The sequence below is a fragment of the Dermacentor silvarum genome, chromosome 8 (assembly GCF_013339745.2).
Source record: "Dermacentor silvarum isolate Dsil-2018 chromosome 8, BIME_Dsil_1.4, whole genome shotgun sequence".
NCBI classification, from domain to species: Eukaryota; Metazoa; Arthropoda; class Arachnida; order Ixodida; family Ixodidae; genus Dermacentor; species Dermacentor silvarum.
Genome location: NC_051161.1, coordinates 4,523,431 through 4,654,229, shown reverse-complemented (window position 1 = coordinate 4,654,229; position 130,799 = coordinate 4,523,431). Strand labels below are relative to the sequence as shown.

The 130,799-nt window shown below is 48.1% G+C and overlaps 1 protein-coding gene and 1 pseudogene across 1 annotated transcript; both read left to right on the top strand.

Moving 5' to 3' along the window:
• Window positions 1–9,336: 9,336 nt before the first annotated feature.
• Window positions 9,337–94,910, top strand: LOC119461924 (protein Wnt-16). The gene is made up of 5 exons (XM_049655123.1): window positions 9,337–9,468; window positions 17,338–17,543; window positions 62,358–62,518; window positions 74,376–74,521; window positions 94,369–94,910. The coding sequence occupies exons 1-5, from the start codon at window positions 9,386–9,388 to the stop codon at window positions 94,742–94,744; spliced, it is 972 nt and encodes a 323-aa protein (XP_049511080.1). The 5' UTR covers window positions 9,337–9,385; the 3' UTR covers window positions 94,745–94,910.
• LOC119462971 (U2 spliceosomal RNA) lies at window positions 92,090–92,269 on the top strand (annotated as a pseudogene).
• Window positions 94,911–130,799: the final 35,889 nt, after the last annotated feature.

The following is a 130,799-nucleotide window of genomic DNA, read 5'->3' as shown; positions in this document are numbered from 1 at the left end:
TCCTACTTAACAACTTCCTAGCTCTCATTCAATATAACCGCCCCGTTTTGGGGCAGCCTGTAAATCTGCTAACTTGATTCCGACAAGGAAAACTTTTTTGACAGTCTCACAATGTTTGCAACCGATTAAAACTGAGTGCCCCATGTGGTACGTACTTCTTCAACGAACGCAACAGATCTGCACATATCTCTGCGTGTATGTGAGACATGCCGTTCCTTTGTTTCATTATGGTCGTTATGATAGTGCACCGGATAACTGAACGCAGCCGTTCAGTTTTATACATATATATAAGATGGTTTGTCTGCTATGAATATTATTGCTGCGAATGAGAGTTTATCCAGTATTCACTAATAAGTGTGTTTGTTACTGCAAACACGTGCGCTTATTCCGGTCGGGAGTTCTCACTTTTTCAATTATTGCATTTAGAATATTTGTTATTTTTTCCCATACATATATATATCGTAAATATATAAGTCTATGTACCCTTAATTTGATTTAATTACCTAGAAATAAATTGGTCATTCTTCGCGCCACGCAGTTAATAAACCTGCTTTATTTCACTCTAATATTGTTTTCTTCGATCATTGTCCCTGATCAATATCGACCAACAAGAAGCGTGTCTAAAATGACACGATATCAATAATAAAATTTTCTTACGTAACCTTCATGGTGCGGAGATACCATTCACTTATAGAAGACAGTGGTAAAAACAGCAGTTCACCTGGCTAAAACTACATTTGGCACCGGCCGTCAAGAGTCATGGGCGCATCGAAGCAACTAAAACCATTAAAAAAAATGTCACAGTTTCGCCCTAAGGGCGAAGCAATGAACGCGATAGCAACACAGCAATGTCATACGAAGTAAGGTGAGTGGCTTTGGTAGCAATATGAATTGTATTAAACATGAGCTGATTAAGTAAGCAGGTGTGCTGCGGCGTAAGTAGACCGACATGAAGAGAGACTCGATGACCACGAGAAGGCGCGTGTGAAACGGTGGTGTTGATGAGAAGCGCTTCCCGTGGGCAGCGCGTGCGAAGGGACACACCTGTAGCGCTGCACTGCCGACCCGGGCAGCATTGCATGTGTAGCGTGCGTTGGAAAATGTGGCCCGACTATTACCAACTGTGGTGTGAGCGCGCACAAACAAACATGAATAGATCACACTGAATGACTGCAGCCAGCGACTGTCAAAACGCTGGCAGCGAGCGCATACGCCGCGCAGCGGGCGAAGGTACGTGCGGTCTATCGCTTCAACGGAAACTGAGCGGCGAATGCACGGCGCATAAAGGTCAGAGCCGTGTGGGGATAAGAGACGATGCGAGCGAGCGACGAGCGTGGTTGTTGGCAGAGTAGAAAATGTCACAGTTTCGCCCTAAGGGCGAAGCAATGAATGCGATAGCAACACAGCAATGTCATACGAAGTAAGGTGAGCGGCTTTGGTAGCAATATGAATTGTAGTAAACATGAGCTGATTAAGTAAGCAGGTGTGCTGCGGCGTAAGTAGACCGACATGAAGAGAGACTCGATGACCACGAGAAGGCGCGTGTGAAACGGTGGTGTTGATGAGAAGCGCTTCCCGTGGGCAGCGCGTGCGAAGGGACACACCTGTAGCGCTGCACTGCCGACCCGGGCAGCATTGCATGTGTAGCGTGCGTGGGAAAATGTGGCCCAACTATTACTAACTGAATGGACAAGCGTGGTGTGAGCGCGCACAAACAAACATGAATAGATCACACTGAATGACTGCAGCCAACGACTGTCAAAACGCTGGCAGCGAGCGCATACGCCGCGCAGCGGGTGATAGTACGTGCGGTCTATCGCTTCAACGAAAACTGAGCGGCGAATGCACGGCGCATAAAGGTCAGAGCCGTGTGGAGATAAGAGACGGTGCGGTCGAACGAACGACGAGCGCGGTTGTTGGCAGAGAAGTGCCCCCCCCCCCCCCCCTGCTCCCTCCGGCGCTGGCTTTCCGCTTCCTTGCTTGCGCGTGGGAGATTGAGTGCGTTCGCTCTCCGTGATAGCGCGCGTCCCCGCACGCTTCCGCTGGGGCATACGGCGCGCGGCGAAGATTTTATCTATACGGAACCTCACGCGGCGACGGCGACGACGCCAGAAATCCGGTTGAAGTGTCCATATAATTGCTATCGCAATAAATGCCCCCCCCCCCCCCCCCGCTCCCTCCGCGCTCGCTTCCCGCTTCCTTGCTTGCGCGTGGAAGATTGATTGCGTTCGCTCTCCGTGACAGCGTGCGTCCCCGCACGCTTCCGCTCGGGCATACGGCGCGCGGCGAAGATTTTATCTATACGGAACCTCACGGCGACGGCGACGGCGACGGCAGAAATCCGGTGAAAGTGTCCATATAATTGCTATCGCAATAAAATGTAATGCACAGAGGTTGTGCGAGAAAAACTGGGCGTCCGCCAGCGTCCGCGTAGCGAACGCGCGCTCGCTAGCAGACGACGCGCATGACAACGACAGCAAAATTGAAGACGTCGCGTTGTATAATCTATGCCTCAAATATATATGTTTGGCAAAATGGTGTAAACATAAATTTGCAATTGAAATAAAGCACTATTTTAAGAGCGTACTATGCGCAATCGGCCTCGGCGCCCGCAGCGAAAGTACGTTGAATATGCCGCGGAGCGCGTCTCCGCCCCAATCCAGTTCGCTCGCAGCGCCCTCGCACTATTTTTCCACACGCGGCGCCTCAACGGCAGAGCGCCGTTCGGCCCACTCGACCATTGTCTAGTACACTCTAGAGTGGAGTGACCTAGAATTGGAGTGGTCGAGACAATGGTCGACTGGGCCGAACGGCGCTCTGCCGCTGAGGCGCCGCGTGTGGAAAAAAATTTGTCGCAGTTTCACCTGAAAGGTGAAGCATCAATTGCGATAGCAAACTTGTAGAGAGCTATACGGAGTAATGATATTAGCTTTATCAGCTGTATAAACTTGGACGTGCAGCAGCATCGGCAACACGCAGAACTGTTGTCGACGCCATCCGCGTTTTGCCCGCGTTCGCTAAAAATGCGTGCGGCGTTGGTGACTGTTGCCGGAGCCTCTGATATAAATAGGCACTGCGTGCCGCAGCTAAACGTCGCCTCCCTTCCCTCCCCCTCCCCCACGGCCTCTCGCTCGTCGGAAGAAGGCGCGTTTGCTCTACATACATGGTGATTGTGAAGGAGAACAGAGACGCCTACTTCTGCAGCCCTTAAGCGAGCACGGCGCAGAACGCGCGTTTGTTCTCCGCCGTGCGTTCACTCCCCGTGAAAGACGCGCCCCTCGCGCCCTTTCACTCGCACATACAGCGTTCGGTGCGCGGCGACGATTTCTTCTCCAAATGACGTCATACGGAACCTCACGGCGACGGCGACGGCAGAAATCTGCTTTTGAGTGTCCATATAATTGCTATCGCAATAAAAATGTCACAGTTTCGCCCTAAGGGCGAAGCAATGAATGCGATAGCAACACAGCAATGTCATACGAAGTAAGGTGAGCCGCTTTGGTAGCAATATGAATTGTAGTAAACATGAGCTGATTAAGTAAGCAGGTGTGCTGCGACGTAAGTAGACCGACATGAAGAGAGACTCGATGACCACGAGAAGGCGCGTGTGAAACGGTGGTGTTGATGAGAAGCGCTTCCCGTGGGCAGCGCGTGCGAAGGGACACACCTGTAGCGCTGCACTGCCGATCCGGGCAGCATTGCATGTGTAGCGTGCGTGGGAAAATGTGGCCCGACTATTACTAAAACAAGCGTGGTGTGAGCGCGCACAAACAAACATGAATAGATCACATTGAGTGACTGCAGACAACGACCGTCAAAACTCTGGCAGCAAGCGGATACGCCGCAGCGGCGAAGGTACGTGCGGTCTATCGCTTCAACGGAAACTGAGCGGCGAATGCATGGCGCTAAAGGTCAGAGCCGTGTGGAGATAAGAGACGGTGCGAGCGAGCGACGAGCGCGGTTGTTGGCAGAGTGGAAGTGCCCCCCCCCCCCCCCCCCCCCCCGCTCCCTCCGGCGCTGGCTTCCCGCTTCCTTGCTTGCGCGTGGGAGATTGAGTGCGTTCGCTCTCCGTGATAGCGCGCGTCCCCGCACGCTTCCGCTCGGGCATACGGCACGCAGCGAAGATTTTATCTATAGGGAACCTCACGGCGACGACGACGGCGACGCCGACGGCAGAAATCCGGTTTAAGTGTCCGTATTATTGCTATCGCAATAAAATAGTGCGAGGGCGCTGTGAGCGAACTAGATTGGGGCGGAGACGCGCTCCGCGGCATATTCAACGTACTTTCGCTGCGGGCGCCGAGGCCGATTGCGCATAGTACGCTTTTAAAATAGCGCTTTATTTCACTACAACTTTATGTTTACACAATTTTGCCAAACATATATATTTGAGGCATAGATTATACAACGCGACGTCTTGAATTTTGCTGTCGTTGTCAAGCGCGTCGTCTTCTAGCGAGCGCGTGGACGCTGGTGGACGCCCAGTTTTTCTCGCAGAACCTCGGTGCAGTACATTTTTTAAATGGTTTAGTTGCTTCGGTGCGCCCAAGACTCTTGACGGCCAGTTCCAAATGTAGTTTTAGCCAGATGAACTGATGTTTTTACCACTGTCCTCTAAAAGTAACTGGTATCTCCGCACCATGAAGGCTACGTAAGAAAATTTTATTATTGATATCGTGTCATTTTACACGCTCTTCTTGTTGGTGGATATTGATCAGGGAGAATGATTGAAGAAAACAATACTAGAGTGAAATAAACCAGGTTTATTAACTGCGTGGCGCGATGACCAATGTATTTCTAGGTAATGAAATCAAAGGGTACATAGACATATTTATTTACGATATATATATATATATATATATATATATATATATATATATATATACGCTTATTAGTAAATACTGGAAATAAAACTCTCATTCGCAGCAATAATAGTCATAGCAGGCAAAACACACACACGCATATATATATACTGTCAATAAACCGCATCATGCGCGCGTCTACTTCGCTGTGAATATTTACCCGGACGCAGAATTGCCTTTTTCTGATATATATTTATGTGTGTGTGTGTGTGTGTGTGTGTGTGTGTGTGTGTGTGTGTGTGTGTGTGTGTGTGTGTGTGTGTGTGTGTGTGTGTGTGTGTGTGTGTGTGTGTGTGTGTGGTGTGTGTGTGTGTGTGTGTGTGTGTGTGTGTGTGTGTGTGTGTGTGTGTGTGTGTGTGTGTGTGTGTGTGTGTGTGTGTGTGTGTGTGTGTGTGTGTGTGTGTGTGTGTGTGTGTGTGTGTGTGGTGTGTGTGTGTGTGTGTGTGTGTGTGTGTGTGTGTGTGTGTGTGTGTGTGTGTGGTGTGTGTGTGTGTGTGTGTGTGTGTGTGTGTGTGTGTGTGTGTGTGTGTGTGTGTGTGTGTGTGTGTGTGTGTGTGTGTGTGTGTGTGTTATTGATATACTGTACGACGCCGAATAGCCATTTCGGTTCGAATGTAACGCATAACAGCACATAACAGGAACGTTGCTTATATTTCTTCGAAGTATGAAGCAATGTTCTGAGTGAAGAGCGATAAATGTTTAGTCTGTGTAGGTTCATTACAGAGTTTGTAGAAAGTTACTCATTCAAGTATTCCAGGGTGCCATACTGCTACAAATGTAAATGTTTTCCAGACTCATAAAACAACTGCACGTTATAAGAACTTGAAACTTTGCCAGAATATGTAGAATTTTGAGTGAGATGCGTTGCTGAACATTCACGTTCCTGCTTTAAATGGAATTACTGCAGATAATTAGTAAACCCTTATTTCTCCATGTGCTTCTTGTGCATCGTATGAGATTCGTAATTTGTTTCTCCGGTGTCCTCGGTGAGCTAAACAAGGCATCTTGTTTTTATCTGGGGAAAGCTAGGGGCATGGTATGGTAATGTGCAGGGGATGTTTCAAATGAGTAGATTAAATGTGCGTTTTCCAGTAAATTACGTACGCAAGTGGTCCATAGCGTTATTAGTGTGTTTTACGAGCGGTATTAAACTTATACTGCTGCACTGGCATAATTACAACTGAGGTCTAATTTTGCGAACATAAGGAGAACAACACGCCAAGTTTATGTACGATGGTAAATGCGTGTTGATCAAACACAGTTTTGAAACATCGCAAGCAAGCATTTGAAAACATCACACTACTGTTATTGGAGCGAGAGCCTCATACTCCAGGTACAAACCCAGAAAACGTCTGGTTCCGCAAATCTGACCTTCAAGCTCAGCAAAGGTCAGACGGCGGCTGCGTACCCATGTCTTGAAAGCGATGTGGACAAAGTGCGGCGAGTGCTGGTATGCGCTGTGCTTTCGACGCTTAGTCGAAGCGAGAGGCAGCGTGAAGGTCAATTCGCTCGCTGCTGCCGCCGCTCCGAGCAGCGTCTCTGTGGTGCAGTTGCAGATGCGGTACTTGCTGACCGCGCTGAACCTGCAGTGTGGTTTAACCGCGTTGAACCTCGGCAAATCTTTACCCAGGTTTCCCAATGTCCCAAGAGAACTCTGCGTTTCAGAAATTTTATACTTTGAAGGAATAAGCAGCACCTTAAATGCAATGTGTCGCGAAGTTCTAACGTTAGTGGCTTATTTAGAAGCGTTACGAATAATTCTTCAACTCTCTTCTTTTTCTTGCGTGATATATTAGGCTCGCCTGGTGTTCTCACTGAACTAAAAAAGGCATCTTATTTATGTTTGGTAACTGTAAGGACCAGGTAATGGGTGATGTGTAGGTAAAGCTTAACATAGATAGGTATAATCAATAAATTTCCTATGCAAGTGCTCTAAAGCGTTATGAGTGTGTCTAACGAGCGGGGAAGAATTGAAAAAAAAAATTAAATTATGGGGTTTTACGTGCCAAAACCAGTTCTGATTATGAGGCACGCCGTAGTGGGGGACTCCGGAAATTTGGACCACCAGGGGTTCTTTAACGTGCACCTAAATCTAAGTACACGGGTGTTTTCGCATTTCGCCCCCATCGAAATGCGGCCGCCGTGGCCGGGATTCGATCCCGCGACCTCGTGCTCAGCAGCCCAACACCATAGCCACTGAGCAACCACGGCGGGTAGGGGAAGAATTGAGACCGCTACCCTGGCACGCTATGGTAAATGTTCTGGCGAAGTAACATGAGTGTTGATGAATTACTGGCTTTAAAAAAATTTATCCCAACACGAAGAGCTCCAAAACATTACACGTGGGCATGGTTTCAAACAGAACAGTCATATACGGGCAACGTTTTCAAGCATGCGATATAATTAGAGGAAACTGAAACTTTTATTGCAACTGCTCGAAAGAAACAGCTTCGCTGGAAATGGGGTAGTAATTCTACAAGGTCGCACACATCTGCTGTCTTTTTTTCTTCTGAATATTTCTTCTGAGTAATTTTTGTGTATTGTGTTTTGTTGCGTATGACCTCAACAATACTATTACGTTAACTAGCACATCTGCTGTCTTTTTTTCTTCTGAATATTTCTTCTGAGTAATTTTTGTGTATTGTGTTTTGTTGCGTATGACCTCAACAATACTATTACGTTAACTAGCGATACATTCGTACTGTAGACTTCAACACCAAGTAGAATTCTTTGTCTAATTATTAAAATCGTTTTTAGCAAATGTGTTTTTTTTTATTATTGCGCGCCGTACTACTTCTACAGTGCGGGATCAGGGACCTCTGTGAGGCACTCATTGCCTTAGTACCTGCATCATATTGAAATTTTTTATAGTTCCAAGAAATAAATGCAAATTAAAATAATTGCTCGGGCCCTCATGGTTCACGTGTGTGTGTGATTGATAAATAGGCCATATAAAAATAACGAACAGACGCGTTTTCCGGGCTCTATCAGATAATATAGTAGTAATAAGCAATTATATATATATATATATATATATATATATATATATATATATATATATATATAGAGAGAGAGAGAGAGAGAGAGAGAGAGAGAGAGAGACATAGAGAGGAGCAGGTGGTTTGCCCCCCCCCCCCCCCCCACACACACACACACACTCGAGAAATAGTTGGTACGCCACTGGCGATGGAGGTAGTTGAGGCAAGCAATGGATGCGTCACCACGTGATCAAACATGGCAGCGCCCACGGGATCGCCGCGAAAAGGGTCGATACTTCAGTCTGGCAATAAATCCTGGCTTGAAGCCAGCGCTTTTCTTGTGGTTTCTCGATTTTGCATCGCTTTGCTAATGTTGAGCTGAACGGGACACTTAGGAGTAAAATAATTTTATCTCGGTGTTAGTGAATTACGTTCCTACAATAGGAACGTAATAGGCAAGCCAGGAAAGACGGGTGGCGACGACACTTGGAGGTTTCCGCACAAGCTCGCCGTAACGTCATAAATCTTGACGGCCTCTGCTAGGGCCTAGTTAACCGTTTATCAGTAGAGATTGGCTACATTGCATTTACGGGAGCCTAAGCGCGAACTTTTAAGAACCTTCACGGCGCGGCCCAAATAGGGGAATATTGTTTGAAATTCGTGACGTCACGCTGACGGTACGTAACGGCGACGGGGTTCCCGCGTGAAATTTGAAAAATGAAACTTTGGCCTTCATTTTCCCTTCTCGACATTAACGAAAATGGAGTTTTTAAAGGAAGACCGAATCAGTATGAACTGAGTTAACGTTTCTCTTTAATGCAGTGATTTGGGCTTGTTGGTATGACATCGTGAGGCTTATAGCGCATGAAGGAGGAGGATGAGGAGGAGGAGGAGGAGGAGGAGGAGGAAAAAAGAAGGAAAGGCAGGGAGGTTAACCAGAAGCACGTCCGGTTTGCTACCCTACACGGGGGAAGGGGTTTAAAGGGATGAAAAGAAAGGCGAGAGAGGGAAGCAAGTACTCGCAGTATAAACACGTGCGGTTGTCCAACACTTCACAATCGGTCACTGAGGCCAGTCGACTTCATGAACTGTAACAATGCCCGCGTCGAAACACAAGGACGAATGAAGAGGTGACACACACAGGCGCTGTGTGTGTCACCTCTTCATTCGTCCTTGTCCTTTCATGCGCTATAAGCCTCACGGTTTCTCTTTAGTATCCCCTTAAAGATAGTATTCAGGAGAAGCAGCTAGCAGCTCAGTTTCCAGGATAAACCAGAAGTTGGCAAGTTGTCTTGGAAACACGTGCTTCTTTTAGATCCTCGCGGCCAGGGGCGGAGGTGATACAGAGGCAATGGGCGTGTCCTCCTCTTCTCATGGTTACATTCCCGCGAACGCGAAGCTGCCTGTCAACGGCCGCGCAATGTGGGTCGAAGTGAAACGACCAATGGGCAGGCTCGTTTCGAAGACGGCGCCGCCCCGTTCGCCCGCCCGCTGACTCGCAACGGCCGCCGCCGCGACGAGCAATTCGCGGTGTCGACGGCTGCGATGGGACCGCAGCACCTCTCAGCGGCGGTGACGTGCCTCTTGCTGGTGCTCGGCTGGCCTCGACCAGCGTCGGCTAACTGGATGTAAGGATCTTTTCATTTCTTCGTCTGTTTGCAGAAGGCACAGCGGACTCTGCAACGAGCTGGCGTTCTGGCGTTCTTATGCCGTTCGGATGGTACGACGAATCCACGCACAGCAGGCTAGAGCAACAAGTCTCGTTACACTGGTTCCGCGGTTGCCTAACGACGAAACTTGTGCCTTTCACAAGTACTTGAGCAAGGAAATCGAAATCAGGGAGATGCAAAATTAACGCTTTGCCAGGCAGGACGAAGTGCGGAAAGTCCCGTAATACGCAGTGCACCTGCCGGGCGTTGCTGGACTTTTTGACCAACCTAATATAGGCAGTGTGTGGCACATGCGAATCAACGTGAGCAACGTCAAACGAAGCACCTTGCGTAACCGGCATGCATCATATGTGCGCAGCTTTATATGCACGGTCGACGACTACAAGGCACGTTTGTGAGCGCCCCTCAGTTCTTATTTACGTGCAAGTAATCTAAGGCCGTATTTATGAGACTTCGTATACGTACCGTGAGTGAGTGACCATTGCTAATGCCCATAACCTTCGCCGCCGCGGCAATCACCAACGAGAAGTTTCGTGAACAAGGGCGCTGTTCTGGGCAACCATATTCAACTACAGCTTAAAGATCTTTCCTTTTTGTGGTTTGCTTCGCCATGGTTTGTCCACGTACATTGTCAGATGATGAACAAAAGAATTTCAGTCGTGAATACAGCACCCGCAATTTCGCTTCTCGTGTTATGTTCATAGCCTCGCTGGATTTTTACGTTAATGAAAGCTCGAGTTTCACCTAGACAGTGATGTGTTTCTAAAAGGCGAGATTTTACCGGTTGGTAACTAAAATTAAAAAAAAAATTATGTTCGTGCAAGCGACGCAAATGTGTTGAACAGTGAACTGTCGAGTATCATTCGTTGACTCCTTTACCACTTGACAATTTACTCGTCACTCGCGCAAACCTTGTTTAGTTCACCCACGACAAAAATGCTTGGTTCGAGCTAATTAAGCATCATTTATCTAATATTGTGAGAGGTGAGATACGCGCTTATTACTCGTTTCATGCTGCCCACATAATTCACTGCATCCTCAATCTTTCCAATGGGGTAACTTTGAATACTATTATTTTTTTTTTGTCATCAGGTTTGATAATGAAGCCAATTGGGTTGGATCACTGGATGCATTCTTAAAAACTGCGCAGTTAAAGACGGGACAAGCGTAAGGAATTTGAAAAGAACTTAAGAGGGTTTGAAGGCGAGCTCGTTGGTATGCATCCATGGCATGGTAGAAAACAGCGCTAAAGACACGGACTATAGAAGGAAGGAGACAGGACGAGCGCTGACTGCCAACAAATGCTTTTATTGTGCGTGCACAAATATAATATAGCTTGAAAAGGAAGGGGATGGCGGAAGGAAACAGAGGGGGGAGGAGGGAGAATATATAGCATTGGGGGATTCCCCTTCATTTTCAAGCTATACAGGGTGTTTCATTTTAGCTGCACCAAATTTTTATAAATTGCCTGTGGCAGATATCACAATTATAATCCTTGATCTAAACTACTCGATGATGCGGCCATTACTTCCACAAGAAAACAAAACGCGTATTTGAATAATTAACATAATTACGCTAATTAACTTTAAAATTAATTCTTTACGGCACATCTTTCCATCTACGAGTTATAGCCGCTGAATTCGCAAGGCCTATCCTCTTGGAACGAATTCTGAGGACTGAACCAGTTTCGAGATAATATTTTTAACGTGTCCGACGAAATGTATGGGCGTTCCAGTTAACTTCGTGCTTCAATGCATAATACAGCGTTTAAACTTGAACGCCCATGCATTGCGTCGGACACTGAAAAATGTATCTCGCAACTGGTTCAGTCCTGAGAATTCGTTGCAAGTGGATACGCCTTGCGAACTCAGTGGCTATAATTCGTAGATTGAAAGATGTGCCGTAAAATAATTAATTTAAAAAGTTAATTACCGTAATTATGTTAATGATTCAATTAGGCGTTTTAATTGCTCGTGGAAGTAATGGCCACCTCATCGAGTAGTTTAGATGAAGGATTATAATTGTGCTATCTGCCGCAGGCAATGTTTAAAAATTTGGTGCATCTACAATGAAACACCCTGTATATTTGTGCACGCACAATTAAAGCATTTGTTGGCAGTGAGCGCTCGTTCTGTCTTTTTTTCTTATAGTCCGTGTCTTTAGCGCTGTTTTCTACCATGGTTGAAAAGGACCGGCGTTGTCCATATTTGTGATCTGTGGAGTTTCATGCTCTGTCTTTTCCATATTTGTTACTTAGAAAAGCCTGCCTGTTGGTGTCGTATACCTCGGACTTGGATTGCCGTGGACTGTGAAATATTATTATTCTCATTCATTATTTCTATGCTAAATTCGTCGTCCTGTTCCAACATTTAGTGCTTGACTAATTTTGCTCACAAGCCCCGTATTCAGAAACGCGATGACGTGAACGCGCCACAGGGGATCAAATCGAGCTTAATTGAATATCCAGAATCTCGAATAATTTCATGTTCTGGAATGGGCGCAGAGATTCACAAAATATGGAGGACGCTTAAGCTTCGCCTTAAAGAGGAAGCTCGGGCCCAACTCCGATGCCGCCTATTCAAATACATGTAAAACGCAGAAACGCTTTCCTGAGATAACCGGTGGGCCGTTTTCAATGAAATTTGTTGCATTTGAGAAAGAAAGTTCATTTATATGACTGTTCGAAGCGGAATTTCGATTGAGGGCCTGCATTTTTTAAATAGAATTTTCAAAAATTGGCAAGTTTGAGAAAAAACAAAAGCACCAAGTTTGCATATTTATAGCTCGGCACCTAGAACAGATATCGCAATTCTGTAGACTGCATCCAAAGCGGACAAATTTGATGTGTAAATGTTTATTGTACGTGAACATTGTTAAAAAGGATATTACAAAAGTTCTACTCAGAAATCAGTCATCTATTTGAGAGCCATGTATAATATACAAATTTTGTAGGCTTTAGATGTACTGTTAGATGCGATGCACGGAATTGCGATGTCATTTTTCATTGCCGAGTTACACAGTTGTAAACTTGATAGTTTTGTTTGCTGAAAACTTGCGATGTTTGTCAATTTTTATTACACATTTGACGACCTAAATAAAAAATTGGCAACCAACAGTCACTAGATTCTACCTTTTTCTGTCGAATGCAACAAACTTGATCAAGTTTGGTGCAGTGGTTGCCGAGAAGAAAGATCCCATGTATTTAGGCCCCGAGGTAGGGATGGTCAATTAAATGTTTTAATCGATTAACAATTAATCGTTCGTCGCTTTAGCGTATCATCGATTAATCGATTTCGATGCGGGGTTTTTCGTCGATTAATCAATTAATCGACTTTTTTGGGGGGGCACTTTAAAAAGGCTGAAACACAATTATCTATTCACGCAAGTACCTATTTTAACGCTTGAAAGGTGGAACCAGGATAAGACATACAAGCGTATCAATTTTGATAAAGAATAATGTTTAATTTGTTTGAGGTCAACTATAATTGCCACTAGTGACTAGTGAAGGAATAAGCAATATACAGAGTGTTCATATTGACACGTGTACTTGTTTATCTTTCCCCGGTGACCGCTTTTCACCGGCTAACAAATGTTAAGGTGGTGGTCCCACTCCGGCGGCACCAGCCCCCCGTTTCGAGTACTTTTGGAGCAACCGTGGTGGCTCTTCTACTTAGTATATAAAGTTGTCGTATATGCCATAAAAAAGCCTAATTCTTGTAGATTCCAACTATTTATATTATAAAGAAATTGAATAATGTGATTTAGAAATAAATGTTCAAGATCAAGCATGATATACATGGTTTTTGCGAAATGTGTCTCAGTTGTGACTATATTTAGAAGAAACTACCGCATTTACTGCATTGCGGCTTGCTCTGTAGCTTTAGGACATATTTATCTATTTCCTAGACGCAGCAAAATAATGTTGAATTTTTACTTTTTGGATAATTTGCTTTTGAAGATTGCCAAAATATCGCAACTTCTGTTGTAAACAGCCCGGCAACTACAGGCTCAAGGAAGCTAAATTTTGGACAATTAGAGTTGAAGGAATTTCCATGTAGGACGCTAAATTTCATTCATATACCTTTATTAGTTTTACACCGCACCTTCGTAGCTTTAGTACCTTCCCGCAAAAATGGTCAAAAGTAGGACCAGAATTCTAAATATTGCTTAATTTCGGTCGCATTATTAGGAAAGCCAAGAAAGGTACATAAATGAAATTTTGCATCCCAATTGGAAATTGCTTGATCTCTAACTTGTCCAAAATTTAGCTTCCTTGAGCGTGTAGTTGCCGGGCTGTTTACAACAGAAGTTGCGATATTTTGGCAAACTTCAAAATCAAATTATCCAAAAAGTAAAAATTGAACATTGTTTTGCTGCGTCTAGGAAATAAATAAGTCCTAAAGCTACAGAGCAAGCCGCAATGCAGTAAATGCGGTAATTTCTTCTAAATATGGTCACAACTGAGACACAGTTCGCAAAAACCATGCATCTCATGCTTGTTCTTGAGCATTTATTTCTAAATCACATTAATCAATTTCTTAATATTATCTATAGTTAGAATATACAAGAATTAAGCTTTTTATGGTATAGATAGTTTTCATGTGACGTCACGCAGCCATATCTCACCGCGCTGGTACCCAAAGATGGCGACTACGATGACGTCAGTGCAACGTATTATCACGCGCAAACTGTTTTGCTTTCTCACGGCGATTGTTTTTCACCGGTTTATCATTGTTATCGCTCTGACGTTCGACGCAAGACGCGCTTTTTGTTGCTGTTTCACCGGTTTATCATTGTTATCGCTCTGACGTTCGACGCAAGACGCGCTTTTTGTTGCTGCCATGCTGTCATGTTCCTTGCTTACGCCCCTTCTCGACCTGCAGGTACCCAAAGATGGCGTCCGCGATGACGTCCGTGCAAACTATGTATATACCACAACTTTATATCCTAAGTAGAAGAGCCACCGCGGTTGCTCCAAAGGTACTCAAAACGGGAGGCTGATGCTGCCGGACCACCACCTTAAACGTTATCGCTCGGCGCAGGAAGCGCCTGTACGTATCGGAATTTTCTCGAACGTTATCGATGCTTCTATCCGTTGTCAGTTGTCACCGACGCTTATGTAATCTGATTGTATGAGCGACGCCAATTGTCTAGTACCTTCTGGAAGACACGCGGGTACCAGAGATTACTCTGGAACCTTCGATGACTCATGTATAAAAGCCGACGCGCTTCGCCGCTGATCAGATTTCGATGATCACCGATTGTGTTCGCCGCTATCATTGTGCTTCGAGTGAAACTTGCTTTTGTGGGCACAGGCTCGCCCAATAAAAAGTCCGTTTCGTCATTCACAGTTTTGCGACTGTTTTCTTCATCGTAACTACTACGTGACAACTACTACGGAATTTTTAAAAATCGCCTGTGGCAGGTAGCATAATTCTTATCGTTGAGCGGTGGACATTAGTAGCACGAGCAATCGAAAGACATATTCAACCAATTAACAAAAATTGACTAATGAACTTCTTGGTTAATTACTTTATGACACATATCGCAATTTACGAACTGTAGCCGGTGAGTTTGCAAGACGCATCTACTTGAAATGAATTTCCAGGATGACACCAGTTTCGAGATACTATTTCTCAAAGTGTGGGACGAAATACATGGACGTTACAGTTACTTTTGTGCTTCAATGCATTTTGGTAAAGAATTAAGTGGAACAACAGTGCATTTTTACGGCGAGTATGATGGCGCATATCTCCAAACTGGTGTCATTCTGGAAATTCATTGCAAGTGGATACGCCTGACAAGATCACCGGCTACAATTCGTAAATTGTTATATGTGTCGTAAAGTAATTAACTAAGAAGTTAATCAGTGATTTTTTGTTAATTAGTTGAATATGTGTTTCGATTTCTCGTGCGAATTTGCGCCTCATCGAATAACCCAGCTCAATGATAAAATTATGCTACCTGCCACAGGCGATTTCTAAATATTCCGTAAAACTTAAAAATGAACACCCTGTATGTTAAAAATGGCGCTTACTGAGGAGGGTGGGCATGGATGAAGGAATAATTAGAAGAGAACATCGCAGCACGACTGACATCAAGAAGTAATGGCGCAACACGTGATCGCCACATCAGAGCGCGCGGTAGGTTTAATGCTGCCGGGTGCAGGGCACCAGCGCAGCTGAACGGGTGCGCACTGATTTGAAACTGCTGTGAACCAAACATTATCAGCCAATACGTTGTCACTCAGGGTCACGTGTTGACCCTACTGCGAAGTAAAAAGCGAAGGAAATCGCTTGACGGTGAGTTCGCTTGCCAAGACTAGCTACCTCACGTAATGCTCTCGCCTAGTTTATTTCTTCCTCCACGGGGGCGGCCTCTCTCCGGGCCCCAGGCAGCCTGTGTGACGTGCGCGTAAAGCGGGGAAGCGCTTGGCCAGCTCGACATGACTCGGGAAAACAGTCGACAGTTGCTCTCGGTCTTCGCAGCCGCGCGGTCGTTGCTCGTACTCCGCATTCTACAGTACGATTTCAAAATTTTCACGCCACTTTAGTCACTGTCTGGAAAACGATTAATCGAACTGCTTTAATCGATTAAACCGATTAAATTAAAGGCACACATCGATGACGATTAATCGTTTTGCGGCGTACTTTTAGTCGATTAATCGATTAATCGTTCATCGATATTACCATCCCTACCCCGAGGTTAAGCTTCCTCTTATAACAGTGGATGCCTTCTCGCGCTTCGCGTAGCCGGAAGGCGAGCTTTCTCTTTCTCCCGGAGTTGTGCACTGCCGCGCCAACAGCATTTCCAGGTTTCTGTTATTGTTTCGCACTTTTAATATTTCAGTATGAGAAGATTTGACAATTGACATGAAAGGCGTGCGCTGTCGGTGTTTTGTTTCGTGGGCTGTCTTTCTCAAAATTCCGAGGAATAACTTTGCCAAGAACGTAAGACAAGGCATGAGCAACTTTAGTGATAGAACGGTGTGTCGATATAACCCGCATATACAGGCATGTCATATAGCAAGGCGTGGCATATACATATGCGTAAATATATGCAGAAATGTTCGTTCACAGAAATTCCGCCGACGCCGACACCGGATTTTCGGCGACGCGGGGCCACTAACGCTATCGCTAAAAAAAAACGCACTGGTCACGCCTACAAAGTATAATGTGCGAAGCCAGTTTGAGAAATTATATATATATATATATATATATATATATATATATATATATATAATTTCTCAAACTGGCTTCGCACATTATACTTTGTAGGCGTGACCAGTGCGTTTTTATATATATATATATATATATATATATATATATATGGAGGACTTTCGTCAAAAGAAAATAACCGGCGGCAATTGTTTATATAGCGCCGGATTTTGGCAGCAGCCTATAAGTCATCTTATGCCAGGTACACACTAGCGGCAAAACGCGCGCGGCGCGCCGCCGGCGGCAAGACGCGCGCCGCGAAAGAAGCCGCGAAACGGGTTTTTCTTGCCGCGGCATGGATCGCTCCTGGACCGATTTTTTGCGGTTTGCCGCGTGCCGCGGATGAAGGAGACCAATGAGAGCGGCCCGCTTCCGTGACGTGCGCGCGGGAAATGGTGCCATGCGGACCCGCCCGACCGCTTGTTTCTCGTTTCGCACTATCATCTGCACGCGTCAGCTCCCGGATAGTTCGAGAAGGGGAGAGGAGTCTAGTCTGTCACGTGATTGCCGCCGGTTCGTGTGGCCGCCCTGCCGCTGCTGCGTTTTGCCGCTAGTGTGTACGTGGCATAACAGCGCAGAGGAAAGGAGCCGCGCTGTGCCAATAACGCAGGTACCTGGGAACCCTCGGTGGCCGCGTGGACACGGTGTGCGAGTCGGCGCCGCTCCAAGTCCAGCGGCAGCTGTGCCGCCAGCAGCCGGGCACCGTGGCAGCTGTAGCGGTGGGCGCACGGCTGGCGCTCGCCCACTGCCAGAGGCTGTTCCGCCACGAGCCGTGGAACTGCTCGCAGCACAGCTTCGGGCACACGCTTCGCAGAGGTGAGCTGACGCGCCGAGGGGCAGGCATTGATGCTTCGCTATCTAACTTCTCTCGGCGGGCAAGTTGAGCGAAGCGGTCAATGACTTCGGACACGTTGATACCGGCGTCTCTGTGGGTGTATAAGCGCCAGCCTAACCATGCGTTCCACAGACATTGTAGAGCGCAAGTAGTTTTTTAGTAAACTCTTGTTAAAAAAATATTCTCTCTGCGCTGGCAGTGGTCACTGGAAGGGTGACTAGAATCAGCAGCAGTTTGTATACATTTACATAGAACCTGCAGGCGCAATGAGAGAGGGCATCTATTCCGGTGCTAAAACCTAAAACACTCCCTCGATGTCGTTGGCATCCTTGCTTAGGTACCTTGCACAAACAGTGGGATGTTCCATTCCATCGATGTCCGTCGTTTCGTCAGGAAGTATGGAGAAGCAGCCTGCTTTTGCATCTAGGCTTTCTTTGATAATTTCACCACAAAGTTCTGTAATTTGGTTTTGTGCATCTGGGCTTAAATACAAGGCATTACTGGGGCAACTTTTCAAATGGTTCTTCAGATATGTATCTCCACAATCAGCTCGCATGCGAAGAAGCGCTCTGAAAATATCTGTATTTTCAGCGGGGGCTATGCTCAAATCCATAGGGCCACTGTCCCTGTGGCCACGGAGAGCCAGACCTTGTCGCCTGCAAAAAGAATATCCTCAGTAATAGGCTATTTACTTTCTTCTGTTTTCTCATATTTTACTTTGCCTGCCCTGGTCCAGCTGATCGATCCCATTGGGCACGCTTCCTGAAATTGTTTGGAGAACATTATCAGCTGCTAGCTCACAGTCACGGTGATATTTAGTATTTTCGTGTTTGTGGAAGATTGCGAACGCGTGCTTTCATTTCTGGAACGACTTGGTCAGAATTGAAAATCTTTTAAAGCACGCCTTTGGAAATGTCAGTGCACCTTTCGCGTCAAAAGTTTATGAGAACTTTATACCCATAAAGTTTCGTAATAGAAATCCATGCGCTCCGTTTATTCCGCGGCCGCTGCGAGATGCCGCAACGCGCCCGCTCGCTATCAAAAGCCCTTGAAAGTTTGTGCTCGGAAGGGGCTCCCTGCGTTACGCTGACTCCCGTTGCAAGGGCGTTGCCACGAAATCCAGCCCGAGTTCGGAATGGTCGTGCCGAAATGTCTGTTCGAGCGTGAAAAAGACATTGTAGACAGAATTCAGAATGATTCCCGGCGTCGGTGGTAGTTTTGGTTGGCGGTGCATGGCGGCACTGAAAAAATTTCGGGGGGGGGGGGGGCTGAAGCCCCATCACCCCCCCCCCCCCCCCCCCCCCTGGCTACGCCCCTGCCCAGGGGAAGGAATATACGAACGAAGCCAGTGGAAAGATGCGAAAGGCAGGACGGCAAACAGTCGTGTCTACGCCAGAGGGATAGCACCACCTACACAAACTCTATGGTTAACATTCTCTGACAAATTTATCTTTGCCGATATGGTACGTTTCTCATGAACATTGTGAATATCTGTAAGATAAAAATCCATATTATCAATAACAGACGCACTCACGACTATAAAAAGATCAACCGTATTTTGGGTCAGGTATATGTTGCACCAGGAAGCTTATTGGACATATAGTTCCCATAAATAAATATTGCCCTTTAGTAAAATACGCTAAAGGTACGTTACCAATATGAAATTTTGTCAACATGTCTAGGATGCACCATATTATGACACATTGGATTATAAAACACTGAGTGCAAGCGGATATTACATACAGTAAAGAATGTAAAATAGAAATTACGTTTCTCTTTATTTATTGTGTATTCAGTCCAGTTTGCAAGAATGCGCTCTAATTTGTTTTCGAGTCAAGGTACTTACGATAACATTTTCTTTCCCTAATTTATTTACCACTGCAGGTAGGGTGTGTCTTAGTGACTGCAGGAGATAATTTGTGCGCCTGTCTGGTACCTGCCTTGGCTGCGGGCACGCGCGTCACCTTTTTCGCGTTCAAGTCGTGACGTATGTTTAAAAAGTTCTACAATTTTCGGAGCAGAAGGAAAAAGAATGCAGTAGCCGGTATTCATATAGATTAGTTACGCGTATTATGTTATATTTATAAAACGTTGCGCAGTAGAATGGAAATAAGGTAGATTCGCTATGTGTCGAAGTGCTCGTTTCTGAAGTTGCACGAAGAGCTTGCTTCGTGGTGGTAGCCCACACAAGCGCACAATAATTCAGATGCGATTCAAACAAGGCACGATGTATTTGCAACTTCACTTTCTCTGGGAAAAAAAATGACGGTAACGGGATAATACACCTGCGGCAGATGACAGTAATTTCATAACTAGTTCAATGTGATATTTCCAGTTCAAATCTTCGGAAAGTGTTACACCCAATACTTTGTTTGTATTTGCTCAACGCGCGCCGTCCAAGAATAATTCTTGATTTAAACAAGACTACCTTCCTCTTGCCTTGAACAAGATGGCATTTGATTTGGCGATTTTGATTTTGTTAGAGCGTTATTACGAGAGAAGCCGACAAATTGCAGAGAATACTGCGAGATCTCAGTAACAGACCATCAACATCACGGCCAGAGGCAAACAGGCTCGTATCGTCAGCGATTTCATTGATATCGTTTACATAGATATTAAACAAAATCGGGCCCACCACGCTACCCTGTGGCACCCCTGATTAAATTTCCCTATACGAAGAGTAGTATTTTTCGATAGCGACGCACTGCGTCCGCCCAGACAGATAAGATAGAAACAACAAGTTTGCCACGCCACGGATACCATATCCTTCTAGTTTACGTATTAAAATTTGATGATTTAAACGATCAAATGCCTTGCTATAATCAATAAAAATACCCAACGTTAGTTTTCCCACAGCAAAGTTAGTAATTATTAGCTCCTTTTGAAATAACAAGGCTGTTTCGGTTGACCTGCATGCCCGGGTGCAATCCGTGTTGACACTCAGAAAGAATGTTATTATTTGCAAAGAAATCGTTAATACGAGCAGAAATCAACTTTTCTAAACCCTTAGAAAATGCCGATAACATAGTTCCCCAAGTCATTTCGGTTACCACCTTTGAAAATAACTGACACCCTTGCTTTGTTCATAGCTGTTGGAAAATGGCCCGATTCCAGCACAAGGTTAAACACAAATGCAAGATTGACTGCGATGACGTCAATTACACATTTTATAGGTTTGATTTGAATATCATCTGCATCAACAGCATTGCTGTTTTTTAAGCTAAAAAATGTACGACAAATTTCAGCATCGTCAGTCGGCTCGAGAAATATGCTATGCACACATTTATAAACAGCAGTGCCCGTGACCGCGTTGTCTGATGATGCCATCATGTTCACGAAGTGTTTATTGAAACATTCAGTTAAAGGGACGCCCGACATCTTTTCATTGTTAACGATTATTTTATGAAAACTGCGGTTCACATTTCTTTGTCTGATTGCATCATTGATAATTTTCCAAGTCTTTTCTTGATTTTTTTTTCTCTGCACAGCTGCAAGAAGGCTCTCGTAATAAACCTTTCGCAGTTCTTTATTTACTAGATTCCTTAACATCCTAAATGCAGCAAGATCACTTTGCTCACGCGTGCGCGGAAATTTATTGAACAGCTGATCTTTTTTGGCCGCACGACGAGCTTCAAGACGCGGCCTGGCGAAGCGTTGACATGTCTAGGCTAAGCGAGGCACATGTGGTTGCTAGGCGACGCGAAGTGACGTCATGGCTAGACGAAGCAGCAGCTCGGCGCAGCTGTGCAAGGTGGTTGCTAGGCAACGCGCGGTGACGTCATCTCCAGGCGCAGTTTCTGGTCTACCTCCGGCCTTCAACAGCTCCGCTGTTAAAAATTAATCGACGATTAGGATACTCCCTAATGCAAAAATTTGAGCGCAGCTGTATACGCGTTTACATTTCGCGATATGTTAGCTGGCGCGGACAGTCTGCCTCCTGCGGCACGTTGCAAACAGAGCGAAATGTTGAGTGCGTGGGTGACGTTTGGGCGCGATTCACAGCAGTCGCCGCACTCCGCTCATGCAGTGCTTTGTTTCCACTGATAGCGTCCTCGGTGAACAGATGACGCGCGCTACTCTGGTGCCATCGTCGCCGCCGCCGGCACTCCGCTTTGCTTCTCACGCTGTCGCCATACTCGCTGTCGCCTTCTGCACTCCGCGTTCGATCCTGTGCTCGGTTACGAGGGATGACGCGCGCCGCAATAACGGGCGCGCTTCGCTCTAAAGAGTATATGGGGAGATTGTTCAAGTGTTGTTCGAAGAAAGTCTGTCATGTTGTTCTAACATACATTAGAGGTCATGTGATCAGCAGCGAAGCGCCATAGCCACGGGCTTCCTCGTTTCCGAAAAAAAGATGTGAAATTTTCAATGAGCCTTCACTGTCTAACCTTAGCCTATGGTTCCGCATTTTATTTCTCCAATATTTGAGTATACCAAATTTAATGCGAATCGCATTTCGTGCGCAGTAAAGCTCGGGGAACTTAGCGTTTTCAAAGACCTAGTTGGCATAAGAATTTCACCAGAAATTTTTAAATTACACCGACACCTTAAACAAATTTTCAAGAAAGCTTAAAATGCAACTCATCAATATCACGTAGCGTATACACCTACACGTCACGAAAATGCGGTGGCGCTGTCGTTTCGCATTGTAGGCACTCCGCCGCCGACCCGCAGCCCGTGTTGCACCTACCACGGCAGCCGCTGGGTGGTTGTGCGGTTCCATATGTGAGGTCCTTATTCTGTGATTTTACAACGAAGGAAAGGCAGTATGTCGACGAGCTGAGTTGCGTCGAAAGTTTTCATAGGTTTCCTGTTGATGAAAACCATCGCAAGCAATGGGACACTGCGGTCAAAGGCGAAAGTTGGATTCTGATACCAGATGATCCATTATGCGCAAAATGTTTCGTAACCGTTAAGCTTTTATTTTGAATGGCGTGCATTAGCCAACCTATACGATCTTGGGATCGTTATTAGCGTGTCATTACAATTTCTTGCTGCACTGCACTGTGGGAAAGCTAGATTAGGATCAGCCTTGAATGTAGGTCGAGCGAGCAGATGCCCCACAAAGCACGTCTCATTCACATATATTTTCATCTCAAAGAATTGAGCCACCTGCAGTGTATAGACATCCTATCGCACATTCACATACGGAGGCAGTATGGTCACAGCTGCGTTAATTGCAGTGTGGATGTCATAAACGCGCCTAAACGTGTCGATGAAATTTAGAGCGTGAAATAAAATGTACAGTACAGTACAGAGTGGGAGCAATCGGACGGCCGCGGCCAGCAGCTCAGATTGCGCGGGCCAACATAGCCGGCGTCGCCGTTATACCTCGCCGGTCACCGAGGTGATCGCTTCTCTCGCCGCTCACGGCGACGTAGAAATCGGCGACAGCTTGTTTTTGACATGAACTAGTTCTTAATAGAAAAAAAATCTCGAATTTGCGTGTGTTTCGTAAAGCAGCGTAAAGCAGCGCCAGTACTAAACCACTGGCGCGATCGAGAGCAGACGGCCTTTCGTCTCGCAGACGGAAACCCAAGCAGCGGCCGTCTCAGCGAGGCGGCTCGGCTGGCTTGCAAGTACTATACGTTTCAGTTTGCTATTCGCACCAACGAACAACACCGACAAAACTGATTTATTTAAGCCCACATTAATCGCGTTGTCAAAAAAATGTCACAGTTTCGCCATAAGGGCGAAGCAATGAATGCGATAGCAACACAGCAATGTCATACGAAGTAAGGTGAGCGGCTTTGGTAGCAATATGAATTGTAGTAAACATGAGCTGATTAAGTAAGCAGGTGTGCTGCGGCGTAAGTAGACCGACATGAAGAGAGACTCGATGACCACGAGAAGGCGCGTGTGAAACGGTGGTGTTGATGAGAAGCGCTTCCCATGGGCAGCGCGTGCGAAGGGACACACCTGTAGCGCTGCACTGCCGACCCGGGCAGCATTGCATGTGTAGCGTGCGTTGGAAAATGTGGCCCGACTATTACTAACTGTGGTGTGAGCGCGCACAAACAAACATGAATAGATCACACTGAATGACTGCAGACAACGACTGTCAAAACGCTGGCAGTAAGCGCATATACGTCGCAGCGGGCGAAGGTACGTGCGGTCTATCGCTTCAACGGAAACTGAGCGGCGAATGCACGGCGCATAAAGGTCAGAGCCGTGTGGAGATAAGAGACGGTGCGGACGAGCGACGAGCGCGGTTGTTGGCAGAGTAGAAGTGCGCCCCCCCCCCCCCCCCCCCGCTCCCTCCTGCGCTGGCTTCCTGCTTCCTTGCTTGCGCGTGGGAGATGAGTGCGTTCGCTCTCCGTGATAGCGCGCGTCCCCGCACGCTTCCGCTCGGGCATACGGCGCGCGGCGAAGATTTTATCTATAGGGAACCTCACGGCGACGACGACGACGGCGACGCCGATGGCAGAAATCCGGTTAAAGTGTCCATATAATTGCTATCGCAATAAAATAAGCGCACTATGATGAGCTGCAGGCCAGGTCGCAAGCGCTGTCGGCCGTCACTGCGGCGGTCAGCGAGCTAGGCCTATAGCTCTGCCCAGGCGGCGCTGCGGAAAAGCACCCCCATCGCAGCCTTGGCGCAAACTGAGTAGTGCAAAGAGAGCTGTCCGCAAGCGAAGCTGCATAGGCCACAATGGAGCCCCGTCTTTCGGTTTTGCTGAGGCACGGTTTCCTAAAAATCTAGGACCTGGAAAGCTTCTTTCTTCCATGCACGCTTCGGAAAGGGAGGAGAGCGAAGTACGTGTACAATGTAAAAGAAGTTACAGGTGTTATTTCGGCGCGCTGCAACTCGCAAGTACAGCGAGCATCGTACGACAACGAGTTCGAGGCAAGCACTCCGATGTCCGTTCTCTAGCGCCTAAATGTGTTAAATTTGGGTACGTACATAATGTCAAAGCGATGAAGTACGTATATGATTAAGTCAGTTAGCTATGTAGCTTATATACGGTCAGTGGTACAAAGCTCGCTTTATCAGGGGCGAATGGCCCTGGCGACCTTCGCCTTTTCAGTTGCGTTCTCGCTTCAGCTCTCGCTACCTGGGCGTTCGAGCGTATTATCGCGCATCTTCGAATGTTTTCTTCACGGTTGTCTTTCGCTTGTATTTACTGCAAATGGAGATACGTGCGTGTCCGCTTTCGCGGGGTACAACCGAAGGGAAACCAAACCTAAAGGTTGTCACGAACGATATTTTGGGATTTATTCGTTTGAACACGTGTTAGCATTCGCTAGTTGTTGCACGCGCTAAACTGATGGCTATCTGGTTTCAAATCTCTCAAAGGGTGACCGCTTGTTATACGATTGTTTATCGCTCACTGCGGCGCGATTACATCTGTTGCCGGGCAGACGCGTATATACACAAACGATGCTACCGTTTTGGGGTTTCCTTTTTTGGAGACCACGAAAGCTCTATCGCACCTTGTTGGCGATAAGACGAAGGCTTCTCACTTGTTTCGGTTTTCGGACGTGCACACAACCATTTTTCAGTGCGCTTATCTTATTCATGTATATATATATTGTGTATTTTACAACACAAACTATTTTCTCGTCACTTTACGATCACTCTAAAAATTACGACCATTTTTTTTTCGAAATTGGTTCTTTCGAAGAATTTAAATCAGCAATTAAAGAAATTGACCCTGGGGGTCGCACTTGGCAAAAATAAAAATCGACCCTCAAAGGGTTAAGCATTTTATCGTAATGTTTAATGCCGTAATTATTTAGAGAGAATAAATTCTTCCAAAGCCTTTTTCGGGCAGCAAACAGCCTGCGAACATAACGAAAGTAAGCTTCCTACAGTCCCTCCGCGAAGCATATTCCTGTCTCGCGGGAGCTACAGCACCGCTCAGTACCCTTGAATTTTTAGCAGACGCCTAAAACAACACACGCGCACAAATGAATGTAAATAAACGCGACATTTTTTTTCTACACACGTGCGTTACTTCGAAATTACTCATCCAGTGCTCCCACAGCAACTTTATTGTTCACATAAAAAAAATAAAACGCAGTCAAGAGGGCTCAGTGCATTGCGAAACGTGTTTGTTGTATCGGAAAAGCCGAAACTAGAAATGAGCTCGCGATACCACAATGCCCTAGAACTCGATTTTGAATTCATAAAGGAACCAAAATGTTTGGTTAAACTGACCTGCCAAATCTCTCCGTTCCACTTGCTGAGTCAAGCGGAGGCGGACGTGTGTAAACAGGTAGAAATATCGATGGCACATACGCAGGATGGTTCACAACTTTGTTTATTCTGTTGCCAACGAAGGGGCGGCTGCAGATTCTTCAGTTTTCGCTCGGTTGCCATAGTCCCTCGTCGGGGCTACGCAACACAATTACAGCAGACCAACATTATCACACTTTCTCATGTGAGCGGCTGTGTTGTGGAGAATGCGAGTAATTCGCTTACCCAACACGCGAACGGCCCGTATCCAGCGCTCTCGCCTTTCTCCTTCATACGACCGGGATGGAAATCGGTAAAACTGAACGTTGTTATTCAGTCCTTCACGTTCATGGCAATTTACAACGCAACAGTAACGTCGATTGCGGCGTTTCTTCGTAGCGCGCCGAGTTGTCGCGGTTGCTGTCGTGCTCGCCATCGCCATAGGAGTGAGCCAACAAGAACTTTACGGCAGTTCGGCGGCACGTCCGACTAGCGGAGAAATTCATAGCTCTCATTCTGGCTGTTAAATGCGCAAAACATTCGCAATATGAACCAAAATTAAGTTAAATCGTTGTTTCGCACTCGCTAGCTGCTTAGGCAACTTAGCAAGGGAGTCGGGCTTTGCACTGCTCAATTATTACCTCTTCGCACCGGAAGGTGGCGCTACGCGTCTTGCAAAACTCCAGAGTCTGACGTCTATATGGGTCATTCCACGCCAACTGTCCCAACCTTGGCGCTCGACCATCAGCGATTTCTCTGAAAAAAATTGAGGACTATCTATTTAAAGGAAGAAGTCTTCCTGTAAAACATTTTTGGAAGAAAATTTTTTTTCAGCGCCGCTAGGATCATCTGAAGTTTTTTAGAAAGCTCAAAAGCATGAATCGTAAAACGCATTGTCAAAAAACTTGCTCTTCTTAAACTAGGCGAGGACACGATTTTCCCTTGAGAATCAAGATAGGCTTTTCACTTAAAAATGGTCTTATCGATCTTTACGTTCCCGTGAGTTTTTATACGGCCCTAAATATGCAATATTTGGTCCATATTAGAATTTTTTTGTAGAAAGGTAACTTTTACCCAAAGGTTATATTTTATAGTAACTAATTGCCTGCAAGTTGTACTGTAAGCAAAAAATAATTTGGGACTGATATAACGTGAAATGGACTGTACAGCTGGCGACAAAGTTGCAAGAAAGTTAGTTTTAGCCGATGTTTAGACGTAAGTTTAGCATTGAGGTGGTCGGAGAAAAAATACGCCAAATAGTGTATTTATTAGCAAGATCCATTGTCTACAGACTGATAAACATTTGTCAAATTACTTTTTGTTTTAAGCACGCAAACATTTTTTGAAATTGTGTTACACCGGTCTCTGTACTTGCACGTGTTCCCGCTTCGTAGGTAACCGTCCTAGCGGTAAGTATAACTTGCGCGGACGCAAAATATTCTGAGTCAATGGAGGAACATCTAGAGAAGATAATCAGCTCCTGAAGTGTTTATTTCAGCGCTTTATTAGCCCGTATTAGCCTAGCCAATAAAAAACGCGAGCCCCAATAGCGCGCATTTATTAAAACCGGATGCCGCCGTACACCGACGGCCTGCATAGCGTCGTCACACGGAACCGGGAAGTTACGCCGGTGTGTACAGAGTGCAGTTATGTACACTAAGATTTAGAAATGGGCGAAAACATATCATTAAGAAGAGAATCTGTTACTTTATTACACCAAATATGTAGCAAATATCAGCCAACACAATCGTATTTTAGCAACCATGTTTGTCCTTCAAAAAACAAGTGACAGACGAAACTGTAGAATATGCCCCAGTAAGCAGACGTCCTAGCAGGCGTGCTCAGATAATTCCAAAGCAAGGCTGTGAAATTCTGGAATCGAGTTCTGGATATCCCCAGTGTGGCTTGCACATTGAGGAAAAGCCGCTCTTCAGTGGGCGATATGTACCAGTTGTGCCATTGGAGAAGCTGTATCCGTGACAGTATACCAGTACTTGTCACATTTTTGTGAATACCTTTGGAATTTGTCATGGAAGCATCTATTCGTCCTTCGATACCTTGCCATGAGGGCGCGGACAAAGGTATTTTTTTTTCTTTTGGTGAAACCTCCCTTATTGAGATCAGTGCATTGCCTCATTCGATCTGAATTTAACATTTAACAGCAAGAAAGACAGAGAGGGCGAGCAACTAAGCGCATTTATTTCTTTCCACCATCTTTTTAAATGCAGTAGTTTTAGGTATGTCAAAGCATTAAAGATGAGTTCGACATCACTCCTCTAACGCCATTGCCAACAAGGTTGCTAATACACGATTGTGTTGGCTGATATTTGCTACATATTTGCCGTAATAAAGAAACATATTCTTTTCCTTATCATAATGTTTTCGCCTATTTATAAATCTTAGTGTACATAACTGCACTCAGTACTCACCAGCGTAACTTCCCGGTTCCGTGTGACGACGTTATGCAGGCCGTCGGTGTACGGAGGCATCCGGTTAAATGCGCTCTATTGTGGCTCGCGTTTTAAATGCGAATGCATTTCTTAGTCGGGGCATGTCAGGCGTCTGTCGGTGTCCGCGCGCCGGCAGGTGTTATCTCTCCGCTCTCACTCCCTCTCCCATAGCAACAGCTGCGGGCGCGCGCGCTTATTCTCGCCCCTAGCAACCGGAGCAGGTGTTGCGGGCGGAGTAGCAGAAAGTGAGTGGAGAGGAGGAGCGAGCTCTGGCGTGTGAGGGCGCTCGCATCGCGGGAACTCGGCGGAGCTCCCGCGTGTTTGGAGAGAGTGTAGGAGAGGGTATATAAGTGGTTCTTGAGGGAAAGGGAAAGGTTGGCGCTATCTTCTGCAGCCCTTGAGGGAGCACGGCTCAGCGCCATAGGAGAGGGTAGATGCAGTGCTTCGCCGATCCTTCTCTCGCCGTTCGCTCTCTCTCCTCCCTGCGCCCCACTCTCCCGTTCGCTCGCTCGCACGTATTGACCCTTTTCGCAGCGATCCCGTGGGCGCTACCATCTTTGATCACGTGGTGACACGTCCATTGCTTGCCTCAAGTGCCTCCGTTGCCTCCTTGTTTACAATGGAAGTGTATGACGCCGGCGCGGCTTAGAAAAGCTCTGTTTTCGGAAATATCGTAGACGGTGACTAGGTGGACGACACGAAGCTTTGATCACAGCTTCAGAGAACATGCGAAAACGCTTTCGGAGCTGATTAAGCTATGTCCAAACGGCGCAAGCAGCGTTTATGGTGCTTGTTCTAAAAGCGGGGCTAAATATGTATTCCAAGCTATCCAAGCTTTCCGATTATGAATTCAGTCAGGATTAGTGTGTTTTGCTCTTTGTTCTTTATTCGGCAAATATTTTGAAGCAGTGGCTTCTCAGAATCTGACTCAGTGAAGTTCATCGGTGCGGCCACTATCTGATTATTTTCTGCCTAATCGCTCGCGGGTGTGCTCAGTTCCGATAGATTTGTTCTTGCTGCGCACAAGGCTTGAAACGTAGCTGTTTTGTACATTGGGTACCTTGTAGAAAATATATGTTACAGCTAGTAACTCGCTTACTCTTGTGGACCGTCACCAAACATTCAGCTTCGACCATTCGTGCGCCATAGGTGTAGTCCGTCATTGTGCGTATACAGTGCGCATATATTCAAGTGTGCGCCCATTCACGTATTCTTGATACGTCGGCGATAGAGTGGGCGTAAGTTTTCCTGCCATTTGGGACAGATGTGTATAGATAACGTCCGCGAAACTTGCTATGACAGGAAGCGGCGCTACTCCCTTTGTCGTTGTTTAACGAGTGATACTCACTCTTGCCGACGCTCTGGGGATGAAGCCCTTTCTTTGAAGGTTAACGATACAAGGCTGGCGGATTAGCAAATTTCTGTATCCTCGAGGAAAGCCGTACCTACATCACGAAGTGCCGGTAACACGTTCGGACAGTTGCAGCAGCGGTCCGCGAACTTGGCCACACAGATTCATTCTATTCCTTAACCTGTCAGTCACTATTTTTGCAGCCAACTACTGCACACGTCTTCAATCCACATGATTCAATCTAGCATGATTGGAGCACAGTGTGTTAGCGAAAACTCAGTTGCATTTCCGACAGCTGGTCGCACAGAAGCAATTGGTAGAAGCGGTAATGGTTTCGTATTCGTGCGCGGTCGCTGAGGAGAGGTATGGCGCGCCGCCGTGAGCGCCATCTAGTTTCTCTAAAACAAACTGCTCCGCGAAACGGGTCAATAATAAATGGAGTGAAGCGCGCGCCTCTCTCGACCGTTCGCTGGCTGGGCGCCTCTCAAGGCGATGGCAGAAGTCGGTGAAGGCGAATGTCTGACGGCAACGGTACCCCTAGCAAGAAGTGTAATACAATCCAACCCGAGCATTACACCTCTCGCTGGAGGTGACGTCACTCACTACTTTGCTACTACTTTGCTCGAAGCGGCAAGGACGGCGAATACTGCGGTATTAATCTCGTTGCTAACGTGTATGAGAACCTCATATCGCATGCCGTTGCCACCTCGACCGTTCGAGACACGTCTCCGTACAAAGACTTCTACACCCTTGCCTACACCGGAGACGGAGTCTTTGTGGTGACCGTGTACCTCGCGCCCAACCTCGCTCGTGACGCCGTTGCCGCGCAACTGGACGCGGCTATGGAAAGTGTGTGTGTGCGCTCCAAAGTATCTGACCCCGTCGTCTTGGTTGGTGACTTTAACGTGGACGTGAGAAAGAAGAGCGGCGAGTGGTTGGTGGAGTACATGCGGACAAAGTACTCTATGCAGTGTGCCTCCGCCGAGTCCGACAAGTACCATTCACGGAAGTTGCATTGATCTCGCCTTTACCCGAAACTGTGACGTGCGCATGCTTCTCAAAGACCCTTTGACTGTACACTTTAGCGACCACAAGGCTGTGATTATGGCCGTCAGGTACAATGACAACACAAACAGGGGCTGATGAATGTGTAAATAAATGGTTACGGTACAAATCCTCGTCTCGTCATTAATTTACGCCATTAAAATTACTACGCCGTGTACTCTCGGCGCAAGAAATGCATTCGCATTTCCTCACGATTCCCTTCGGGGAGGTGGGGGCAATTTTATTGCGATAGCAATTATATGGACACTGCAACCGGATTTCTGCCGTCGCCGTCGCCGTGAGGTTCCGTATAGATAAAATCTTCGCCGCGCGCCGTATGCCCGAGCGGAAGCGTGCGGGACGCACGCTATCATGGAGAGCGAACGCACTCAATCTCCCACGCGCAAGCAAGCAAGGAAGCGGGAAGCCAGCGCAGGAGGGAGCGGGGGGGGGGGGGGGGGGCGCACTTGTACTCTGCCAACAACCGCGCTCGTCGCTCGCCCGCACCGTCTCTTATCTCCACACGGCTGTGACCTTTATGCGCGGTGCATTCGCCGCTCAGTTTCCGTTGAAGCGATAGACCGCACGTACCTTCGCCCGCTGCGGCGTATGGGCTTGCTGCCAGCGTTTTGACAGTCGTTGTCTGCAGTCATTCAGTGTGATCTATTCATGTTTGTTTGTGCGCGCTCACACCACGCTTGTTCATTCAGTTAGTAATAGTCGGGCCACATTTTCCAACGCACGCTACACATGCAATGCTGCCCGGATCGGCAGTGCAGCGCTACAGGTGTGCCCCTTCGCACGCGCTGCCCACGGGAAGCGCTTCTCATCAACACCACCGTTTCACACGCGCCTTCTCGTGGTCATCGAGTCTCTCTTCATGTCGGTCTACTTACGGCGCAGCACACCTGCTTACTTAATCAGCTCATGTTTACCACAATTCATATTGCTACCAAAGCCGCTCACCTTACTTCGTATGACATTGCTGTGTTGCTATCGCATTCATTGCTTCGCCCTTAGGGCGAAACTGTGACATTTTGTTATTACCTAGGCTAATACTAGCTAATAAATCACTGAAATAAACACTTCAGGAGCTGATTATCTTCTCTAGATCTTCCTTCATTGGCTCAGGAAATTTAGCGTCCGCTCAAGTTCTACTTACCGCTAGGACGCTTACCTGCGAAGGGGGAACACGTGCAAGCACAGAAACCGGGGGCGGCGAACGTGGGCGGAGCCTAAAATATATCGATGGTGCCTACCGCTGTTTACAAACTTGGTGTAGGTCTATACATCTCACCTCTACGACGTCAGTATGGAATGACCATAAAACGCGTCTAATGCCAAAGTAGAATGAACGTAAATAAGACGTCAGGTATTTGATATTTACAAAATATGTCTTAGTAGGACGCCCATTAAATATTATGACGAGACATACACATGGGGATCATATATAGATGTTGATAGGGTATCGGTGGTTCACGGTGGCTTTCAGGCGAAACTGCTACCTTTATGGCGATAGCAAATATATTGACACTCCAGCGAATTTCTGCCGTCGCTGTCGCCGTGAAGTTCCGCATGTATTAGGTTATATACCGTAAAAACTGGAATATAGGTCGAACTTTTTTTCAAAACACCATTGCGAAAAGTCGAGCCTCGTCTTATATACCGGACATTGGCGGAAAAACTACGGAAGTCTTGCAACAATGGGCAGATGGAGTTAACAGCCGCCTTCGCCATCGCATTCAGGTCCACCCTAGCCACCCTAATTCAGGCTGCTTTTACACATTTTGTTTCAAAATGAGCGGAAGCCGACGTCAATTCACCGTCGCCTTCAAGAAAATAAATGTCACAGTTTCGCCCTAAGGGTGAAGCAATGAATGCGATAGCAACACAGCAATGTCATACGAAGTAAGGTGAGCGGCTTTGGTAGCAATATGAATTGTAGTAAACATGAGCTGATTAAGTAAGCAGGTGTGCTGTGGCGTAAGTAGACCGACATGAAGAGAGACTCGATGACCACGAGGAGGCGCGTGTGAAACGGTGGTGTTGATGAGAAGCGCTTCCCGTGGGCAGCGCGTGCGAAGGGACACACCTGTAGCGCTGCACTGCCTATCCGGGCAGCATTGCATGTGTAGCGTGCGTTGGAAAATGTGGCCCGACTATTACTAACTGTGGTGTGAGCGCGCACAAACAAACTTGAATAGATCACAGCTGCGTTAATTGCAGTGTGGATGTCATAAACGCGCCTAAACGTGTCGATGAAATTTAGAGCGTGAAATAAAATGTATAGTACAGTACAGAGTGGGAGCAATCGGACGGCCGCGGCCAGCAGCTCAGATTGCGCGGGCCAACATAGCCGGCGTCGCCGTTATACCTCGCCGGTCACCGAGGTGATCGCTTCTCTCGCCGCTCACGGCGACGTAGAAATCGGCGACAGCTTGTTTTTGACATGAACTAGTTCTTAATAGAAAAAAAAAATTGTTTAAAGGTAAGGGTGTCTTTCGGTACTTTTGCCATTGAAAAAGATTTTTTTCGTTTTTAGAATTGGTTAGTTGGGGGGTCGACCTATATTCCGGTTTGACCTATAGTACGGTTTTTACGGTATGTATGCTATATATATGCCATGGAGTCATATGGGTTAATATAGCATACCTACATACCCCCATATACGGAGTAGTGCGGTTAAAAGACGGCGCGATAAGGAAGAGAGCGCGAGGAGGGAAAATATGATTGTGATTGGTTGCATTTTAAGTTTAAATTTTAAGAAGCTCGAGAAGAATATAAGGTCCGCACAAAGAGCTATGGAACGAAAAATGTTAGGCCTAACGTTGAGACAGGAAGAGGGCGGTGTAGATCAGAGAACAAACGGGGATAGCCGATATTCTAGTTGACATTAAGCGGAAGAAATGGAGCTGGGCATGTCATGTAATGCGTAGGGCAGATAACCGGTGGACCATTAGAGCTACAGAATGGATATACCAACAGAAGGGACGCGCTGTCGAGGACGGCAGAAAACTATAGGTTTGGTGATCAGGTTAGGAAATTCGCAGGCGCAATTTGGAATCAGCTAGCGCAAGACAAGGGTAATTGGAGATCGCTGGGAGAGGCCTTCGTCCTGCAGTGGACATAAATATAGGCTGATGGTGATGATGATTTTATATGCCATGCCATGTAATATGACATGCGGTGTATGCGGGTTATATTGCCACACCATTCTATCACTAAAGTTGCTCATACCAGGTCCTACATTCTTGGCAAGATTATTCCTCAGAATTTTGAGAATGACAGTCCACAAACAAATGTCGTGAAACAAAATACCGACAGCGCATGACGTTTATCTTAAATCTTCTCAGACTTAAATATTAAAAGTGCAAAACAATAACAGAGCTCAAACCTGAAAATGATGTAATTTTATTGCGCGGCTGTGCACTACTTCCGGGATCGGCCCAGGAAAAAGATTTGAAACATACCCGATGAAAAAAGGGGCTGGTAAATGAAAGACGTTGAACTTAACGTAAATGACTGTCAGATGACAACATTCAAACAGAGGACCCCTAGCACAACAGGTCGTTCTTACTTAGCTTACGTTTACTTCATTTCATACTGCCACTACAGCTACGGGTCTTACGCTTCGTCTAAAATGTTGCTATCGCATTCATTGCTTCGCTCGTATGACGAAACTATTAGTTTTTTTTTTTTTTACAGGTGTTCATAATCCTGGGGGTTTACAACACAAGATATACACGCGAGTTTTCAATAAAATGTCTTACCAGAAATTTTTTCACCAGCCTTTGCTTCGGTCGGCTTTTTCATGTTAGCTGTGCACTTCCTCTAATGCAAAAACGTTCTTTCGCATTGTTCTTTTTTTTTTTTTTTTTGCCACCGCACGTTTATTGTAAAGCATGTACAGTCGCGCTCATAAGTTTGGAGACCACGGCACTATAGTTAAAGAATTAGTTTCTTCTAGCACAGCCATGCAACGTGAAATATCCTTAATGCATGACGCTGGTCAAAGAGGCACACTTAGGCACCACCACTTGATTTCGGCCTTTATGCCTAGGCTGAGAAGGAAGAAAAATAAAAATGAGTGCCACCTTTGGTCGCCAAACCTTTTATCACGACATTGAATTTATTACTGTTGGACTAGTTAGTGCTGCATAGCGACCATTGCGCTGAGCGAAAGAAAGATTTCCCAAAGAATCCATCTAATGATATTTTTAGCGTTCAAGCAAAGTAGCCTATTACTGAAGACACGTTTCTCACTTGCACATCTCGGCCATGGCGGCACGGGGACGATATGGGGTGACGACGGCATTGCTGCAATAATGTAAGGACGACGAGAGTCGGACAACGTCGTTATAGTCACGACGGCAACAAATGCATGACGTCCACTGATTGACGACGACGCAAAAACGACGATAACACCGTGGCGAATCTAGCCACTCATTTTAGGGGGGTCTCGCTATTGTTTTGTCATAACAATGACTGTTATCACAAGACTCCCGCCGTAACACAAATACTGTTACTTTTTGTTAACAGTCATCCCACTCATTAGTTGTAATCGGTTTTACCGCTCGTAAAAAATTCTAGGAATTAAAACTTTACGGGCGACCACGCTTCAGTACCTTCATAATTTGCTGCGCTGTCTCTAAATTACCAAGATTGGTTCTCGACGTGTTATGGGGAAAACAAACAGAATGCCATTGTTGAAATGAGTGACTACTGATATTGGTGACTTAATAGATGGGATTTTAAACCGATAATTGCGCTTGATGGAGTGCGATATTATTACATAACAGACATAGAGTGGTGCAGTTATGAAGCTTATTTTATTTTTACGCAATAAATGAAGTTCGTGCAATTTCATTTAAATAATCATTGTTCTACATTTACTGTAAGGCATAACAATGACGCGAAAAGTTGCTCGTATACATTATATAATATCAGTCTTAAACCCGACGATGAAAGAAAGCGCAGCAACATTGATATCACTTGCAGAATTATACAGTGACAAAATAACATTCATCAAATCATGCCCGTCGAACGAAGACTAGTGCACTCAACAAAACCGCGGTAACATTTTTATGCCAGAAAGTTGCAAACGCAAGATCAATTCACTGTCTCGAATTCCAAGTACAGCATGTAGCAGCGGCGTATTTGTAGAACATTCATCCCACTGGAGTATTCTTGCTTCCGCAGAATAAACATGGTGGCAGCGCCAAGAGAAAACCCCCCAGAACTCGACAACATAATTAAAATAGTGATTATATTGTCACGGGTATAAACTATTTACAAGATGTATTTACAGAAGATAGATAAACAGCATCTGAGAATACAGAGAGGATGTTGCCACTTCGTCGTCTTCTCCGTCGTCTACATTGTCTGCTCTCCTCACCGTAACACAGACGGGGGCCATCGGGAAGGGCATAATAGGGCCGAGAGACGTGTACGACGTCGGGTGATGTGGAACCGGGTGGCACGACGGATGTCGCTGGAATAGGTGACATTGGTCACTTGACGTAGAACCGCGGTAAGGACCTTTGTAGCACAGAGGGAGTTTCTCGGAGAGCCCCACTCGTCGGCAAGGGGACCAAAGTATAGTACGAGAGAGCCTGGTGCAAAGTATGTCTCACGATGGCGGCAATTGTAAGCGTGCTTTTGAGTTTCCTGCGATGCCAACAAATGAGTACGGGCAAGCTGGCGCGCATGGTCAGCGTGGGTGTCGCGGGCATACCCGGTCCGTAAATTCCGTACCAAGGGGACCGAAGCGTCCAGTGGTAATACAGGGTCATCACCGAAGAGCAAGTAGAAGGGAGAATACCCAGCCGTATCGTGGCGTGACGAATTATAGGCGAACGTGACATAGGGTAGCGCAATATCCCAGTCCTTGTGGTCGGGTGAAACGTATTTCGGTAGCATGTCAGTCATGGTCCGATTAAGTCGCTCAGTTGGTCTGGGGATGATAGCAGGTAGCGAGCTTGTGCTTGGTAGAACAGGAGCGTAGGATATCGTCGATGACTTGGGAAAGTGCGGCCACGGTGGGTAAGGACTAAAATGAGATCCCGGAGTAGGAAATCAGTCGCGCGCAGCTCAGCGCCCGAGTGATGGCGTAGCGCGCCACGTAATCAGTAGCCACCTGTTGCCGGAGCTGGACTCGGGGAAAGGGCCAACCCACGCGGAAGAATGGTTGTAAGTACCCGGCAGGAAGCATTGCTGGCTTTTTCCGATGTTAGCAGTGCTTGCAAGCGGCGGCGCACGCGGTCGTAAGTGCGAGCAAACCCAAGGTGTCCGGCAGTAGGTGCATCATGAAGCTCGGTTAAGCGGATGTGTTGGGGAACGACAAATGGAAGGGGAGGACCGTCAGGGTGAAAATTGCGGCTGTACAATATCCCGTCGTTGAGGACGAACCACCGGACGAACAATATATCTCACTAACTGCAGCTCGGGGAACGAAACGCACGTGTAATTATAGTTACGCCACCCCTCTCTCTAGCATCAATTCGATATGTATATCGAATTTGCTTGAAATTGAAAGAGTACACGAAGATCACGAATACAATGCAAATCGTCGTTGACGTACGCCCAAAAGATATTCCCATTCCTCAAAATTGACAATCAGAGAGGGGATGCGAAAATACGTAGACAACGAAGCTTTGTAGCAAATAAAAATATTAAAATGTAATTTCATCTGATAGATTGTGTAGTAACAATACTGAAACAAAATTCATGACCAGGGGTGCTATGCAGGATGCGCCGAGTTTCGCGAAACTCGGGATAAGCTTCATGAGCTCTGGCGACGCCCCAAGATGAAAGAACTAATGGTAACAAGACAAAGTTTGTCCGTCGGCACGCCTCCAGTTTCATTGGGTTATCTAGATTCACTCTGGGTGGCCATCATCCCTTGGGCGTTGCCATATGGGCGGTCGACAAACTGGGGGCTCACGTGATCATACGGTCGGTGCATGGTCGTGCCTTCTTTCACTTTGTAGTACCACCGAGTGCATTACAGGCACAAGCAAGTTATAACATAAATGCATTTAATACAATAATATTAGTCACATAAAAATGGGTTATCAGCATTTTAACGTTTATAAGATGTACACTGAATGTGTATTAGACTAATTTGTATCGTTTAATACGTTTCGCGTTATACCACGAGGGGACGCTCGCCCTCCTTTCTTTTTCTCTCTGGATTGGATTGGCGCGGCTCGCTACGTGCTTGCGCTAGCATTTCCTAGCACCGATTGGTGTGCGCTTGGTTTTCGCACTCGGCTTTCAACAGATCGCTTGTTGCTCCTCTTTCCTCTAGATTGAATTGGAGCGGCTCGCTACGCGCTTGCGCTCCCATTTCCGAGCACAGATTGGTGTGCGCCTGGTTCTCGCACTGGACTTTCAACAGATTGCTCGTTGCTCGCGCTAAAGTAAGGCTACGAGACGAAGTGAGCGTCGGCAAGCGCGGAAGTGGCTTGCCGCGCACTTACCGTGTAAGCACTCAGGAATGCAGAAAAGCACTCATACAAGGGTTAGAAAACTACGCTTTATTTTCCTTTACTTTGCGATGCACCTTCATACTTGCAAGCGTTGAGCGTTGGCTTCTCACAACCGCAGGAAAGAGTCTTTATACTGGGTAGCCCGAGCGATCCGTGGCTTCTAACAAACGCAAGAAAGGGTCCTTACAGCGCACGCGGCCGTTGACCACTTCCATCCCAGGTGGGACTCCAGCATCGCTGCAGTTACCCTGCACCCATCGCTGACGAGGTGGCGCTTCACATTTTGACTAAGTTTCTATTTTTTTGCGTGTGAACGCCCGTGATGGGGTCCACAATGTTCACGCTGTGGTTCACTGCCTCCTAATGAAGATTGATGCATAGCCCCGTTAGCATCCACTAAATTTGGGATACATTTGTATGCGGCCAATTCGTCACTATGAATTATAATGGTCCCCGGTTGAACATTGGCTGCAATAATGGCGCCTAGCGTCGACGCCTTTCGTCGGTCGACCTTGAAAGTCAGCAGCACCCCTCTGGTCGCGCAGAACATGCCGAAGACCAATGGGCCACCATCTTTAACACCGCCGTAATTGTGGCGGCTCGGCGAAAAGTTGTCGCCCGTAATTAGGCGGTCTCGATTGTACTTTTGCTCGTCGCGGAGAAGGCCCTCGTCAATTTGCGCTATCTACCCGGGGCCACCGAGTGGAAGTCGCGCCAGCAGCTCGTCCCTCGCGACCTTACGGGAGTATACTTCCTCCAGTCTGCGATGGCGTGCTCTGATAGAGGGCCGGTCATCTCATTCAACAGCCATATGTCTACGCTTTTGCTCACGCACTACGTGAGCCAAATCATTTGCCGCCTGGGGAGGTGGTCGTTCGGACGGCCGAGGCGGTCCGTGTTGGCGAAGTAACTTCCTTCGCCTCTCTGCCCGTGCAGTGCAGCGGTACCGTGTAACTGCGAAAACTGATCTTTCGGCAGCTGTTGCACCGGAAGGCAGCCCGCGGCGTTCATTCTGAGTCTTCCAATATAATGTGACCACTTCGCCTGCGCAGGTTGGTTGGTCCGGGTTGAACCCCAGGGGCTCGTAGGTGCCCCAGTACTCCGATGACGACGCCGGACCTGGCCTGAGGCTGGGGCGCGGTGGACGAGCAGCGCTTGAAACAGGAGACAGCCGAAGCGATAGTACGAACTTTACCTACACAGCCTAGTCACACCACTCTGTGCTCGGAAAGCATAATTTGCCCGCCACGCTGTCTCCGCAGACGAGGGCCTTCGCCTAACGCGTCACACAGCCACCGCACTGACGTTTTGGAAAGGCAAAAATGACGCGAAACTCTACGTCGGTCATGTAGGTGAACGGGTCCAGACGGTCATATTGACGCTTACTGCCGCTGGGTGCGATGACACAGGCTGCTACTGCCGCCGCCATGTTCACGAGTTCAACTCGAGGGGGGTTTCGCGATGTACGAGTTCGGTACGAGTTCGCCTGTCAATCAAAACCATAGGTCACGCCCCGCGCGAGGCATGTAACTCTAGTGCGCGCCCACCACGGTTGGGCCACGCCCAAATTATTGTTCGGCAACAGCGACGTGGTGCGGAACTGAGAGGCATTAACAATTTTGACCGGCGCAATAAAACACGCACAGTGCACTGTCATCGGTGATGTACTGAGCACCACTAAAGTGTCGACTTTCGCTGGCTTATGCATATGTCTTCTTGGGCTGTGATGGTCCCACAACACGGTTCATTGCATATATTGTGGTGACGTAGCGCACAGCAAATCATTATCGGCACGTCACTGTAGCTGCTTGCAAGGCGTCGATGCGCCGCGGTGGACGACGATCCTGAGCAGTGCGTAGTGTTTTCCAACGACAACGTATCGCAGCTGTCATTTGATATGGCTGCTGTGTCATCAGTGATGTATCGGGGCCGCAGTGTCGCGAACACGATCAGCGGTCAGTGCAAACACATCCAGTGCGATGGCATTTCTTCATCACAAGCACGACACATTAAACAATTGCAACACCTTCCTGCGTTCGAAGTCTAATTTCCTAACTGCACACAAGAGCCCTCTCCCGCCACAATGCGATTGCTGCGCTGTCGTTACGATATCCATCTGTGATCGCTGTTAGCTCAGCAGCAGAGGCAATCGGCAAGCACATTGGAGTGAACAACACACTCAAATTCTGCGTATATACATGCGCACGGAGGCACCTTCACTGGGCAAGCGGTGACAAGCGACGAATTGTGTCGCTGGGAAGCCCGCTCTTCTTCGCAATGCATCGCGGAGACTTCGCGCACCAGGGGCGTAGCCAGGGGGGGGGGGGGGGTTCAACCCCCCCCCCCCGAAATTTTTTGCGCCCCCCCCCCCCCCCCATCCGCTTACCCACCCTTTGTTCTCGCCGCTTTGCGCTGACATAATTCAAGAAACCGGTGCTACTATCACAATATCATTCCTGGGCGCTTCCGTTTGGGTTGTTAATTTACAGCGAATCATGTCTGCATATGGAAAAAAACTGTCACGGTGTTTGTCAAGGCTTTGACACTCTGCGAGGTTTTGGGCGAGAATGTGGCGGCCGCATTCTGAAGCAACAAATGCGCAACAAATGAAGCAACAAATGCGGCAGCCGCATTTTAGATGAAGGCGAAAATGCTCAAAGCCCGTTTACTTAGATTTAGGTGCACGTTAAAGACCCCAGGTGGTCGAAATTTCCAGTATACATTTCCGCCGCTTCCCTTCAGGTGCCGGTTAGGCCGCGCTCGCGCAGGATCTTAGGCTACGTTCACACTTGGTCTCGAAGCTGTAGGAAGCGGCAAAATTTTGCAAAAATCCACCCGCTATAGGCGGCAAAACAGGCAGAAAACCAAGCGGTGAGCGAAATCGGTCTCGGACCGATTTTTTCGTTATGGCGAAGCGGAAACGCGGCGGAAAGTCGTTCTGCTCGACCGGAAGCTACACTAGCATGTAAACAACCGGTCGTAAAATTGAACATGGCACCAGAAGTGTAGGCTGCAATGCTGATCGACGCGATCAAGAACCAGCCCTTGCTCTACGACAAGAGTGGTACTAAAACATACTGTCAGCAATACTCGCGATAGTATTCAACGTCGCGCGACCGGAGGTGCGGCAACGAAGCCTTCTAACACTTTAGCAAAGCCAGGCGAACCCACCACCGCCGTTTCCGAGGTGTCCGCATCTTCCGTTTATTCATTGTCCATTTCTAGAAAACAAGTAGGTAGAAGTATAAAAGCCATTTCTTCTTCCACTTCCATAGCAGACAATAGTTAGACAGATTCCTCGTTGGCGCTCCATAATTCTCCTCGCACGTGCAGGGTATGTTGCTGTAGTCGCGGGGTGCTTTTCTCGTCGCGACGATAGATTGGGAGCGTAGGTCTCACGTAGGACGCGCAGGCTTTGGCAAGCCCCAAGACAAGGGCCAGCCAGGGTTTTAGCTTTGGTGTTCCCGTTGCCGCTTTGGTGTCCTGGAGGCGCTGACAATAATACGAAATGATGAAATGTTATTACAACTTCTACATAAAACCCATTCATGAAATATAATCACGCCTAGGCACCAACCTGTGAGTCAGCGCTACCGCGCCCGTGTGAGGAGAATTCCGGAACGTCAACAAGGAATTTACCGAAGGTCGCAGATGACACGCGAAGTTGAGCAAAATGATCACTTTTGATGACGGGTGGGTCAATGCATGAACATACCACTCGAAATAATGCGATAATGAGCGCCACCACGCCGACAAACGTACGCGGACTAAATGGATGTGGACGAAAGCGGCAGTGGCGGCCGCGGCGGTAGCAAAACAAATGTGAACAACTTGGACATGCGCGGAAAAGATTTTCCGGCCGCTTTGGCCTTTCCGGCCGCTTTGGCCTTTCCGCCTGCCTGCCGCTTCCCAAGTGTGAACGTAGCCTTAGTCTGCGCGCGAAACGTCTCTTGTTTGCGATTGCGCCCCTACGGAAGGCTGGCAAATACTGTTGTGTTGTTGAATCCCAAACCAGCAATTACGGAAGGCTGGTAGTTGCTGTTTTGTTGTGGAATCCCAAACCAGCAATGTACACACGAAGTGGTTGATGCCAGCAGTGAAATTCCACCGACTCGCAACAGAATGCACGAAACAGACAGCCGACGAGCATGAATTACTGCTGTGCGCAGTACAGCGTAAGTAAACTCTTGTTGCAGGCGCTGACAGTTCTCGTCGGAGTTCACGCGTCCTGAGAAATTGATTATGTGCACTATGCACTGAACAAGACCGGAGTTCATTCCTACATCACTACTACACCAATCAGTCGAGATTCTGTGAGGTACAAGGCCGCTTCCTGTTTGCACCGGCGTAAGTGAAGCAGAAATGAGTTGCACGCACTACTTTAAATGCGTACACATGCCATATCTATGCTGTGCGGTGAAATATTCTGTACAATTATGAATCTGTTGACGTAAAGGCAAATGACGGCTGCACGCTCACACACAGCGGAAGACACAGCGGCCCATGCACTTGCCGCAGGAAATGCAACCCTCTCGTATGAGGGCCGAGCAAGGCGACGAAAGCTTCGAAAAAAAAAAAAAAAAGCCTTACGCGTTTTTGCGCGTATTTAAGTTTTCTAACGCAAAGACGCAGCGAACAAGCTATTGCTATGGGAGTAGGTATGGCCTGGTCACACGTGCATTTTCACACGTATAGCCGTCCTTGACTTGTGAAACGCACTTCGCCCCGACGAGGACGACGCCATCTACGCTTAACGGAAATGAACAATTAATGATGTCTTCTCCGATCTGGCGGGTCGTCTCAATGATGCGTTTCCGAAGACTGGTCCATTCATTGGCGCTATGAGAGACCGTTGCTCCAAACGCCCACTGTACCTGTCGTACTTACTGCGTTTTATTGCGCTCGTTTTACTTAATTTCTTCACAATCACACGCGAGGGGGGTATGTCTTTGATATACATGTATAGAGTCTGCTTAAACTAGCGATATTTATTATCGATCACGTCACGTAGAGGGAAGCAGACGCTTGCCCCCCCCCCCCCCCCCCCCCCCCGAAAAAAATTCTGGCTACGCCCCTGTCGCGCACGCAGATAAACTGGTGCATTTTCACTGTGCTGCGTCACTACGGACCCTAGAATACCGCACAGCAATTTTGCAGCGACAGCCGTTGCTCCCGTCTCTATGGCTATAGAGTGTCGTTTCAGTTGGTAAAGCGGCGGCCTTAATAGCCGCCTCAGTGAAAGCACCTGCGGTGAACAGCCATGCCGCAGCGCTGCGTTGCCATTCCCCTAATAGACAGGGAATGGACAGATCATTGTTATGACTGCATGCCTTTATCGTGGATGGATGGATGGATGGATGGATGGATGGATGGATGGATGGATGGATGGATGGATGGATGGATGGATGGATGGATGGATGGATGGATGGATGGATGGATGGATGGATGGATGGATGGATGGATGGATGGATGGATGGATGGATGGATGGATGGATGGATGGATGGATGGATGGATGGATGGATGGATGGATGGATGGATGGATGGATGGATGGATGGATGGATGGATGGATGGATGGATGGATGGATGGATGGATGGATGGATGGATGGATGGATGGATGGATGGATGGATGGATGGATGGATGGATGGATGGATGGATGGATGGATGGATGGATGGATGGATGGATGGATGGATGGATGGATGGATGGATGATGGATGGATGGATGGATGGATGGATGGATGGATGGATGGATGGATGGATGGATGGATGGATGGATGGATGGATGGATGGATGGATGGATGGATGGATGGATGGATGGATGGATGGATGGATGGATGGATGGATGGATGGATGGATGGATGGATGGATGGATGGATGGATGGATGGATGGATGGATGGATGGATGGATGGATGGATGGATGGATGGAGGATGGATGGATGGATGGATGGATGGATGGATGGATGGATGGATGGATGGATGGATGGATGGATGGATGGATGGATGGATGGATGGATGGATGGATGGATGGATGGATGGATGGATGGATGGATGGATGGATGGATGGATGGATGGATGGATGGATGGATGGATGGATGGATGGATGGATGGATGGATGGATGGATGGATGGATGGATGGATGATGGATGATGGATGGATGGATGGATGGAATGGATGAGGCTGAACCCTTTAAACCGGGCGGTGGCATATGCCACCTAGCCATGACTATTAACATATTTTGTACTTTGTGGTGGGTGAAATTTCACCCCTGCCTTGATTTTAGCCACCAATCAGATTACCGCCGTTTGGTTATTTCTACCCGTTTATAGTCTATTTTGGCCTCACTCTCCCTAAACCCCAATGCTTTGAAAAAATCAGCCCCGTTACCTTGCACTGTAGGGTTAAGCCTTTTACAGAAAAGTATGAGGTGTTCAGCCGTTTCCTCTTCTCCACACGCACCGCACAACGTGTCTATACCTTGGTACTTGACTCGGTACATCTTAGTTCGCAATACTCCCGTCCTGGCTTCAAACAACAGAGCTTCCCCTAGAATTATCGTAGATATTTTCTTTGGCAATTTCTTGCTTGAAAGTTCGGTATGTTCCCAGTGCTGATTTCGTCTGCATGCCTGTTTTCCACAGACCCCTCTCTGTTTCCTTAACCTTTTTCTTAACCGCTGTTTCCTGGTTTGCACCCCTCCTGCAGTCCAAATATTTGATTGACAGTTTTCTGGTCAGCTTCCTCCATTTTGTATCAACATTCCTCATGTACAAATAACTGAAAACTCTCCTTGCCCACCGCTTTTCTGCCATCTCTCTCAATCGCTCCTCAAATTCTATCTTGCTGCTGGCTTCACTGCCCTCGAATGACGTCCATCCCATGTCACCCTGTACCCCCTGATTTGGTGTATTTCCGTGTGCTCCCAGAGCCAGTCTACCTACCCCTCGCTGCTTAACTTCCAACCATGCTCGAACCTCTGATCTCATGCACAGGACCGCATTGCCGAAACTCAAACTAGGGACCATCACCCCTTTCCAAATCCCTCTCACCACTTCGTACCTATTGTAATTCCCCAGTGCCCTATTTTTCATCACAGCTGCATTTCTGCTACCTTTAGCCGTCACATAATTTTCATGTTCCGTTAGGTACTCAGCCCCATTGTTTATCCACACTCCAAGATATTTGTACTTATCCACCACCTCCAGCGTAACCTCCTGTATCCTTTGCTCGCTGCCCTGATTATCATTAAAAGTCATGACTGCCGATTTTTCTTTACTAAACTTCAAACCTAAGCTATCTCCCTCTTTACCACAGATGTCCATTAATCTCTGCAAGTCTTCCTTGCTGTCAGCCATAAGTACAATGTCATCCGCATACATCAGTCCTGGTAATGACTGTTTAATCCATTCTCCTTGCTTGAAATAGGAAAGGTTGAAGCCAAGTCCGCTCCTCTTTAATTTTTTCTCTAATCCTTGTAAATACAGCATGAACAACAGAGGTGACAGAGGGCACCCCTGCCTAAGCCCCTGCTGTATCTCTATAGGCCCAGATACCTTGTTTTCCCATTTTATAAGCACCCTGTTACTTTTATAGATATCTTTTAAAAGATTTCTTACTCCATCTTCCACATCTAGAGTGCCCAGTATGTCCCACAAATCCTTTTGGATTACACTGTCATAGGCTCTCTTGATATCCAGAAATGCAAGGCATAGGGGCCTGTGTTCCTTTTCTGCTATTTCAATACACTGTGTCAATGAGAACAGATTATCTTCTAACCTTCTTTGTTTCCGGAACCCATTTTGTAGTTCCCCCAGCACCTCCTCGCTCTCCACCCATGCCTGTAGTCTGTCCTTTATAATCTGCATCACCACCCTGTAAACCACTGACGCCACTGTTATGGGATAGCACTGCAGCGCCCTTGGCGACTGCTTACCGTAGGAACTGTCTCGTGCGTGCGACCCTCTACAATGTATCCGCTTGTAAGCTTTCGCCTCACCGTCGCCACTCGTGGCAAAAAAAAAGTGCAAAATTTAATAATTCACTCGATGTTCGTTTGTCATCAGAAATTTACAGCATTCAAAAGGAAAAACCGATACTTTAAGAAATGAAAAGTTATCTTATTTGTTGTATTTCAGTGTATTCGATTGAGGGAAAGTGTAGGTGCAAGAATACACCGCATGTGCCCCGTTCGACGGAGGATAAAACGATGATGCTCGAAAGAGGAGGCACGCCCTTGACGCGCCCGAGAAAGGCGTGGCAAGCGGCTCAGGGCTAGTGTGCGGATAGACAGTGACGGTATTGCTAAATTGCGATAATACGTTGATAACAATACGCGGCGCTGACGCGTTTTGTTGCGCAGTCCTCTGTGCTTGAAGCGCGGAAGCGCTGTGCCGCGCAGGGTGCGCTCATGTTGTCATACGCGGCTTTATCTCGACATTTCTTTTTGCCTGCTGTTCACTGACTGCCATTGAGCAAACTCGGGTAAAACTCGTGCGAACGAGAAACTCGGCGCATCCTGCATAGCGCCCCAGAGAACCAGAATGTCAGCTTGGTAGATTCAGGCAGGGGCGCCATAACGTAAAATGATTCCAAATTGTTTTGATTCCAAACTCCTGACGTCAAATTTACGTAACCATCGACGCAAGCATCGGGCGGTGACCCGCAGCGTTGTCTGAACAACCCAATCAAACACTCTCCTCGTTTACAGGAGGTCAACTTTGTTCGCTTTCAAAGCCAATAACATTGTCTACACTCAGCGGTTTTTCTTATCTAATTGGCTGACAAGAGGCGAGGAGCACGCTCTATAGTGGAGAGGGTTTCGATGGGACCGACACAGCACAGTGAAAATAGATAACCGCCTGAATAGGGTGGTGCCGGCTTCTCCGATTGGTCCGCTTCGCCCTATTTAGCTTGCGGTGGCTGGTCGAAAATCGCGGTGGCATGCAACGGAAGGATAAGAATGCCGATAAAACGGATCCTCAGCAAGGAAGATTTGGCAGAACCATGTCGTATGCATGCCGAAAGGGCTCGATAACGTTCTCAGGTTTATCATGGTTTATCAAGGTTTATCATGCGCAAATAAATACATGCTCACCGGCAGGTGCGAGTAGCGAGGGCCTGAGCGATCGGCGGGCAGCCATCTTCTATTCCTTTCGGAACGGGGCAGTCTGTGGCTATTCCGAAAAATTTTTCAGTTTTGTTCGGCATATTAATGTATTTTTTTCGCGTACACGTCACTTTGACGTGTGAGTCTTAGCGGTTTTGTGAGGTCGCGTGACAGACAGGCGAAGTGGGCGTAGCCAGAAAACATTGGGCCAATAGCAGAGGGCTAATGGTGAAAAGGCATCGAATCAGGAATTATTATTTTTCTTTTGTGCGATTTAATCATGCATAATCAGTGTGCACACGTTATATCAGATGGGGAGCTATCGCGGTTTTTGTGACGTCGCGTGACAGACAGGTGAAGTTGGGAGTGGCCCGAAAATGTTTTGACCAATCGTGGAGGCTGATTGCAGAAATTTGAATCAAAACAGTTTGGAATCATTTTACGTTATAGCGCCCCAGTTCTCTCAAAAAGTCGTTTTGAAGTGACGGATAGCAAGCTAGCGTTACACTACAAATTCCAACCTCCGTCGTCCACGATTTCCGCTTGCGAAGCGATTGATAACTTTTTCACAGTCAACAGGGATGTCTCTGTGCGGCAAGGCCAGGTTGGTCAGACGGGCTTCATTCATCTGTGATCACAGCCACGTTTTTAAGCGACGGAGTGTGGACCTTTCGGCGCTGGCAACGCTGACAGGGAGAGTGGTATATTTGCAGAAATCTCTTGATAGAGGGGTCGCACATGTAGCGTGCTTCCACTTTTCCCGCGATACGCGCAGTTCGGCTTCAATAGCACAGGAGCATGCCTTCTAACGAATGAGGCATACCGCGGGGCCGTTGTTGTTGTTGTTGTTGTTGTTGTTGTTGTTGTTGTTGTTGTTGTTGTTGTTGTTGTTGTTGTTGTTGTTGTTGTTGTTGTTGTTGTTGTTGTTGTTGTTGTTGTTGTTGTTGTTGTTGTTGTTGTTGTTGTTGTTGTTGTTGTTGTTGTTGTTGTTGTTGTTGTTGTTGTTGTTGTTGTTGTTGTTGTTGTTGTTGTTGTTGTTGTTGTTGTTGTTGTTGTTGTTGTTGTTGTTGTTGTTGTTGTTGTTGTTGTTGTTGTTGTTGTTGTTGTTGTTGTTGTTGTTGTTGTTGTTGTTGTTGTTGTTGTTGTTGTTGTTGTTGTTGTTGTTGTTGTTGTTGTTGTTGTTGTCGTCACACTCGTGGGGATTGGCCAATAACCGGGTAGTTCAATAAAACAACAAGAAAAGCGAAATATAAAATAATTTAACAAAATGTGTGTATAGGTAAAAGAGAATTAATAGATACATTTTAGCTTATGATTTTTATAGAATTAACGAATAAACGACAACAAAAAAAACAGCTAATCGAAATCAATTTTACAGAAAGATAACGACATCTTAAGTTCTGATTTTATAGTCGCAATATCTCTGACCCTGCAATAAAATCCTGGATGGCATCACCAGCCTTCGTTTAACTGTGTTCATGGGTCGAGGCCTCCAACTATATTAAATTTTCAACATTTAAGTTTAATCTAAGAAGGCGAAACGGTGCTTCTGAGGTTCTTTTTCGCAGATCAGAATATCTTTGACAATAAATGAGAAAATGATCTATTGTTTCATGTTCCTCGCAATACGGACAGTTCGGTGAGGGAACCTGACCAGCTCTGTGTAGGTAAAAATTTAGAAATGGAATTCGGCAGTGTGGTGGCACTTGAATTCGGCACTTGAAGTGGCAATCACTATAGTGATTGCCACTTCAAGTGTTCGCGTTTGACAGAGTTTACTATTACAAGAATGCGAGGAGGGCTGAAAATCAGAGGAGTATTTTAAAGAAGGGGCGTGAAATTCACGCAGTGTCATTTCTCTCCAAAATCTAGCCCCTCTGATAAAAGCTGACGCCGGTAGGACTTGAATGACTGGGGCCATTCAGGGACGCTTTCGCCAACGAACCTGTCATTTCGTTTACAAATAGGCCCTCATGCACTGGTACTCGAACCAATCTAATCAAAGTTAAATGAGGGGCGCTAACAATTTGAAAGCTCGCAAAACCTGGTAGTTACCAGAAGCAGTGTCGGAGGAGCACAGAGACAGAGAATCCGTCACGACCACTGTGGAACGTGGTGGTGTGTTTAGTTCATTTTGGGAAGCATCAGTGGTATGTGGAAAAACTAATCTTCTTCTTCTTCTTCTTTCTGTGGTTTTACGTGCCAAAACCAGTTCTGATTATGATGCACGCCGTAGTGGAGGGCTCCGGATTAATTTTGACCACCTGGGGTTCTTTAACGTGCACTACAACGCAAGCACACGGGCGTTTTTGCATTTCGCCGCGGCCGGGATTCGATCCCGCGATCTCGTGCTCAGCAGCGCAAGGAAAAACTAATAATTTGAGATGGTGCCTTTGCATTTTAGCGGTCGATTTAGACACCTCTGGCCTCCTTGAAGCACCTGGGTTCAGCGAGAGCAGGGGGAACAGGTCCGCAATAGTGAGAGGCGACTGCGGAAGATTGGTGGGAGTATGGAAACGACAAACAACGGAGAAGTAGTGCAAGGCTGGAGTGGTGATCGACCTAGCTTCTTCCAGGTTTTACTAGGCATGGTTTTGTTTAGCAGCAGCAGCTTCGGCGCGATATGCTCCGGATTAGCACGGAATCGAACGCTATGCAATTAGAACGCTACGCGGGAAGACGTTTGTTAAATAATAACAGCTCCGCTGTTAAAACAATGTTCCCAAAGTTCGGTGATGTTTCGTTTTGATGACAGGTAGAGCATTAGGCAACATAACAACGAGCTTGGTGGCGCAATCCACGGCCAAAGGGGACGCCATCCATTCACACGTGATAGAGGAGTCCCGCTGTTTCACCTAACTTGGTACAGACTTTCAAAATATGCTACGTAGCAGCTAGACAGCACAAATATTACTCATGCCAGTATCTGCCATCCAAACATGCCCAGCTGAACTTCCCGCACATTGACTGGTCGAATCCTCGTGTCGCACCCCAGCCGTACTTAACATTTTCTTTTCAAGTGATAAATCAACCAACGCATGGTTCTAACATTTTAGATCTTCTGCAGTGCACCTGAAACGATTGACCAAGTTTTGTACTTGGATGGTTTTAGTGATCACAAGCTTATTCATTTAGAGCTTAATGACCCATTAGCATTTCAAGGTACTACAACCAGGCAAATTCGCGATTATAATAGAGCCAATTATAACAAATGAATAATAGACTTAATGACTTTTTCATTCATACGTTCTTGCCCTCATTTTCGGGTAGGTCTGTTAACATAACTGGGTGCTTTTTAAGAACATGATAATTAATCTAGCATACAAATATGTTCCTTTGATTTTTATCTCAAATGACCAATCTGAACCATGGTTCACAAAAGTTCTCCGTCGTCATCGAAATATATATAAACGTCTCTACAAAAAGGCCAAGCTCGTGTCCACATCATCGGCTTGGAAAAAATACAGTTGTAGGATGGACGTGACGGCGGCTGCCGTCGTCCCTACTCAGAAGGCGGCAAGCCGAGCGGCGGCTGCGACGACCAGCGTGCCGAGCTCTCGAGCACAGCCGGCGCCAAGGCACCGGCTGAGAGCGCCGACCAACGCGCTCCGCGCTGCGGCGTCGGTGGGTGCTACACAGTGTATGCTTAAAGTCTTATTGTTCTGCTGTTCGCGTTTCTGAGGATAAATATTTTTCTCACGACCTCTCCTTTAAAATCCAATCGCAAAACGTTTTGGCGTGCGATATCCCCGAACAGTGTTACTAATCATATTTCACTGAGCAATGATGACCATCTACCACTTTCAGACAGTGAATGCCCCCATGCATTTAACAGGTACTTTGCATCAGTATTCACAAGGGAGCATCATTCCAACATACCCGTTGTACCTGATCATTATTGGCAATATATTGCCCCTATTAATGTCGCCGTTGAAGGTATCGCTCAACTCATTGATAACCTAAAGATGTCTACAAGTGCTGGTGTTGACAACATTAACTCTAAAATATTAAAAAGCACTGCATAAATTTCCAGTCAAATTCTTTGCCTCCTTTTCCAGCAATCACTATCATCTGGCTCGCTCCCTACCGACTGGAAAATTGCCAAGTTTATCCCTGTGTTTAAAAGCGGAAACAGAAATTCACCCGTAAACTACCGTCCAATTTCACTGACATGCACTTGCTGTAAATTACTGGAGCACAAAGAAGCTCGAGTTAACAAAGAAGCTCGAGAACAAGTTAAAGACCGCACAAGGAGCGATGGAACGAAAAACGTTAGGACTAACGTTAAGAGACAGGAAGAGAGCGGTGTGGATCAGAGAACAAACGGGGATAGCCGATATTCTAGTTGATATTAAGCGGAATAAATGGAGCTGGGCAGGCCATGTAATGCGTAGGATGGATAACCGCTGGACCATTAGTCACAGAATGGATACCAAGAGAAGGGAAGCGCAGTCGACGTCGGCAGAAAACCAGATGGCATGATGAAGTTAGGAAATTTGCAGGCGCAAGTTGGAATACGCTAGCGCAAGACAAGGGTAATTGGAGATCGCAGGGAGAGGCCTTCGTTCTGCAGTGGACATAAAATATAGGCTGATGATGATGATGATGATGATGATGATGATGATGATGATGATGATAGTAAATTGTAGAGTAACATGAGAAACTCCCGATACAGCTTTCTATTGCTCAATGCGTGCTACATAAAATGTTTTTCCGAACATGAAAGAAGCCCGCGAATACACGCAAAATTGCCGCGCGACTGGCCACTTGAAGCACTTGTCAAGCGCCAGAGCCCGCGCATGTCGTCTGCTTTCGTGCGTGTGGGTGTCCATGCTACGGGGGAGCGGAGAGACCCAGAGCAAATGGCGCCACAGTTCTAGAATACGCTCCGCCTCCTTTGGAGTGCAAGCGTGTTGGATGTGTAAGCGGTTGAGCAGGCGGCGCCCGGGGGCTGTCCGCATGAGCCGCGTGTATTGGTTCACGAGATGAACCTCCCGAAACTCCTGGTAGGAGTTGAGCGCCCTCAACGCCTTGAGTTTGGCGTTAGAGGTAGCCACCGGCGAGATCCAGGGCTCGATTAGTTGCTTGCGGATGGTGGCGTCTATTCGCTCGTCTTCTTGCTTAGCAGTTTGAAGATATGGCTCGGCGTAGAGGATCCGGCTAGTCACGAAGGCATGGGCTAGCCGAAGCGCGTCCCTGCCTCACAGACCGCCCCGCTTGTTGGAAACGCGGTGGATCATGGTCCTACCTGTTCGCCTACTCTCGAGTTTAGCAATAGTGGAGTCCGATCTGAGTCTCTGGTGAATGAGCAGGCCCAGAATCCGTAGCTCCTCCACCTCTCTGATAGCACCTCCCGACAGAGAGATGTTGACTTATCCTTTGGGCTCGCTCTGACATGCAGAAGCTCTGATTTGGCTGGAGCACATTGGAGCCCACAGTCGATGGCATACGCCTCGGTTATGTAAATAGCCCGCTAAAGGTGGTCCTCCATTTCCCCAAGGCTCCTCTCAGTGGTCCAGATTGTAATGTCATCTGGGGCCGTATTCTGAAACGTTCGCCTAGGCGAAATTTCGCCTAGGCGAAATCAGCATGCGCGCCGATTGGCTGGTTGAGCAAATTGAATGACGTCGGGCTCAACCACCCAATCAGCTCATCCAATTTTGCTAAAACAGCCAATCGGCGCACGCCTGAAAGCGAAAAAAGAAATTTCGCCTAGGCGAACGTTTCGGAATACGGCCCCTACATATAACGCGTGTTGAATGCCTTCCAGCCGGGCCAATTGGCCTGTGAGGCGCGTCATAGATATGTTGAACAGGAGCGGTGATAACACCGCTCCCTGAGGGGTACCTCGTGTTTCCATCGTGTAAGGGCCATATTCCTCGATCCGAAGAAGGGCCTGGCGCTTAGATAGGAAATCTTTTACATATGCGTAGGTCTTAGCCCCGCAATCGGTGGAACTCAAGCTGGCCAGAAAGCATTGCTACCGTGTTTAACATTGTCGAAAGCCCCCTTTAGATCAAGGGCGAGGATGGCCTTGTTGCGTAGGATTTTGTTGCGTAGTTGTGGGACGTATTACGTCCTTGTGCAGCTGGAGGAGGACGTCCTGTGCAGATATGTGCGGGCGAAACCCGAGCATGGTGGCTGCAAAGAAGCCTCTACCTTCCAGTTATGGAGAGGGGCGATCCCGTACCATCGTCTCCGTAAGCTTCTCCGCACACGAAGTCAGTGATATAGGCCTCAGGTTGTCCGTACTCACGGCCTTACCTGCTTCGGTGATGAACTTTTCGAGTGACGTTTTCCATTCGGGAGGGAGTGGACGCCCGCCCCAGATTTGATTCATGTATTCTAACAGATGGAGGTAGGCTGAGTCCAGGAGGTTCGCCAACAGTTTCACTGTTCTGCGGTCCCGTCCCGGAGCCGTACCCCGGCGCATTTTAGCTAAGGCCGCCTTAAGGTCATGCAACTCAAAAGGGGCATCAAGTTGTTGATCAGGCTTGCCAGAGTACGTGTTCTCGGGTCCAGTCGGGTCCTCCGTACCAACAGAGACATCCATCGCACAGGGTGTCCGCAAGCTACGCCGTTGTGCCTTGGTACCCCTGCAGAGCCCGCCGGAGCTGCTTTTGCGTCTCCCCTCTCGTTTGAGAGGGGTCGATGAGACTGCGAAAGGGACGCCATGTCCCCTTCGAGCTCATCTGATCAGCTGCGGCGTGCTATCCAATTTGAATCTGAGAGCTGGGCAGCATACGTTGCAGCCAGCTCTGTGAGTTGGGCTATGCGGGCGCGTAGTTTGCGATTAGTTTTCTGCTTTTCCACCGTTTAGTTAAGCTTCGGCGCGCGTCCGACAAGTGCAGGAGGTGAGTGTCCACGGCGCGGATCTCTTCGGTGGTTTGTAGTGTAGTGAGGTGTTGTTTCCGAATGTTGTCTATGTGTTTAGCCCATTCCGCGTAGCCGCCAGAAAAGTGTACGGGAGGGATAGTCTGATTTCGGAATTTGTGGCAATCGGTCAGCTTGGCTTGACCCCATTTTTTTACGCGCCGTCTTTTCCAGGAATGTAACCCGGAGAAGGCAGTGATCGCTGCCTAGAGCATCACCCAAGTGCTCCCAGGCAACGTCCCTAGCATTTTTTACGAGAGAAAGGTCCGGACACGTGTCACGGGTTACCGAGTTCCCCACTCGGGTGGGGTAAGCCGGGTCTGTGAGCAACGTGTCCGCCAGCTTACGCCCTCTGGCCTTCACGAAGTAATATCCCCAGTGAAGGCTGGGAGCCTGAAGTCTTCAACGATCACTAGAGGCTTTGTCTGTCAATTTGATCGCGCGGAGGAAGATTTCACTAAACGTTACGCGCGGCTTATGCGGGGGGCGTTATATGTTGAGGATACCGTATTTACACGTGTAATGAGCGCACTCGCATAATGAACGCCACTCCCCCCCCCCCCCCCCCCCCCAACTTTAGTCGTGAATTATTTTTCTCCCGCGTAATAAACGCACCCTGAACTTGCTGGCTCACGTGCAGTAGAGACACGGTACGATTCGTTGTCCGATATGGCGTCCGGCGGGTATGATTGTATCGAACGCCGAATCGTACCGTACGTGTGTATCCTACATTTATTGCGATAGCAATCGTTTGGGCACTCCAGGCGCATTATTGCCGTGGGCGCCGACGATCGCGGCTCCATCTCCCGAATTCGAGGGAGGAAAGCGGGGAGGAAACGCGCCGTATTCCGTCGCGCTCATGAACTGCGCATTGCGCGGCCGCGTGCGCTCTATCTTGAAGGCGATCTGCGTCGGGGGCTGGGTCTAGGTACGACGCCGGCTTATACCTTTGTGCGTACTCCGTTCTCGCCGCTCAGTTTGCGTTGAAGCGATACACGGCAGGAAGGTAAGGTCACTTCGATCACTGTTGCAGCCGCGCTTCCTCACGCCAGCGTTTTGACAGCGAGTGTCCGCGGTCATCGAGTGTGATGTGTTCATGTTTGCCTGTGCGCGCGGACACCATGCCGGTTAAATTACTTTGCAAGTTTATACGGTCGATAAAACTACTATCCTTACTTCGTATAGCTGCGTACGCATTTGCTAACGCAATCGATGGTTCGCCTTTCGGGCGAAACTTCGGCTTTTTTGGAGGTCGCTGCGGAAAAAAAGTCGCTCAATATTTTACCCCGCATAATAAACGCACCCCCCAACTTTGCGCGTATTTTTCGGGAAAAAAGTGCGTTCATTATGCGAGTAAATACGGTATGTATTGACGGGTCGCGGTGTCTGAGAGGCAGTACCCGGACCATTGTATATTCTTGCTCGGTGCTCAAGTCTAAGTCGACCTGAACCGCGGTGTAAGCCTTGTTCACCAGGATGCACATCGAGGGGCCCCCCTGTAAGGTGGTGTAGCCTGAGAATTTAGCGTCCATGCCAGGCTCCTGCAGGGCAAGGACCACCGGCAACTCACCGAGGGATTGCAGGTAGAGCTGGGGGTGCGACCGCTTTTTCCAAGCTCTAAAACCTCTGCACTTCCATTGGATGATCTCGAATTTTTCTAGATTTTTAGCGTTCCTGTTCAGTCGGCTAGACATCTTGTTGTATTTATATTACGGGGCGGGGTACCGGCTCGGGCCGGGAGCCGGCGCAGTCCCAGTCAGGGGCTGCACCGGCCCACCGAGAGCCTGCCCTTAACCGCTTTCCTACGCTGCCTGGCGGGAGGCTGTCTCGCGTTTGAGCCTGCGGAAAGTCGCAACGAGTGGTATTTTCAATTTGGATGCTGACCCAGAGCTGCACGGTCTTAAGGACCAAGTCAGAGACGTGGGCCACAATTTCAGGAACTGCTTGCGTTAAGGCCGCCGTGAACATGTGTAGGAAGGACTCGCGGACTGCCGACATGATTTGATTCGGGAGGGCTGCGACTCGCTCCTCCAGTTGCTCGGTTGTGCGCTCCAGGTCCTCGAGGCGGCCGATGTGACCGGCAGTGGAAACAGATCCAACTACCGTGTCCGCGGTCTGCCGCGAGACGCTAGTGAGGCAGGATTTTACGGATGATAGTCATCCCCGTCCTCTATAGCTCGGCTTCCTGTATTGGCTCGGATGGCACGGCCTGCTTGGCCTCTAATTCCTTAATTTTGCGCTCTATAATTTGGTTTTGGCGCCTGAGCTCCTCTATACCTGCTGCTGTAGGGCGGTTTCGGTAGGGGAGGGAAGGGGGGGTTCCGGAGACTGCCCCACTCCAACTGCTCACCTGTGGTTCTACGGGTGCCAAGGGCGGGAAGTCCTTAGCCTTGAAGACCGGGGGCCTCGACTGGGTTCCGGACTTTACATTTGTAGGTGGCCCAGTTTGGGCCTTCTTGGGTTGCGGCTGGGCTGGCTTTCTTGGGTCCGGCCTTGAGCGCAGGAGCCTGTTTGGGCCCCGTCGCTGTCTTCGGCTTGGATCCGGGTGGGGAGCCCGGCTTGATGGTTTTCCGGAACCGCCCGGCACAGCCGGGAGCTCCGGTTGGGTGGTCGCCTCCGCAGAGGAGGCAGCTCAGAATACACTTGTTCTGCTGGAGCTTCAAGCTTTCGGACGTTTCGTCCTGGGAGACAGTCACGACGCCCCGACAGAACTCACCGGAGAGTTTGGGGTGTCCCCGGAATGGCAGCTGGTGGCCCCCGACCGGCAGCATAATATCCCGGAGTAGCTTTTCTGCGGCGTCCACTGATTTCAGCGCGCACATTTCAGCACACTAGCACGTTTTGGTCCCAGACGGGCCATACCGCAAGTCCCCCGCTTGCGTCGTCCCCGATGATGCTGCGGATTGCAGCGCCGGCTTGTCCAGCACCAAAAGTTGCCTTAAGGTCGAGGGTCTCTCGCGGTGTCAGCACCACGATGATGTCTTTTTCGATGCGCGGCGTGTTCTGCGGCCGCCACCGGAGTTGCTTGGCGCGCTCCCGCCCTGCGCATGTTCAGAGCGAGCCGCCGTCTGTTGCTGGACGGCACCCGCGCCGGCGTTCCTCGATAACGGTGGTTCCTCTAGGCCGCCGCCCTGTTCTTCCTTCTGCGCCAGACATGGATGGACCTGGAGGTATTCTTCCTCGGTTGGTAGAGGTGTCTCGGTTTGAGCCGTATCCGTGCTTACGACCCGTATGGCCTTCGAGTCGTATCCGGTGACTTGATTTGGAGCCGTCATCGCCGGGGGATCCCCGATCGGGGCCAGCGCGGGCATTGCTGCCGTTAGGCTTAGCTCCGGGGCGGCGTGGCGAAAGCTTCAAATGGCCGAAAAATGGCCAAAAGTTGGCCCACTTTGACAAACGTTGTGTCTACGGGTACCGCAGAGGTTCTTGGAGACGATGGTAAAAGGCTTGCAGGGGCAAGAATCAATGTACCGCGAATAATTGCGATCTTTCACGGTGCCGACGTGGTATGCGACCGCTCCCGTCGCTCGACGCCGGGCGCCTTAATTCAGCCCGGCCGGAGGTATGAGTTGCAGCGAAGGGCTTAGTCGATGCTATCTGGTGCACCTTCTATGTGCAGTATTCCATCAGCTAACGAGAGTGTGCGTGCCAGAAGGCGAAGCTGTCTCGCAACTTCAAAGAGGAAGGGGGACGCAGCGGCTCTTCTTGATCTGACGTCCGAGCTGCGTCATCATTTCCAATGATACCGCAATGGCCTGGTATTCGTTGAAAAGAAATATCATGGCCTTTGTTCTCTCAAGTGATAGATAAGTTCTACGGTATTGCACGTCAGCGCACCATGCAGTCCATGCGGCAGGAATGACTTCATACATTGTAAGGCCGGCCTTAAATCTCAGAAGACGGCCCTCAGAAGAAGCCTTCCAGGACTCTCTATATCAATCACATGAAACGCACCGCGAAGAGCAGCGAGCTCTGCAGCTGTAGACGTAGAGATATGGGAAGTCTGGAGCCGTTTGGTTATTCCCCTTGTTCACATAACTACAGTGCCACCGGAACTGGTTGATTTAGTTGAGCCATCAGTGAAGGCGTTTGTTACCCGCCGTGGTTGCTCAGTGGCTATGGTGTTGGGCTGCTGAGCACGAGGTCGCGGGATCGAATCCCGGCCACGGCGGCCGCATTTCGATGGGGGCGAAATGCGAAAACACCCGTGTACTTAGATTTAGGTGCACGTTAAAGAACCCCAGGTGGTCCAAATTTCCGGAGTCCCCCACTACGGCGTGCCTCATAATCAGAACTGGTTTTGGCACGTAAAACCCCATAATTTAATTTTTTTTAGTGAAGGCGTTTGTTGAGTCGCTGTATTTCTCATACAAGAGGAGTAAACTAAATTGTTTAAGTGCAGATGACGGTAAGTTTGACTTTTTCTCAAGTCCTGAGATTGTGAGGCTTACTTATTGAGAACGGCTCAGATACCATGAGCGAATAGAAGGCCTTGCCGCAGGTGCGTATCTTGATGTAAGTGTAGCATGGTGAGCGAAGCACTGAAAGTCGTGCGGGGTGTTTCTACTGGGGAGACTGGCGAGGTCCGGGCGTAGTGTCGTCTGTGCTCACGCGTTGTTTCACTGCTAAAGCGCGTTCTGACTGTGTAAAATGGAGCGATTGCAATAGCTTCGGTCATTGACGCGCTCCGCGGTGGACCAAGGCACATCCTGAGGGCTTGGATACTTTGGATTGTATTCAGGTTAGTTCTGCAGGCGTTTGAGAGAATCCTGTACAGCTGCAGCATAGAATGTATTGGCATACTCCAGGTCTTTCCTGCTAGGAACCTAAACATATGACACATTTCCGTGAGACATTTATTCACAATTCACATGAGCGGTCCAGGAGAGGTTTCTGTCAATAACCACCCCCCAAAATATGTGACTTGTGCTGTATGAGATCAACCGCCGTCGATGGACATCACTATGGAGACATTCGTTTCTAGGTAAATGACATCGCTGCCCACTTTTCACGTGGTATCTGAAGTCCTTGTTCACGAAGGTAGGATGATGTTGAAGTGGCTGCCTTTTGAAGCAGCGCGCGAAGCTGAAGCCGCGCCTCACCCGACGTCCAAATACAAATTTCGTCGGCATAGAAGGAGAGCAGAACCATGCATGGAAGGATATCGGCCAGTCCAATGAGTGTTCGATTGAAGAGTGTTGGACCCGCCGCGAGCGCTTAGTCAGCTAAGGCGTTGCGCTGCTGAGCACGAGATCGCGGGATCGAATCCAGGCCGCGGCGGCCGCATTTCGATGGAGGCGTAATGCAACAACGCCCGTGTGCTTGCGTTGTAGTGCACGTTAAAGAACCCCAGGTCGTCAAAATTAATCCGGAGCCCTCCACTACGGCGTGCCTCATAATCAGAACTGGTTTTGTCACATAAAACCCCAGAAAGAAGGGCTCAGTACTCCGTCCTGAGGGTCCCCGCGGTTACTGTAATGCTGGGGGAGGCATCCTCGGTAAGTATGAAAAGGGATCTCGTTTGTAGGTAGCTACTTATCCAAAAATAGATCTTACTACATCTAACATGCTGAAGATCGCTTCGTGGGTTACGTTATCACACGCTCTTTAACATCGAGAAAGAGGACAGCAGATAATCGTTTGCAGGCCTTTTCGTGCTCGACGTACGTCACGAAATTGACAACTAGAAGAAGAACTGCCACTCCTGAATCCGGCCATTGCGTCTGGATATACCTCATAATATTCGATATACCATTCTATTCGTGCTAGAACCATTCTCTCCAATAGTTTTCCGACGCCGCTGGTAAGCGCAATCGGTTGGTATGATGTAACGTCTACAGGCAACTTGCCAGGCTTGAGCAGCGGAATCAGGTGACTAGTCTTTCATTCCTGGGGAACCGTGCCTCTCGGCCAGGAGTTGTTGAACAAGAGCAGAACTTTCAGAGCCTCTTCGCCAAGATTACATAGGCAACGGTAGGTTATACCGCAGGGTCCTGGCGATGATGAACGCTTGCAAAAGGCAAGTGCAGCTTCAGTTCGCCCAAAGAGAAACGGATCTGCATGCGCGGGTCGCGTGAAATCGGTAAGCGGTCGAGCGTCGATGTTCCAGTGGAACTAGTTTCGCCGGAAATCCTCCTGCAGAAATCGTCAGCGATGTCGATCTCTCTGCGTTTTTGGTGAAGAATCAAAGACTTGAAATGGTGGCTATGCGGAGGGATTCCACGAACACCACAAACAGTTCACCATATGTGAGACAAAGGTCTTCTTAGATCCAAAGACTCTAAGAACGACATCCATCTTTGCGATGAAGTTTGCCCATGCGACGCTGAATGTTCTTTTGAGTGCGTCTGACCAACCTCAAGTCACGTACATGGACTTTATACGCCTATATCATCGCTCCGCGCAGCGACAAATCACACGAAGCTTCTTCAACTCAATGTCGCAGTCGGTGCGTGCAGACGTTCTCGAAAGAGAATGCGTGGCAGCCTCTAGGGCACCTTTTATGGCATCCTGTAGGTTAAAGGATAAGCCATCATGACAACCGTCTTGCACAATTGATTTGAATAATGGCCAGTCGATACATTGGGGACGTCGGGTAACTTGGAATCCGTCAGCTTTTCAATCCTAAGATAAGTGGGGAGGCGGTCACTTCCACGCGTTTCAATATCCGAAAGCCACCAAATATTTTAGATGCAAAGCATCTTATGCTCGGGGCTATGTCACTCCCTGGCTCCCTCCATCCCTCCATCTGCCGTGCGGCGTCCACACCCCTACTGCGCATGCGCATCCTCCTCCCCTCCTCTCCTTGTCTCATCTCCTCTCCTCCCCCTCCTCTCCTCTCCGACGCTCCTCTCCTCTCCGGATTGCGCAACGAATGGCAACACCTGCGGCTCCGCGCGCGATAATGCGAAGCAGCTTAGGAGGCGCCCCAGAGGCACCGACAACAGTCACCAACGCCGCGCGCGTTCGGTACGAACGCGGGCAAAACGCCGACGGCGTCGACAACAGTTCTGCGCGTTGCTGGTGCTGCTGCATGTCCAAGTTTATACAGCTGATAAAACTACCTTGAGTCGACCCCATGGTTGCTTCGCATACTACTCAGGGTTCCCCTACGGGAAGATGGTGTAATTGTTTTGATGAAGAAACGTTAAACAAAGGTCACGTCCAGGCAGCTACAAACACAGCTCTTCGGAAGCAAATTACACTAATCTTCTACCCCTCGAGTTCATCTTAGAGCTTCAACAGAGATAGTGGGGGGGGGGGGGGGGGGGGGGGGGCATTAAGGTCTCCAATCATGACCCAAGGCTGGGGATTCACTGTCGTGATTCGCCGTAACCGCTCGCAGTTCAGCCGAGTGGAGGGCGATATGTAAGCAACTACTGTGAAAGTGAGCTTGCTCAGCTTGCTCAACACGTACTGGTCTTCGTGGGCAGGCGGCGCTGGATGGTAGACATACGTAAAATCACGTCATATGAAAATTATAATCTTGCTGTATTCTCTGTGTGTGGCGGACTTGAAGCACTCATAACCCGACAGTCTAAAGGGAGCTGATAGGTTCGGCTCGCTGATGCCGATAATTGGGAACTGAATCATGAAGACAAACGTCGAAAGTCAGACTTGCATTACTAAAGTACTGTGGTGGTCTACTGTAATACCGACGCGTTCTGCACCTCGTCACGGAACGACGCCCCACCCCTCACCCCCGTCGCCCATTCTGGCGAGCTATGACTTCAAATTGATTTTGAGTCCAGTGCTTGCTGCCCTACGGACGAAACAGACAAATGTTTTAAAACGAAGCTTCCTTTTCTATTTTGGACTTTTTGCAAAATGAAACGGGTAATGTGGCACTCGGCTTAAACCGGACGAAATAAGCCGCCTTTACTAACGACCATCTCCTTCCCTTGCCGACAGGGGCGCTACCAAAGTTATACGTCCGGGTGGCGCCTTTGTGCAGGCACAGTCGTATATTCCATGTTTACTTGAAAAGTGTAAAGACTGCCGCCTTTCAGCCGCCGGGTGCATCGCAAGGCAGACTTCCAGGCTAACTATGTTTGTAGCAAACATCTTAATCAACCAGCCATCCAGCCTCGCAATGTATATAGTATGCGTAGCGCTAGCTGGTGACTGTTGGAGACGATGACTGCATTTTGTTCCGTGTTTGAGAGAACTCTCGTAGTAGCAAAATATCTTGTTAAACGCAATCAAAAGTGCAGAGGAGCTTTCTCGCGGCCGTCTTGCATTACGGCGAGCCACAAGGCTTCAGTGGAGTCACGCAAAATCTTTTCGCCGACGGTGCGTGCAGGCAGCCCCGAGACGGCGTTTCTGTACGCCCTGCACAGCGCCGGCGTGGCACACACGGTGGCTCGCGCCTGCGCCACTGGCCAGCTGAAGGAGTGTGCCTGCGGGTCGACCGCCGCCGCGCATGGAGCCTGGCGCTGGGGCGGCTGCTCCGACGACATCCAGGTATGTGACGTATGCTGTTCAGTTGTGCACTAATAGCGCGCCACTCTCCCTGTTTTATAGACAAGGAGCGCCCATAGGCTACGCCTGGAATTCCTTATAGCGCCTCTTTCGAGATTACAACTCCGACAGCGGAGGCCAAGGAACATCTCAACCATTAGAAGCCATCTCACGATGACTGTCGACGGTTTAGCATTGAATCAATATAACGGCACAACGTACTGCCACCGTCAAAACGAGTTATGCATAATGATTCTGGCTAAACCGAATAAATTCATCTGGGGAAATTCGGCGAGATTGCAGTCCCGTTGCCGGCTTGCGTAAAATATTACGGGAGGCAACAAATTCTATACCCTTTTATTGGGCCCCGGGATCAAATACATACACGTACAAATTAGCAAATAATGTGAGCCCTCGAACTGCACACAGTAGCACACTGCGGACGGGCTCCCAGTGCACAGTGCATTGCAGTACCTAAGCCCGATCCAAGAGCACCGCAGGTACCTCGACCGCCAAAATATGCAAGTGATGTACAGCTCTCCCTGAATGCAAGTGTAGCAACCGGAGCACAAGAATCTTGCGTCACCTTTCGAAAGCCATGAGATCGCGGCTGCGGCCACTGAAACGCATGGCTGGTACTCGCGGTGCCTTCTTTACCACGGCGCGCCGGCGGGCTCGTACATCACCTGATCACGGCGTTACAAGCGTCCGCGTTTGTCGCGATCGCCGCACCCTTACTCTGCTGTACGATCACGTACGGCCGCTCCCCCGGTGGGCCCGAAAAGTGACCTTCGTCTGCCCCCTGCTCCTGTATTGCGTGATCCACGCCGGCAGTTTGGAAAGACACCACCTGCCCCAGGTGCGAGACTGACATCGTCATACTAGTCGCCCGACTCATGCTTAAAGTCGGTCACGATGATGACAGGTGATGCAGGTGTTGATATGGTTGTCGTCAGTTCAGCGCCGCAACAACCATCACGCGCCGGGTCAGGGCTTGCAACTATTAGCTTTGCCTGTGGTTCATCTTTTACAGAAGCACTCTCGTGCTGAGAGCTTTCCTCAGTTCTAAAACCAGAATACGACACCAGAAAACCCTCAACTGATTCGGTTGAGCCGAGCCTATCTAGTGCACAACCTTCGACTCCTCCACCCCCGCGCCCACAGGCCCTGTCGCGTACGCGTCAACCAACGCCGCGCGTTCTCCCTCAATTGAATGGCCCTCCTGCCACGCTTTCGCTTGCTTCAGTTTTGCTAACTCTAGCATACGTTTCAGCTGCTGGCGGTACTCCTGAGCCATCTTCAGATTGTGCTGCATTTCCTACTTCGAGAGCTCGCCTTCCCCACGCAGCTGTCGCTAATCCATACAGACCACGCGTACTTCTGAAACGTCCCTGACCTGCCTAACGACATCTCCCCTGGCTCGGACACGAAAGCAGGAGCGAGATAAAATGAGACCAAAACAACTCACTCCATTCCTCCGCTTGTCTCCTGTTGTCGGTAGCTCAGCCAAGTGTGGTGAACGGTGGTACAGCGGTCCGCTGGTGGTGACTTGTCGAGGACTGCCTTAAACCAGCCGCGCCTCATTGTCTTCCCGGAAGGCACTCAAGTCTGCGGCATCCAGCCGGCTACAGCTTCCTGCTTTAAAGTCCGTCTAGACGGTGTCGATCAGAGATCGAACTTGTTCCGTTGCATCTTCCTGCGTTGCTCGAGGCGATGCCTTGCTTGTCTTCTATGTCGCCTGTCCTGCGAACCTATCCTGTCGACTGCGCCAGTAATGTTTCAAAGGTTCTTCTTGCATCACTCATCCACTTGGGCGTCCGAGACGCACCGCTAGAAGTGAGGAGTACTGCCGCTAAGGATAGTGGCGACGGGTTCGCTGGAGGCTTCCGATGGATTGAAGCAGACGGTTTGTCCGAAAAGTAATGTCAGTGATTATATTTTGAAACGACTGTACGTCACAGGTGCGCTAGGACCGGTTGGGATTGGGGGAGGGGGAAGTTAGCTTACGCAAGAGCGGTAGCTTTATCGTCTGCCACCATCTGGAGAGCAAGGACAGGCTTTTTCGTGAAACTCGTTTTCATTTCCCGTGCAAGCCGCAATGCAGCGCAAGTTGGAACAAAGGATTGGCTTCAATATTTGTGTGAAACTCAGCAAGTCGGAAGTGGAAATATTTTCTATGATTTGGTGATAACTGTTTGTCAGAACGTCAAGTCTTCCAGTGGCGCTTGAAAACTCGCGTGAAAGGACGTCACTTCGGGCCAGTTTACATAGTCAAAGAGGTTTGCACCAAGGTTCTAAAGGACATTCCGGAGGAGGCCTACCGTGATGCCTTCGATGTCTGGAAATCTTTCTGGGAGCGACGTGTATCGTGTATAAAGACTTAGAGATTGACTCCAACCAAATAAGGAAATTTACTAGCCCGACGTTTCGGAACCAATTCGGCTCCTTCTTCAGGGGGTATTCTTCGGAGGTGGCGGTGGCCGCTTTTAAAAGGTCCGTCGAAACAAAGGAGAGGAAGGGAGAGAGAGCGTAAGGTGCGGAGACACTTGGCCGGGCACCTGTTCTAGACAGACAAAATAGGTGGTGGGGTGGGGTGGAGGGGGGGGGGGGGGGGGGGCTTCGGCGTCGCTGGTCGGCTGGGATGACCGGTGCCGGGCGCCCTTTAGTCGCGGGAATGCGTTGACGAGGGACAGGGGGGGGGGGGGGGGGGGGGGGGGAGTTGTTTTGGTGTTGCTGACCTAGATCGGGGGGTCCTTTCTTCCCTTCGTCGCGTCTGCCAGGCCATGAACATACAAAGAAGGAAGAATGCCCTTCACGTGGTTTATATTACCCGCCGTGTTCTGAATGTGCCAAGACTCGAGTAGTAGCCTTTTTCGCCAGTTTGTCTCTGTTTGAAGGATTTGGGTTTCTTGGAAAGAAATCTTGTGGTCGGCGTCTTCGGAATGTTCGGCGACGGCGCTGCGTATTCGGTTGAATGTTCTGACGTCGTTTTCATGTTGTCTGATTCTTTCTTTTAGATTTTTGGTTTCCCCGATGTACGACGCCGGACAGTCGGCACAGCTGATTTTATAGACGACGCCTTGAGCTTTTTCTTTTGGTGGACGGTCTTTTGGTTTAGGAATGAGGATATTCAAAGTGTTCATCGGTTTATGCGCGACTTTGAGGCCTTCTTTTTTCAGTATTCGGCTGAGAGCTTCGCTGGTACCTTTGACGTATGGGATGGACACCCGTTTCTGTGGTCGAGGGGGAGTCAACGGTTGTAGGTCTCGTAGTTTGTTTTTTTTTTCTTTTTTGTTGTCGGGTTGTTTTTCGAATGAATTCCGTTGTATAGCCGTTCCTTTTGAGTTCGTTGAGAACCGTTCTCCTTTCTTTCTTTTGATCTGATTCCAATGTGCAATGAGTTTCGACTCTTTTCAATAAAGAATTTACGACCGATGCCTTGTGGTTTGCCGGATGGTTGGATGAGAAGTGTAGGTAGCGGCCTGTGTGGGTTGGTTTTCGGTAGACTGAGAATTTTAGATTGCCGTTGGTTCGTGTAACTTGTACATCTAGGAATGGTAGCGATCCGTTTTGTTCGCGCTCCGACGTGAACTGTATATCCGGGTCTATGGAATTTAAATGGCTCTGCAGGTTTTCGACTTGCGACTCCTTCACGATACAGAAGCAATCATCCATGTACCTGAGGAAAACTTTTGGCTTCGGGGAAAAAATACTCAGAGCTCTGTCTTCGATATTTTCCATAGTTAAGTTAGCCATGGTGACGGAAATTGAGGCCCCCCATGGGAGTTCCTTTTACCTGCTTGTAGTAGCTGCCTCGGAAGGTGAAGTAGGTATTTGATAGGCATAGCTCGAGAAAGCGGCAGATCTCGTCTACACTCAAGGGGGTTCTCTCGTCGAGTGTGTCGTCGCGTTCCAGGGCATCCCTTGTTGCGGATATAGCTAACTGAATGGGTACTCTGGTGAACAAAGAGATCACATCAAAAGAGACCAGGCATTCATCATCTTCGAGACGTACATTTTGTATGAGCTTGATGAAGTTTTCGGGGTTGCGCACGTGGGATGCTGTCCTTCCAGTGAGTGGTGATATAATCTGGTGCAAGTATGTGGATAGTGATCGAAGTGGGGAGCATGAAAAGTCTACGATTGGCCGTAAGGGGATTCCGGGTTTATGGAGTTTAGGCAAGCCGTAAAAGGCTGGTGCGGACCCGTTCCTGCACATTAATTTTAGATAAAGATTTCAAGAGCTTGGGTGGTTTCGGAAAATTTCGACCAGCGTCTTATTCAGTACTGATTGGGTCCTTGTGGTGGGGTCCTTTTTTAATTTTTCGTAGTCCTGGCTGTTAAGGAGGGTGGAGGAGGTATCGTGTATGTACGAAGAGGAGCCTATCTTGAAACCTTTTAATGTGTTGTACTGATCTGATCAATAACGTTTTTATTCGACTCACTGACATTACTTTTCGGACATACCCTGTATCAAGCTCGAAGACAAATTATATTTACAACTTTTTAAACATAATCCGCTCTGGAACAATAATGCGGCCTGACTTGTAAACTATATTTCCGCATGTCTATGGCACAAGACGAATATGAAATGACCTTTTCAGCGTTGCAAATAATTAGTCTTGCGATAACAAAGGCCCATCGTTATGTGGATCACAGGAAACCACTCTATCATGCATCGTTCTGTTTACCAGCGCTTCAGCTTGCTGATAGAACGCTGCAAGTGTCTGATTTTTCTCAACGCTTGACGCTACGCGCGAGTAGCTACACATACCTCAGTTTATTTAATTATCCAGGTACCTCACGGGTTCCCACTGGAACATTAAATGAACAAGCATTTACCATATGTCGCTCTACCATTGCCGCTACCGTTCCGCCAGCTACCGGTTGGTTTGCTTGCATTGCCTAAAGCACGCCACGCGTACAACTGGCGCAGCTTAGCGAGCATGCGCCAACCAGACTTGTGCCTCAGACCGTCGCGGCAACGGTATAAAGCGATATATAGCGCTATGCTAAACGTTCGTAACAACCCTAAAATTTCAATTTCCCTTCCCTTCCAGAGAAGTGCGTTGGAGGAAATCGCTACCAGCGATCCCATAAAGCTCTGATAAAATAACGGGTAAACAAGAAACAAAGCAACAATTCACAACAGCGTGACCCGCCGCGGTAGGCTCAGTCGGCTAAGGCGTTGCGCTGCCGAGCGAGCACGAGATCATTTCGATGGAGGCGAAATGCAAAAACGCCCGTGTGCTTGCGTTGTATTGCACGTTGGAGAACCACAGGTGGTCAAAATTAATCCGGAGCCCTCCACTACGGCGTGCCTCATAATCAGAAGTGGTTTTAGCTCGTAAAACCCCCGAAAGAACACAACAGCGTGGAAACGCGTAGATGGCCTGGCGATATTTCTTTAACCAGAGAAACAAACAAGGAAACAAGACATAGGGCGTGCTGTATAGGTGCGCAAATCCCGTTTGCGGCGGCCGCATTAGAATGGGGGCGAAATGCAAAAATGCCCGTGTGCTGTGCATTGGGTGCACACTAGAGAGCCGCAGGTGGTAAAAACTCATCCGAAGTCCCCTACTAAGGCGTACTTCATAATCATATCGCGCTTCCGGCATGTAAAGCCCCAGATTTTCATTCATTTTAATTACGAGTTCACCTAACGTTTAGTTTTCAGCCTGTGAGATTTAGCATATTCAGGTTATGACTTGCGGTACGAATGCGATGCGATTTAAGCCGTGCACAATATCTGGGTTAAATTGATAGCGCGAAAGAAAATTATGCGCAAAGCAGCGTGTTCCCGAGTCTGCATCCATGAGCAGGCCCCCACAAAGATCGCAATATTTTAGAAGTGCCAACCAGCAATCAATAGATTCGAAGCGTGAGTGACTGTAGCTCGACCGAATGTGCAGTACACAGTTACATCACCGTCACTAAACGTAAATGAAAAGAATAAAACAGGTGGGTCACACGCAACCTGTACAATACGAGTTGAAACGTAACACGTTGCAAGAAAGCGCAGTAACACGCAACAGCAAGCGCGCGATTTTACGCGAGCACAATGGGGATCAAGATTCGAGGCGGGAATATTTTTTAACGGCGCTACCGCACCAACCAGGAATTGAATAACAATAAACATGCCAAACAAATTATGTCGGCTACGCAAGTTTGCCTGATCGCGTTCGTGATCGCCTTCAACGCGGGAATGGTGGACCACTGGAAGAGCAAGCAGCGTAGTTCTGTATCGCCAAACGAGCGACACTAGTTGAAGCCCTAAAGTTTCGGCATGCCTACAGCAGCAGCTGTGATAAGCCTGTCATGAGTAATTGACTCTCCTTAACGTTCAAGAATTATGGGGTTTTACGCGCCAAAACCACGATCTGCATTATGAGGCACGCCAAAGTGAGGGATTCCGGAATAATTTGGACCACCTGGGATTCCTTAGCGCGCACCTGAGTACACGGGCGTTTTAGCATTTAGCCCTCACAGGGACACTAACTGTCCCGAACGCATTACACGGACCATGGATGACTGCAATATAATTAGGAATTAAATTTGTCAATGCAGCTCTATATCTCGCACGTTGTCAGGATGATCGAGAAAAACACGAAAACGCGTCATGAAATAGTTATTCACAATGTGGAAAAAGCAAGCATTATTTTATCTGTGACAAACATGTATCAACGTTTAATTTAAGACAGCGGCAAACTCACAGTATACTTTTCGAGCGCGTCGCGCAAACGTGACATGCCCATACAAAGGACATTTGGGGGTAACAATTCTCAGAAATAAGGCACTTTCGTGCGGTACTCACTTTTTTTTTTTGTCCGTATCGACGAGGCAGGATCCGCTTTCCGAGTCAAAGAAGCGACGCCGCGTACTCCGAGGGTCAGCAAGGGTCCTTGGTTAACGCATCGAAGACACAAAATAGAGAGCACGCTCTGCCAGTTTTCAAAGTTGAAAACCAAGGCGCGAACCGACTTGCCCGAGCAACCGGCGCCGCTTACCGCCGTGAAAGATGTGAAAGGGGGAAATATTGGAAGGGTAGGCCGGGAGAGAGAACGGCAAAGGGAGGTTGAGCTCACGCGACCAACGCAACACCCTCTCTCATGGCTTTCGTCACGTGATTGTTGGAGGCGTCGAGAGAGAGAGTTGTGAAGAGGAAGAGGTGCTATGCAGCCAGGGCCGCCGGGCATGGGGGGAGGTAGAAAATTCCAATCTCATCCTCCTTCCATCCTTCAGTTAGCACCGAGAAACTCCGGAAACGCGCTCGAGTAGATCGCCCGCACTGAAATGCGCAATGCTTGCAGCAAGCTCCGGATACTTAGGAATGGTGAAATCGACATTCTCGGCAATCGCTACACCGATTTCGATGACGTTTTTTGCATTTAAAATAAAACGTAAAATCAAGTATTGGCTGGAAGCTGGAAGTATTGGCTGGAAATAAAACGTAAATCAAGTATTGGCTGGAAGCAGATGTTGATGTAATGTCGGCGCTGTCTTTCGAAAGAGTCGATAATTGGAAAGTATCAAGTTTACAACTCTGCGACATAGCAATAGTAAACGATATCGCAATATTGTAATGTGCATCTAATTACACGTCCAAAGCAGACAAAATAGATGCAGTATACGTGGCTCTGAAAGATACCGCTAATTATCGAAGGTGAGTTTTCTTGCAAAGCCCTTGTAAACGTTCGGATAAGTGCATGTGGGCTGCAAACTTACTGCTGAAGCAAATTTGCCCGCTTTAAACGCTCCAATCTAGGTAGACGCTTGCATAATATCCCCCCCCCCCCCCCGCCATGCATCGGCTGTATATGGCTGTACTGAGCTGCTGACCAACCGTGCTCAGTCCTGGTAACTGCAATATCGGTCTTGGTGCAGTGTTACGAGTTTGTTAAGTTCGCGCTTCTATTGTGAAAAATAGTCCAATAAATATACAAAGCAAGGTCTTCAAAACATTTCAAATACTTCGCAAATAAACGTTGCTGTATAAAAATTTCTAGAAACGCTTACTATATTATGTGGTGCACTTCTAAAATCGCCGTGCTGTGGTTGCAAATACCTAGGCAAAACGAACACGTCTAGATGAAATGCCTGATATGCTGCTCTCCCCCCAAAGTGCACATCATTATTTATAGCGCCAATTTTAGCTATAGCTTTTGAGCGTACATAAGTATTTAATTTGAAAGAGCGATGAAATGAGCGATTAAGTCTCACAACTTAGGAATACATGACGGTGAAAAGCGTTATAATTGATGAACTTGCGATACTATAGTTTTTTGATTGAACAGCTGACAGCGGAATTGTGATGCAGCTCAATGTGCAGATTTCGGTGGGAGCAAAAAACTGTCAAATAACGCGCTGGCGTGGAGGTTGAACTAGCATCGTGCGAAAAACGCCGATTGTGAAAGCCGGCAGAAAACCGCTCAGATAAAAACCCGAGTGATCTTCTGCCACAAAAATATATCATCGGACTCACCTATTCATCTATCTGAAACTAACGCTCACACTAAATTTGCGCAGCTGCTCAGCGTAGGCACACGTTTTTCTGTTACCCGCCACGGTAGCTAAGTGGCTATAGCATCGCGCTGCTGAGCTCGAGATCGCGGGTACGATAGGATCGAAACGCAACAACGATCGTGTACTTAGATTGATGTGTATCTTAAAGATCCCAGGTGGTCCGAATGAATCCGGAGTCTCCACCTACGGCCTGCTTCATAGTTTAGGCACGTACAACCCTTGGATTTATTTTTCACTTTTTCTGTTTTCTCAATTAACGTGGTTAAAGGCCTTGGGTCTTGCATGTATGCTGCCTTCAATCTAGCACATTTTTTTTAACGTTTGCTTCATGTTTTTTCTTCGTGAAATACGCATAGACGCTACGACTGGACGTACAGCGCAACGATACATGTGCAGCTAATGGAAATGTACACCTTACAGGATGGTAAAATGACAGACCAAAGGAAAGGCAGTGCATGTACATGTTTTTAAGTACAGACTGTGTGGCCAGTATGGGTGCTAGATATCGAACAACCGTATAAAGTAGCGAAAAGAACTGAAATGCATATTTTATACATATATCTGGATAAGGATCCGCACAGATATCTTCGAGACGTTTTTACAAAACGTTTTCTAGCATTCTTAGCAAGATGATAGCTTAAAACAGCTTATCAAGACGCATTCAAGGCGTCCTTCACAAGACGACTTCAAGACGTACATATAAAGACGTGTTGTAACCGTCTTGAATAGTTGTAGACGTTCTAGTTCATTTTGGCTGGTCCAAGACGGCTACAAAACGTCTTGTGTTCAGTGGGTATAGGACTGACGCTGCACGGAAGCTCCGTGTGCTTGCTCGCCAACGCAAAAGGTCACAATGGAATGAGTTGCCCTTCAGGCATGCTCGCTTATACTCTCTGGACTCAACCCTAAGCCTTCGAGTACCATATCAAGGCTTCGCCGAGGAGACGCGACCCTTTTGTGCCGATTATGGTTGGGCGTTGCGTTTACCAAAGCCTATGCGTTCCTGCATAGGAATAAACGGCCGACAGCGCAGCCTGTGACCACTGCGACAATGAAGAATCGATTCAACATATTTTGTGCGATTGCCCGCGGTACAGTGCGCAGAGACAATCTCTTAACAACGTGTTCAGCCAATTGGACGATCGGCCTCTGTCGGAAGAAAGAATTCTCCACCACAGACTAGACTTAACGTCACAGAAAAAAAATTACTCCATCTCCCGCTGAAGGGAACGACGTGTGGATGCGAAGCAGCGGGGGGATGGTTAGCTTGAGCGGGAGATGGTTTCGCGGCAGCAGCCCGAGCGGTCATCGCAGCGCTGCACAGGAGAGAGAATGAGGCGCGCGCGCTCCGTCATTTTCATACCGCGGAACTACCGTGGCGCCCCCAGCGGAGTATGCAGCTGTCGCACCACCTGTCGTGCGCGCCGCTCCGGATTCCTAGAGAGAGAAAGGGGGAAGCGTAGGAGAGGAGAGAGAGGGGAAGGGGACGCGCATGCGCTGTGGGGGTGTGGGACGCCGCGGGACGGAAGGAGGGACGGGCAAATCCCCCGCCATAAGCTGTTTTGCATCTAAAAGGCGTGCAGGCGCTTCTGCGCTTCTTGTGAGCCACCGGCCTCTCTGAACGACTGTTATTAGGACGCTGTTCCGGCGTGTGCGTTTCTTTTACAGCGTAAGTTGTTATGGGCTCATTCTAATAGCCGTTTCGGTTCGCATTGTTGTGCGCCGCCGGTGCCGCCGCGTAACCGCTATCGCCCGAAATGCGACAAAAAGTACCCGGTCTCCGCCGGGATCGAGCCCATGCCCGCTGCGTGGGAGTCGGATACTTTACCACTGAGCCACGCAAGCGCTTGGTATCAGCGTCAAAAAAAAAAAAGTCGCAGTTTCGCCCGAAAGGCGAAGCATCAATTGCGATAGCAAATTAGTAGAGCTATTCGGAGTATGGATAGTAGATTTATCAGCTGCCTAAACTTGGACACATTCGCTTACTAACTGAATTAACAAGCGTGGTGTCAGCTCGCACAAGCAAACATGAATAGATCACACTCATTGACCGCAGACGACTGTCAAAACGCTGGCAGCAAGCGCAGCCGCAGCAGCGAGCGAAGGTTCGTGCGGTCTATCGCTTCAACGGAAACAGCGGCGAATGCACAGCGCATACAAAGGTCAGAGCCGTGTTGAGATCGCTTGTAAAAGACGGTGCGGGCGACCGTCACAGCCGGGCAAAGTACAAATGCAGTTGTTGGCAGAGTAAAAGCTACCCCCCCCTCCCTCCCGCGCTGCCTTCCCGCTTTCTTGCTTTCGCGTGGCAGATTGTGTGGCCAGTTCCCCTTGCGCCCGGTTGCAAGATAAGCATTTGGTGCCGCAGCACAGCGTCGCCCCGCCTCCCTCCCTCCCTTCCATACCCCCATGGCCTTTCGCGCGACGAAGGTCGCGTTTGCTTTCCGCCGTGCGTTCGCTCTCCTGTGATAGCGCGCGTCCCCCGCGCGCTTTCACTCGCGCATGCGGCGCGCGGCGACGATTTTATCGCCCTTGGACTTTATACGGAACCTCATGGCGACGGCGACGCCGACGGCAGAAATCCGGTTGAAGTGTCCATATAATTGCTATCGAAATAAAAGGCCCTCTAAACGCACCCCTAGGCAGGGGCTCAGGCGTAGACTACCCGAGCCTCCGCCAGTATGGCGGCGCCATCTAGTTAACGCACCTGCAAAAGCCGCGTGCACAGGCGCAGACGACGAGGATGCGATTCAGACGAGGCGCGCAATAAACGTGATCCCGATGTGAGATGTGTGCCACGTATTCTCGGTACCTCTTCGGTACATGTTATGGCGTCTCCTCGCAAGGTACGAACCGCTGCTGAAGAAGCGAATCGTAGAGCTACGTGCGCGGCTACAACAAAGCATCATCGGTCTCAGCAGACTGCTGTGCAGAGAGCATTACAAACCGCAGCTCGCCGTCGACGCCGGGCAGACAGTTGAGATCGCTGTCGTCAAAATGAGGCGAAGAGACATTGCCGCGAAGACCCCAGGCCTGTGCCGCGCAGGCCTGTGACTTTTTATTTTCTCATTCTCTCTCTGTCCTTTTTCTAACCACTATTTCCCTACCCCAGTGGGTAGCAAACCGGATTCTAACACCTGTTTAACCTCCCTTCCTTCCTCACCATCTCTCTCTTTCTCTCATACCCCCGCACACATATGAGCCATTGATAGTTTTCGTACCTTTCGCGTCGTCGACGCGTTTTCGCTCAAGGACTTTGAAGGTCGACTGAACGATGAGGCATTTAAGGCTTAATAAACAGGTTGTTTGCGCTCCATTGGTGTGCGTGTATTATTCGCAGGCGGGCCTCCGCGTGTCGCGTCAGCTGGGCCGAGCGGCGGAGCGTTCCTCGAGGAGCACCGAGCCCCTGCGACAGGCGGCCAACTTGCACAACCTACGCGCTGGTAGGATCGCGCTGGCCTCCAGGGTGCGACTGCGTTGCCGCTGGTGAGCTTTGATGTCGCCAAACACTGCACGCAGTCGCAATGCGCTTGAGATGTGTGCGTGAACAGCGTTTAGCTCAAGAAAGCGTACTCTGCTAAGTACCTTATATAGGGCATTTGTTCCAGAGAAAACACCCCTTTGTATCGTGACGGCGACAGTTATCGCACGAGGTCTTCTCGTCTTCTGTATTACTTTTCTTGCTCCAGCCGCGTCTTTGTTGAACCTTTCCTTGGCGGCTATTAAATCCCTCTGCTTGCAGCCTCGTCTACCTAGTCCCAGGCTCTACGCATCATGTTCAATAGCTTTCCTGGCATGCACGCTGCGGACACCGCGTCTACATCGTTTAAACTTCTGCGGAAAACATTTTTTTCTCTCAATGCACCCTAACGCAAGAAAAGCAGAGAGTCTTTCTTGCAATTGCTAAAAAAGATTTTTTAGTATGTTTATTAGCCGTTGTGTGCGGTTTCTAAGGTCGGCTTATGTCGCATTTTAATTGTTAAGCCTGCTTTGAATATTTTACTTTGTGCTTCATTGTATGGTGCATGGCGCTTGTGTATTTCCCTGCACTTTGGCATCTGTATTTGCTTGTAGGCCACCTTTTTTTATCCATCCACTATAACTAGGCTGCAGTGACGCAGGTACCTGAAAACCCATTTGTTCTTTATTTGCCTCAAACATTCTTAGAACTGAACTCGCTTTCTGCATTTCTCGCTTGAAATGTTGGCCTCTGGTCGCCTCTTCATATTGCTCTATTTGTTATGCTGCCATGCGCTCCTAAGGTTATTATGATGGCAGTCATCTGCTTAATTTCAAGGCTATAGAATTGGTGTCTGATCGCAGGCACAGCTAGTCGAAGCTTATCGCACCATCTAGGGAACATAGACGATGATGAGGATGAGTATATATACTAATGACAAATTAGTATACGTGTCCACTAAAGTGCATACTTGAGAAGTACATACTAAAGTACGCAGAGTGCGAAGATCGTACTATAATAGATGTACAGGGTGTCCCAACTATCATGCACCAATAATTAAAAATATGCAAACGCCAAGTAGCTGGACAGAACCAAGGTAAGGTTGTTTGCCGTCACTTATAGACACTCAGATTTTTTGTTTCATTCCGCATAATTGTAGAATTAGTCTTAATTAATTAATTAATCGACTTCGCAAATATTATAATTAGATGGAAAGTATGAACGAGAAAATTGCAGAGCAACCTGGAAAAACTCCCGATACAGATTTCTATTGCTCAATACGTGCTGCATAAAAAAGAAGCCCGCGAATGCGCGCAATATTGCCGCGCGACTGACCGCTAGGGGAACTTTGCGTTAAAGCGATTAGCAATAATTTTTGTCGTGGATGTGTGATGGTATATACTTAGGTGTAGCGCACCCGACACTGGACCAAGCACGACAAAGCACACAGCCCAACGTGCAACCTTGCTGATTACATGTTTTGTAATAAAATAGGTGAAACTAGCGTCATGTCGCTATTACGAACTTCATCTTCCATCCACGCTCCATCGTTTTATCGACGCCATACAGCTATCGGCGAAACCAGTCGCATAAAGATTATGTGTCGCATCTTCGTCTGTTCAACGGCCCAGAGCTGACGGACGAGACAAAGAACCCAAATTGCAGTGGGTCATCGGCAATGGTGTGCTTCACTAGAAGCATCCGCCTGTACCACGACGGGGCCCAGCGCAGACAAAAAATCACAGCATATCCATGGGGTGTATGATGATGAGTGGGGCGAAGCTCCGGAGGGAATCATCGGTAAACCGTGAAACTCTTCCGTGAAATTCGCCCAGTGCATCACATAAAGAGTGTGAAACACCGTGTATATATTAAACATCAAACTTTTATTGTACTGTTGGTTTACGTGGTCCCTTCACTATCACCGCTTTGTGATCGGTGAAATGCAGGGAAAGTGGTTCTTGTATGGGTGTTAACGTAAAGTTGGCAAACACTACATCGATGCAAGTTCCCCTGATGGTGGTTGGTTTCGGGTGGTCTAACGATGTGCATCTGAGTCCATATCTGATTGCCATGTGTTGCATCAACCAGTCCTTACTTCTGTCTGCAACGTCGACGTTGAAATCGCCGACGAGTAGAAACGGTCTGTTCCTGTCGTACTTGAGCATTGCCTCGTCGATGAACGCCTTGACGTCCCCAGTGGAGAGATTGGGCGCAAGGTAGACGGTAATGATGATGACCCACACCAGAATCACAGCAAATCAGTCGGGCGAAGTGTATGCCGCTTCGGCCTCCCGTTCTATCACTGCGGGGTTTTCCCGGCGTCGCCGAGCAGCCTGACGACACGCTTCGGCCTCTCGTTCTCGCACGGCCGGATTCTGTCTGCGCGCTCGTCGCTCCGCCGCCTTGTCTTCCATCCGGCGACTCCGAGCGAAAGAGAAAGCGCGCCAAGAGCGAGCGCCGTTTCTTATTATTAGTGATATTATGTCCAAGGACATTTACACACAACGCCATCTATTGAGCAATTCATAAACTAGAGGTAGCAGCCTGACGACACGCTTCGGCGTCTCTTTCATGGATGGATGGATCGATGGATGGATGAGGCTAGCTGAACCCTTTAAACCGGGCGGTGGCATACGCCACCTAGCCATGACTATTAACATATTTTGTACTTTGTGGTGGGTGAAATTTCACCCCTGCCTTGATTTTATTCACCAATCAGATAACCTCTGTTTGGTTATTTCTACCCGCTTAGTCTATATTGCCTTCACTGTCCCTAAACCCCAATGCTTTGAAAATATCACTCCCGTTGCTTTGCACTGTAGGGTTAAGCCCATTACAGAAAAGTATGAGGTGTTCAGCCGTTTCCTCTTCTTCTCCACACGCACAGCACAACGTGTCTGTACCTTGGTACTTGACTCGGTACATCTTATTCCGCAATACTCCCGTCCTGGCTTCAAACAACAAAGAGCTTCCCCTAGAGTTATCGTAGATATTTTCTTTGGCAATTTCTTGCTTGAAAGTTCGGTATGTTCCCAGTGCTGATTTCCTCTGCATGCCTGTTTTCCACAGACCCCTCTCTGTTTCCTTAACCTTTTTCTTAACCGCTGTTTCCTGGTTTGCACCCCTCCTGCAGTCCAAATATTTGATTGACAGTTTTCTGGTCAGCTTCCTCCATTTTGTATCAACATTCCTTATGTACAAATAACTGAAAACTGTCCTTGCCCACCGCTTTTCTGCCATTTCTCTCAATCGCTCCTCAAATTCTATCTTGCTGCTGGCTTCCCTGCCCTCAAATGACGTCCATCCCATGTCACCCTGTACCCCCTGATTTGGTGTATTTCCGTGTGCTCCCAGAGCCAGTCTGCTTACCCCTCGCTGCTTAACTTCCAACCTTGCTCGAACCTCTGATCTCATGCACAGTAGAGCGTACTAGATAATGGTCGAGTGGGCCGAACGGCGCTCTCCCGCTGAGGCGCCGCGTGTGGAAAAATTTTGCGAGGGCGCTGCGAGCGAACTGGATTGGGGCGGAGACGCGCTCCGCGGCATATTCAACGCACTTTCGCTGCGGGCGCCGAGGCCGATTGCGCATAGTACGCTCTTAAAATAGTGCTTTATTTCAACTGCAAATTTATGTTTACACCATCTTGCCAAACATATATATTTGAGGCATGGATTATACAACGCGTCGTCTTCAGTTTTGTTGTCGTTGTCAAGCGCGTCGTCTGTTAGCGAGCGCGCGTTCGCTACGCGGACGCTGGCGGCGCCCAGTTTTTCTCGCAGAACGTCTGTGTAGTACATTTGTTTTTATTTTTTAGTTGCTTTGGTGCGCTCATGACTCTTGACGGCGGGTACCAAAGGTAGTTTCAGTCAAGTGAACCATTGTTTTTAACACTGTCTTCTAAAAGCAACTGGCATCTCTGCAACATGAAGCTATACGTACGAAAATTTTATTATTGATAGCGTGTCATTTTACGCGCGCTTCTTGTCGGTGGATATTGATCAGGAACAATGATCGAAGAAAACAATATTAAAGTGAAATAAACCGGGTGTATTACCTGCGTGGCGCGAAGCACGTTTGCATACGAAACACACGTGTTAGTGAATACTGCACACAAAACTCTCATTCGCAAAAATAACATTCATAGCAGGCAGTTAAAACTATATATATATATATATATATATATATATATATATATATATATATATATATATATATATATAATGTGTGTGTGTGTGTGTGTGTGTGTGTGTGTGTGTGTGTGTGTGTGTGTGTGTGTGTGTGTGTGTGTGTGTGAAAGTGTTATTGATATGCTGTACGACGCCGAACAGTCGTTTCCGTACGAATGTAACGCATAACCGCACTATTGCAGTCTCAAAGGTGAGAGACCGATGCAAGTGCGGACTGTTATTCCGAATGATTGTGCTGCCGGAGAGTTGTGGCTGTTGCGCAGAGGCGCAGTTCCTAAGAAAATTAACGCAGGGGTGTTAATAAGTCCGGCTAATAAGCTGCTAATAAGCCCTGCTAATAAGTGTAATAAGCTGTCATACAATATAAATGCCCCGTTTTGGGGCAGCCTATAAATCTGCTAACTTGATTCAGGCAAGGAAAACTTTTTTTTTTTGACAGTCTCACTATCTTTGCAACCCATTAAAACTGGGTGCCCCATGTGGTACCACACTTATCTTCTTGAACGAACGCAGCAGATCTACACATATCTGTACGTGTATGTGAGGTATGCCGTTTCTCTAATTGCTTAATTATTGTCGTTATGATAGTGCGTCGAATAACTGAAAGCAGCCGTTTATAATATACAAGCTGCTTATATAGTTGAGCGGACAGACATTTGGGAATGGCATTACATTTATGCATGAAATATAGGATAAGCGTAACATGTTTTTCTCGGAAATCAGACTCGAGAATAATTTATTTTGTTTACAGTCCTAGCAAAAAGACGAAGAACGCAGCCACCTGTCTTTTTTTTTTTTTTTAGTTCAAACAAATTTGTGGGTTTTACGTGGCAAAACCACGATATGAGTATGAGGCACCCGGTTTAGATTTCCCCACCTGGAGCTTTTTAACGTGCACCTAAATAGAAGTACACGAGTGTTTTCCATTTGTTCCCATCGAATTCCGCGACGGATTGAACCCGCGAGCTCCAGTTTAGCAACGCAACGCCGTATATCCACTATACCGGGTGTTCGAAATTAAGGTTTAGGGGATTTTTAAAAATCTCCTGTGGCAGTTAGCACAATTCTCATTGATGAGCTGGGTTATTCGAAGAGGCGGACATTAGTAGCACGAGAATCGAAACACCTATTCAACTTATTAATTGATTAATGAACTTGTTAGTTAATTACTTTACGACACATATTGCAATTTACGAATTGTAGCCGGTGAGGTTGCAAAACGCATCCACTTGAAATGAATTTCCAGAATGACACCAGAATGACACCGACCGCGATAAATGACCCCGTGCCCGTTACTCCGCATTCTGTTACGCGAGTAAGGCGGAAACTTGAATAGAATGTTGCGCTGCAGTTTTTTTTTTTTTTTTCAATAACGATGCTTCTCGTAAATCTGAGTACCCGCCGCGGGGGCTCAGTTAGCTAAGGCGTTGCGCTGCTGAGGACGAGTTCGCGGAATCGAATCCCGGCCGCGGCGGCCGCATTTCGATGGAAGCGAAATGCAAGAAGCCCGTGTGCTTGCGTTGTAGTGGACGTTAATGAACCCCAGGTGGTCAAAATTAATCCGGAGCCCTCCACTACGGCGTGCCTTATAATCAGAACTGGTTTTGGCACGTAAAAAACCCCAAAAGAACGAAATCTGAGTACAAGGTGCCGGATGGGGCAGATATGCTTTACTTGTTTGAAGCGGCAAGCAGGAAGGTTACATATGTTTCTCCGTTTGCGTTCCGCAAGACCTACTGATGGAAAACTATATGCGGAACAATACACACGAGAGATACATGCTGCTTGAAGAACGAGAAAAATATTTGTTCTCCAAAGGGAACTGTACAATAACGTAGTAGAATGAAAGTCGACACTGCGGCCGCAATGCACGGGCAATCACCGAGCGGCATTAAAAAATAAAATGAAGAGAAAGAAAGGCATTTGTTCTTAAGACATATATACATGTCATATTCGATTATGAACACCATTTGAGAGGTCTGAACGCAAATACCAGCGCGCGAAGTAGTGCGATTGACCCTGCCGAGCAGTATCGCCAGGAGTTTCCAACGGCGCGACCTTGATGCGGCCCAATCCAGTTCGATCGCAGCGCCGCCACAGTATTTTTCCACGTCGGGCGCCTCACTGCAAAGCATGCGCCGCCCCAGCCGCTCGTCCCACTCGACCATATTCTAGTACACTCTAATGCACAGGACCGCATTGCCGAAAGTCAAACTAGGGACCATCACCCCTTTCCAAATCCCTCTCACCACTTCGTACCACTTCATGGATGGATGGATGGATGAGGCTGAACCCTTTAAATCGGGCGGTGACATACGCCACCTAGCCATGACTATTAAGATAATTTGTACTTTGTGGTGGGTGAAATTTCACCCCTGCCTTAATTTTATCCACCAATCAGATAACCTCTGTTTGGTTATTTCTACCCGCTTAAAGTCGATTTTGCCTTCACTGTCCCTAAACCCCAATCCTTTGAAAAAATCAGCCCCGTTGCCTTGCACTGTAGGGTTAAGCCCCTTACAGAAAAGTATGAGGTGTTCAGCCGTTTCCTCTTCTTCTCCACACGCACAGCACAACGTGTCTATACCTTGGTACTTGACTCGGTACATCTTAGTCCGCAATACTCCCGTCCTGGCTTCAAACAACAAAGAGCTTCCCCTAGAATTATCGTAGATATTTTCTTTGGCAATTTCTTGCTTGAAAGTTCGGTATGTGCCCAGTGCTGATTTCGTCTCCATCCCTGTTTTCCACAGACCCCTCTCTGTTTCCTTAACCTTTTTCTTAACCGCTGTTTCCTGGTTTGCACCCCTCCTGCAGTCCAAATATTTGATTGACAGTTTTCTGGTCAGCTTCCTCCATTTTGTATCAACATTCCTCATGTACAAATAACTGAAAACTCTCCTTGCCCACCGCTTTTCTGCCATCTCTCTCAATCGCTCCTCAAATTCTATCTTGCTGCTGGCTTCCCTGCCCTCGAATGACGTCCATCCCATGTCACCCTGTACCCCCTGATTTGGTGTATTTCCGTGTGCTCCCAGAGCCAGTCTACCTACCCCTCGCTGCTTAACTTCCAACCTTGATCGAACCTCTGATCTCATGCACAGGACCGCATTGCCGAAAGTCAAACTAGGGACCATCACCCCTTTCCAAATCCCTCTCACCACTTCGTACCTATTGTAATTCCACAGTGCCCTATTTTTTATCACAGCTGCATTTCTGTTACCTTTAGCCGTCACATATTTTTCATGTTCCGTTAGGTACTCAGCCCCATTGTTTATCCACACTCCAAGATATTTGTACTTATCCACCACCTCCAGCGTAACCTCCTGTATCCTATGCTCGCTGCCCTGATTATCATTAAAAGTCATGACTGCTGATTTTTCTTTACTAAACTTCAAACCTAAGCTATCTCCCTCTTTACCACAGATGTCCATTAATCTCTGCAAGTCTTCCTTGCTGTCAGCCATAAGTACAATGTCATCTGCATACATCAGTCCTGGTAATGACTGTTTAATCCATTCTCCCTGCTTGGAATAGGAAAGGTTGAAGCCAAGTCCGCTCCTCTCTAATTTTTTCTCTAATCCTTGTAAATACAGCATGAACAACAGAGGTGACAGAGGGCAGCCCTGCCCAAGCCCCTGCTGTATCTCTATAGGCCCAGATACCTTGTTTTCCCATTTTATAAGCACCTTGTTACTTTTATAGATATCTTTTAAAAGATTTCTTACTCCATCTTCCACCTCCAGAGTGCCCAGTATGTCCCACAAATCCTTTTGGATTACACTGTCATAGGCTCCCTTGATATCCAGAAAGGCAAGCCATAGGGGCCTGTGTTCCTTTTCTGCTATTTCAATACACTGTGTCAATGAGAACAGATTATCTTCTAACCTTCTTTGTTTTCGGAACCCATTTTGTAGTTCCCCCAGCACCTCCTCGCTCTCCACCCATGCCTGCAGTCTGTCCTTTATAATCTGCATCACCACCCTGTAAACCACTGACGTCACTGTTATGGGACGGTAGTTGTTTATGTCGGCTTTGTCCCCCTTTCCCTTATATATCATGCTCATCCTGCTCAGTCTCCACCCGTCGGGGGCTTTACCGTCCATTATCATTTTGCTCACTGCCTCTCTTAATGCTTTCTTAGATTTTGGGCCCAATGTCTTTATCAACATAATTGGGATGCCATCAGGACCTGTCGACGTGCTACTAGGAACCCTCTTCTCTGCCCTTTCCCACTCGCTTTGTGCCAGTGGAGCCACTGCACTGACTAGTCCATCCTCACCTGATTGAGCACATGCTATGTTTCGTTCTTTAAATTTTTCTGTTTTCTGTTTTTCATGATGATGATGATGATGATGATTTATTGGCATCCCCTTTGAAACGGGGTGGCGACAAATAGTCACCTAGCCTGCTTGATTTAATCAGGTATACTACACATGTTCTTTATCTCGCATTTTTGTATACCTTTTTCAAAAATTTTTCTTGTACCGCTGCCTATGATTTTAGGAGATCAGGTCGTATCCATCACGTACGGACACACAACGCCATCTATTGAGCAATTCATAAACTAGAGGTGGCTACATACTACTACTACTACTACAGAGGAGGGAACGACCCACACCCTAACGAGCTTCGCCCCTAAAAACCTCCTTTCAACAACCGCCGCATTCTTTGGAAACGGTGTCAAGCCTACAAAGAGGAAACGCTGACAATTTCCGCGGGACAGCGTCGACGCCGGTTTCACCTGAAATTGCCTCTGCACTGCATCGAGGGCGGGTCGAAGGTTGGACATGAGAGACGGAGGCCTGCGAGGTGGTGCGACACCTTGGGGGGGGCAATTCGGCTAATTCCGATTGGCCGAAAGAAAGACGTTCAATTCCCTCGTCGAGCGAAAGAGTGAAAATAACTGGATAAACAGCGCGGAGGTGTCAAAAAGTCACAGGCCTGCGCGCCTGCTACTCTTGCTACTCTTGAGCTACTCTTGAGCCGCTCCGCCAGCTTACGCTGTGACTGTGTGTGCTGCGTGTGCCGCGCAGGCCTGTGACTTTTTATTGCGATAGCAATTATATGGACACTCCAAAGTGTCCATATAATTGCTGTCCATATCAAAGCAGATTTCTGCCGTCGCCGTCGCCGTGAGGTTCCGTATGACGTCAATGGAGATGAAATTGTCGCCGCGCGCCGAACGCTGTATGTGCGAGTGAAAGGGCGCGAGGGACGCGCGCTTTCACGCGGGAGTGAACCCACGGCGGAGGACCAGAACATCGACAAACAGGTGAGCTGGCGTCCGCAACTTTCTTCGCTCGAGAAAGAAAACGCGGAGCTTAGAGCACAGTTAGCTCACTAAAGCCGCGAAATTTCCGAACTAAAACAGCAATTACAGGCCCTTTTAAGGCGAGATCACTCCCCGGTAATGTTGCCGCCAGTGGTGCAGCCCCGGACACGTCCCGACGTTCCTGGATCCTCATCCGCCTCACCCTCGCGCACCACGTCACCCACACGCAGTCCTCCTGCCAAAAGGAAATCCAATACTGAGAATGAACTGGTGCCTCAGCCGGTTGCCGAGCACCTCGCACTCGTAACGACGTCACTACAGACGCTCGAACGTGCTCTGCACTCTCTCCGCTCAGACACAGCTAGCTGGATGACTAATGTATCCACCCGCTTCGAAGCCATTGAAAAGCGCCAATGCGCACAAGAAGCTTCATACTCTCAATTACAAACCCAGGTAAACGAGCTTTTCTCCAGAGGTCGCATTCAGCGCCCCACGCCTTCCGATCCCTCCGTAATCGCTCAACATGGCTGCGAAACATCACAGCATTAGACTATGGCAGTGGAATTGCAGGGGTTTCCGTGCTAAACGGGACAACCTGCAACTCCATCTTCAAAACCTTCCCCCTGGAGAAATCCCAACGATCATTGCCTTACAGGAAACTCTGGTCTCTGTCAAACTCAGGAATTACACCGTATACGAACCCACCAACCAACCCCAAACTAGAATAGCAGCCCTAATCCACCGTAATTTTACCGCCGTTGAGCACCCCCTAGAGGTAGCCGACATTGACGGTATCCTACTCGAACTCCTCCCCCGCACACTGCAAGACCACCAGCCTCTACATTCTCAACCTCTACAGCCCACCTAAAAGCCCTCCAGCCCCCCTCATTGAGGCTATGCGCAAAGCCCTTGTCCTCTGCAGTTCAGGCAGTCCCCTTCTGGTTGTGGGTGACTTCAACGCAAACCACATCAGTTGGGGCTACCGCAAAAACTAGTCGTAAAGGCACAGCCGTTTGGACTTTTGTCCAAAATGAAGGCTTCTCACTCCTCAATGACATTTCCTTCCGCACCCGCATTGGATCTAGCGTCCAACACAACACCAGCCCCGACCTCACACTCTCGAAACACATCAGAGACGGTCGCTGGACCAACACCATACGTTCCCTCGGTAGCGATCACTACATCCTCTGCACAGAGTTCAGTATCTCCTCTCTCGCACCGTCCAAGCGACGTGGAGTCCGCGTGGTCGACTGGGATAAGTTTCGCCGACTCCGGCAGACGGCCCCATGACACAATCGCGGATCTCGTCGCTTGGGCAACCTCGCTAACGAAAATGTAGAACAAGCAACATCCATCATTCCCGAGCCGGAAGAAGTAGCGGCAGCGGATAGCTGACTCCTTCACATGTGGGAAGCCCATGCCAGCCTTCAAAAGCGCTGGCTAGCTCAAAAACACAACCGATCCCCGAAACGGCGCATAGCCCGCCTCGTTGCTGAGATTGAGGCCCATGCCAGCAATCTTGCTCACCCGCAATGGGGGCAAGTGTGTGACCGCATGAGCGGCAATCTTGGTCTCAAAGACACCTGGCCCTTCCTGCGTTTTCTCTTAGATCCAGGTCACACAAAGGCCACTCAACGCAAGAACGTTACCCGCATACTACACCAGCTACCTTTGGAGGACGACGCCCTCCTTCAGGCTCTCAAAGACCAATACCTTACCACCAGCACGCCCATCCCCCTACCCTTCTACACCAGTGCTTCTAACCCGGCCTTGGATGAGGAAATCTCCACATCCGAGGTCCGAGCGGCAATGCACCGTCTTCGAACAACATCGGCTCCGGGAGCTGACCGAATTACAAACAAAATGTTCCGCAACCTAGATGACCGATCAATCAAAGCAGTTAAGGACCTTTTCAACCAATGCTGGCGTAATGGCACACTCCCAGCGCAGTGGACACACGCCCGCATCCCTTTCATTCCCAAACCAGGCAAAGTTCTCGAAATCAAGAACCTCAGACCTATCTCCCTCACCTCATGCTTAGGCAAGCTGTTCGAACACGTCGTCCTTGGCAGACTCCAGAACCATATGGACGACGACAACCTTTTCCCCGACACCATGACCTCTCCACCCAAGACGTAATGCTACAACTTTCAGAAGATGTCCTACACCCCCGACACGCTAAACGCACTCGTGCCATCCTAGCTCTTGACCTAACCAAAGCATTTGACAATGTACACCATGCGGTCATCCTGGAATCGCTCTCCTCACTCCAGGTTGGCAAACGCACACATCAGTACATTGCGGCCTTTCTTCGCCCATAGCACAAATTCTGAAGTTCTTTCTTCGCCACCGCACAGCTGAGATAACCTTCGGATCTCTTTCCTCACCTACATTCCCCCTAGGCAGCCGAGGCAACCCCCAAGGATCAGTCCTTTCTGCTCTCCTTTTCAACATCACCCTAATCCCCATGGCACGCGATCTGGCCTCCATTCCCACTCTCTCGCACTCTTTCTACGCGGACAACATCACACTCTGGACCACCACAGGCAGTGTTGGCGCTATGGAAGAGACACTGCAGGCAGGAGCTGACACAGCGGCAGCCTGTGCAGCCCAAGTCGGTTTAGCCTGGTTCCCCACCAAATCTGAACTCCTCGTCCTCCCCCCCCCCCAAGGGACGACTGGATATCGGACCTCCATCCACATTGACAGTGAACATTGACGGCACTCCCATTCCCGAGGTTGAGAAGGTTCGCATCCTTGGTATCCTCCTTCAAAACAATGGCAAGAACACTGCCACTATTTCCAAACTCACGGCCACCGTTCACCAGACGATACGACTCATCCGCCGCATAGCTAACCGACACCGAGGCATGCGCGAACATGATCTCAGACGGCTAGTACAAGCCTTCGTTCTCAGTAGGGTAGTGTACTCCCCCCACCCCCCTTATGAGGCCTCCAAATTTATGGGTCCCTGCTCACGCGGGTCACCCCGAAGAAATGAAGGCAACGCCCATTCTCTAGCTCGAGGATTCGTCAGCTGCGCAGGGCAGGCCACCAACTGGGGAGACGCTGGCGAGCGCAGGGTCTCATATCATGAAATTTCCCTTCATTACAGAGAGGACTTAATGAAGCTCCGGTACCCCCAACTCGAGCACAAATCTCTCACCAAATTGCAGCAGGTGACGTGGCGCCAGCTATTTTGAATCCCGCATTGGCCTCTCCCCCGCCCATCCACTAATACACCCGACTTTTCTCGCCTGAGAACACTCTGTGGTGCGCCTAAACGGATCCACCACATTCTATATTTATGCTCTACTCCGAAAAACATGCACCCGGGCACCACACCTCGAGCGATGGGAGGCTGCGGTGTCACAGCATCTGATCCGGCACGTGCGAACAAACAGCTACCGGACTTGGCTATGTCGACGCGCCAAGCACCAGCTCCCAGCCACTGCACGCAGCCAAGAGCCAACCCATTCCTAAGGAGTAACCGCATAAGGCTCAAACGACTCAAAGTTTTCACCTCCACCACCACCCACGGAGGAGAACAAACGCGCGTTCTGCGCCGTGCTCCCTTAAGGGCTGCAGAAGTAGGCGTCTCTTTCCTCCTTTACAATCACCATATATGTATATAAGGCCGTGGGGGGGGGGGGGGGGGGGGGGGGGAAGGCGACGTTTAGCTGTGGCACCAAGTGCCTATTTATATAAAAACGTTGTGAGGCGAGAAGATGGTAAAGACTTCCGACGCTGCTCGACGAGTGTCCCGTTCTGATGTCGTCTAAAACCTCCGAGCCACCCCCAGAGGCTCCGGCAACAGTCACCAACGCCGCACGCGTTCTGTGCGAACGCGGGCAAAAAACGCCGACGGCGTCGACAACAGTTCTGCGTGTTGTCGGTGCTGCTGCATGTCCAAGTTTATACAGCTGATAAAGCTACTATATCATTACTCCGTATAGCTCTCTACAAATTTGCTATCGCAATTGATGCTTCGCCTTTCGGGTGAAACTGCGACAACCTTTCTATCACTGTCAGCACTTCAGTAATGTCATCCCATCGTCGTCATACCGCCTTCGTCGTTCCATCGCCGTCAATATTGCTTCATTTTTATTGTAACCATACTGTTGTCGTTCAATCATGATTATGGCGCGCTTGTCACGCCGTCATCGTCAGTCGCTATCATGCCTCTGTCAGACCGTCGTCGTGGTCGTCCCCCCACCTAAGTCGACCGACTCTGGTCATGCCGTCGTCGCCATACAGGTTTCGTGATACAGTCACGTCACTGTCATTACTCACTCGTCGCCTTCCCATTTTCCTCATACCGTTGTCGTTTCACCATCGTCAATATGGTCATCTCATTGTCGACATGCCGCCGTCAATCCATCGACGTCATTCCTCGTTCTATTCGAATCATGATGTCGTTCTGTCGTCGTCACACAGACGCTATCATGCGTCCGTTGTCATACCGTCTCAGTCAAGCGATCGTCGTCATTCTCACTTCTTCATCCGGTTGTCGTCATACAGTCGTCGTAGCACCATGTCGTCGTCACGTTGTTGTCCGTTATAGCATCGTCATAATTTAAGAACGACATTCATGCCGTCGTTATACGCCCTTGTCGTTCCGTCGATATCACTGTGTCATACAGCCGTCGTCATGCCTTCTTGCCCATGCTTGCAAGCGAGTGCCCTAGCAAAATGGGACGATATCGGAGTATGTAGCCGAATCAACAAAAGTCTCACAATTACTGCACGTGTTAAACAAACGGGACTTATGAATATGGTCTGTCGCTACATTGCTCGATTGCTATTCGCATTACCGTCGACAGACATCGTGAGATACGTTCTTCCGTAATTTCTTGGTATTTTGTAACTTAACGATTACTTTGTTTACTCGGCAACGCTCACTGTAATTCAATTGCCTTTTTTTAGTAACCAATTACATGTAACCATTACTTTCTTGACGGGACAATAAGGTGTAACAGGCGACGCAGTTTTAAATACTTGAATTTTGCGGAAACCACAAAAGAGTGCTCGAGATCATGCAACACAGCAGCCTCGCGGATGCGCATGTTCCTGAGAGCTCAGTATTTGCTTCCTCACCTGCTATATTGGCCAACGAATTGAGCCGGTGCTGGCACGTCCTGATGGACGTTAGTGCCAGTAAATCAAATCAGGTTTATTTTTCCATAAAGAAATGGAGGGAGGCCTGAGCAAAAAGTGAAAACTAGTTCACTTGACAAAGACTCAGGCCCCCGGATGATTATTCTACAGATGAAAAATCATCTACGGATGATTATTTTCAGCTTTTCATTGGCCCCTGGGAGCGTCTTCTCCAAGTTTCAGTAACAATGAAGGGCTGCGCTTCATAAAGGAGCCATATGCTGAGCAACGACAGTCTTGTGCGCAATATGTCCGTATACGGTACTACACCGCCCCCCCCCCCCCCCCCCCACGCACATCGCGCGAGTTTTCAGTGTAGCTGCTGACGTCTTCACAAGGAAAACGAGGGAAGCAGACCGTCGAAATTTTCTAAAACAATTTAATATCTCATTCTTAAATTAGAAAATCTTATTTAGGTATTCTTCCCTTATATACCTACTGCCGCCCGATTCATGGCCGATCCTGGGTTGTGCCATACATTTAGGCACCAAACCAAACCACTTGTTAATGGAGATAATAAATGTGTCAAATTCTCGAGAGGACGCATTGAAAGTGCCAGGCCAGCTTGTTCAGTGTACTGTATCTGTGCAATGTTAATAAAAGTTCAAAGGAAAGTAACGTAGGAGTAATAGATTACTCTTGAGTAATCGCTCAATTACTTTCATGAGCCCAGTAATTGGTAACTGTAATCAATTACATTTTTGAATGAAATAATTGCAATCGGTTACCTCTTTTTTTCTGTGACGTGTGCAAGTCTGCCTTCCATTGCGCACTGCCGACACACGGCCGCGGGCTCGCCAAGTGTGGGACCAGGGAGCAGTTATGACATTTGGGCTCATGTCGTTCAGCCCAGCCTTGAGGACGAAGGTTCCTCCTCGGGTCTCGGGAATTCGGATAGCCAGACGGCATTACTCTCGCTCGCTGCTGCTCACACGGCCCGGCGCATCGGCCGCCCGGATCGTTCAGTGAAGTTGCGTTGCCATTCACTCTCCATGCGTTCGAACTTGACTATGTCGTGGAGCAGGTCGTCGAAGTCATCGTTCGACCTATCCGTCAACATTGTGCTCAAGGCATGGTAACGAAATCCAATTATCTGCTCTCGAGAGTAAAAAAAAAAAATCACGGCATATCCACGAAGTGATTGATGATGAGTGGGTGAAGCACTGGGGGATCATTCGGGTAACCGTGAATCCCCCGTACATGCGAGAGCGCGGGAAGCGGCGGCAAAACGCCGCAAGCGTTCTCTACCTGAGGTTGGTGGCGCCGATGCTCGGTTCAAGCGCGACGCCGGCAAACGGACCCAGAGGCGGCGAGAGCGCGGGAAGCGGCGGCAAAACGCCGCAAGCGTTCTCTACCTGAGGTTGGTGGCGCCGATGCTCGGTTCAAGCTAAGTTCAAGCTATAGTGTACTAGAATATGGTTGTTGTATAGTACACTCTTGTTCAAGCGCAAGCTTCGCGAGCCCTCAGCTCCGCGTCAGGAACGAACGCCCTTGCGCACCGCAGCGCGCTTAGCGGTCTCCATACAAACCAGAGCTACGGACACCGGAGGTCGACGAGGGACAAGGCTCGGCCCTAAGGCTGTAAGGCAAGTTCGATCCAAATGGTCGCGAAGCTTCGGGCGAAAAGCCGTTCAGAACGAATTGTCACCGACAACAGCAAAGGTGGTTATGGGAGCAACGATCGAAGCGCGACTAGGTTTGGAGGGAACAAACATTGGGAAAGAAAAAGGCGTTTTTTTAATTAAAGTGAGACATAGATTCATTCAACGAAAATAAAATTCCTAATAAATTTTATGTACGCGTGGCGAAAAAAAAGAACAACTCTATTTTAATTGATCATTATCAATAAATATCTTTTTTCAGCGCCCACCGTAAGAGTGCCCACCGATAGCGGAGGGCGTGGACGCCGCTATCACTTGCAATGCAATCCAGCTCTTGAAGTGGACAGAAAGGCGCGCTCGTAAAGTTCACGCCCCCCTCACATGTTGTGTTGCTTTGCTTGTCGACGTTCGTCTGAATTTGGTGACGCGGGTAGTTTCATTGTTTCTTACCCTGTTCAGTCAAAAGTAGTGAGTTGCGAGCGCCAGATAGTTGTTTACTTTAGTTGCTTTCGTGGAACAGCGCTGGCCGATGGGCTTGGCGTCCGACGAAAGGACGAGCACTCTACGCCCAAAGTGTTCGTCGGCCTCCAAAGAAAGTATGTTACGTGCAGCGATGCGATTTCGACACCGGTACGGCTGAACTTTTCCTGCATCGCTTTCCGCACTGAAAGCTCGAAACGCTCATCAAGTCGAATGGTGGGGCATTTGAATATACAGCTCTAATGGCCGGCCTTCGAAAACAAATTTTGCGCCTTTGAGAACAAAATGACGTCACTTTTGCTTTGAACGGATATGACGTCAAATTAATTTTTCTTCCGCCGGAAGTGTTCCCTCCTCACACAGATGACGCTAAGCCCCATGAACCGTAGATGAACCGCCATGTTTTGAACGTATGGGCTTCTATGGCAGCTTCGCTACCAGGTATATTTACCTTGCCTAAGGTGCTTCGCCCCTAAATATTCAGTGTCATTCCACTCTGTGAAGGTGGATGACCAGCGAAGCTGTGTATGTGGTGATTGACCGTTGCTCCTGTGAAACGTTCCAAGTTTGCAGGATGGGGGCCACATGGACGGTTCGCATGTCTTTCCGCATCGCGGTCCTGGCGGGCAGCACGCTTAAGCTTGGCGTCCGCGACGCGCTCATCGTTGGTGGTCTCCTTCCGCCGCCACCGCGCCCATTCCATTTTCTGTTCACGCCGTCGTTCTTGGTTGGCACGCTGTTCTTCTTCAGACCTTACAACACGCCGCCTACCCATTTCACAGTCACGGCAGCACTGAGGAAAGGGCGTTAAGAGACAGAAGACACTCAGATTGGTAGGCACTTGTTTGAATAAGCGGGATGGCGTACACGTGTATGGTGCGAACGTAGACATGGCCAACGCGGGTCAAAGTGTAGTATTTGTTCTTATCAGCTTAATATCTGATGCGGGTGGTATTCGGACCCAAGATATTAAGCTTATTTTTGCAAGTTGACATAGTGCTTGAAGCCTGCTTCACCTCCGCCGCTGGTCGGCCCGGTATTGCACAATCTTCGGGATCGGCCCACGGTTTTCGGTCCGCGGATATCGATCCGCTGTAAACTAGCCATATACAGCGAGGTTGGCTTTTGCGCAAATTCGCGCCTTGGCGCGTAAATACGCTACCGTCGTTACTTGCCTCCGCTGTGTTCTCTCTTGCATTCGGCGCCACCGGAGCTGCACTGCTCGCAATTGGCTGAAGAACGTGCGCCGAGAACACCGTGCGAAATCGACCACGTGCTTATCCGCTTTGGTCGAAACTCGCTGCACCGCGAGCACGTGGTATCCAGACGCAACTCTTCTGCATTGGCTTCTCAAGCCAGTCTTTTGCACCCGCAGCGTTTCCTTGACCGTAGAAGTCGGTTATGCCCTTCAAGTCAGGCATAACTTGAAACGTCTGCACAACTTTCGGCGCGCCGCTGCATGACAGTTTGCCTCTGCAGTAGGGTAGTAATGAGGCGATCCTTCTCAACTATGCTCTTCAGCAGGTCGCGCAGTGACAGCTCGCTGCCGTCATCGCCTTGTGCGCCGTCACCGTTTTCCATAGTTTTTTTTTTTTTTTTTCCCACTTGACCTACTTTAACGTTCGACTCCGGACTTTCACGCACACCAGCTCGTCACAGCTCACTGCCGAGTTCAACACCCACTCACGTTCTTCGCGGTCTTCACCAGCGTTCTGATAACTGTTCGCTTCTCAATGGTAAAACACACACAAATGCTATTTATTCACACGACGATCAGTACACGGCCACTTGCTCCCACCCCGATGATGATGATCGCCTCATGCTATGGCTCGTAGCCACACTGGCCCCGCGTGTCTACGCTTCCTCGTTTTCGTCTTCTGGTACTGTATACATGTGGCGCTAGGGATCAGTTAACTTCTAACAAAATGATATTCTTCTTCTTTAGCTTTGGCACGTTTTAATGTTTTATTTGTTATGAGGATAATTGTGATGGTTATTGTATCCCCATGACATATCTCCATACCATTCATGAATGACGATACCTTACGGCCATATATCAGCAGACACACGAATTGGCAATCTCTCTGCCAACCGCAAAGCAGAATGATACCACGACACAGTATATCTTGTTGTAACCACTGCAACCCATTGTAAACTCCGTAGCAACCTCCACTATATCTCTGGTATTCTGGCTGCAACTTTGTTACAATGGCTCTCTACCAAGCGGCCGCGTTCGACGCGAAGGTGTGTTTTGTGAATGCTTTAGTATATCTAAGGCTAGCTTGTGTCCCTTTGTTGCATCCATTCTGGGAGATTCGCCAAGACACACCAGTATCATAAACACAGTGCCGAAGTTGTATGTTCGGGTATATACCCAGTTGTTCATACCCACGGAATGGCATGCACGGCAAGAACTTTATTTTGGTCCAGAGAAACTATGGCCCGAGGGCAAAATCCCCCAGGCTAATTAGGTGGCTCCGCCCACGTAGGCACCGGTAGGCCAAAGGCTTTCCCGATGTCGTGAGCTCTCCGGACGGCCAGGAGTTGGTCTTGGAGGACTTTCTTGGAGTTGATCTTCGAGGACTGGGTTTATACCCATTGACCCAAATTATCTACTATAGGCCAGCAGCAAGTCGTCTATGCGGGCACATAGCCAATGGCCCATGTTATCTGCGCGGCAAAACAGCAGCCAGCGTGCACTGGGTACGTGGAAGAGGTTACCTCAAACCGGGTGAATTTCAAAACGAATTCTAATCGCTTTAAAAGAAGCAATTCAGCTTGATTGAAGGGCTTCAATTCCTTGCGCATATGTGTCACTAGGTTCACAGCATAGATAAACAGGTGTTTTTCGGCGCTGACGTCATTTTTCTTCATCACCGGTGAAGCAAGCGCGTGACGTATGTTGCTGCACTGAACAACTTCGTGATGTAACTGTACCACTGCATGGCAGCGGCCAGCTGCACTTGAAAAGCTGGCGTGAATATTTTAAATAATCCGTACAAGATAGACAAGTATATAGGTTACAACATTATATATAACGAGTTGTTGAAGTATTAGCGGATACCAAGTTACTTGGTTACGGCGCGGTAACTTAACTGAGTAAGGTTCTGTATAGCATATTTAGAAACATCCTTGCGCAGTGTCGATACTATACACGCGTGCTGTGCAGCCACGGCGTGTCCGGATCGTGCGGCCTGCGATCGTGCTGGCGCACGCTGGCGCCGCTGGCGTCGGTGGGGCGTCTGCTGCGCAGCCGCTATCGGCGCTCGGTGCGGCTGCGGCGTCTGGGCGACCCCCGGGCGCGGCCCTCGGACCTGGTGCACGTGCGGCCGTCGCCGGACTTCTGCCGGCCGGAGCCCGGCGTTCCGGGTAGCCAGGGAAGGCCCTGCGCCGAGCCGGCATCGTGCGGCCGCCTCTGCTGCGGCCGCGGCTTCGAGACGCGCACCCTGCGGCGACTGCAGCGCTGCCGCTGCCGCTTCCACTGGTGCTGCTACGTGACCTGCGACACGTGCGAGACCAGGGTGCAGCTGCACGCGTGCCGCTGAGCTGCAGTGCTTAGCGGGTCTCGGAACGCATGTACATTTCATGCTCAAAATTAGGAAACCTAGACAATTTGGGAAACGTGGCTATCTTCTGAGCTGTACCACTGTGTTAACGAAAAAAAAAAATATTGTGCAATAGGTGTCTACATTCAAGTCGTAAAAACTACTACTATGAGAATCTCTGAATCCTCAATACACCGTCAACTCAAGTAACTGTGGAGAAAGGTGCATGCGGTCGCGTCAAGCAGGGGCGTAGCCAGCAATTTTTTTCGGGGGGGGGGGGGGGGGGGTGAGGGCAAGCGTCTGCTTTTCTCTACGTGACGTGATCGATAATGAATATCGGTAGTTTAAACAGACTCTATACATGTATATCCAAGACATGGGACCCCCCCTCGCGTGTGCGTGTGCTTGTGAAGAAATTAAGTAAAATGTAAAGTAAGCTCAGTAAAATACAGTATCACCGGTACAGTGAGCGTTTGGAGCAACGGTCTCTCATCGCGCCACTGTGTGGACCAGTCTTCGAAAACGCGTCATTGAGACGACCCGCCCGATCGGAGAAGACATCATTAATTGTTAAGGCTCATTCACACCGGCGACTGACAGTGGTCGCGCGACCAATTTGGTCGCAAAGCGACCAGTCGCAAATGGTCGCAAATGGTCGCTTTTCTCGAAAAGCGACCATTTTGGGCCAGTCGCTCACTGCTCGATTTTTCAGTCGCGCGACCGTGGTCGCAAAGCTGCTCAACCAATCAGCGCCGCGCCGAAAGTGATGTGTGTCGTCGTCCACGCCAAATGCAATGTCCGCGTCACGATATGCAGGCTACAGGCCGGTAATTGGTGTCTTGTCTTGTGATTCTGGGACGCAGCAGTTGCAGCAACCTGTCGAATGTACGCGGTCGCATTCGCTGGAAGCTAAACAGCAGGAAAAGAAAGCACAACACAAACCCTTTTTTCCAGCTGCCGTTCGTTGGATGAGCACGCCACCCAAAGGTGAACAGCGGGTGAACAGCTTTGCTTTAATATTGTTACGCCGTGTCACTGCCAGTAAAAAGTGAGGGAAGCGAGGGAGGAGAAAGAAGAAGACGTTGCTCCTACGATTGACTCCAGCCAGGATAGCCCAAGGAGCTACATCTTTGTGCCTCAATCAGTAAACGCTCCCTTAACCTTCTCCCGAGGCCGTATAACAATATTATGCACCGAATAACACGCAATGCGACCTAGAAATTACAACTTGCTCTCGATAATACTCGTTGTCATGCGCAAAAAGTTCGGGCAGGAGGCGGCTTGCGTGGCCGGTCACTTCACGCGAGCGGAGGCTCGGGCACGCCCACGAGCGTCGCGTTTTCTTCGGAGGCTTCCGCGCTGCCACAGCTGACACCCCGGCGGAGCACATCAGCATAGGGACGACGTCTTCCTGTTCGCTCGAATCAAAATCCATGGCTGTTGCCGGAACGCGAAACCAATTTACACAGTGCCAGCGAAGTGCGCGCTAACGGCGTAGATCCCTGGAATTCTCGCTGAAGAACAAGAATGTCCGGGATTGCGACTTGCAGGTCGCGCTCAGCCGGGCTTGCCGGTGTGAACATCAGTCGCCTTCGGTCGCTTTTTGTTCGCGAGTCGCAAATGGTCGCGCGACCTCCTCAACCCACGAAACACACAAGCAGCTATTTGATGTCTAAAAGATCTCTTGAACAGATAATTCAAAAGTCTAATAGCTGTCCTGGTCAAGACATTTTCTAGCCGTGGACGTCTGCAGGTACTTCAGTAAGCCCTGCTAACGTTACGCTAAAAGTTGGCTAATAAACATCTCGACAAGAACAACTTCAAGAACTGTATTAGACGTTCCCAGAATTCTGTAATAATGACTTTGGAAACATTATGCAGGCTTTTATAAAACATCTTGACAAGAACAAGTTAAGAATTTTATTAGACGTTCCCATAATACTGTTATAAATTGTAACAGAATTCTGGGGACGTCTAACAAAATTCTTAATTAAGCTACAAAAGCCTGCATATTGTTTCCGAAGTCATAACGTATAATGGCTTCAGAAACAATATGCAGGCTTTTATAGCTGTATTTAAAGCAGCATTTATAGTTTATCATCCTACAGGGACGTGGTAAGCAAAATTATTGGCCACTTCTTCCTCATACCATGCATCCGTATGCTAGCTTCATAGTACACATGTTATTATATAGAACTGAAAATTAAATTGAAGCATTACATTATATTATTTATAATAACTTGCATAAAATTGTTTAACATTTATCAAATGTGCAATACACATCCAAAACAAATGAGCATAACATGCAGAAAAAATTACCTCACCTTGTGAGAAAGTGACTTTATTGTCTAATAAATTAAAGGACATGCAGAATTACTTTACAAAAAATTTTTAATACAGTAGAAAAGGTGACCACATAAGACGCAGCTGCAGTAACCACAGCAATCCAGGTCCCTTCCCTCTTGGATACCACTGGCTGCCCACAGAAGTTCGCTCTGTAATAGAACAGTGAAGAAAAAAGTGAGTAAGCCACACTTGATTTACAATAACGATGTGCGATTCGGTATTTCAAAGAGCAACATATGTGCCGTTGTTTTACCTCGGTCACATTTACTTTATAAATTTAAGCAATACTTTCTCTCAAAATCTTATGCTGTACGATGACATTCAGAATTATGTTGCAGATATGATATGAAAAAGCTACTGTAGAGTGAAATTAAACTGGCAAATGGTTTGATCCACACACGACTTGCAGTAGGTCATTTTAAGTAGTGGTGTTGGTGAGTTGTAGCAACAGGTGGGCTTAGCCTGACAATCAAGGCCGGCAACTGCTCCTTCCGAGTGTCTCTTACAATATCCCTGCGGTATTGTGCCACATGTCAATAAAACCATTCTCTTCCTAAAGGAACCCTAAACACTTAACTAGTCATAGAATGGCCTCATTATATTAAAGGACGTCGTCTCACGAATCTCATGCCGCAAAAAGTTTTCCAATCCTCCAACTGTAAATGAAGTTACCACACCAATGCAAGACTATTTTCCTGCCTGCTAGCGTGCTGGAAGCTACACAGAGGAGAAGCCAAGTGAGCAAAGTCCCGGTATACTACGCAATGCAGCATGCTGCTGCCATCTTAAAGGCCACACGCAGCTAGAATTTCTGTAATCATTCAACCAATTATGTGAAACTCCGGCTTTACCTCCCAGATCACAAAAGAACGTTCTGCTACATACAGTGCATGCACATATATTCGAGTCTAAACTTCGCGCCAGCACGGGCCCGCCAAAACAAAAGTGGCGTGCAAGTTGTAGCAGGTAAACGTATACGTACCGTAAGGAACTGCACCGTATCTGCAGGCGCTGGTCAAGGCTTGAACGTGAGCAAAAGACTTGGGAAGAGAAGCATGAGCACTGGCGAGCATGAGCACGGCCCTTTGAATCGCTCGCGGAAACTTCAGCGCGCCCCCCTGGTGCGGTCCAAGACACGTGGTCCAAGAGCAGATAGCAGTTCGCTCAAACGGAGCGCACGTTTGCGACTGCGCGCGGCCAGATCTGTTGGTGACGATAGCTTATTCTTCACCGCTTGTTCACGCAAAGGGAAAGGAAGGCACGGCTTTGATAAGGACGCTGAACGGGCGCGCACGTGTGCGCCCGGCCGTTTTCTTTTTCTTTTTTCTAAACTTTGACTGTCGTGACAGACTCATCGAGTGAAAAAATCGGAAAGGAATCAAATAACCCCGCAGGGTTTTTCTGCTTGTTCGCCCAAAGGGGGAAAGCAGCGAAAGGCTTTATGATGCGACGTTAACGAATTGAATATGGCTTGTTAAAGTCGCGCGGAATGTAACGCTGCGCGTCGGGCACGCGCATTTTAAATCCTTTTCACTTTCACGCGCACGCCCAAGCTTGTCGCACATTTTCCGACAAAAACATCTAAAAAAGTTCTTGAGTTATACGCTCTCAAGGCGTTCACAAAATCCGGTGACGCCAGAGGTGGGCTGTTACCACAGCTGCAACACAATAGCATATTTGATTAACCGTACTTCCTGCTACATAAGAATTCCAACAACTTCTGTTTAACGTCTTCGCGTAGACTAAGACGTCTATAGCCGTTTGTAGCCGTTCCGATAAGTTTTCAAGACGTTTTGTGTTTCGTGGGAAGTCGCCGGGGTGAATGAGCCTTTAATGTCCGTTAAGCGTATATGGCGTTGTCCTCGTCGGGGCGAAGTGCGTTTCACAAGTCAAGGACGGCTATACACGTGAAAATGCACGTGTGACCAGGCTATACCTACTCCCATAGCAATAGCTTGTTCGCTGCGTCTTTGCGCTAGAAAACTTAAATACGCACAAGAACGCGTAATGCTTTTTTTTCCCCGAAGCTTTCGTCGCCCTGCTACCTCATACGAGAGGGTCGCATTTTCTGCGGCAAGTGCATGGGCCGCTGTGTCTTCCGCTGTGTGCGAGCGTGCAACCATCATTTGCCTTTACGTCAACAGATTCATAATTGTACAGAATATTTCACCGCACAGCATAGATATGGCATGTGTACGCATTTTAAGTAGCGCGTGCAACTCATTTCGGCTTCACTTACGCCGGTGCTAATAGGAAGCGGTCTTGTACCTCACAGAATTTCGACTGATTGGGGTAGTAGTGATGTAGGAATGAACTCCGGTCTTGTTCAGTGCATAGTGCACATAATCAATTTCTCAGGACGCGTGAACTCCGGCGAGAACTGTCAGCGCCTGCAACAAGAGTTTACTTACGCTGTACTGCGCACAGCAGTAATCCATGCTTGTCAGCTGTCTGTGAACAAAGGGTGGGTAAGGGGGGGGGGGGGCAAAAAATTTCGGGGGGGGGGGGGGTTGAACCCCCCCTAAGCTACGCCCCTGGCGTCAAGTAACTGGCACCAGCACAGCACCGTCGGATAAATGACGGTTCATTATTGTGTCAAGCATACAGAATAGCTGATGCTTTGACTTTTTCACTCGAAGACCAAACGCCGCTGGGCTATAGTGGGCCCAGTGTTTATACAAAACGATACCTGTACAGCTTTTACTTTATTTAAAAATAAATTATGAGATTTTACGTGCCAAAACCACGATCTGATTATGAGGCACACCGTAGTGGGGGACTTCAGAAATTTTGACCACCTGGGGTTCTTTAACGTGCATCTAAATCTAAGTACACGGGTGTTTTCGCATTTCGCCCCCATCGAAATGCGGCCGCCGTGGCCGGGATTCGATCCCGCGACCTCGTGATCAGCAGCCCAACACCATAGCCACTGAGCAACCACGGCGGGTAGCTTTTATTTTTATCTCAATTGCAAAGCAGAGGTTGTCAATGCATTTATGTCCTGTCAATTAAACTCAGTGCCTCGTGTGACGGCAACAGTTTCTAAAACGTTCTATCAAGCATGTTATTGAACTGATAGCAGTCCTCTGTACAGAAACACCTAGCTTCCCTTCCGACCTGCAAATGGCGCGAATAACGTCTTTTTTATGCAAAAAAAAAGGGAAAATAAGCAAGTATACTATAGGTCCATAAGTATTCTCCCAGTTATCCCTAACGCAGTTGGAAAAAAAAATCGGCAGAGACACTTAACACTGCTACCGTGTGGTAATGAGAAAGCATAATATTCCCTTAGGTGAAAACATTAAGTTTCTCACTATATTACTTAGAGGGGAAACTGGCGCTCCTGCGCTGTGGTATCTATGGGAATGCCGGTATATTGTGGATTCGGATTGGCATCGTTCTCCGAGCACCAGAAAGCCTTGGAAGACGCGCCTGGCTAGCACCGTCCCGCCTGTCACAATGATTCATTTTCTGCTAAAACAGAAAGTAAAAAGCTGCTTTGGCTTTATTATTACACAAAAACATGTTTTTTTTTTTTTTTTGAGGGCTTACTATAGGATGTAAAATTATGTGATTCGTAAAAAGTATCAGCTGGCCGCTGAAGTTGGAGGGCAGACGACAAGATTCTCGCTCGCTTTGAAACAACTTGCCGTCTGTTCTTGCTTTTCTTCGCTTGATTCAGCATTGTAGGTGAGTAAACTTTATTGAGAGATGTAATGTAGGTGAATAAAGCTTTTTATGTAGATTTTATTTTAAGAACGCGTTTTTTGTGTAGCCATATTCACGTTTTAGACGAAGCCTCGTACGACACCAGCCAACACAAGCCTCGCAGACACATATCCCATCATTCACATGACGGTACATCGCCCTTTAAGAAACCCGCATAGACGGTGGCGCCAGATTACTCTCTAGGTGTTATAGTGAGAAACTCTATGCGTGAAACCTTTACTCAGCCTCACGGCTGCGACGTGACGTGTGCAATGACGCACGCACTAGACAAATCTTTATTCAGTGAAAATCAGTCTGGGAAGCGTGCTCGTCTCGCACCCCGGAGGAGGTTCCCACCCCAGACCGAAGTGTGCGGAATTTTCTTTTTCGATGTCATTAATTTAATTCGTTTACAGGAACCTTCCTGAGAATTTTGACGTCAATCCGAGCATTTTTTATTTGTTTTTATTGTTTGCGCCGACGGACATTTTTAGTACCATCGGTCGGTGACGCCGCCGGATTTTCGCGTAAGGGGGCATATAATGCTTTCGCATTAAAATACTACATTAAAATACAAATCGGAATGCCAATAAATTAATGTATTTACGTATTCCCACTTCTGATTTAGAAAAAGAATTCTCCATTGCGATATTATGCTCTTAACAATCAGACAAAATATATATACTTTACACTGTTTCGAACAAAGAAGAGAATTGTATTTGGGCAGACTTCCTAACGACTATTGATCGAAATTAGATCATACGTTTAAAAAACTGAAACTGTATGGGATAAGAGGCCATGCATTAGTATGATTGAGTCATACCTATCACACAGACAGCCGTATTTGAAATCACCAACTTTAAATCTACATTGCGACCAGTTGCCCGTGGAGTTCTTCGGGGCAGCATTTGGAGCCTGTATTGTTTAACTCTTTCCCTACCATGGGGAAAATAGTTTTTTTTTTTTTTTTTGTATGTTACGGCAGATGTTCTAACGCGATAGCGTTAAGGGCCCCGTGTCGCAGAAAATCCGGCGTCGGCGTGCGATGTCGGCGTCGGTGGCGGAGGAGGAACAACTTTATTAAAAGCACCAGTCAATGAACGTCGGGAGAGAAATCCTTCTCCCCCGTCGCCCCTAGCCGTCGGCCGGAATGCCTTGAGACACAGCAGCAGCAAGGGCTTGACCGATGATGTCCTGCTGGACGTTGGGGTCTGGGCTGCGGAGCAAAGCCTCCCAGGATTCTAGAGTGCGCGAGCTATCATGCTTAGACGGACATGTCCACACCATGTGAATCAGATTTGCTGCCTCATCACAGAATTTGCACTTTGAATCGAATATTCTTGGATGCCACTTGCTGTAGAGTACGGGGTTTGGAAAAACCCCCGTCTGTAATTTCCTCCACATAACCGCATCTTTCTTACTGAGTGTTCTGTCCGCTGCCGGGTAAATTTGTCGATTTAGTCTGTAGTGTACTGTGATTTCCTGGTATATCCTCTCTTCTGTTTATAGTTTCGGTGACTTGGGAGGTTCCGGGGGTCGACCGGTTAGTGAGACCTCGGGCGACCGAATGAGCCTCCTCGTTCCCTCTAAGTCCCTGTTGAGCTGGTGCCCAAACGAGCAGAACAAGCTGTCTGGGTCCCCCGTCCCTGTTTAATATACGGATGGCAGTCTCCATCACCCTCCCCGATTCGTAATTTCTCACGGCGTTTTTGGAGTCGCTGATCACCACCTTTGCCCCCCTTTGGCTGACGGTCAAGGCTATGGCCACTTCCTCAGCTTCAACCGTCTCGACGCCACTGACTGTGCAGCACGCCATTGGCGTTCCATCTTCTCTAACCGCCACGGCCGCATATGCCGCTTTGCTGTCATATTCTGCAGCGTCCGTATATAGGACTTCCTGTCGACCAGTGTACCTGGTTTGTAATGCCTCTGCCCTGTCTTTACGTCTGCCGTCGTGAAAGGCAGGGTTCATGTTTCTGGGTAGCGGAGGTATTTTTATCTTGTCCCTGATCTGTCTGGGGATGTTTCTTGAGCGCACTTGCTCATGTTTGGGCTCGTAACCCAATTTCTCTAAAATTTTCCTCCCCGTTTTAGATCCAAGTAGCCTTTGATGCTGCGCGGTAAGGGCAGCCTCAATCAGTTCCTCGAGAGTGTTAGATACCCCTAGCCTCATCAGCTTGTCCGTGGACGTATTCTGGGGGAGTCCGAGCGCGACCTTGACACTTTTCCTAATTATGATTTCGAGTTTGTTCCGTTCTGCACCACTGAGCTTGAGGTAGGGTGCCACGTACACTATCCTACTGATTACGAAGGCTTGCGCTAGCCTCAGGATATTCGCCTCCTTCATCCCAGCGTGCCTGTTCGCTATTCGTCTGATGAGACGACACGTCTGATTTGAACTGGCTTCTAACCTCGCAAGCGTTTCATAATTCTTCCGGTTTGCCTGAATCCTCAGCCCGAGGACGCGGATACTGTCGACCGCGGGGATCTCTGCGCCGTTGACGTACAGGTGGATGCCAGCCTCGCGCTAGAAAATCATCCCCAACCACCCCGACGGCGCAGGCCCTCCACGTGGTGCAAGGTTTTGGTGAACAAAAATTTAATTTCTCACAGTGGAATACGTCAGAACGGAACACCAGCATTACTTAATTTTGTTCGTTTGAAACGTTGCTACATTTGTGACGATATAAAGCTCGCACGAATGCTTGTCCCCCTAAACGACGTTGCGCCGTTCCACAGCGACGCACAGAACCTTTCCACCGAGCTGCGTGGTCCGCCAGGCCGGGTTCTACCCCAAAACAACTCCTGCTCGTTGTTTTAATCTCTCGAGTACGCTCCGTTGGCTTCAAGGGTTGCCTCCGGCGCACGTCACGCGCAGATACGTGTCACGAAAGCGTACAAGTGCGGCAAATAACTTGTGGGCGAAGAGGAGCAACGTTGGAGGGGGCTGACACACACCTGAGAAACTAATTTTCGCGTTCGCTGTATATACGATGTCGCGCGCGTCACAAAGAGCAGGGCGGAGCGAAAAGAAAGGACCATCCGTCTCAGTCGGGAGGAGACGCCTGCCGCCTGCAAGCTGTCGCCTCGAAGCGCGTCGGTCCGTGCTCAGCTGGCAGCTGCCGCCACCCCCCGGCCAGGGCGCAGCCATCCGCATTCTCGGTGGACACGCTCGGATGGGCTCCCCTCTCGCGTGTCAGGCGCAAACGTCGCCTGGTGACAAATAACGCCGCGGGATCCACGCCTCCGCTGCTGCCGGCGCAGGGTGCGAAATCCCGGTGGTGTCCGACCTCAAGGAATGCTTCCTCATCGCGTTGGGCGGGGTTTTTCCTACGTTTCATGCAGATCCTGGCATTCGATGGAAAACCGATTATCGAATATCAGAGCGAAAGAGCTCGACGCATTCAGCGAGAAAGCTCCGTCACTTCAACTCGGTGTTGCGTTGCAGTAAATGTGTACAGTCGACTCTGAGCGAACAGTTATTTTCCTTTGTCTTTATAACTTTGAGCTCTTGCGCATTTATCGTGACTATGTATCTGCAATAAATACAAGCATTAAAGTGGTAGAATTGCTCCAGAGAAAAGAGAAAATGATCCCGCCTTTTCTTCTTATTTGGGTTCTGTTTCATTTCTTCGAGCAGCGAAAACAACATGGACGCTGACGAGGACGCACTTGATCCTTGTCTGTGTCGAAAGATCCATAAAAAAATATTGAACAGCATCGCATAGTTGGTGTACATACTATTACAACATACAAGTAAGTATACTTACATCTTCTCTCACTTACTTGCTTCTGAATTTTGCCTATACTTGTGCAAAACGTGCATTCGCGTGCAATATGAGCTGCAACACGGTGCACGTGTACAAAAAAGCCCGAAGACCGCAAGGCGGCGCCGACATACGAAAAATTGGTGTAATAAATACCAGTCACTGTGTTTAGTTCTCCGATTATTCGTATATCGGCGCCGCCGTGGCGTCTTGGGGCTTTTTTGAACACCGTGTTGCAGTTCATATTGCACGCGAGTGTATGTGGTTCTCTACATTACTAAAGAAATGCAAAGGGAGACACAAAAAGTTAAATAATGAGCGTAAAATACCTTTGAGAATGTATACAAATCCGAGCAACTCATACATCAAAGACAGCGAAGCCGTATAAAGCCGTTCTCGCACCCTTCTCTTGGGTGCTATTCAGCTGTACGCCGTCAGATTCCGCTAGATTACCAAATTCTGTAATGGCGGTATTTTGAGCCAATCAGAGAGGTCGTGGAAATCCTCTGAACCACTCAGAGCTGACAGGATGGCGATTTCGTCAATGTGGGGGAATTTAACGAGAGAGAGAGGAAGAGAAGGATCTCTTGTGAGACAAAAGCTGAGATGTCGGCCTAGAATACTGTGTTCTAACCTGCTACTCAGCGTTGGGGGAGCAAGAACAAGAGAAGTGAGGAGCATCATGAAGAGAAAAGCCATGAATAAAAAGGCAGAAATTAATAATAATCTTGGAAACCATGGGTGGAAAGTTTTCATTCTTCCGGGGGGGCTGGGGCCCGACCAGCTTTCCGAAACCTACCCGTGTATATATAAAGGTCGGTCCACCGACAAACTGTTGGGTACATAAACCTAAGAGAACCGCGAAGTTGTGCTTCTCATTTTTCTAAATACGCTTGGCCCATTGAAGAATCCAGTTACTACTATATATATATATATATATATATATATATATATATATATATATATATACCCATGCTGATAATTTTCTATTTTTTGCTTTATGGCGAAAGCTATTACATCTACACGCCAGGCAAATTTTCGCTGTTGTCGTCGCCGCGATGTTCCGCATTAAATCCACAAGCCATATACATGAGCGACCCATACACTGTGGGTGCGGGAAAAAGCACGTAACAGTGGGCCGAAAAGGATGGCGGCTTGGTGGGCATGATCTTCCCACGCGCTCAATATTCGGGCTATAGTTGTAGGTCACTTAATCAAACGCGAATGGGAAGTGTCTTCTCTAGCCCTGCCGTAGCTGTGAATGACTGTGCGCGGCTTACGCTTATTCGGCCCGCGTGTCATATATAATTGTTGGTAATCATTGGTGGGTGCAATGATTAAGGGTGAGCAGGGATGGCTGCTAACTTCATGAGCGCTGTCTTCCTTGCCGGGCTGTCTTTCCGCGGCCCCTAGTGTTGCAGAGTTAAGAAATAGAGGTCATTTCAGATCACTTACAGAGGCCGTCTGTAGTGGACATAAAAATAGGCAGATGATGATGATGAATCTAATTTTTGGAGTTGCGGTGAATCGCGCGGCTGTACGAACAGTTCGCCTCCGCTGCCGGCGTTCTTCATAATGCTTGAGCTGTGAAAGCGAGGGCTCGAGGTCATCCACTGACGTATTTACAGGTTTGCATGGTCGGTGCATTACACCATACTTGCTATTTTAATTTTAGGTGAATGTTTACTACAATTTATATGGCCACTATAACTAACGTATAGACTCGTGCAAGGGCCGCACTTTTCAGTCGCGATTTTGACAGGCCTTTCAAGGGACCGGTCCATTTGACCTCATTTTTCCAACTACGTGTATGAAATCTACCGTAAACCTCCGCGATCGCCTCCTCGACATCCAGTAGCGACGCACAGAACGCGATTGCTTCTCGGTTGTATGTCTTTTTTTTTTTTTTTACAGCGTAAGTAAGCTGTTATGGGCTCATTCCAATAGCCGTTTCGGGTCGCGATGATGCCGCCGCCGCCGCCCCGTAGCCGCTATCGCATGCGAAAAAAAGTACCCGCTCTCCGCTGGGGTCGAACCCAGGCCCGTTGCGTGGGAAGCGGATACTCTACCATTGAGCCACGCAAGCGCTTGCTATCCGAGAACGGGAAAGGCGCTAGCCATCGGCGATGTCATGCGTCGGCTTGCACGCGCGACGGCGTCCCAAGCGCGTTCCTGGCGCATTCACTTAAATTACGTAGTACTGTCGAAACGCTCGTCTACCTTACGCTATGACTGTGCTGCGTGTGCCGCGCAGGCCTGGCATTTTTCTTTCTTTTAAATATTGGTTGTCGAGTTGGGAGTGCGGCCCTTGTACGTACGGGTGCGATCCTTACACGGATGTACACGGTAAGATCTTCCTTCGTGTAATTGTCTTCTACTTCGCTATCACTAATACTGCTTCGCCTTCCCGGCCAAACTGCACTCTTTTTTGTTTTTGTAGTACTTTGAGTTCTAGTATAAGCGCTGCTGCGCATGACTTCTAGACATCTATTTATTCTGATTTTGAGTGAATCCGGCTTGGCATCATTTCGGTTACTGAGTGAATTCTATATACAAGGTGTTTCAGCGAACAGTTTCCAAAATTTTTAAAGGTGGCCTGTGGCAGATAGTACAATTCTAGTTCATGAGCTCGTCTACTCGAAGAGGCGGGCATTACTTGCACAAAAACATGGGCCATAAGTTAATACGTTAAAAACCTAATCGGTGATTTTTTTAATTAGTCGATTATACATTTCAATTTTTTGTGCAAGTAATTTCCGCCTCTTCGAGTAGAACAGCTCATGAACTAGAATTGTGCTGTCACAGGCAACCTTTAAAAATGTTTTGAAAGTCTTTGCTGAAACACCTCGTATTTATGGCCTCTGCATGCAAGAGGCGATGTTTCCATCCCTAATGCGTAAATGTTGTAAATAATTAGAAGAGTTTTTTTTTCTTTTGGTCGTCAGTTGCCTACTGGAAAGAGTCAATATTGAGATACATATCATTCACTTGGTTTTCACACGCCGTTGATAGAAGACTCTGCCGAAGGGGTCACTGAAGTCTGCAGGTATGTTCTTTATGGTCAAGAAAGCACGCAAAGTAATTTGAAGTGAGGTGAACATACACCAACATATTCATTCTCTAGGCATAGGCTATCCATTTAGTTGGCTACCTCCTTCTCTTCAAAAAATATAATAAACGTTGTGCTATGTATATATTCAAATATATTGTGTCTGTGCATGGTGTTCTCAGCGGAAATTAGAAAAAAAATGTTGTAGAAAAAGGAAACACGGATGAGGTAGCCGCCGCTGGTGCTTCTAATGCGCTTGTCCCCCTATTGTCAGGATTTGCCGAAGTAAAGCGAAAGTATAAATTAAAAGCCGTGCACGTCCGCGCCAACAACGATGCCGTAAGCTTTTAGGCACAACAAAAGTGAAAAGGTAGAGGCAACGCAAAAGAATCCTCAAATTATGTTGGTAACAGAATTCCGGTAATGACACTTCAGGTGCGGGGATACGGATCGGATCGCCGGCCCCGGGAAAACTCCGGAGGGGGCTCGAGCCCCGGAGCCCCCGCGTAGTCGGCGCCTATGCCGGAAACAATTATTACAAACCAGGTCACTATCTCTCAAGAAATCCACAATGGCTGCCTTTAGAAGAGCTATGAATTGGGCTAGTTGGTGTGTGTGGGACATAAAAGAAAGTTTTCAGAGAATGGTCGGTTGTCGATGCGCGCCAAAAGTCATTCGATTAATTGTCTTTCTCGCAAGTATAGTGGGTACACACTAATCACATGGTCTACACTTATTAGACTCCTGCAGTAATTCTCACACTCAAGGCTATCCGCACGACGAATACGATGGCCACAGGGTTGTGTAAAGACCACACCAAGTCTTAGTCTGTGTAGAAGGCTTGCGTGGCTTCTTTTGATACGCGGTATCCTGAATCTAAGCTTGGGATCAAGTCAATGAAGGCAGCCATGACGGTGTTCTGGCTGAGACCAGTAGCTTGCCTTAGCGACGCAAATGATCTTGAATAGCATAGCGCTGGCATGCGTCGGTGTCAATGGGACCAAAATGCGTTCTGAATTGCGGAGAGCTATCTTTGCCTTTGCGTCGGCAAGATCAACACCGCAGTGCCTATAGGAACCCGTTGAAATCGTATGCCGTGCCCATTTCGCAAGGATTTCGAAGACCTCGTTCTCCGGTATACACCAGGCTTCAAGTACGGTGGAGGACAATACGCTGGAAGAGCCGAGAGCAGCGCGTCTTACGCTGCCACTGACGTATTCGTATCCTACACCCGAGGAAGTTTTGACATCTGCCCATTTCTTGCATAGCAAGCGGCTGACGGCACTTCCCGACTGGCTAACTGTACACCCATAATAACTAACACACATACAGAGCTGCTTAAAACATAGATACAGCGTCAAGGGATTTAAAAAAGAATTATGCGTGACTCTGCTACAGCAAACACCAGAGACCAACGGAGCTGGGGTAAGCCTAGAAAAGTATAGTGGCAAACCACACACTTAGGTTCCTGGCGCTCAGGATTTCTTCGCGATGTTCTGCGTAGTATCGCGATGAATTCAACCGGCCACGTTCACAAGCCTCCGGATCTTCATTTCTTCGCCTACCCGAGCTCTCGGCTGCCCTCAATCTAAACTCGGGATGTTCTCTTCTGCGACGCTTGGTTTCAGCTTCCTTAGCTCTCGCTTCAGTCTTTTGGAAGCAACTAGTGTCCAGTTCTCTGGTCGAAACCTGCCGAGCCGCCGCGAGAGGCATCGGCTGCAGTCACCGACACCAGGCACGTTCGGCGTCGGCAGTGCAGTGTTGTGGTTTATTCAGCAAAATGACGCCTATTTCTGCTGCCCAATAGGGAGCACGGCGCAGCGTCAGGGGAAGTGGGAGATAAAGATGTGAGGTAGGGAAGAGAAGGAGAAGCACCAGTAGGCTCATCCGATCATAGAGGAGAAAGCAGCTCTACGCGTCCCCCTACCACATGTCTCACTCCTCCTCTCCACCTGGCTCTACGCGTCCCTCTACCACATGTCTCGCCCTTGGCGCTGAGCCGTGCTCCCTCAAGGGCTGCAGAAGATAGCGCCAACCTTCCTTTCCCTCAAGAACCACTTATCATCATCACATGTCTCGCTCCTCCTCTCCACCTGGCATGCTATTTTTATACTCTGCTTTCACTCTCTCTCAGCTCTCTCTCCCCCAGCTCGGCGAAGCTATCGCACAGCCATCGGCGGCCGTGGCACAGCTGGTATTGACCCTTTTCGCGAAGCAGTTTGTTTTAGCGAAACGAGATGGCGCTCACGGCGGCGCGCCATACGTCTCCTCAGCGACCGCGCACGAATACGAAAACCATTACCGCTTCTACCTTTCTTCTGTGCGACCAGCTGTCGGAAATGCAACTGAGTTTTCGCTAACACACTGTGCTCCAATCATGTTATAGATTGAATCATGTGGATGGAAGACGTGTGCAGAAGTTCGCTGCAAAAATAGTGACTGGCATGTTAAGGAATAGAATGAATCTGTGTGGCCAAGTTCGCGGACCGCTGCAGCAACTGTCCGAACGTGTTACCGGCACTTCGTGATGTACGGCTTTCTTCGAGGATGCAGAAATTTGCTCATCCGCCAACCTTGTATCACTAACCTTCAAAAAATGGGCTCCAGCCCCGGTACGCCGGCAAGAGTGAGTACCGCTCGTTAAACAATGACAAAGGGAGTAGCGCCGCTTCCTGTCATAGTAAGTTTCTTGCACGTTATCTATACACATCTGTCCCAAATGGCAGGAAAACTTACGCCCACTCTATCGCCGACGTATCAAGAATAAGTGAATGGGCGCACACGTGAATATATGCGCACTGTATACGCACGAATGGTCGAAGCTGAATGTTTCGTGACGGTCCACAAGAGTAAGCGAGTTACTAGCTCTAATATATATTTGCTACGAGGTATTACAATGTACAAAACAGCTACGTTTCAAGCCTTGTGCGCAGCAAGAACAAATCTATCGGAACTGAGCACACCCGCGAGCGATTAGGCAGAAAATAATCAGATAGTGGCCGCACCGAGGAACTTCACTGAGTCAGAAACTGACAAGCCACTGCTTCAAACTATTTGCCGAATAAAGAACAAAGAGGAAAACACACAATCCTGACTGAATTCATGAGCGGAATGTTTGGATATATCTTGGAATACATATTTAGCCCCGCTTTTAGAACAAGAACCATATATGCTGCTTGCGCCGTTTGGACATAGCTTAATCAGCTCCGAAAGTGCTCTTGCATGTTCTCTGAAGCTGTGATCAAAGCTTCGTGTCGTCCATCTAGTCACCGTCTACGATATTTTCGAAAACAGAGGTTTTCTAAGCCGCGCCGGCGTCATACACTTCCATTGTAAACAAGGAGGCAACGGAGGCAGTTGAGGCAAGCGATGGACGCGTCACCACGTGATCAAACATGGCAGCGCCCACGGGATCCCCGCGAAAAGGGTCAATAGACGAGAAAACGATCGCAAGAAGGCGCTACTGCGCTAGGGAGCCTACGTGCAAGCGCTCTCTGCGCTAACTCTGCGCCTCCTGACAGCGCCCCCAATGTGGAAATGTCAAGCAGCGCGGTCGCGCTGTGGTTCAGTTTCCGCTTTGTTTACATTGTTTCGCCCGCACTTTCCTTCGCTGCTCGCGCTCACGGCGCTCCGTTTTCGACGGCGGCAGATCGCGTGCTTGTTTAACAACGATGCAAAGACTGCAATGCGGTTTCAAGAAGGTTGCCGACGCCGACAGCTTTTTATTGCGATAGCAATTATATGGACACTTCAACCGGATTTCTGCCGTCGGCGTCGCCGTCGCCGTCGCCGTGAGGTTCCGTATAGATAAAATCTTCGCCGCGCGCCGTATGCCCCAGCGGAAGCGTGCGGGGACGCGCGCTATCACGGAGAGCGAACGCACTCAATCTCCCACGCGCAAGCAACGAAGCGGGAAGCCAGCGCCGGAGGCAGCGGGGGGGGGGGGGGGGGGGGGGGGCGCACTTCTCCTCTGCCAACAACCGCGCTCGTCGCTCGCCGCACCGTCTCTTATCTCCGCACGGCTCTGACCTGCAGCGTATGGGCTTGCTGCCGGCGTTTTGACAGTCGTTGTCTGCAGTCATTCAGTGTGATCTATTCGTGTTTGTTTGTGCGCGCTCACACCACGCTTGTTCATTCAGTTAGTAATAGTCGGGCCACATTTTCCAACGCACGCTACACATGCAATGCTGCCCGGGTCGGCAGTGCAGCGCTACAGGTGTGTCCCTTCGTACGCGCTGCCCACGGGAAGCGCTTCTCATCAACACCACCGTTTCACACGCGCCTTCTCGTGGTCATCGAGTCTCTCTTCATGTCGGTCTACTTACGCCGCAGCACACCTGCTTACTTAATCAGCTCATGTTTACTACAATTCATATTGCTACCAAAGCCGCTCATCTTACTTCGTATGACATTGCTGTGTTGCTATCGCATTCATTGCTTCGCCCTTAGGGCGAAACTGTGACATTTTTTTAGTGGCGACAACCTCAAGAAAGGGGAGCGTCTGTATCAACACGTGTATGGCGTTGACCAAATTGTGGCCGGTGATGTGACAGGGAAAGCGAAGTGCGTGTCGGAGGTGTCCAACTAGATTGTATACGACATCGAGATTGAGGTACACACCGAGTTCAGTAATTTAGTCACTTTTATTTCTCGATGGTGCAGTCACAAAGCGGTCATGCATGCTTGCAGAGATGTGCAGAGATGGTGACGATTGCGGTTGGTTTCGTTGGTCGCTGGGCGCGCACACACGGCTGCTCTCATTTTGGCTCCCAGGGAGTGACATCAGCACAGTCGGAACAGAAAGAACACATGCATTAGGCACCAATAAGCCAATGAAATTAATTAACGATGTAAGTACTGCATATGTGCATAATGCCTTGTATCATGCTGTATAAATATTTAATGTATATCATGCCTTATTCAATGCAGATGTTAGAGTGATGGCAACTCATTGCATTATTGAGCAAGGTATCTTTTCACTGGTCATGAGAAATCACTCGTACAAACTGCTCCGCGAAATGAACCCAGGTCACGGTAACCAGCGATTACCTTGGGACCATAGCACGAGCGCAAGAATTAGCGATACATGCCTCATCAAAGCAAATCTACTTTATCGTCAGGCGAATGCACCGCTGCAGCTAAAGTAAGCTCACACCAATGACTTGCTACTACGCGAAACGAAGATTCTTGGCAGGAAGAGTGAAGCAGGAAGAATGTGCAAGGTGGCAATTACTTTAAAGCATGCTTGGATATTGTGAACCTAGAAAGCATGGCCAAGCAACAAACATAATGCGCGCGTCTCGGGCAGCTGCTTTCCGATCTGCCGCTTACCGACGCACGTGATGACCGCAGCTTGCATTAAATACGGATTGCCACCACACAAAAGACAAGTAGCGCGCGGACACTTTTGTTGCCTGCACAACTAGTAATTTAAGTTGCAGCGTTTGGAAAAGGGATATAATTCTCTTGAGCTCGTCCATGCCGATTGCGAGTGAACGAACGCTACAATAAATTAAATTCGGGGTTTTCACGTGCCAAAAGCACGATATATCATTATGAGGCACGCTGTAATGGAGGGTCTCAGGAATAATTTTGACCACCGGGGGTTCTTTAACGTGCACAAAAATGAAAGCACATGGTAACAACTGTATTCTTGCATTTCGGCCCCATCGAAATCCGGCCGCCGTGGCCGGGAATCGAGCTCGCGTCGTTGAGCTTAGCGGCGCATTTACCGCTAAGCTAACACGGCGGATGTCACTGTACGATTCAACTACGCGACACGTCTAAAAATAAACGGTCATGGGCTAAATACATGCATATTACTATGGCGTTTTTACCGAGCGGCCGTGATATTGCACGCGAATGCGAAAGTACGTGACTTACTTGACTCGGCGCGCTGCAGTTATCCACGCTTGTCGTCTGTCCTTCTCGTGCCACCTCCCCGGAATTCTGTAGGACTTCGCGGGCGGCTTTCGACCTTTCGAGGCTGTTGTGGCTCCCGATCCTCGCTGGCGAGCCAAAGTCTCCCACTGCTCCCTTTCGGAAAGTTTGCCGGCTATTTGCGGCGTATTAATTTTGGGTGGCCTGTTCTGGAAATCCCACGTAATGTAGGCTAGTGTTGGCCGGCCTCCGCACCACGGACAGTGAGCGCTGTACAGTGTGGGGTGAATGTCATGTTTCAAATAAAGGTTTGGATATGCGCTGCTGAACACAAGGTCGCGAGATCGAATCCCGACCGCGGCGACCGCATTTCGCTTCCATCGAAATGCAAATACGCCCGTGTGCTTGGGTTGTAGTGCACGTTAAAGAACCCCAGGAGGTCAAAATTAATCCGGAGCCCTCCACTACGGCGTGCCTCATAATGAGAACTGGTTTTGGCACGTAAAACCCCAGAAAGAAGGAGGTTTGGATATATGTGCGCCTGTATTCGGCTCCAGTAGTAAGAGTCCCGCCCGAATAGATCAGGGTGTGGTGGACGGTACATTCGCCGGTGGCGCCGTTGGTACTCAAGGATGTCTCGCGGTAAGAGGGGGTTTTCTGAAGAGTGGTCGGCCGCTCGGTTGACAAAAGCATGGCATGTTTCAAATAAAGGTTTGGATATATGTGTCTGTATTAGGCGCCAGTCGTAAGAGTTCCGCCCGAATAGATCAGGGTGTGGTGGACTGTACTTTCGTCGCTCGCGCCGTTAGTACTCAAGGATAAGAGGGAGTTTTCTGAAGAGTGGTCGGCCGCTCGGTTGACAAAAGCACGAGCTGCGCCGTCCGCTCTCTCATTGCCATCGAGTCCTGTGTGACCCGGGCACCAGATGATCATGTGGTTCTGCGTTAGGTTGGATCCTAATAGGTGAGTGGTGCTGTGTGGTCCTCCCGGTGACGAATAATATACATGCGACGTGTTAATCTGTAAGAATTATCGATGAGTCTCCCAGAGTCTCCTTAGTTTTAATAGCTAGCGCGATGGCTGAAGCTCCGGCGGCATAGGCGGAAAGTTTTCATTTTTCCGGGGGTAGGGGGGGCGCTGGGGACCGGCCAGCTTCCCGAAACCTACCCATGTATATATATATATATATATATATATATATATATATATATATATATATATATATATATATATATATATAGATCAGAAGCACAATTAACTTCGCGGTTATCTTAGGTTTATTCACCCAACAGTTTCGGTCGGTGGGCCAACCTTCATGTATATATATATATATATATATATATATATATATATATCAGTGAAGTAAAGAATGACAGGAGCCGGCACAGAAGTAGTTCAAAAAATAGAAGCACGTAGGAAGCACATAACAGAACTTTACTGACGTTTCAGCACTCTTGATGAAGGCCGGACCCCGGCCGAAACGTCAGTAATGTCCTGTTATGTTTTTCCTACGTGCTTCTATTTTTTGAACTATATATAAATGCCCTCTGCTAGCAATTTTATATTTCTATAGCTTTATGGCGAAAGCAATTATATCACACTTCAGGCAAATTGTCGCGGTTGTCGTCGCCGTGATGTTCCGCATTAAATCCACAAGCCATATACATGAGCGACCCATACACTGTGGGTGCGGGAAAAAGCACGTAACAGTGGGTCGAAAAGGATGGCGGCTTGGTGGGCATGATCTTCCCACGCGCTCAATATTCGGGCTATAGTTGTAGGTCACTTAATCAAACGCGAATGGGAAGGAGAGCACGTGTCTTCTCTAGCCCTGCCGTAGCTGTGAATGACTGTGCGCGGCTTACGCTTATTCGGCCCGCGTGTCATATATAATTGTTGGTAATCATTGGTGGGTGCAATGATTAAGGGTGAGCAGGGATGGCTGCTAACTTCATGAGCGCTGTCTTCCTTGCCGGGCTGTCTTTCCGCGGCCCCTAGTGTTGCAGAGTTAAGAAATAGAGGTCATTTCAGATCACTTACAGAGGCCGTCTGTAGTGGACATAAAAATAGGCAGATGATGATGATGAATCTAATTTTTGGAGTTGCGGTGAATCGCGCGGCTGTACGAACAGTTCGCCTCCGCTGCCGGCGTTCTTCATAATGCTTGAGCTGTGAAAGCGAGGGCTCGAGGTCATCCACTGACGTATTTACAGGTTTGCATGGTCGGTGCATTACACTATACTTGCTATTTTAATTTTAGGTGAATGTTTACTACAATTTATATGGCCACTATAACTAACGTATAGACTCGTGCAAGGGCCGCACTTTTCAGTCGCGATTTTGACAGGCCTTTCAAGGGACCGGTCCATTTGACCTCATTTTACCAACTACGTGTATGAAATCTGCCGTAAACCTCCGCGATTCACTCCTCTCGACATCCAGTGGCGACGCGCGAAAGTACGCTGCACGCGACAATTCGCTGTTGAGCCCGATCAGAATCACGCACGGAATGCGATTGCTTCTCGGTCGGATGTCTTTGTTGTTTAAATATTGGCTGTCAAGTTGGGGGTGCCGCCATTACACGGGTGCGATCCTTACACGGATTTACACGGTAAGAATCTTCCTTCGTGTAATTATCTTCTACTTCGCTATCACTAATACTGCTTCGCCTTCCCGGCCAAACTGCACTCTTTTTTTTTTTTTTTTAGTACTTTGAGTCCGAATATAAGCGCTGCTGCGCATGACTTCTAGACTTCTATTTATTCTGATTTTGAGTGAATCCGGCTTGGCATCATTTCGCTTACTGAGTGAATTCTATATACAAGGTGTTTCAGCGAACAGTTTCCAAAATTTTAAAGGTGGCCTGTGGCAAATAGTACAATTCTAGTTCATGATCGAGCTCGTCTACTCGAATAGGCGGGAATTACTTGCACAAGAAAATTGAAATGCATAATCGACTAATTAACAAAATTAACCAATTAAGTTTTAGCTAATTACCTTATGGCCCATGATGCAATTTACAATTTGTAGCCGTGGAGTGCGGATCCACTTTGAAGTAAACATTAATTTTCTAACTTTGTGGAGAAATACATTGGCGTGCCAGCCACTTTCTCAACAAAACGTCGTTTTATGCATCAAAGCACAAAAGTATGAAAAGAACAAAATTATGGGATTTTACGTGCCAAAACCACGATCTGCATGGTTATGAGGCACGCCGTAGTGGAGGAGTCTGGAATAATTTAGACCACCTGGGGTCCTTTAACATGCACCTAAATCTAAGTATACGGGTGTTCTAGCATTTTGCCCCATCGGAAGGCAGAAATGCAGCCCCCGTGGCCGTGATTTGATCCCGCGACCTCATGATTAGTAGTCCAACACCATAGCCACTAAACAACCATGGCGGGTAAGCGCAAAAGTAACTGGAACGCCAATGCATTTCTCCGCAATGTTCGGGAATTAATATCTCGAAACTGGTGCCATCCTGAGAATTAGTTTCTAGTGCATCCACCTTGCGAATTTCACGGCTAGAATTTATAAATTGCAACACGGGCCATAAGTTAATATGTTAAAAACCTAATCGGTGATTTTTTTAATTAGTCGTTTATGCATTTCAATTTTTTGTGCTAGTAATGTTCACCTCTTCGAGTAGACCAGCCCATGAACTAGAATTGGGCTATCTGCCACAGGCAACCTTTAAAAAAATTTTTTTTAAGTGTTTGCTGAAACAACCCGTATTTATGGCCTCTGCATGCAAGAGGCGATGTTTCCATCGCTAATGCGTAAATGTTGTAAATAGGAGCTTTTTTATTTTATTTTGTGACCAGTCGTTAGCATTGCCTACTGGAAATAGAATCAATATTGAGACACATATCACTCACGTGCTTTTCACACGCCGTTGATAGAAGACTCTGCCGAAGGGGTCACTGAAGTCTGCAGGTTTTCTTGTTTTTTTTTTTGTTTTTTTTTTATGGTCAAAAAAGCACGCAAAGTAATTTGAAGTGAGGTGAACATACATCAACATATTCATTCTCTAAGTGTATAGGCTATCCATTTAGTTGACTACCTCCTTCTTTTTAAAAAAAATAATAAACTTTGTCCTTTGTATATATAAATATATTGTGTCTGTGCGTGGTGTCCTCAGCGGAATTTTTTTTTTTTTATGTTAAAGTGAGGAAACACGGATGAGGTAGCCGCCGCTGGTGCTTCTAATGCGCTTATCCCCCTATTGTCAGGATTTGCCGAAATAAAGCGAAAGTATAAATTAAAAGCCGTGCACGTCCGCGCCAACAATGGTGCCGTAAGCTTTTAGCCACAACAAAAGTGAAAATATGGAGGCAACGCAAGAGAATCCTCAAATTATGTAGGTAACAGAACTCCGGTAATGACATGTTAAGGGCGGGGGCGGGGGTAGGCTACGGATCTCCGGGGGGAGGAGGGCTCAGCCCCCCCCCCCCTCCCCCCGGGAAAATTCCGGAGGGGGCTCGAGCACCCCCCGTAGTCTGCGCCTATGACCCCTACAGCACACAGCTCCACCGATAATGCTACGAGCGAGCGACCAGAACACTGCAGCAACGTAGTAGACATATCACAGAGTTTAAATCCCGATGAAGTTGACCTCCTCAAACGTGGTCTAACGTTTTGTCCCATGAACAACGCAGTAAATGAGTATGAACTCCACAAAGATATAACAGAGTTTTCAAGACGCATGCGCATCAAGGAATTCTTTTTCGATAAGCCCGACGTAGGAAAAAATGATAAAGACTCTGAGACCACCTAGCACGTGGACATCGGAAGCCGAACAGTGTCCAGGCCTTGATTTATACATAAAGCTAATCTCAAAGGAAATTATACGGTCAACGCGGCATTGGCGAAAGCGCCAAAATTGGTCCCCCGTTCAGCACCAAATCCTTAAAGAACTCGCGGGGAAAAAAAAGAAGGATACTGTAATAAAACCACCAGACAAAGGCGGCAGTATTGTAATCTGGCCTATCGAAAAGTACAAAAATGAGGCCTTCCAACTGAGCAACCACACCCATTACAGAAAATTCGACTCTAACCCAACTTCGGACTGCAGCAACCTTGTGCAGAGCACAATAACGGAGCTCCTGTCGAAGGAACTAATCACCTAGTCTGAATATCGCTTTATGATGCCGAATAACAAAGAAGCCACCTGCTTTTATCTTCTTCCTAAAATACGTAAGGTTCCCGTAGAAGAAATATTTACAGCAGAAATCCCAGGCAGGCCTATGGCGTCAAATAAGAACACACCTACCGAGTCGCTATCCAAATTCTTAAATCACCATCTGTCAAACATCCCAACCACCCTACCACCTTTTGTTCAAGACACGCCCCACTTCCTTCGAATTATCGACTCGATTAACGCTAACCAAATCCTCTCCGACCGCGCTATTCTAGTAACTTTAGATGTTTCTGCTCTTTACATTAACATACCCATGAGTGAAGGAATTGAAGCCGTGTCAAAGTCCGTCGCAGTCAATCCTCAAACACATGCTCCTGAAGTTTACCTCTCACTTCTTGAGTTAGTTGAACTAATTCGAATTCGATACTACTCACTACCTACGCACTTTCGGCGCAAGCATGGGAGCACCATTCGCTCCCACGTATGCCAACATTTTCATGGCACAGCTTGAAGAAAACCTGATAAAAATCATACCCTTTAAAACCCCACACCTACCTGCGTTACATCGACGACATATTCATAATATGGGAACACGGCACAATTAAACGCGCTCACCGACCTAATTAGCCATTTCAACCGCTTTCACCCGAGTTTACTGCTCACCACTCCCCTGGTCAGATCAACTTGCTCGACACAACGGTTTACATAGAAAACTGAGAACAACACTTTACCGGAAGCCAGCAGTATTTAGACTACACCAGTCATCACCCGCGACACTGCAAGCGAGAAATTCTTGTCGGACAAGTGAAACGAATAAGAAGAATCTGTATAGCGAAGACAACGATTATATTCCCCACCTAAATGACCTTAAAGTAACGCTAGCGGAACGAAACCATCCACAAATTTCCCCCGACCGGGCTTATTACGTCGCGTCAAGATTAGAGAGGCAGTCGGCATTAGCTTAGAAACAACCTACACCAGAATCTGATAGACCACCAGCCTTTATAACAAAATATTCTAATGCAACTTTTGGGTAACAGCGCAAACAGACGACCACAAGAAGGGAGACACGTACACACAAGAAGAGAGACACGTACACACAGCGCTTGTGTGTACGTGTCTCCCTTCTTGTGGTCGTCTGTTTGCGCTGTTACCCAAAAGTTTCAAGATGTACCAACTCGCCCAAAAAGAAGTATTGATGATATTCTAATGCGCTCCCAAACTTAAACATCCTACGAAAGTACCACCCAATATTATCCAGTAACGAGCGTCTGAGAAAAGCGTTCCCGGATGTACCAAGGCTTACCTATCGCCGCAACAGAAACTTTAAATGTTAGTGCATGCAAAAGTCAGACAACAGCATTCACCCATAGTAAAATCATGTTCTCGCCTCAGGTGCCAAACATGCAGGCGCCTTCTAAGTGACCTTAAATTAAAAGCACCGCAAGTATAGCTACACACACGAAGTGAAAACTCGCTTTACTTGCACTATCTGCGATGTAATTTATATACTCGAGTGTTCCTTCTGTAGCAAACAATATATCGGCCAAACGGGATAATCAATGAACGTCAGGTTAAACGGACATCGCATGAACACAGCTTAAAAGCTTCCCAAAGCCGTCGCCGAGCATTTCAACCAACCAGCTCATAACTTTGACGAACTTAAACTCTACATACTACAGTCAAATTACCGTTCTGCGCGAGACAAATTATAGAGAATCGTACCTCATCCATAAGTTCAAGATATTGCAACCAATAGGCATGAACGTTTCAAGGGGAGCTTTAGAATCTATTCGCTATGCGAATCTTGAAAGCATAGGCAACAGCACTTAGTTATTTGTCATTGAGTTGCTTAGTTTTTTTTTCTGTTTTCTTTTTTTTTTTTTCTTGTTATTCCATTGTGAATAATATTCCAACCTCACTTTGCTTTCACTCATTCCTTTCGTTCTTTTATAAATATATTTACCCCCCTGTCTTTTTTTTTTTTCACAAGCAACATTTTTCTGCCGCTACTTTTATTCTCTCTGTCAGACACGATAGTTCACTGACCTCCAGCGCAACAGATACCCCCCCCCCCCCTTTTTTTTTTTTCGTCGTCCAGGCCCCTTCCACGAAAAGAGGAATACTACAATGACACGTCAACCGGCTAACACACGGCGCTGCCTCGAATTCCTCCACCGACTATCAGTAGTTCATTATCTTTCTTTTCAATTCTACACCCTCGCCGCTAACACACTCTCGCTCGTTACCTTCTCTCCCCTTTAGAAGAACTCTACCTATATATACTGTGCCGAGGAGAGCATATGTTGAAATGAAGAAGACAAGTCCACTTGTCGCAAACGTTGGCTCTTGCTCTCACCTCAGGCAGCACGCAGCCATTGAACCAACCATGGCCCAACGCCGGAAAATATACCACGAAATATTGGCCCTCCCTCGGAAGCACTACCATGAGACTACATAAAGCCAATGCTCGCATCCTATGGCGGGCCATTCGTAGCCCGACGCTGGCTGCGCCGACGGGTGATATTCACTGGCAACGCTGTTCCAGCCATTGTCGGTTGTCACGTGTATCCCCAATAATGGCATGCAGCCCGCTACAATGGCATATCCATTATTTCTTGCCAGCCTTTCCAATGGCTGTGCCATTATTGCCAGCCATTTCATTGGTTGTTTGATTTATTACGTCCTGGTGTTTTTACGCATGCATAAAAAATGCTTGCTGCCAGGACTTCCGCCTATAGCCACCGAGCAAATTATTTTCAGTAGCGAAAAAAAAAATACTGGCAGTAAAAGCTTTATTCCACATATATCTGTATGTATACAAATAATATAATGCGATTTATTTGCAAGATGTTGTAAGGCTACAAAAAAAGTCAGCTGATGTGTCGCGCCCGCCGAGCTGCTCGTTTTGTCTACAGCGTCCACCGAATAATATCTCCGTTCCGCGTTACACATATTCGAAAGGAATCTTGCGCTTTGTTCTGTTATCCACTTGGTCGCCGATAACAACTGCATATAGAAATGATGTTATTGAAGTACATTTAATACATTGCATGGCACATAAATACAGAAGGAGGTCGCAAGACTGAAAGTGAGACCTCTTATAAAAACATTCATCAGACAGCAACATTTTGGTAAACAGTGGACAGAAAATTAAGGTATGAAAAATATTCAGTTGTGCAAGAAATAAAACACATATATAGATACGTATAAGAGCACTTATTATGAATATAGCACAAAATTATGAAAGGCACAATTGATCAGATTCAATGCTTTTGTGATCTTGTCAACTTTCTTGTTAACAAAGTCGTATAGAACACACAGTCAAGAGTGTAATGACATTCCGTTGGGCCGTGGTAAATGTTCATCAACACATGGCATGATCAGCCACTTACAACTTCTGCATTGCTGATCGTCCTATATTTATGTGAGTAGTAAACACAAACACGCTAGACGGAGGACCTAGTTTCCGAGAGCTCCCGCATTGTTTAAAAGCGGTGCTAACTGTTACTACAAGTACTGAACAGTCACTTTTTACATCAGCGGCAATTCTATATATCTAATGTAGTTTCAAACATGTGAACAAGCCACTCACTCAAAAGCAAAATATCAAAGATAAACACTTAGGAACAAGACTGGAATGCGAATTAAGAAAAAGTAGTCGAGGTGGTGAGTTTCTGGCTGTTTCACAGGTCCGCTTGAATCCTTGGAGGTACCTCTGAATCAAGCTTTTGGAGCCATGCAGCTATGCTTGAGTGGACACGCACAACCGGTTCACAGTTATATCACATTATAGTGGGGCTGTTTTCGATGCAGAGAACACTGCAGGTCAAATTGATGGCGGTTGCAAAAAATTACCGCCCTCGTAGCTTGAGTACCATCCGCATTCCAGAACTGAAAAAATCGACAAGACCACCAGTATCAGTACTTTTATCTGTTCACAGTACCAGAACGTATTGAAAAACTTGATTCACAGCTGTTAATGCCCTCTCCGAGGATATAAGGATTACCATAGCGTCACATTCGGTGTTCTCGGTGTAGGCATTGTGGTGGTATAGCGGACTTAGTCCACATGGTTTGGACCTGTCCTAGCTTTGATGAGCCAGATAGATGTAGAGAATCCTGGGAGTCATTGCTACTCAACGAATAAGAAAATGCTCAACGACAAGTTATCGGTATCGCCCTGACCGCCGCCGCGTCCCAAGGAATCCCGGCCGACGGTTCGGGAAGATGAGTGTGGGTTTAGGCTGAAGCTTCTACCCCGTCATCTATTTGACGGGTGCAAATAAAGGCATTTCTCTCTCTCTCTCTCTCTCGCCTCCGACAACATGTAGTAAACGCACCCCGTTTCAATTACATCGTATACAATGGTTACAACGCGCATAACTTTGAGAGAGAGATAAAGAGGGCACGACACCGTTTTCGACATGGAGCGTTCACCAATGCTTCTGTTACAGGTGCACCTTCTTCTGCTGGCTTTGCCTTTGTCTACCGCATCATGTGCTACTCAGGAAGCAGTCAGCATTCCAGGAACTAATCGCTCCGTGAAATGCCCGCCATCGCCAAAACTGGGATTCATTCCTGCCTGCTGCTGGCCACCAGGAATATCAAGACGACATGCTGCCGCCACTATCCGCACGGGATGCGCAGCTTATAGGCCCATTCACACTTGCGACTAGGCGAAGTCGCGCGACCAAGTTGGTCGCAAAGCGACCAGTCTCAAGTAGTCGAAAATGGTCGCTTTTCTCGAAATGCGACCATTTCGGGCCAGTCGCTCACTGCTCGATTTTTCAGTCGCGCGACCGCAGTCGCAGAACAGCTGAACCAATCAGATGCGAAGGAACAGGACGTCCGTATACGCTGACGCTTATTTTACGCGGCGATGACATTTCAAGCAGACGTGAACGGCATATCGTGATACATTTCGGTTTAGCGACTCGTCGGTCGCATTTTTAAGTGTGAACATCATTCGTCTTGAGTAGTTTTCTGGTCGCCAGTCGCAATTGGTCGCGCGACCTCGCCTAGTCGCAAGTGTGAATGGGCCCTATAAGCCATCATTGGCCGCCGCCCCGCTGGGGCACGACACCGTTTTCGACATGGAGCGTTCACCAATGCTTCTGTTACAGGTTAGTTACCTGAATCGTTGTTCTTGCCTGAAGAGCAGCAATCGCTGTCTCTTTGTGGTGTCGTGCCCCAGCGAGCTGCCACTTGCTATCAAACGCTGTAAGAACTTGTTGTGCTTGTTCATATGTCGGGTACGCTTACTTCTTTCTGGAGATGTTGAATCAAATCCTGGTCCCGGTGATCTAGATATCATTTTGGAATCGTTGCGAAGTATCGAAACTGGTCAGGATGAAATTCGAAGTGACTTGCGAGCCCTTAAAAGTTGGCAGACATCTGTCGACGATCAACTGAAGCAGTTGTCCGTTAGGCTTCAGACTGTTGAGGGCGATCTCGTATCGATTAAAAGTTCTGGCAATAGCTCCTCACCTGAGTCTCCTGAAAAATCCCGTGCTATCTCGAGGCAGCTTAAATCAATAGAGATGCGTTGTGAGGATGCCGAAAATAGACTTCGGCGGTGTAATTTACTCTTCTTTGGCATCTCTGATGATCGAAACGAATCATGGTCATCATCGGAATCAAAAGTTATCAACTTGTGCAGTGAGCACCTTGGCATCGCCATCGAACCCACCCAAATAGAACGCGCACACCGCCTTGGCCAGTTCAACAGAGAAAAGAACAGGCCAATAATTGCTAAATATACATTTTTTTAAAGATAAACAAAGCATAATAGAAAATGGCTACAAATTCAAAGGCACGGATTTCGCCGTTCGCGAAGACTTTTCCCTTCAAACGCGCATCGCCCGACGCAAGCGCATTGCCTTCGCAAAAACCAGGGGCGTGCCGTTGAAGTTAACCCTCGACAAACTGCGAGTAGATAACACTACTTACAGATATGACTCCCCGTCCGATTCTGTGGTACCACTTTCGCGATAGCTAGAACTTAACCCGACAACATGCGCATCTGACAACTCCTCTGCTGCGCTACATACACACGTTGACCCATCGTACCTAGCTTTATCATTTACTAACATTCGTAGTATAATTTCTAAACGCACCGAAATCGTATCGTACTTAGAAAACAGTAACTGTGACATCTTGGCACTAACGGAAACTTGGCTCTGTGGTGACGTGAATGACAACGAAGTTTTTCCTGATACGGGGGACTATGTCATTTATCGCCGAGACAGACATAATCGAAGGGGACGTGGGCTCTTGTTGGCAATAAAGAAACACATCACTTCGTTTATAGTATACCGATCCCCTCCGCTATTGAGATAGTGTGGGTTTGTATAACATCGACACTATCAAAGTCACTTTACGGAGTGTGTTACAGGCCTCCTGACAGCACTGATAACTTTGTTTCTAACTTGCGTGAGAATCTTACTGCTGTTCGTTCTAAATTCCCTAAAGCTGGTATATTCATTCTTGGCGATTTTAATTTCCCGGATATAGATTGGCCTAACTCGAGAGGCAATTCGCGTGCATGTAATGACATTGTACAGCTCGTCCTTGATTTTTCCTTTGAGCAACTAGTTCTCCAACCAACGCGCATTACTAACGTCTTAGAACCTTGTTCTCACAACAGCACCTGAAAGAGTTAGCGCCATTTCAATCACTGATGGGTTCAGTGACCACTCGTTATTAGAATTTACAGTTCGCACACCTTCATGTACGCGTAATCTAACAACAAAACGAATATTTGACTATAAAAGAGCAGACTATATTGCCATTAACCGTGATTTAGAAAGCTTCTCACCTAGATTCCTCGCAACACTTTTTCAACGATCAGTCAACAAAAATTGGTGCCTTTTTAAAGAACAACTACTAGGTCTAGCAAATAAATACATACCCCAGATCTCATTTCGCACCAACTGCTCCAAACCATGGTTTAATAAAGCTTTGAATGCGTTAAAAAACAAAAAGAAACGTTTATACAGGGCAGCAACACGCTAGAGTCGTGGAATAAACATAAAGCCTGCGAAAAAGCCTACTGCAGTTCCCTTCGTCATGCAAAGCATAAATTCTTTTCCGATGACCTCCAATCACTCATAAAAAAATAATCCTAAGAAGTTCTGGAAAACCATATCTCCTTCAAACAGCACTGACTCTCCCGCACTGGTGGATAGCACTGGTCTTCCCATACCGCGAGAGCACTGCGCATCTGTGTTGTAACAACTACTTCATTTCCACGTTCACAAAGGAAGACCATTCCAATATGCCGAAGATGGCAGACTTAGATTACCAATATATGACTCCTATTACCGTAACAGCCACTGGAATCGCTACTTTCATTAACAATCTCAAATTATCGACTAGTTCCGGATTTGATGGCATTCACACGAAAATCCTAAAGCATACAGTAGTCCCTTCCAGTACAATCCTTAGTCATATATTTCAGCAGTCACTGTCAACAGGGGAGCTGCCGAATGATTGGAAAGTCGGCAAAATCATGCCCATCTTCAAGTCGGGTGACAAGAGCGACGCGAATAATTACCGTCCCATATCCCTAACAAGCGTTCCCTGCAAGTTACTCGAACACATCATATTTACTAATGTCGTTCACCACTTAGAATGTAATAACTTCTTTTTTAAACATCAGCATGGTTTCAGAAAAGGCTTTTCATGTGAGACACAACTAATAGAATTTACTACGGATCTTTTTCAAAATATGGATGACAATGCCCAGACTGACTCAATCTTCATAGACTTTTCTAAAGCATTTGATCGCGTTGCTCACTGTCGCCTCATTTCTAAACTCTCATGCCTTGACGAGCTAACAATTTCTTGGATAAGAAACTTTTTTGTCTTTTCGAAAGCAGTCCACTGTCATTGACCAGTACTCTTCCCCTTTCAGTAACGTAACATCAGGCGTACCTCAGGGAAGTGTGCTTGGACCCTTATTCTTCCTAATTTATATCAATGACTTGCTATCTAACATTACATCCAGTGTTCGACTATTCGAGCCGTGCTGCGCATGCGCGAGGAGCAGTGACGTCACATGGCGCACAGCTGGCGTGCCGGGCCGAGCGAAATTTAAGCGAAATTGCTGCCCAGCGGCGCAGAAGAGCGGAGAAGCTTAACTCATCGGATCCCGAAGTAGTTGCCTGGTAATTAGCGGTTGAGCGTAGGAAGAACGAACAGAAGAAGGCTAAACGTGCTGCGGCGACAACGGAGCAAAGAGAGGAACGTCTAGCAAAGCGGCGTCGCCAGAAGGCTGAGCGACGTGCCCGACCATCTCAGCAGCAGCAGCAGCAACAACAAAACGCCGTCGATGAGGTCAAGGATCGCTGATTGACTGACTATACGGTGAAACTTAGCGAAAGCACCAGTGCGACTCGGACCTTCGAGACGGACTTCGTAAACAATCCGTTTGGATATGTGCGCCACGTGTGTAAAGGACTGTGGCACATGAAACACTTGACGCCGGTAAGTAATGCCATGCGTGAAACGTTGAGTTTAGCGGCCCGAGTGGGGTGAAACCGTGGCGCGGGTTTGTACAACGTGCGAGAACTTTCTCGTTAAGCAGAAGATTCCACTCTTTATCGTTACCAATGGGTATCGTTACCCGCCCATGCCACCAGGTCTACCGGTTCTGTGGCCGACTTAGCTCACGCTACGTACATCTTGGCATAGCCGAGCTAATAAGGCACTGCTATTTTTTTCTTCTGCACTGCAAGGCGTTTTCGGTGCTCCCCTCTGCAACCGGGGACCGCCGTCCTCGTACCCACTCTCTCCCTGCTTCCCGCATACGTCTTTCCCTCGAGAATTGGCCACGCACATGTGGCCGCAATTATGTCCCGTAGAACTCCCTTTTAACGCGTTTAAGGCCCGCAGTAAAACCGGCGTCGTCAACCAGCGTGTGATTGCGAGTGGCGAAGAAAATCATCCAACCACATCGACCGCGCAGGCCCTCCACGTGGTGCAGGGTTTTGATGAACAAAAATTCAATTTCTCAAAGTCAAATCCGTCAGAAAAATGGTAAAGTACGACTTTACCATTCGGCGTTGGATTCGCCGTCGGATTGTTTACCAATCGGCGTCGGATTGTAATTTGAATGTACAAGAAAACTTAATTCTGCTACGAGGAAACTCAAACACAAACCCCTTTTTCCAGCATCTCTACGAGACCTGCGCGCGTCGGGGCAATGACAAACAATTAATAAAATAATAAAAAAGGTGCCAGGGCCTTCACATTTTAATATAAGACGACTTATATTGCCCCTGGAAAAAAAATCTTTCCAGCAATGCATTTCAGTTTAAAAGTGAAGCCGACTTTAAGGGGATCGGGGTTAGCTTGTTCTTTGTAAGCTAGCTTCCCCTCGTTCAGTGTTGCAGTGAATGAAGCCTACTTGCCGTATGCGAACGATGCGATGCGAACGGGTCCCGTGAACGCTATCGCGTTCTACTCTTAAAGGCGAAGCTTAAGCGTCCTCCAATTTTTTTCAAGCAGGACCAGTCAGCCGTTCACGCAGACTTTCTTTCAATTTTAACGCGACAGTGTTATGGCTCCCGTCAGGGGCGTAGCCAGGGGGGGGGGGGGGGGTTGGGGGGGGCTCAAACCCCCCCCCCCCCCGAAATTTTTTCCGCAACCTCCCACTTAACCACCCTTTGTTCACGTCGCTTCGCGCTGACATAATTCATGAAACCGGTGCTACTATCACAATTTCATTCCTGGGCGCTTCCGTTTGGGTTGGTAATTTACAGCGAATCATTTCTGCATATGGAAAAAAACTGTCACGGTGTTTGTCAAGGCTTTAACGCTCTCTGAGGATTTGGGCGAGAATGTGGCGGCCGCATTCTGAAGCAACAAATGCGCAACAAATGAAGCAACAAATGCGGCAGCCGCATTTTAGATGAAGGCGAAAATGCTCAAAGCCCGTTTACTTAGATTTAGGTGCACGTTAAAGACCCCAGGTGGTCGAAATTTCCAGTATACATTTCCGCCGCTTCCCTTCAGGTGCCGGTTAGGCCGCGCTCGCGCAGGATCTTAGGCTACGTTCACACTTGGTCTCGAAGCTGTAGGAAGCGGCAAAATTTTGCAAAAATCCACCCGCTATAGGCGGCAAAACAGGCAGAAAACCAAGCGGCGAGCGAAATCGGTCTCGGACCGATTTTTTCGTTATGGCGAAGCGGAAACGCGGCGGAAAGTCGTTCTGCTCGACCGGAAGCTACACTAGCATGTAAACAACCGGTCGTAAAATTGAACATGGCACCAGAAGTGTAGGCTGCAATGCTGATCGACGCGATCAAGAACCACCCCTTGCTCTACGACAAGAGTGGTACTAAAACATACTGTCAGCAATACTCGCGATATAGTATTCAACGTCGCGCGACCGGAGGTGCGACAACGAAGCCTTGGCGTGACCCAACTTCTCACGCTTTTGCAAAGCCAGGCGAACCCACCACCACCGTTTTCAAGGTGTCCGCGTCTTCCGTTTATTCATTGTCCATTTCTAGAAAACAAGTAGGTAGAAGTATAAAAGCCATTTCTTCTTCCACTTCCACGGCAGACAATAGTTGGGCAGATTCCTCGTTGCCGCTCCATAATTCGTGCACGTGCACGGTATGTTGCAGAAGTCGCGGGGTGCTTTTCTCGTCGCGACGATAGATTGGGAGCGTAGGTCTCACGTAGGACGCGCAGGCTTTGGCGAGCCCCAAGACAAGGGCCAGCCCGGGTTTTAGCTTTGTTGTTCCCGTTGCCGCTTTGGTGTCCTGGAGGCGCCGACAATACGAAATGATGAAATGTTATTACAACTTGTAAATAAAAGCTATTAAAGAAATATAATCACGCCTAGGCACCAACCTGTGACTCAGCGCTACCGCGCCCGTGTGAGGAGAATTACGGAGCGCCAACGAGGAATTTACCGAAGGTCGCAAATGACACGCGAAGTTGCACAAAATGATTACTTTTGATGACGGGTGGGTCAATGAATGAACATACCGCTCGAAATAATGTGATAATGAGCGCCACCACGCCGACCAACGCACGCAGACTAGATGGATGTGGACGAAAGCGGCAGCGGCGGTAGCAAAACAAATGTGAACAACTTGGACATGCGCGGAAAAGATTTTCCGGCCGCTTTGGCCTTTCCGCCCGCTTGCCGCTTCCCAAGTGTGAACGTAGCCAGTCTGCGCGCGAAACGTCTCTTGTATGCGATTGCGCCTATACGGAAGGCTGGTTGTTACTGTTGTGTTGTTGAATCCCAAACCAGCAATTGCGCAAGGCTGGTAGTTGCTGTTTTGTTGTGGAATCCCAAACCAGCAATGTACACACGAAGGGGTTGATGCCAGCAGTGAAATTCCACCGACTCGCAACAGAATGAACGAAACAGACAGCCGACAAGCATGGATTACTGCTGTGCGCAGTACAGTGCAAGTAAACTCTTGTTGCAGGCGCTGACAGTTCTCGTCGGAGTTCACGCGTCCTGAGAAATTGATTATGTGCACTGTGCACTGAACAAGACCGGAGTTCATTCCTGCATCACTAGTAGAGCACTGCACGGGCCGATTTTTTCAGCCCGGGCCCGGCCCTGGCCCGTTTTTACGTTGGGCGGCCCGCCCGAGCCCGATCAAAACTTTTATGGCGAGACCCGGGCCCGGCCCGGGCCCGGAAATAATCTACGTTACCCGCCCGGCCCGGCCCGCCACCCCTTTACCTTAGGCCCGAGCCCGGCCTGAGCCCGACTCGAAACCGGCCCGAACCCGGCCCGAGACCGAAAAATAATGTTTTTCAAAGTTGAGACGCACGAGAATAACTCGCTGCACGTTACATGCACACCACCAGAAAGCCCGAGCCCGGCCCAGACCCGCGTCAAAAAACCCGAGCCCGGCCCGGGCCCGGGTCAAAAAGCACACGCCGTGCCCGGCCCGAGCCCGGCCCGAGCCCGTGAAAAAACTGTTCTACCCGGCCCGGCCCACGGGCCGGGCCGGGCCCGGGCTTTCGGGTAAGCCCGAGCCCGTGCAGTGCTCTAATCACTAGTACACCAATCAGTCGAGATCCTGTGAGGTACAAGGCCGCTTCATGTTTGCACCGGCGTAAGTGAAGCAGAAATGCATAGTGTTTCATATTATTTAGAAACTCTATGCAGAAATGAGTTGCACG

Bases quoted from the DNA above. Each gene is read 5' to 3' on its own strand.
- LOC119461924 (XM_049655123.1), top strand. From the start codon at position 9,386: ATGGGACCGCAGCACCTCTCAGCGGCGGTGACGTGCCTCTTGCTGGTG. The intron at 17,544-62,357 runs GTGAGCTGACGC...CGGTGCGTGCAG, and splicing joins CGGGCACACGCTTCGCAGAG to GCAGCCCCGAGACGGCGTTT. The intron at 62,519-74,375 runs GTATGTGACGTA...TATTATTCGCAG, and splicing joins GCTGCTCCGACGACATCCAG to GCGGGCCTCCGCGTGTCGCG.